Source organism: Megalops cyprinoides, chromosome 19 (genome assembly GCF_013368585.1).
Source record: "Megalops cyprinoides isolate fMegCyp1 chromosome 19, fMegCyp1.pri, whole genome shotgun sequence".
Classification (NCBI taxonomy): domain Eukaryota; kingdom Metazoa; phylum Chordata; class Actinopteri; order Elopiformes; family Megalopidae; genus Megalops; species Megalops cyprinoides.
Genome location: NC_050601.1, coordinates 7,180,446 through 7,321,781, shown reverse-complemented (window position 1 = coordinate 7,321,781; position 141,336 = coordinate 7,180,446). Strand labels below are relative to the sequence as shown.

The window sequence follows — 141,336 nt, the reverse complement described above, 5'->3', positions numbered from 1 at the left end:
TGTCCTCGGTATTCACAGTGTCTGATTAGTCCACCAGAAGACTGATGCACAAGGCAAAACTCTTCACCTTCTTAATTCAGAGGAAGGCTATCATGAACCCGGAAGTCACTGTGGTGTGCATGACTCCTCAGTCATTACTAACTGAAACTTTATTCAGCCCTAATCTTCACAGTTGTGTCTCTTTGTGGGCAGGGGTTTCCTAGCTCTGTCTGAATCAAGCAAACATACTAAAACCGTGTGTTGCCCACCCCATGGCACATTGCCCCTCCCCACAGCCCCCACTGCGTAAGAGTCATTCACCTGCAGGGCTACCGCGGGCCAGGGCTATGTGGATCTGGGTGGGCTGAGGAACAAAATACAAGTTGGACAAAAAAGGAGAAACGAGCCTGTCCACACTGGCACTGCTGCAGTGGCAAACTGCTGAAAACGGGGGCAAGAGGTGTCATGTCCAGCTCCTCCAAACCGGAGAATTCTCCAACAACCTCAGCGAATTACTGAATTAGTCAGATAGATTGAGAGTCTTATCGAGACGCCAACATATTTTTAGAGGAAATATTTCTGGGGCGTATTTTTAAGTCGTAAACCGACAGTCGTTGCCAAAAATGAAAACATAAAATTGAGTCAAGTAAGTAATTGGAAAAATTATAAGATCTGCCAAAACCGCAGCCTATGGGTCCTTCCAGTGGACGCATTACAATATGCAGATGTGGATGTCTGCTTGAGTCCATCAGTAGCCAGCATCTCAGAGATGTTTTCGATTGTGACAAAGAGCAGTGTTTCCGTTTCCCAGCAGTAGCTATGACTAAGGTTTAAAGACCATTGGGTCAGCCAGAATATCTCTGCCATAAATGATGTCATCTGTTACTCATTTTGAGATGCTGGAAAAATATGGTCTCCATGGTGAGTAGCAGATATAAGAGTCACCCTACAGGAGTGGAAGCCAGAGCCAGGGTGCTGCAGGTTCATATCCAATGTGTGGTACCACTTCAGGACCCTTTAGCAAGCAACTTGCTTCTTGCAAAAAGGTCTGGAGAACAATAGGAAAAGGTGGAGCTGAGGAAGTCCACAACAATTTCCTGTACTAAACATCCTGTCACATAATAAAAAAAATCAAAGTTACAAAAAGAAACAACAAAAACTGAACATGTTTTGAATAACTTTCAAAATTCTCAAATCAAATGCCATACATACATTCAAAATTCAGCTGTAAAAGAATATGGTCTGGATTCAATTAATATTGTTGTTAGCTTTGACTAACAAATAAATGCATAATGCATGCGTCACTTTTCAAGACAAACGCAATTTGTTCAATTCATTTTGGCGATCGCTCTCTATTACGCGAGCTGTGTTTTTCACTAGTGAAGGAATAGCTTATTATTTAAAGGTGGTTCAGATTTAAAGACCAATGTTGATTGAATCCAGCCCAAACCAGCTGCCCATTTCAAAGCAAGGCAAAGCATTGGCTGGATCTAAACACTGCTGCCCAGAGCAACGTTGGTTGAAATACCATTGGTGTGGCCTGGAGCACAGGCATTTAGAAAACAAAACAAGATGTGCGAAACAGTTCCAGGCACGAGGCATGATGAAATGCACAGCTACTCCTGATACTGATCTGTCCTCACTCTCTATGTTTGGACTGAAACAGGAACATTTTTAATGGCACATTTCCGTAAATGCATACCCGACTGGTTTGGATTGCACTACTAGCTGTCTGGTCCTACTGGTAAAATTGTTTTAGCCCTCTATGAAATATGTTTGTGATTGTGAAATACATCACCGACTGCTGTTCTTTTACTCACACGCGCTTACGTGCAATTTGTATTTTGTATTTGTATTTTGTGCTTTGTTCTAAACTACCAATGCCCTGTAAGTAACCCTGCTAAACATGTCAGCCACATAAATAAAAGTAACCATTGCTGTAGGCAACTGGAAAATGATTGGCACACACACTAAAACCCGTGAAGTATCCACTCTGTCAGAGTGCAGTGTTACCCTGCTGTTTAATCTCATACCCCATTGGTCTCCTCTTTAGTGGACAACAGTGGCTGCATTTTTGCTTTTCTGGAGTCAGGTTCTGCCCCTGTCAGTCTAACTCCTGAGAAACTGATCGGCTGACTGTGTGCTCACACTCACACTCACACCCACGGGGGATACAGGGAGAGACAGACAGAGCCCACAAAGACACCCAAGGACTGCCAGCGAAATGCAGGCATTAGCCAAAAAGAATGTAGAATTTCCATGCATTCATATTGAACAGGGAATTGCAATTACATGGAGTTTTTGTAACCTATCTATTGTTCCAACTTCTGGATTCTTCCTGCATAAAGCTGGCTATAGGTGTTACCTAGCTGCCAGACACATTCTCTTGCATGCTGTTAAACTGGATTTGTTTGCATAAGAAATGAAACGCAATAATAACGATCCTGTCACTTAACAGTGTGTTGTTATCGTTTTATGGTTTGGAATTCCGCACTACACGATAAACATGAATGATAACGATAACAATAACACAAATACTATTACTACTTATAAGGGTTAATACATATTTTGTGAACAGACACAAGGCAACAAATGGCAGAGTTGAAAGGTTCAGGAAAGGTTACGCTACAGCGAACCTTCCCACTCATGAAAAGAAACCCGAAGATAAAAATCTGAGGAGAGGAGGGGATACTAATACCAAGGTTAACTTAGGCAAAAGATGCGATCACAATTGATCAACCATATAGCCTACTAAAATCCACAAATAGGTAAATGCTGTTTATATAATTTCCATGTGCCTGTGGATACCTTCACTTTCTGAGGAGGAACAACGGATATAAGTATTGTTGATTTCGCACGCTTTTCCCCCCTCACAAAGCGGGGGGACTCAAAAGGACACAAAAGCGGCAAAAACTGGACAGCCACTAAGAAATACAAGTGAGTCTTTATGAAAGACTTCGTACATTAGCTTCAACTAATTAGTGACAAAAGGGCCTTTAAGGGGTTTCTATTGTCAATGACTACTTCTCAATTACCCCAACGCCAGCCCGATTGCTGCCCGAGATACCTCTGCGATGCCCTTGACGACGGAGCAGCGGAGCAAACCGCGAGCGCTGGAGGGTCACTCGCAATCTACTCAGCGCCTTCAAAGTCCCTTTCGGCCGCTCCAGGCGAATTAATTACTTGGGGCAGCGAGGATCATAGCGGGTGGGTAATTACCGAGGGATATGTCAGCATGGACCAGACAGTGACACAGTCGCCGAGACTCTCCGGCAGGGTAACACACAATTTGGGATAATGTCGAGGTTAAAAGTGCCCCGCCTCGCTCCCCCTCCTATTTCAGTGTTTAATCTCCTTTCTTGCCAGTATCACTCACTTCAAAGTGACCAGACCGGATATATTCTTTGACTTTTATTTTATTCACAGAATCCCATAGTCAATAGCCTTAAACCAACAGCAGTAATGTTGAGCTGAGAGATGGGGCAGGCCACTGTTTGCACAAAAAGCATCAGATTGGGTATGCTGTCTACGGTATTTACAAGTACATTCAGGTTCAGGTGTGTCAAAGACAGCAACAATCCACTCTATCATTTTACTGTTGCTATAATAATCTCAACTGTATCTCTGTAACAAATTCAATTATTTCTCCAAAATATCCTGGGACATGAACACCAAATACCATTACACACATTACCGTATACCCTAACATTGCAATGTACCCTAATAAACAAAAAATAAGCCAAGCTTTGTATGTGAAGTGCCCTACTGCTTCTTCTTGCAGATTTCACCATCTGTATTTAAACTGAATGATTGATTTGATTAGATTACTTCTTGCTCATTTCTCAACAACTTAATTAACAGAATCTACTAATTCATTTGATTTTATAAGGGCATGAGAAGATAGAACAGATATCTTCATTGGGGTCAAAAGCAGTCCTGTTTAGCAGACTGTCTGTTTCTGTTGGGGTGATAATAATGATAATATTGACTGCTCAAAAACTTCAGCATGTGCACATCTCCATATATACGTGTATGCATTGTATGCATTTAACAGATACATCATAAACAAAATAAAATAAAAAACAAAGGAAAATAAAACCATCAATTCTCCAGTCATCTTCTCTTTTCCCAACTATAATCTTAACCCTTTCCCCCCCAAAGTCGAATCTGTCTGTGACTTTTGACAGTGACGTGATTTGGCATAAAACTGGCACTCCAGAACCAGGGTTCTGTCAGCTTCTTCATGTCAGATTTCGTATATCTCCCCATCTCATCCCAGATTCCCTGTACACCGTCATAAGGAGTTAACACTGAGATTCTGTGCAGCACCTGGCTTTGCCTGAATGCTAAGCTTGTGTAAACACTGGTTTGTAGCAATTGAAAGAGATGGAGATGCGACTGTTGGCTCTCTCTCTGGTGGCATGTATTATTCGGCAGCTATGCCCCAGCCAGAAGCCAGGCCCAGGCACAGGGGGATAAAGGCAACTTTTGTTCCCTCTTTTTATCATTCTCTACATTTTACTGCTCATGACTCAGTCCCTCCATCTCTCTCCTCTTCTCTTTCTGTTTTCAGTTTGTTGTCATTTTTCATCTCTCTCCCACTCTCCCTCCCTCCCCCTTTCTCTGTGCCATAACTGCTTTTGGGGACAGACAGCATCGTCAAAACATTAAACTGAAACACGTAATGTTAAACTTTAAGTGTAAACACACAAATACACACAGACACAGACACAGACACACACACACACACACACACACATACACACACACACACACACACACACAAAGCACTTCTCAAGGGAGGCAGGGAAGGTGACAAAGGAAGATGGGGGACAAGGACAGAAGCAGAAAAGTGCGTAGCTGATTTTCTTTCCAGAGGGAGACAGAGATGCAGAGGCTGGGTGTAACACAAGGCCCCATTGACATGATTTCTCTCTCATTCCTCGCGCATCCCTTGTCCCTGTCTCCTTCTCCCTCTCACAGCTGCAGCAGCGCACTGACTTTTGTTGCGAGAGACTGGAAGGGGAGCACACGGGCTGACACCAAGCGAGAGAGAGAGACGGAGAAAGTGAGAGAGAGTGAGGAAAAGTGAGAGATTGGGAGAGAGAGAGGATGGTGGGGTTCATCTGCATTTGTGGCTTGGCAGACCTGGGGAGTTGGGGAAAGGGGAGAATTGAAAGATCTAGGAAAGGTGTGGGGAAAATGAGAAATAGGACACTTACAAAAATACAGGAAAATGTCTGCATAGACTGTCAAATATTTGTGAAACTGTTGAGTGGAAATAATAAGACGCTGACGGACACATTGGGAAAGTACGCACAACAAGCTACACCAACTTTCTGTCCTTCTGAGGCCAATGACAACTGTGTCATTTGTTATTGAAATAATTTATTTATCTCACAACCAATTACACCTGTGTTGTGGTTAATGCGTGAAAATCTGGAAGGCACATGATTCTCTAAGGACTCATTGTGATGTCTGACAATGTCAGCATTCACATTTTTGTGGTCCTGTATTGTTTGTTAATATGACCTAAATTGTTTTGGCATGATTGTTATTGAGCCATTCAGAATCCAAACATTACTGTCAAAAAATTTCCTCTAACAATTGACCCCGGGATTGGTGATACAGACTGAAACACTCCTAAATATTTTGGCATTCTGATGTAGGTATGCAGACAGACAGATTGCACTGCTAGAGAAGATAATGGCTACTTAGAGAATTAGACAATGTGGCAGAAACTGAAAACAGTCCTAAACAGATACGTTGATAATATTTGCAGGGGTAACATGCTACTGCTCTGAGATGAATGAGCAAGGGTACATCCAGTGTATAATTTTTTTGGGGTGAAATCAGACATTCATGTCAGAGTCAACCTTAATTTTGTTAATTGTACTGGTAATGTTCATGTGGGGCTCTCAGAATCCATTGCAAACTGTTGATTGTTAAACACTGCTGGAAATCAGTCAGGTAACCCATCAACCCAACTCCATGTTTCTTTTTACCTGTTGCACAAGCCCCCCCCCCCCCCCCCCCAATGTGCAAGCGCGCACACACACACACACACACACACTCTCTCTCTCTCTCTCTTCCTCTCTCTCTCTCTCTTAAGTGCATACCCCCAGCCCCCTATTAATTTCCTTTAGATGTTTCCCCCCACACAATTGAAGTAACTGGATTCTTCCCTTTAGCCCATCAGTGTAGATATGAACCAAGCTGTACAATAGGGCATTCATGATGCTTGCAATGCTATGACCCCCCCAGCCATCTCTTTCTCTCCTTTTCTCCAACCCCCCTCCCCAGCTGCATTGGAACCCAGTCCAAGATCTAGAACCCCCCGCCCACCCCCCCGCCCTCAACTACTACCACCACCACCACCCAACCGACCTAACCCCCCAACTGCCCCCCCCACCCCAAAAAAAAAGAACACAAAAGAATAGGAAATTCAGTGGTAGGAACACAAAGACAGGATTCATGGCTGGTCACAGACACTCAAGGAGAGAGGGGGACCTATTTAAACGTCGCGCAGCTGCACCGATTTATTAAAAAAATGGCGAGAACGAAAGGAAAGGTCAGCAGGGGTTATGGAATGCTGAATTATTTTTATTAACCCCTTGAGGATCTTCAGACATTATAATGAGCTTTAATTGACATATTATTTATTTCAATTACAAAGGAATTTTCAGTCTAGATAACAATCATTATTACATTGTGGTCACAAATTTGAGGAGGTCAATTAAATATTAAATCATGCCAAACACAAATATGGAATTATATTATTGCAATAATTAAGTTCTGACTTGCCATCAGTGGGTTATACGATAAAAGCAGGTGTAAAGTTCGAGAAAGGAAAACGGACAGAACTGCAATGTAGTCAAATGTTTATCACTTCTGGGCTATCATTAATAGATGTATATGTCAAAAGCATGGACAATCACCTAAGATCTGAGTACAACATTACTAGTGGATCCTGACATGTACTGATTGTCCTGTAGAAATCAGTTGCCACTGTAGAGCATCCCAATGGACTGCTTTATATTTCATTTTTGATTTTATTTGTTTATCAGACTTCATGGTGAATGCAACAATTCAGATCCTCTCCCTCATCACATTTCCCTTTGAGGAAAGGAAAATGAAAAATACCATTAGTATTGAGGGCTTTTACATTTGCTTTATTCAAAAAGGATAAAAATGGATTTGCTTTTCCTGAGTCCAGGTAGTTCCCTTTTAAATCAGTTTCATCCATGGTGTTTTAAAACCACATGAAAATTCTTTATTTTTGTGGAGCTTCTGTTTTCTAGGATTTCACTCATTTTGAAGGCTGACAACTGGTGATGTTTATTGGTCTGCCTCTGGAATTTAGCATAATATTATATTCTTTAACGTGTACAACTGTAACCATTTTAAACGCTCTCCTCAAGCGTGCCGCTTCAGACGTCATGACGCACATGCAGGAGCCATGATGAATAATAATTCATATCGCATGTGTTTACGAAGTGGACCTTGACAGGGCAATGAATAAATCCTCCCTGTCGCATCCAAAATTACGAGATCATATTATGCAAAACATGACCCAGCCATGGATTCTGACCTTTGACCTTTTCTGTCTACCACTTTCTTTTCTCCTATTCTCCCTCCTTCGTCAGGATTCAGGAATTCACAGAGGAATTTTCTCTGCCATCTACAGCCAGGACAAAAGGGCAAACCACCCCGGACAAAAAATATTCAATGCATCCCCTCCCGCCTCCTTCGTTCATTCTCTCTCCCTCCTTCAGTTTGGGATCCTCTTTACTTTCTTTCCCTGTACTTTCTTCCTTCCTATTTCTCTTTCTTTCTTGAACCTTTATTAAGCTCGTTTTGTGATCGCGTGGAAGACAGCGATGCAGCAAACCACCCAACAGCTCCTCTGTGAAGGTTCAGAGGGTTGGGTACGAGCAGTGCGGTTCTGAAAGAGCACGGAAACCCGTACAGGATGACCAAGTGTACCCTTCTCCACCTGGATTGCGATCCCGCGCCCCACCGGTCACGAGACCTGCTCCCTAGCCGTTAGCCGCGCAGCCCCCCTCCAGGAGCACTGCAGACTACATCATCGCTGTCACATGCCAGGTTCCTGACAGTGCGAGGACACGAGGGGAAAAAAACGCCATGCCATGTGAATGTTACTCACTAACGTTCACATCTACTGCCGTATAGGCTGCCTTGTTTTGCAGTAATGAATCACATCCATTACGACATAAGCTGCGTTGTTTTGCAGCAATGAAATTAATGTCATTTTGTGAAATTAAGTGCGTCTGCATTACTGAAAGCAATTTAAGAATTACCGAACCCAATATGTCAGCAAACAGTTCTCTTGTATATCAAACCAAATAATAGCAGGCCTGTCTGTCTGAATTGTGAGCAATCATTATGAGGCACTTTTGCGTTCTACTCATTGAAACACAACGGCAATATTAATATCTAGTGTCACAAAAATATTGATATGCTTGGTGCACATTCGCTGTGTCGATTTATGTACTTTATGTCCGTACTGGCACGAACACGGTTTAAAAACTACATTTTGGTATACCATTTTATTGCAAATTAATTGCAATTGCTGTTCACCAGAAAAAGCGACACATCGCACTAAAGATTTCTAGTCTGATACCATTTATTGTTTCAGATACCCACATAGACATTATTATTTTCAAATAGACATTATTATTTTATTGAATTTCTTAAATGATGTGCACCCTAAATGTATTCCTTACGCAACATATTTATCATTGCCAAACATGAAGACATGGAAAGAAATGAAATGTGATTCCTTTCGACTTTTCATATCTGGATTATGTTTGAGATCGAAGTATTATATCAAGCTAAAATATTGCAATCCGTAAATACATAAGACAAATTATCAGAAACTGTAAACTTCAGAACAATTTTATTCTTGTTGTATAGCCTATGGTTGTTTTCATTGAAACTAATATTTTATCCATGGATTAGACGCATTGTTTCTAAATTTATCTTGTATGTAGAAAACATACGACGATTAGTTCGAGTCTCAAAAATGTTTGAATTCATTTAAGCGTCAGTTTTATTCAAGACCACAGACGGTACAAGCTAATAAGATGAAACTACAAAAATTATCCTTATGCCCGTCTCGTGACCCAACCACGTGCCCTTCCACCTTAAATAACAGCAATAATTAACTTACTAATTATTTTGAGCTGACAGCTGATAAATAATTAATTACACTGCCCTAGGGCGACAGGACAGAATCAAGTAAAGGAATTAGACTGCTGACGACTAATTCTTTCATTTGCGGAGCTTGTAATGTCTCACAAATGCAAACTCAAGTGAATGAGACAACACATATGTAATTGTTTCTAAAATGTAATATAAAGAAAATTTTACAAATACTTTTGTAACAATGTAAGGGTAAAAGGTGTGCAATCGAGACAAATAGTAATAAATATTACAAGTAGTAATACGTATTAAAAAATAAGTATTACAAAACATAATTGTAGATTTTAACTGAAACGAGCCGTGGGGAAATTTCCACTTTCCTGTATTTTGTCATGGCATTCAAGTCTTGTTATAACAATTATTTGTATCATTAATTAAAATATACCGATAACGCAATAGTCAAGAAACGGTTCAATTTTAACGACAGAATTATTTAAAGTGAAACAATTTACAGTAACTTACTCGACCATCTCAGTCAGTGGTAAAAATAAAAATGCATATATCCAGCATTTACTCAAATGCAAAGTTATGGGAAATTGTAATCATTTAGATTTTTTCTTACGCTTTAGTTTGAACATTTCTCTCCCTCGTTATACACATGAATTTGTGCTCCTTTTTTCCTGATCTTGCCAAGAATTGCTCAATTGTGTTTTGCTGGTATTTGTTGGTTTACCTGCCTCATTTGATTCCTTTATTCTCAAGCTCCCTTACTCATAATTCCTGATATAAAACGACATGTAAACATCAAAGAAATGTTTGCGGTGTGGATGCGAGCACGTGCTGGCTCGAAATATATCATTCTTAAAATAATCGCACGCCGCACATACTGTATGCATACAAAATTGCTGAATAATTACAGTTGTTGCTGTTTGTGTATTTATTGTACGCTGTTCACTGCTCGACGAAGAATACCCCAGATTTAACAAAAAATACTGTTAAAATGTTTTACCAGATGCAATTCAGGTCAAGAGCAAAGCAATTAAAAAGGAACCATTTCAAACTATTTCTACATTTCAAACAGAATCCTTAGGCAGGGCTTGTTGTTTGTTATCTATAAACGAGGAAGACAGTCTACTTTATTTATATGCAATTTACAAGTGAATAATATTTTCATATATACTACCATTTCAGTAGTATAGAAAGAACTTCAGAAAGAAAGAATTTCAGAAAGAACAAACGCAAACGACTCTGTAGCCTGCCCACTTGATCGATTACTACTTGAAATGGCATGTTTCCGTTTCCCAGGTTTCCTCATTTCTTTCTATGTAAGATAAAAGCGATGGGCAAGGGTGCAATTAAAATTAAAATCGAAAATTAAAATTGAATTAAAATATTGATGTATTTTATTGATGTATATTTACATATATGTATATATTAAATCAGGTAACTAGTTAATGGAGAAAATTATTTAAAATAATCCTGATAATAATGCAGTCATACAATAATTAAAAGTAGAAAGTTGGAAGTAGAAGGTTAGAAAAATGAACATAAAAAACGAGTATCAGTTTTCTTCTGCTAACACTTTTTGTACTCATACTAACATTATTAGTAATAATGCAAAAAAAAAAAACAATGTTACATTAGTAAGAAAACCATGAAAAGCTCATCAGTAACTTTTAAAAATACATAATCAAAGTGTATGTATGCAGATATACTGAGCTGTACTTAAATATTATTTTTTAATGAACTGGCCTATACGCATACGAACATAAATCTAAAGACACTGATATTCAGGTAACAATGCTTAGATAGTATTATATTATTATTATTGCAATAAAAATGCCAAAAATGCCAGTTTATTGCATAAACTACCAAAAACAAAATATATTCAAACACATATGTTACCTGTCAATCAATAACCTATCAGTTCAATATAAGTTCCATTGATATTTAAATAACGAAACAGTTACACTGCATTTAAATAGGCCATGAAATGTAAAATATTTCTCAGCAAATAAAATTAAGCCTACTCTTTCACTTCTTTTGAAGGTTACGTTGAACGTTCCCTCTCTCTCTCTCATGCCCTCTCATCTCTCCAACATCACTCTGACGCATTTACACCGACGAGTAGTCACACACTTAAAAAGTCACCAAGCTGCTTTTAGGTGCTAATATACAACAACGGTCTCGTGCTCTATTTTCTAGGCACATTTACACCAATCACATATTTCAGAAAGTTTCAATAAGAGGCAAATACAGGAGCCTGTGCTTATTTATGATTCAGACTCCAGTTTTCTCTCACATGCACACATATACACCACCACCTTAATGAAGTTACACTTTTCATAAACACACATGGACTGCCACTCCCAAACACCTCATGACACTGGTGTTCAATACCAATTAGCCTTGACACAAAGACCACTAAAAATCAATCTGTTCTAAAGAGGTATTGATCCGTCTTCATACAGAACCCTGCTGTCTCTCACACTCTCTCTCTCACACACATACACACACACAGACACAGAAACTCACAAAGCTGAGACCTGGCCACAGATCCTGAGGTTCCAGGTAGTCACCAGGGTAGCAAATTTTGAGGCCCCCCTAAAAAACACAGGAGTTGCAAGGACAGTGAGGCACGAGATGACAGAGATCAATCCAGAAGTGTCCAGAACAGTCGTGGAGTTTTTTGTATATGTGCGCGTTTGCAGGGAGACAGAGAAAAAGACGCACTAAAAAGACACACACGTCTTTTTCTCTTTTCTTTTCTTTTTTTTTTTTTAAATACACAAAACTGCTTTTTGTTCCACATTTTTTCATTTAAGGGGGTAATGGAAGTGGGGGGGGTGTTCGTTTGATCACATGATTACAATTCACCTGAGAAAAAACAAAGAGCGCAAAGAAAGAGGAGAGAGGGAATGCAAGAGAGAGAGGGAATGAGAGAGAGAGAGAGACAGAGAGATTCACTCATGGTAAGGATTCCCTTATCACAGTCAACATTCATGGATAATGAAAAAAGAAGTGATTTTTTGGGGGGAGGAGAGAAAGTGAAATGGAAACACAAGGGGTTATTGTTGAATGGAACAGTGTGTGTGTTTGTGTGTGTTTGAGCCGTAATACTCTCCCCTCTCACTTCTATATTTCCCCCAAATGCTATTTGATTTCAAATGAGCGCTCTGTGAAGATAAGTGACAATGGATTGATGCAATTATTAACGGCATACATACAAAAACACAGTGCAGTATATATAAATAGCACGTATATAGTACATAAGTACAGACCTATATCATTTCACACCTCAGCGTAAATTAGTATAATAAAGTGTAATACAGGCCTGCTGGATATCAAAAAGCAATGTACATGGCTATGTAGTCCAGAACAGCATTTTTGTGGGTACTAATTACAACAGCACAACATACTACTTGCAAATAACATTGCATAACTTTCAGGTACAAACTAATTTCCCTGTCTGTAGGTCATTACACAGGAAATAGGCCTGAACTCAATCCCAATGTGGTATTTTACCATATGCCACAAATGTTGGCACAAGGTATTTTTCTCTGCTACACATTTTTGTGAATTTAGGTAACCATTCAGCTCACAACTAAGAACAAACACTAGCAAACAGATGACACTTGCGGGACTTTCTATGTGTTAATGACACAATAATGCAGTAGGTCCGAATCTGGGCTTTATAACAGATAAACTCAAAATAGCACTAAGATTACCTAAGAAAAACATGTAACGCACGTAGGTTTATTTAAACATTTAAAAGGTGTAACAAGCACAGCACAGCCATTCTGGCCAGCTCTCCAGGGTTCAGCGCTGTGTACCTCAGCAGGTCTGAGGCAATTAATGTTAGGGGTATCCCTACTCTCTTCTCTCCCTCCTCTTTTTTTTCCCCTGGGGCACTAGGAACACTAGGGGACCACAGGAGGATATTGGTACAACAGAGCCCTAGTGTACCCTCCAAGGCTCTACTGCTAATTTCGCTGATGTCCCAGGACATCGGATCAAAACAAAAGAAAAAAAAGGGCGCTTCAAAGTGCACTGCCGATGTCTGCATCCCTCCGTGAATGCACTGTGTCACTGCACCCCTTGCCTGTCCGATGTTCCCCCACCTTACTTCACAACCCAAGATTTTTTAACATCGAAAGAGACAAAAAGTCATATGAGGATATCCACCCTCAGACTCTGAGAGATTGACAGAGACAGACAGGCTGAACTGGATAGGGGTGAGTCTCATCCATAAGTATTATAGATGTTTTATTTCTGACATTCAAAAAAACTGAGCGAAAAATATATGTATATAACGGACATTTTTTTGAAATGAGAAGGGTACAAGCAAACAGTTCCATGAGTAAATATGAGGGCCAGAGTTATAAATATTTATTATTTTTTTGGCGTAGTAGACAGCCCGATCGTGGGCGACTTACACAGCATACCCTTCAGATGTTATCCATTTAAACTGGGAGATATTTACTGAAGCAATTCAGGTTAAGAAGCTTGCTGAAGGGCACAGCAGCAGCGACCCGCCACCTGGGAAATGAATATGCAACACTGCGTTTACAGGCCTGGTTCCATAACCACTGCACAAAACTGCCACCAACATCCTTTTAGATATTTTACTGAGACTTAACTAAGTTCAACCATTATCCAACTAAGTTGACCAAACCACACTTTTGAGGCATTAAGTGATATTGTTGTATTTCCACAAATAAACATATGTATTTCATTAATATACACTGAACCTGTGCTTATATACTTAAAAATCTGTAGTTCTACCTAAAGAATGATGGATTTAGGAAGCCTTTCTTTTTGTGCTTATTTAAATTACCTGTTGAAAATTAAAATGCTTCTGTGACTTTTGATAAAGGACTGATTTAATGGGTATTGATGTTTAAATAAGTTTTCCCAATATTTAAGTTTTGCCAATATCCTCCCAGAGACACTGGGATTCAATAAAACTATGCAACTGTTTTTTTTTTCTTAATTTTCATTAATGAATATAGGCAAAACTTACGTTTTTTCATGACTTGTGTTGTGTTTCTGTGTTGATTTCAATGACTGCAAAGCTATGCGCAAGATCTGAGACACACTGACACATTTAAATATATTACTGAAAACACATTGCATTTGGATTGAAATTAGAGGCCTTAATGTAGCCTTTCTGCTGTGTCCAGCTTTCTGCTCTGTGTGAACTGATTTGAGTAAATATTTCTTTGTATACCGAGTCCTCTATAGTTCAGTGTTTTTGTCAAAGCTTGAAACTAAGCCTACAGCACTGTGCTCACAGTTGTGTCAAGGTTTAGCATAAAGAGTTATGGAGAGCAGCTTCTACGGTATGCCTTGCATGCTGTTGGCATATAGGCAATCAGTCTGCCCTACACAGCGGCAAAAAAACCCCACATGTCCACGTGAATAATCCTATTTAAAGCACTTCGGAGTCTGGTTTATTTTTATGTTTTCTTGAAACACAGGATGTACTGTATAGATAAACTCGGTCTTCCCCTTAAAGAGATTTCATATAAAAATGATCAGAGGCAGACTCAAAGGTGAGGTGTTCAGCACAGATGCACTCATTAACAGTTATAAATCCCCACATTTTGCTTTTCTGCTCTAAATTAATTTCCTAATGGATTTTATGAAACTATGAATACGTGTATAGACATGAGGACAGCTCTGTGGCATGGAACGTACAGCTCTCTACTCCTCCATAAAAGGCAGCTTTAATCCAAACTCATTCTGTCCTCACTTTTATCCAAGACTCTGTAATTAAGATGTTTCACCTGCATGGCACCATGTAAAGAAATCCAAAACCACATCACCTGGGCCCAAGAACCTCTTCAAACCACTGGATTAAATTGTAAATACATAAATTGCCCTTGCATCAACAACAGAATGTGCATGGTAATCCCTAATCATCTACCTACATGTACTTTCCTACTCTTAAACTGATGACCGTGCAGTTCTTCATATATCATAATTCAGTGCAATAATATGATGCTATGGAAGCAACTGGAATGAACTGGGCATTAAGCTTCTCCAATGAGATAAGTGAATATGAATATCTTGATCATCCATGTTCGTGCTCAATCACTGCTACTCACAAAGTAAAAATATTTGTGCACGTCAAAACATCTAAAATATAATGCTCATACTTTTAGATCGTGCAAAAAAACTTCCAGCTAACTCAAAAATAGGCCTGCATTCTGGGATGAAAATTGTACCTTTTTTAGTGTAATGTTGAGAATGATGGTTACATTCCCTATAAATCCCGCCCTCTCGCAGGAAACGAAGAAACTAATGACCGACCAATCATCGGCGTCGCCTCCGTGTAAGTTTGCTGTTCCTTTAAGATTTTTTTTCCGCTAAATTTCCTTTTTGCCCCTTTTGCTCACACAACGGAGCTCTTTAAGCCCCGGCGCGCGACACAGAGCAGGCATTCATAGCGGGGCAGCGCGAGCGAGGGGGCTGGGAAGCGAGCGCGAGCGTCACACTGGGGAAGCTCGGGAACACACGGACTCTCGTGCTAGGCGGGCGACCTTTTTTCTCGGCAGAAGTAAGGCGCTTATCACTCCTACTATATTTCTCTCTGACCCTCTGTCTCTCTTTTTCGTCTTTGGGTGTGTTGTATCATATTAGGATGCTTTAAGTCAATTCCGTCAAAATTGCATATGTAGAAATACAGTTCCACAGTACTAAAAAAAATCAGATTTTTTAAGTAAAAAAGTGATGTGTATAATCATCTCTATGATGATGACAATGTTCATTATTTGATGGCCTATTGCTATTAGGCTATTACCACTAGCGTAATTGGTTTTTAGCTCTTTTATAGGCTTTATGTAGGAATGCTTGAATCAACGTTTAGTGTACATTAGCAGGGATTGTTTTCGTTATGATTCTCGATTGTGATGGTTTTGTGATATAAAAGTTGAAATTCAGTTTTATTATATTGGATATATGTCTGAAATGCTTTTCAGATTTTAAATTAATTGTGGCGGGGGTTTTCTATTTTGAATATCTACTGGAATTAAATAAAATTTATATTGGGCTTGATGTAATATAGCCTATGCGACAATTATTTTTCAGTCTACAAGCAGCATTAATGTGAAATGGGAGCATCCCCACTTACTGCATATTCACAGCTATCGTGAACAATTTGTTCACGGCTCCAAATGAACTGTTTGAACATGCTTTTTCCATTGGTGTAGACATGCTTGCTTCACACAAAATACCACCTGGAGAAAGCTAGGAAGTATCTTACATATATTTGGAAGAAAGAGGATATAAGTAGTTATTGTACGTGTTCATGTAAGCCGGTGTTGAAAGAATTCCGAGAACTGTTCGAGTTCCACGAAATGTTTCGGATTAACTGTAAACTTTGCCCTGTTAATCACAACTTAAACTAAACTTAAACTAAAAACGATAACAATCAATCAATTTTATATTCGTTGAATTCAGGCTGGGGTGAAATAAGTTATTCTGGTTATATATCTATCACTATATCAACATAGTTTGCAATTATGGTGCTGTATTTCTTGTTATCGTTGTTAAACTCTCTCAGCCTCAGAACTAGTCGTTGGTCCTCTAACTAAAGAGGGCGTGTTGTATGGTAAAAGCAGGCTTTTATTAAAATGAAAAATCGGCCGCAAATACCAGACGTGTAACTGTAACATAACTAAAAGGTATTTTCTATGTAATTGTCAATGTTCTTATGGATACGTTTGATAGGATCCAAAAACTAGCACTGTTAATAATAAAAGTACTTGTCAATACATGTTAGCAACGACATGCCTGCTACTAATTCTAAAATATGTATAAGTAAATACCACATGTAATATCAATCTCGTTCTTATTTGAGCCACCCATTACAATTTCTGAACTACAAATTCATCCCGCCTCATCACGCATACCCAAAAATCACGAATCATACATTTAGCTTGAAAAGAACTAAAGCAGGGAATTTGTGCTAACTTAATCGTAATGCTGCATATCAAAGTAACTTCTCAATATTATGGAAAGAAGAGCCGTACTTGTGGGGCATTCGAAATAATTGACATTTAGATCTGAATTTCTCTGGTGCGCATGTATCACGTGAGCAAAAGGATCGAAGATTCCAATGTTTCATTACAGATACTCATTAGGGTATAATTAATTGGTTTTGTGCTTGAATTAAGGACATGTCTGACATAACTTGAGAAACACGGTCTGTATGTTTGAACGTGCAAAACCTAACACTGGAGAGTCTACGAGGCCACTAATTCGCACAGATTCCTTGTTCAGATGCAAACTGAAATTTCATCAGAACTGTGACGCATTCCACAGAGCTAAGTCATACTCTGTAATCGTCCCCTAATCAGCACTTAACCTTCAAACAATTTTATTTATCCATTCCTCTCGCTACTGACTTATTTCAAATCAAGACAATTTTAGACAAAGTAAACATGAAAAACTGCATATTGGGGATCGGTTTATAGAACGGAAAAGGTATATATGGCTTACACGAATTTTGATGGGTCCTGTCATGAAGTAAAAAGATTATACGATAGTTTGGTGTTTACTTTTTCCATATACACTGGATACATTGAAATTATGATTAAAACCATAACAATTTAAACCTATTTAAACCACTATGCACATACAAAGATGGGGAAAAGGTTTTGCACATAGATGAGCAAGTATGAGGCAGGGAGGAAATAATTAATAAGAGAAAACGAAGGGCTACTAACAGTGAAGTATAACATTTACGCTGACCGAGATATATATAGAAAATTGTTCCAAATATAGATATATGGCGTCGGATCAATAGACAGACAGCGATTTGTGTTTCTGAAGTTGTGTGCTAAATTGACGCACAGGCTAGGGAGAATGCTCGCTTTGTGTCGCGGCGTGTTCATTGACAAAACGGAACGTGTCGGAGTTGGAACAGAGGCGCTCTGTTTGGTGAACATGTAGAGCGAGCGTGTCTGGGCTGGACCAGTACTGTCGTTACAATTAATGTTACATCATCCTACCAAGTTGCAAATACCCAAAAGTCCTCTGTGAAGTAAACAGATCATATACCAAACGCAGATATCTGCATTCATAAGTACAGATAAATGCAAACAAGAAATGGATCAATGAACGGACCGACAGCAGACATGAGGAATTGGTAGGCAGGCAGGTGGATAAATTGTAACGTACCTCGAACATGCACATACAGAAGGACAAACACCTAGATAAATACCTGTGCCAAAGGAGTGGTGTGTGCGCTACCACGTCCCAGACAGAGCGTGCCTTCGAGCTGTGACATGTCACGGAAATACAATATCACAAGGCGATGCCAGTGTATGACAAAACTGGACATGCTCCATATGAGCCACCCGAGCTTCGGTCTTAATTAAAAGCTGATTGTCAGGGGAATTGCGGTATGATTAATACCGTATGGTGTTTAGAGGACTGCGATCCATTGGCGCAACCGTAATTAAACACAGGTCACCCTGCAAGGCTTGTGACCTGGCAAAAACAAGCGTGAGTGGACCCCCACCCCCCAAGCAGTAACTCAATCGCAGTGAGGACAGTGACGGTTTTCTCTCCGTGCATCAAACGATGAGAAGCAGCCGCGAAGCCTTGTCGTGATCTAGCCTATTAGTAATAGACCAGGTGTGCGCCGTCTAAAACTAAATCCAACGAGAACCTTTGAGGTAACAGGTGCTATCTAAAGGAGGTTTGACTGCAACAGTGTATCTGGCAGTTTTGAAACCGAGGCGATAACCTGAATTTAACATGCAAGTTCTGGACTGTATATCTGCTTTTGTATGTTTAACTCTCCGTCTGACATTAACAGTCCAAACAAAGCAAACAGTTTTAAAACCGAACAAACAATGTTTCATTTTCATCATTTTGCAGAGCACAGATGGGTGTATTTGTTTCAGAATCTCTGCAGTTAACGCAAATACAGCAATATTCAGTTGTTTTAAACTTCACGAGTAGCCTACACTTCCGTTTGAGTCTTATCTCGAAAGTCTTAGTTCTTCTGTGAATTTTACTTTTTCTTACGAATCGTCCAAAGAGAGAATCATATATAATTAGTTAAAAACAAGTTATACGATAAATGTAAATTTGCATATTTGTGTTCCTGGGGTCTCACTCCCTCATTTAATTAAAACGCCGGGGTCATGTCCACGAGAGTAGCGCCACGATTCTATGGACAAAACCCTACATTTTACCAACATATATACACTTTCACAAATACACACTGTCCAATTCACACACGCGCACAGACACATATACCCACATGCGGTTTATATTTCCAGCGCCGGTCCCTGTTTATTTAAGAACTCGGCGGTATAAATCGAAGGCCTGTGTTGGTGCGGGCTCGTATCATTCCAACACTTGCTCTCCGGGGAACTTGCAATAACTGCCAAGCCTTAAACAGTAGCTTGTTAGCGCGAATGAGGCCTGGGCTAGAATAACACAGACAGACGGGGCCAGCTTGGCTCTGGTAAACTGACGCCGATATGTGAATGAGGTAGAATGTATTCCTACACGTTCATTGATTTGGCGTGATTAGTTCTTATATCATTCTGCGAGACGCAGAAAAAACTGCATACACTTATCGCTTTGTGTATCATAAACACTGTCACTGAACTGAAACATTGAAACTATCAATGTTAGGTCGTCTTAATGTCCTTAAACATCACGTAGTACACTGCGCAAATGTAAGTAGTTACTGCAAGCGGGGCAGTATCCACAGTTTAATTCGCTCCGAAGTCCTGAACTTAAATGGTCGCTTTGGACACCTTCTTAAGTATTCACTGCATATACACAATGTGTTTGTAATTGAGTAATGAGTATAGTGATAATTGGAAATGTAAATTTTGTTACTATGACCAGGCCTTCCACCACCACCAACAACAACAATAATAATCAATAACACTAAAACTATATATTACCATCATTAAAGCAATCAGTCTGAAAATTAAATTACAAATTTAAGTTGGTGTGTCCTTGCCATATTCATTGTATCTGAAGCTGTCATATAAAAATGTGAAAAACAAAAAGTAAGAGTCACTGAAATGTGTACTGAGAGTTAAGATTTATCTCCTGAATAAACTCTTCTCTCTACTTCATTGCCTTTATCACAACAAGTTACAGTTAAAATGTTATTTAATGTGAATGGTTTTTGAGATAACACAAAAATGATATATCCTTTTTTATTCTCCCATAGGTGTCACCTGTAAATAATTTTTACAATAAAGGACAGAAGAGGACAATATATTACTGGAGTCTGAGCCAGAGAGTGAGAGTAAAAGGGAGGAGAGGAGAAATAAATATAGAGAGGTGTAGGCCTACTGCATCTCACCTGGGATTGTACTTCTACGAATGGAAAGACGTTTCACGTGGTGCACCTGCGGAATTCTGGAACTGAGACAAAGGTTTACAGCTGAGACTGACTGGAAGTTTATATAAACTGCACACTGAGAAGAAGAAATGCCATATATATCGAATCAAATATTGAATTTATAGAATAACAGAAGTCTACTGCTGTTAGGAAGGAAGTTACTGGAGATAAGCAGTAACACACAATACATAGGTATACCTAGGAGTTATTCATCAGAATAGGCTAGCTGCACGGATATATTGATCTGTCTGTCGCTCGACTGAAGAAGGGACTTTTCTTTTGAAACAAGTAAGAAGACAGTAGACGACATGTCAGGAGAGGAGCAGAGTTTGTCTGAAGTGGAGATGAGTCCTGGGGCCTCGGACGATGGTCACTCGCTGTCGCCGGGTCACTCCTCCGGGGCGGCGGGTGGGCGGGACTCACCTCTATCCGGGCCGCAGGTGCAGATGTCCGGCGTTGGCGATGAGGCCGGCGGGGCTTCCGGCGGGATGGTGGTCAAGTCGGACGACGACGACGACCGCTTCCCCATCGGCATCCGTGAGGCGGTCAGCCAGGTGCTGAACGGCTACGACTGGACCCTGGTGCCCATGCCCGTGCGCGTGAACTCGGGGAACAAGAGCAAGCCCCACGTGAAGCGGCCGATGAACGCCTTTATGGTCTGGGCCCAGGCGGCGCGACGCAAGCTGGCCGACCAGTACCCTCACCTGCACAACGCAGAGCTCAGCAAAACGCTGGGAAAACTCTGGAGGTAAGACAGCGATTGCTGAGCCGAGATGAAACTTAGGCCAGAGCTTTCCCCACTCGCAGGGGTATTGGAAATTTGTGCAGGCCAGCATCATATGTTCACTCCTGTACTCCCAGTCTGGGTCAGTGTTTTAATGTATTATATTCTTGCACGGAGTTGTTCACCTGACTACATTTTTTTTTTAAATAACTAGTGATACTTTTTGAAAAGGTAGCGTGCTGGTGAAATCTGGAATGACCGTTCTGTTCATTTACATAAATGAAAACTTGTTACCGCAGGGTGCAGTTATCCGGTGCTGACGTGAAGTGGATAAAATGTGGTGCTTCACATGACTATGATAAATGGTTTGTCTGTCTGTTTACTTGTTTATTGACCGTGTTAATTCGGTAATGCACTAGGTTACATTCCTCCCCACAGAACACGAAGTAACTTCCTGCATTTTGGAAGACAGGGTGCATTTAGGCTAAGGTGATACGTTTTCAGTCATCTGCTCATCACAGATGTGGGATTCTTTTGAGATTTAAGTTAATAAACTGTGAGTTGTTTAGTACCCTTGCATCATTTTTGGAACGAAGCTCAAAACTCGGATCTCGTCAAAGCGAAAGCTCGCTTTCTATGTCTGCCGCTGGTAGATGGAGTGGAGGCTTTGTGAACGCCCCTGCATGTTAGTCTGTCTTGTTTGTATGTCTGTCTGTCTGTGAACATGATAAAAACACATGAGTGAATAAGGATGAAACTTGGTTAAATGATTTCCATTGGGAGAAAGAAGTGATCATTAGTTTGTATGGCGTCTGTGGTTAAGTGCCACACCATTTGAACTAACAAACCGCAGGGATCTTGCATGTGAATCAGTGCTGTGAACCATAACCTACATTTCAGAATACTAGTCAGTAACTGATGTCCTGCTCGGAACAGTTTTTTTTTCCTAAAGCAAATACGGAATTGAAACTATTCCATATTTGGCCTGTGCTTCACGGAAGTTAGCCTAATTGATTAAACCAATGAAGTCCCAGCATTGGCAAAGTGGTTAAAAGGGTTAATTCTGAGTTCATGCATGATTGTGTAATTGCTCAAGAAAAATAATGAATTGAGAGTGTTTTAAAGGGCAGTATTTTCTCATGTCAGTCTCAGATCATAATTCTGTATCTCAGTTATGAATACAGTGTACAACTTTGTCTCTGATTTGTAATTGCATTACAACTGCAGTAGAAGGATCTTTGTAAGGGAGTCTGACTCATTCTAAATTTTAAATTTTGCAGAATGTTTGTACTTTGTCTGCTATTGATATAATGTCATCTAAATAATGCTATATGATATATTTTGCAATAAATCAAATTTTGGCCATAGATATGTCACGTAATGCATTTGTGGCTGGTGCCAGTAGATATTAATATACAGAAATATTTTCCCTCATTTTGGTATTTTTACAAACTTAAAACCTATTATGGTGTCATATTCCATCATTATTACATATATAGGTGCACTCTATGGGGCTTCTCTTACTCTGGTTTTGAGTTCAGAATGAGGTGGAAAGGTACCGTAGATATGCACCTTTGCAAAAGAGAGATACACTGTAGAATCAGAGAATAAGCAATAAAAAGATGTTTAATTATTTTGTACTTTAATAATAATAATAATATCCCATACTAACCTCCTGACCTAACCATCATCACTTCCCATTTGTCTGCAACCACTATCTCACTGACACTATGTTTCACATACTGTTTCACTGTACTAAGCTGTTGGTGGTATAATTAAGTGCTTTCTAAAGAATGATCATAGTAAATCAGTTAAGGTACATTTTTAGAGATTTTGTCAGATTTTTACAGTTTTCACAGGTTTTCTTTACTTCACTCCATTATTTGAGGATTGTGTTGTCTAGGAAACCTTGTCCAGCTGTTATTTCCTTGAGCACAGTGCTTTAACTTGCTGGCCATTCATTCAGCTGTATATATAGTTTGCTGTGTGCTTGTGAAAAGGGCAAATACATTTCGCATTGTTTAGGTTACAAAGTCTGTGAGGTACGGAATGAACCCTAATTTGCACGCTGTGGGTAAACGCTGTATACATCTTTGACCCGCCAGGACAACACTCACAGCAAAACTCTGCATGTCTTATTTTGGTGAGACATCTGATGACTCTCAGTGCCTCCCTCTTTCTCCCCCCACTCAGGCTCCTGAACGAGACCGACAAGAGGCCGTTCATCGAGGAGGCCGAGAGGCTGCGCAAGCAGCACAAGAAGGACTACCCCGAGTACAAGTACCAGCCGCGGCGCCGCAAGAACGGCAAGCCCGGGTCCAGCTCCGAGGGCGACGCCCACTCCGAGGGCGAGGTCAGCCACAGCCAGTCGCACTACAAGAGCCTCCACCTGGATGTGGCCCACACTGGGGGGGCGGGGTCACCGCTGGCCGACGGACATCACCCCCACTCGGCAGGTGAGCTCTAGTGGCACACTCATCCAAGCTTTCCCTCTCAATATGCTGCACCGCACAGGCAAAGCAGAAGCTCCTGTAGTGAATTACATTGCTGGCATTCAGCAGACGGTCTTATCCAGAGCAACTTACGTCAGTTACAGTTTTTTACAATGTTATCCATTTATAAAGCTGGATATTTAAGCAGTTGTGGGCTAAGTACCTTGCCAAAGGGTACAGCAGCAGTGCTCCAGTGGGGAATCAAACCAGCAACCTTTTGGTTGCGAGTCCTGCTCCTTAACCACTATGCTGCACTGACTGCCATGAATTGGCTAGATGCTGCAGTTGGTTCAGCTGGCTTCTTTTATGTTGTATGCATTTCTTCAGTCTCTGCTCTTCCCCCTTGTGTATCTTGCACAGGAGACAGCAGTTACTGCAGTGGAAGCCCTCTGTCTGTTTCATTTCTGATTGGGTGTCACGTCTCCTTGCAGGCCAGAGCCACAGCCCGCCCACTCCCCCCACGACCCCCAAGACCGAACTGCAGTCTGGGAAATCAGCGGAGGGGAAGAGAGATGGCAGTGGCGCTGGGGGGTCCCGGGGAGGGCTGGGGGCTGGAGGGGAGGGGGCATCTGGGTCAGGAGGGAAGCCCCACATCGATTTCGGCAACATGGACATCGGGGAGATCAGCCACGAGGTGATGGCCAACATGGAGCCGTTTGACGTGAACGAGTTTGACCAGTACCTGCCACCCAACGGGCACCCGGGCGTTGGGCAAGGCGGGGCAGGCGGGGCGGGGTCCTCGGCCTCGCCCTACGCGTATGGAATCTCCTCGGCCCTGGCCGCCGCCAGCGGACACTCCGCGGCTTGGCTGTCCAAGCAGCAGCAGCCGCAGCCGCCACACCACCAGTCCCCCTCCCTAGGCGCCGACCCCTCCAAGGCCCAGATCAAGAGCGAGTCCGGGGCGGGGGCCCACTTCACGGAGGCCGCCTCGGGCGGGTCCCACGTCACCTACACCCCTCTCAGCCTCCCCCATTACGGCTCTGCCTTCCCCACCTTGGCATCCAGGGCCCAGTTTGAGTATGGCGACCATCAACCCTCCGGTTCCTACTACGCCCACTCGGGCCAGCCCTCGGGCCTGTACTCCGCCTTCTCCTACATGGGCCCTTCCCAGAGGCCCCTGTACACGGCCATCACCGACCCCAGCAGCGTGCCTCAGTCGCACAGCCCGCCGCACTGGGAACAGCCTGTCTACACCACCCTCTCCCGCCCCTGAGAGCGGGTGGTGCCCACAGGAACGCAGATGTAGTCCTGGTTTAGTTTCAGATTGGGAAGGGGGGGTGTGTCAGTCCCTACGGTCCTTTGTATTTTTGGGTTTGATTCAGAAAGACTGGGGAGGGCAGGGGAGTTAAGGTATATATTTAAAGGTTTGGGTCTTTTCTAGGATAATACGGGGCGGTGTGTTACCCTTTTCCATGTGAAGTAGAGGGTTTCATCCTCCATTGGAAATTAAGCTTACACCAAGTTTGAAAAAATAAGAATGAAAGTGTACTGTCTTCCCCAGTGTTTTTAGGCAGAAAGAAAGCAGAAAGAAGAAGCAGGGCAGAAAACAAAATGTTCTAAGAAAGACGCAGTACATCAAAAATCTGTCTGTCTACACCTGAGGCATGATGTGTAGCAATATTGTCATGAAACTTTTTTAGTGCCATGCCTTCCACATGTACTTATGAGTGTCTCCTCCATTAAAAATATTTATGGTACAAGTATTCATATTGTCAGACCAATTTGTCATTGTTAGGTTTTTTTTAATGAACACCACCAAAAAGTCTTCAGGCCAAAAAATGAAAGACCAAGAGATGAACGTCTTTTCACTAAAAATACAGTAGTGTAAGCTTTTGTTCTACATAGATTATTCTAGCACAAACACAAGGCAGTTTAAAATTAAATTTGTCCAAATTACATCTGATATGTTGTGCATAAATGTACTGTTATGATTGATATGAATTTCTCAGCAATGATATAACTTGGTTCAGCATTGGTTTCCTAACAACATGCAGAGTTTGAGGAAGGAGGTGCAAAGATTACAAAATTATGTGTACATTCATAGGTACAAGATAATTCTTTTATATGAATAATCCTTTTCTATTAACCAAAATGAAGTCTATTTTATTTGTGTTATCATAAAACAATGTATCATTATTGTCATCAATGTTATTATGACAATTATTATCATTGTCATTAGTGTTGTTTTTTTGTTGCCATTATTACACTGAAAAGTCTGCACCACTGCCCTTTTCCAATTTTTTGTGTTCTGAAATGTACATATTTAGTGTAAAATATTCATTTTCTAGTTTTTTTCTTTATTGCATACTTCATATGGGGCAATTTTCCGGAAGGTCAAACTCACTCAGTTGCAAGAGAATAAATTAATTTAATGAAGTGAGCGAGTCGGTGAGCGAGTGAACGAGTGATTGAGAGAGGGAGCAGAAAGACATAAAGAGAGACATTAGAAGAGAGACATTCAGTCCAATAAGTATTATTGTAATTTATGTCATGAAATCCCCAATATCTAAATACATGTCACCATTTGTGCCTAATGGACAACTGACAAAAATGTCCAAATCACCTGAATCGTATGACCATTTCAGAGAAATTTAAAATAAATATGTTCATTGCCTGTAACATTAAAAGATGATTACTTGTAATGATTGATGATTAGCTGTTGTCTGTTTTTCAATATCCAGACAGTTGTACTAAGAACACAAGACAGATGTTAACTCAGAAAAGCCAGGCCAGCATGACAGGCCATCTGTCTGTCACAAGGCTCCCACAGGAACATCAGAGCACCAGCATGGTTCAGAAAGACAGAAGAAACGGAACTTTCCCCCATTAAGCCTTGAGAATCAGTGCTTCCCAACCCAAACAGCTGCAAGAAGACCAGATACAACTGCCAATTATATATAGGTCAAAACATTACAATATGATATATGGCTCGTGGAAAGGGTGTCTGCCATTTGGTGTGCAGTACTGCACGCTTTAACAGCTCAGGCTCACCCTTTAGGGCCAGTGCAATTTCTTGAAATGACCGTTTCATGTGATTAAAACAAGTTACAGGGGTTCTTTGATGTGGATGGCCAATAGAGCCATCCTTGGACTGAATGGCTTCAGCGCTTGTCGCCATAACTACCAACACAAGCAATTGGGCAGCCATGAAAATAGCTTCACAGGACTTGTCATCGCAACGGCCAAAATCCATTTCATAATTTGCGTTTATAAACCGACGGCTTGTTTTAAGGATTACCAAGCTCAGGCTTGATACTGTACATAGAAAATAAAAAAAAAAGCTTACGACGGAGATTACAGTGTAATCTGCTGAAAAACACACTCTGTGTAACATGCGATGGCTTGCTTACACGTCTGTCTCAAAATGCGAAACCAGAGGGTCTCTTCATGCGTGTCACAGAGTAAAACAGATGTATCAAACCCGGGAGCATTCTCCCCCTGCTACCATGCTCTGATGCCTCCCCACAACAATGTGAAAAATACCTTTTAAATATTTGTTTGTTTGTTTTTAATATATGTGATTTATATACGCTATACTTTTTATAATAAGGTCCATACATCATACTATTAATTTAAATAATTTCTTTCTGTATCTTTTTAAAGTTTGCTTTCCTTCCGGTCCAATCTTATGTTGGATGTTTGTTTTGTGAAATTGTAGTTTGCATTTCCCAGTTTATTTTAGTTCATTTCTACACAGGAAAATATTAGGCCTGCTATTATTGTTAAAAATATTGTTATATATTAAAAAATACTGTAATTATTTATATTTGCTGAAAACTTGTTTTACTCTCTGTTAACAGTTTCTGACATGTTGCAAACACTTGACTGTTGTTTTTTTTTTTTTTGTTCTTTTTTTACTTTCATGGTTACAAGTTGAACAAAACAGCCTGTAAATATTAGCAGGATTGAAACCCTAGTGAAATGGTGGCTAATTAACTTTTCTCACACTAAATAAATGCATATTCTTTCTGTTTTCATAGAAGTGTGGTTTTGCGATGTATTTTCACAGCTCTTGTGCACATGCAGCATTATGGTCATGATACAAACTGAAAAATACAGTTAAAAACTTAAACAGGCCAAGTCCTAGTACAGTCTGGCAAGCTATCGCGTGTCAGTAAAATTGTAACCGCAGCCTGCCCTATTTTGAAGCCTGACATGAAGCGAGTCACATGAAGTATATCTTCCAGCGTTATGTATTGGTGTTTGCTGGAGGACCCTTCAGCACTGTGGATGGGAGTACACCTTTCACTCGGTCACTCCCTCCCATTAACTTAGGACATGCTTCTACAGGGCACAGACAGTGCACAATCCCTTCTTCTCAGTGCCTTTGGGTGGGGTCAAAAACACCTTCCCAGTCAAGACACTGGTCCTCTGAAAGTTACAGAGAGTAACTACGCCTCTTGGTTTGGCCGTGGCGGGAAGCAGGACTGCACGCTGAAATGTACTGGTACACAGAATGTATAAAAATTCCACCGGACGCCGAGGATCCAGGACTAGCCTGTATCCTGGCGGCGCAAAAAATCGGTTCTGTCGGCCACAACGCAAACACGCATCCACACTTGCAGGCTACGCACTAGTGCATTTCACAACATGGCCTCACCCTCGCGGACCATGGCAGCATACAATGCAGATGCAACTGCCCAACCTGATTGGAAAATTTCATATGAAGTGTTCATGTGTGTGTTGTAATGTGCATGTGTGCGTGTGTGCATGTGTGTGTTGTGTGTGTGTATGTGTGTGTGTTTGTGTGAGTATGGTGTGTGGTGGGTTAAGCCTGCCTCCTAATTCCCTCTATTTAATCGGCTGTGTGATACTTGGTAAGACAAAGAGAGCCATTGAGCTTTGGAATGAGGAGGAGGGACGGGGGCAGAGCGAGAGAGAGAGAGAGAGCGCCATACTCATAACTGGCCTGCCTGTAGCTTTGCAGGGATACAAAGGGACTTTCATACAAACTGCCCATAGTTACTGCTCTCCCCCTCTCTCCCTCTCTCTCTCTCTCCCTCTATCTCTCTTTCTCTCCCTCACCCTCCCTCTATCCCCATTAGATTTGGGCCGTAATGGGATTAAAACATTCCGAAACTGGAGAGAGAGAGAGAGAGTGCGAGAGAGGGAGAGAGAGAGAGAGAGAGAGAGAGAGAGAGCTGGGGGGAAAGAGAGGGGTGGAAATATAGAAGCAGAGAGTGGAGGATGGAGTGGGGGGAGAGGAAGGAGCAGATTGAAGATACAGCACAATGTGTATTAATATAACAAAAGAGAAAGGGTGATGGACTGCAACAAGAGTACGGGAGGAGAACAGAGGGGGAAAAACAGAGAGAGAGCAGGGGAGAAAGAGTGAGACGGTGAATATACATTATCTCCTAAAGAAATCTTGTCAATATTGTCATTAGTTCCATTGGTGATAAAAGCTCATGCATTCCTCACACAGGTACTCTCACATTTATTGACCACCTGCTGTAAATTCTTTTTAAAAAAAAGGCTAATATTTAACGATTACTCTATATCTCTGATCGCTGGTGCAAACGTACAGCATAGATACATTTTGCCAATCATCCACAAAGCCTTTGGTACAGGAGGACAGGTCCTAAAATATGCATGAATTACCTTACCTGCAGCCATGTTTTTGCCAGCACTAATTGCATGCTACAGATTATTAAAAGTGGAAATATTTCCCATTTTCCCAGCGCCAACTAGGCCACGGTCCATTCCGCACCCCCCCACCCCCCACCCCCCCCGCCTCAGCCTTCCTTCCTCTTATTCTGGCTTGAGCTGGAATGCAGCAGGGCCCAGATAGACCGGGGCCTCGGGTATCAGTGTCACCTGCACAAAAGCTCTCTTAATTAGGGGAGCGTCTCTCTCCGCTGCTCCATCTCTCTGCCCCTTTGTCTCTCTCCCCCCGGGCAGGGCTCCCTGCCGTTGTCTTGGAAATGCCACCCACTTCCTCAAAAACAATGGAACACTTTTGTTTGTGTGTTCATGTGTGTGTGTGTGTGTGTGTGTGTGTGTGTGTGTGTGTGTGTACGCATACGTGAGAGAATGAGAGACAGACAGAAAACTCCCATATACACTGTAACTACGTGTCTGCCTGTGGAATGGAGAGGACTCAAACCAGTTATTCTTAAATATCGCAGTAACTCTAGTGGTTAAGAAGAAAATGTGTGTCTTATGTGTCAGATGTGTTATTTTGTGTAATTCACTTCCTGCCCATGGGAGGAGGGGGTTGCATACATAGTTAACAGAACAGTGTAGTAGTGTGATGGGAGAAGTAGCAGTAATGATGACACGTAGGGCATAAGGAAGTAAAATATGCTGTACATGTGACACCCTCATTAAGGGAATGGAGGAAAAACTGCGCCGCATTACACATTCCTTCGGTTTGCAGTTATGGTGTGTGTGCAGGCACATGTCATTTGCTCGGTCACATCAGTGTGACTCAGTATTTTGCCCCCGAAGAAAAGCAGACATAGACATACCACCACACAAAATCGCATCGCTGTGCTACGTACGTCAGTCTAAGGTTTCAAAATAAAGTTTCTAATCATTGTCACGGCAACTACATTTTAAATGCAATGTTGAAGTACTGTCCCACGCCTATAGACAATAAAAGATCGCTTGAGTTATGTCTAAATGATCTACTTGAATTTGGCGTTTCCTAAGTCATGAGCTTTTAAATAGTCATAATTTTTAAATTAGATACTAAAACTGAAAATAATAAAGAGTAAAATACATTAACACTCAAAGCATCACTTACTAAAGACATAAGTAGATAAAATGAATTTAAAGAATTGTTTTGAAAAGGGACTCAGAAGTCCAGACAATCTGTCCACCTCTGAGGTTCTTCAGAAATGTATTCCATAGTACTGGGACCTGAATAGAGTCCTAGGTCCCTCTCTATTTTAGGATGGGTCATATGAATGCTGTAGAACCCCTTATCTGTGAACTGTGTACCTGAGGGGCACCTGTGGTACACGTGGAATTAATGTCACAGAGATAGCTAGTGTACAGAGGCTATGATTGCCATGATCTTGATCTTGATCATGATCTTGCTAGATTTTAAAGTTGAGGAGTAGAGTTTAGCAACAGCCACAGGTTGAGTGAGGCGTGACCTATTTTAACCGTAAACAGAGAGTGTTACAGCAGTCCAGCTGAGAGGAGATAAATTATGTTGTGTTACTTATGTTTCAGACATTCTTTAGGCTCAATTTTCAATGGAGAATTGACATTCATTCCACTTTGATCAGTCTTGCAGCACTCAGAAAAAAAAGCAACATCAGAGGTTAGGTGATATGTGCTTGTACTTCAGCGCCGTCACTATATGACAGCCAGGTGCACTGTGCGTTCTACCCACTAGTTTAGTAGTCACCCTCATCTCAGGCTGCTGCCCATTTAAACAGCAGTATTTCTGCTGAAGACCCTCGCCTGAGGTATAGCTGCAGTTTCCTCAGCACTGTTTCAGTAACTCTGATGAAGAAAGTGAAACAGGCTAAAAGGTGGTCTAGTGGATTTTACACTCAGCATTAAATACCCCCATAGCCTAGGTAAGCCACACCTCTCCTGCCCAAGACAGGAAACTACAATGTTGATGCAAGGTATAGTAAAACTTAAAATCAGCATTCATAAAGAAAATGACTAGTTGCCAAAGTCAAAAATACAAATAACCATGTAGGAAACTGCAAAAGCAATTGTTTAAGCAAACAGTCCCTGCAGAAAATAATTCTTGTTCATTTAGTTGTGCTTGTGAAAGTGCAATTCAATATGAATACCAACAGTAAGCCAGCATTATGCCTGACTACTCGCACCCAGAAGCATCATTTTAGTGAGCACTTTGCTGGGTACTAGTGGAAAATAGCACTGTCATGATGAAATCATAGGTTTAAATCAAAGCTTATTAGAATAAGCAGGGATCCTTGTAGGAATGGAATGGGGCCAGGTTTTAGTAATGAAAGCTCATTGGATCTGAGATTATCAGGATCCATTGCTGGGTGTACATGTAACTGCATACACCCTCCACAAGACTCTGCTCAGCCACAGACCAGTAACACTGTGGAGATGTTAGCCAATTACCCGTAACATATAAATGCAGAACAGAGACATGTAATATGTAAACCCAAACAAACTAATGTTCTATTTAATGACCACATATGTGTCAGCAAGCAACAACGTAAAGGGAAATATTTTTATTTGAATTAAAAATGAATAAAAAACCAACCAACAAAAAGACATGTAATATGTTTAATCACATTAATACAAATATAAAACACTCTAAAGAGGATGCCATTTCAAAACTTTTTTCAAAACTCAAAAGTATGGTCAAACGCACACCAAATTCAAACAACATAGATGCAAGTGGTGCGTTTAGTTTTTTTTTGATTTACAAGTCCCTCTTGTGGATGATAGCTGCAATTACAAACAGCTGCTCTCACTTAAAAATGTACTGGTCTCTATGGGAGATAAGCTTCAGCACACGACAGACAGCTGCACAGCACCAGCACACATCTCAGTCCATATAGATGAAGGGGAATGGGTTTCTCTGGTTCACTACATGCCTCTGTGCATCAGCTCAGCAATGTCTCGAGTGTTCAGTCAGTGCAGCTGGGTGACTCTGGTTCTGCTTGGCAGTCTGAGAGGAGCTTCTGTTGCTGTTCTGGTGCAGTCTTGCTGCAGTTTAGTTCAAGTTGAACCGTCTCAGTCTGTGATGATAAGCTCGTCACAGCCCCAGTCCTCGTAACTCCCATCCGGCAGGTACCTCCTGATGATGATAGGGATCTTTCTGCTCCTGTAAGGCCAGTAGGAACGAAATTCCAGTCATACGATAGGACTGACACAGTAACACACACACACACACACACAAATACACACAGTGACACACACACGCACGCACACACACACACACAGTGACACACACGCACGCATACAAATACACAGAGCTGAGTCGACGACAAGAGCGTGTCAGAGCTGAATGGAATGACAACCATGACCGACGGATGGGTCTGAATCACATGACTCGTACAGTACATCGAAAATGAAGAAAATGCATTACTGACTTGAGCTCCTTCATGGCAATTTGAAGAGGGTCAGTTTCTCCTTCCAGCTCCACCATTACTGGGGCACACATTCTGCAGCATAGAAAAGGACAGATTGGAAAATGGTCACATATAGGTAGTTGGAGGGAGAATGAAAACGCAAGAGGCATATAGTGACAAAGGCAAACCACCTGAAAAACACCTAGGTCCAAACAATTACAGTACTGCAGAGCTCTCAGACACAGAGAAACTGTACCTCTAGCTACACATCTTCCTACTTTTGTTTCTGTACCTTGACCTCCATTAGTTTACATAATTTTTTAGCAGACACCCTCCACATTTACATTTTACATATTACCAGTCATTAAGATTTTGACAGACCTTGCTCTCAGCTGAGACCTGTCTCATTGTGGAACTGTACACATCCTGTCCCCGTACTGTCGCTATACTTGCTGTATGCACTTTTGTAAGTCGCTTTGGATGAAAGCGTCTGCTAAATAAATAAATGTAAATGTAAATTGAGTGCTGTGAGTACCACTTCAGTGGATTTAAACCTACAACCTCTGTGTAACAGATACTCTAATCTCTGCTTACCATTTGTGCAACAAAGGCCAGGCTTCTGCACACAAACACACAGGTGAGTACTCACGCTATCTGCAGTGCACGGGTCCCCAGAACCCTGGCTCTCTCGTACTTGGTCATGTAGGGGGTGGTGATTCTTTTCTGGTTCGCCTGTTGCCCCTCCCCTGCTGGCAGTATCTGCACATTCTCCTGGTCTTCCTGAAAAAGGAGCCGGGGGAGGGGGGTGAAAAGTAAAGAGGAGCGGGAGGCAGGGGAAGGGAGGTTAAGAAAGACAGAGGAAAGGGGAGATGGGAGGATAGTGCAGATTCGTAAAGAACCCAGAGAACATTGATACTCAGAAAAAAATTGAGAGGAGGGGAAAGAACCACTCACATCTTCCACATTCTCCAGGTCATCCAGTCCTTCATCTTCTTCAACGTCATCGAAATCTCCATCATCAAAGCTGAGGGAGTCAAAACCAGGAAAACGTTACAAATACACGATGCAGCTGAAAAGCCAAATTCAGAACATCACTCAACAATAGAGCTGCCGACTTTCACACATATTTCTGATTTGCGTTATGAACATCTGATAACTCGATAACGCAGCTACTGTCATTTTACCAGATGTTAATTAACAGTAACTACACAGTTCAAATACTTGTAGCAATATCTACTGTCGTAGTTTTTAACATGTAGCTAGTGAGTAATTTTGGTTTTCTTTAATGTGCCTACAATAATTTGCCATAACAAATCAATTACGATTGTCATATAGTCTATCTATAACTGCACGTTCATCTTCACCTAACGTTAGCTGCGTTGATCTTTTCCCCAAACAAAAATTTAGCTAATCTAACTTTCACACATCTTGCCAGCTAGCGCTCTTATACGGAACAACTCCAGGTATAGCTAACTTGATAACCAGCTAACTAAAATCAATGTTTCACTAAACACTAAACTAACGCTAACAGATTACGAATCCAGTGGCTAGCTCTAGCTAGCTATCCCTATTTTGATAATCGTTTCGGACCTCATTCCATGACAAATGGCTCACTGCTTTGGAACTTACTTATCCTCGTTGTCTGACATGTTTCCCCTCTCCCTGCCGCTGTTTCAAACAGTAGCTTAAGAACTATTCTTCTCAGCAGATCAAATCAGTTGCTGAGTGTTAAAGTTATTCTTAAATAAAGCTAAGTTTAAAAACACGCTGAACGTTTTCTACTAACCACCACGCACTGACGAACTTCCTTCCTTCCAACCGGTTTACTTCCGGGGACACAGGTTAACCGCTAGGTTGCCATAGTAGTAATTCCGGTCGCAAAATTCAACAGTTGATGTGTTATCACTAGGGAGTGAACGGGCGTTATATTGATGACGAAGATAATTATTATAGTAATAATAAACTATTTGTAAAACACTATTCAAAGACCTGCATCACAATGTGCTTCACCGATAAAAGAAAAATAAAATACCCTAGTTGTAAAAATGAAAAGCAAAATAAAAACAATACAAATTATTGTGTTACTCACCTTGCACGTCTAATTAATATCAACAATGTAAACGTATCATTAAATGTACTCATCAAGTACACCGCTTTTTGATAGAAGTCGCTCTGAATAGAATCAGTCTACTGAATGCGAACAATGTAAATGAACTCATCTTGTACGACGTACAAGAGTACACTAACACATTGCATCAATAATCATGAAACAAACATAAATGAAAATGGAAAATACAACATTAATGTTCCTCAAATAATTTAATTTTTGTCTGTTATTATAATACTGTTTACAATTTCTGTATTGCTACAAAAGCCCTTAGTGTATATTAGACAAACTGTCACATACAATGTGCCATGAATGTACAGTCTCACAGACAACCAGTATACTCCCAGACACACAGACCCATCAGCTAACAGCATGACTGAGAGACAGATAAATGAACAGAATAAAGATGATACATGGACTCAGACAACCCACCAAACAAATATAGTTAAATAATGACAGCCCACTACAGCATAAACACAGACCATGCCCACAGTCTCTATGGGTTGAGTCTAATTATACTGCTTTAAGGCCAAATTTACAGACAACTGCAGTACAATTTTAAAAAAAAGTAAAAAAAGAGAAAGGCATTTTAAAATACTGCATAAATTAAGTAATGACAATGCATGATCATCTGTACAGCAGTAACAGGGTTAATAATTGATCATTTTACTATAATAAAATATCTTGCCTTGGTTGAACCAAACCTAATTCCACAAAAATACTTATATTCCACTTAAAATACTTACAACACTGCTTCCAGTGGGTATAAATAAATACTTACACTGCTTCCAAAGGAACCCCTGATGCATTTTAATTAAAGACGTTTTAAGGTTTGTTTAAATGAGACATTTACAGTATTGGTTCCAAGGAGGGAATATTCAGTTGTACCTGTGGGCCCCATTGCACCATTACACTCAAAACTGCCCAACAGATGATGGACACAGTCTTCAATGATCATTTTCTATCTCATAAAAATAACATTATCCATTTTCTGTCTATTACCATGCACACAAAGATGTACAAACTGACTGCAAGTGTCAATATTTTTAGAATTAATACATTTGATTGATTATTATTTATGGTAATATTATTAAAGCAAATTTATAAAGCCTGGATTTACAGGCTTGCAATGTACAATAAAAAAGGCAGCCCAGCATATAATACAGACAATTAAATAATAATAATAATAAAATAATAATAATAAAAATAATGATAATAAAAAATATAAGCAAACTTAAGTAAAAACACACCTCTTTTACGAAGTCTTTTGCCTTTTTCATTCATTCACACATCCTCCTCCCTGTTTTCACACTTGTATGTGCTGTTGTGTTCTTTTGTACACAAACGTGATGCAAAAATATCCTCATTACACTCATGGGTGCATGAGGGTTTGGACTGGATTGAGAAATAGGCAAGGAGCGTGTTTTTTTTTGAGTTGGGGAATGAGTTGGGGGGTGTTTTAGGTTCGACTGTGGATGGGGTCTTTATGTTCTCAGCTTCATTCTCCTTCTCGCTCTCTCCATACCACTTCCTCCTGCATTCAGATTTTATGTTCCTCTGGTGATGACACGTCCTGGTCACCATCTCATGCACGCAATCAACCCGTAACTTCACCCTCTTCCCTCTGAATTCGTCCTGCTGTCTCTGTGGGCCCGTCTCCCTCCAGCTCTTGCCCTCTCTCATCTCTTGCCCTTATGGTGGCTCTTACTCTTGCCCCCCTCAGTCTTGTGGCTCAGCATCTTCAGGACTTTCAGTGCTTTAAACATGCCCGCTCTCTTCCTCTGTGCGCTGTCTGTTTCCCTGTGGAAATCTGTCCGGAGAACGAAAAAACAGGGGTGAAAAAACAGGGGACAAAGTGGGGAAGGGGAAGCAGACCGCAAAAGGACAGAGGGAGGGGCAAGAGAAACAGAACAGAGGAGAGAGAGACAGAGCGAGAGTGAGAGAGAGAGAGAGAGAGAGAGAGAGAGAGACAGAGCGAGAGTGAGAGAGAGAGAGACAGAGCGAGAGAGAGAGAGAGACAGAGAGAGAGAGAGAGAGAGACAGAGCGAGAGTGAGAGAGAGAGAGAGAGACAGAGCGAGAGTGAGAGAGAGAGAGAGAGAGAGACTGCAGGGAAGTGGGAAACAGGGAAGAATCTGCACGTCTGTGAGCAGAGAGATGAGCACACAGGCTGACAAACATTAGACACACTCAAGAAAAGAGGGCGAGAGGACGGTCAGCAGATGGCGAGAAACAGAAAAGGAAAAGCAGTAGAAGTTAAACATTTTTACAGACAGGAAGGGTGCAGGCAGGAACAAGAGTCTCTGCTAACCTTTCCTCTTGATCATGGCTGCCAGCAGCTTGTCCTCCACCTCCTCCCTGAGCCACAAAGAGTGAGCCACATTAGCAAAAAATATCACTGATTCTTATTGTGGTCACTTCTAGCCAATAACATTATTATCGGGAGAGCAGACTATTACAGAGGGTTCTGGTGTAAGGAAAACAGCTTAAAACTTACTATAATTAAGGTGCCTTTCTAATGAAGGAGTGGTGTATTAATTACCAAAACATGCATATTCTTGCAATCATCAGTATTATTATATATTATTATACATAGTTGTAACATTCTTGCAAAATGAGTACTACATCAATACTAATCCCAGATTAGTGAGAGGCATCCTCTGACTGCCCTGGTGCACAAAGTGAGAGCTGTGGGTGGTCTAATCATCTCTCTTCATTACCGCTGCTTGTCCTGGTCCATGCTGTTGATGATTTGGTTCCTCTCCTCAATGATGGTGACCAGCTCTATCATCAGCTGCTGTTCTCTGTCCCGATCGTCCTTAATCCACTCCGTCTCTGAGGGACAGAAGGAAGAAGAGGGAGAAAGGGACAGGCTGTCAGATACTAAGCTGTAACATGATGTCAGACTCCTTATACTTCACACCAGGTGTTTTGTCTTACATTGGTGTGTCTTAGTGTTCCTGAAGGTGGGTTCTCACAAGCAGTAAGGACATCTCTTATTGTGATTCTGATTCTGCTCACTTTGGATATGCAGAGTATCCTTGTAACAGCTAACTGTCCAAAAGCAAAAAACACATTTCAGACCTACTAGCATATGGTACCTTATAAAGAATGCAAAATACTACTAAAGCTGTGAGCAGGACTTTAAAAAGGAGAGGATACAAAATGGCAGAGTGCAGAACCTCAGCTGTGATTAGGTCACGTGTTGTACTGTTACAGACTAATCCTCGCTATGGAGACAGAGGACCCTGCAGCTGGGAGCTGCGTGTGAGATATGGTGCACATACTCACCCGGCTTGTTGAGGAGACATCTCAGCTCATACTCCACATCTGCCTGTCTCTCCTCCAGATTCTGCTGTTTTGCCCTGGAAGCACACACAAATGCAGTTTGATACACACGCACACACACAGAGCTTTACGCACACATTTCAATAATATGCACTCTGCAGATGGTGCTTATCCATACACACACAAGCACATACACCATACACACATACACACATCTCTCTATAAAATTTAATCCTTCTGACCTTTGAATAAATCAACATCACACAGTTGCAATGTCTTAATGGAGTGACACTGAAACATAAATAAATAGTTTTTATTTTATTTAGGAAAGTCACGTCACTGAATAAGGAACAGAATCCATCTTGCCACAGTCCTCAGTCGGGTCAGTACTGAGCTGTGTGCCATGGCGGCCGTGATGGTGATGCAGCCAGAGCACTCACGTGTAGACCAGCTCCGCCTCCCTCCGCACCAGCATGTGCTTCTCGTGGATGAGAGTGAACCAGTCCACCAGCATGGTTTCCTCCTCCTCGCCTGGAACACAGAGTCTGCTTACAGTGGCCCTCAGGAGCACCTGAAACACCTGTTCTCTCCAGCACCCTCACACTTTCCCTTTAAAACGCACAGTTTTAAACTGCGAGGAAGATCACTGAATCATCTGTTCTACTTGAACCTGCTATGCGATCACTAACGATCCTCCAGTGTTTTTTTTTTTTTCCACAGCAAAATACATTTGACAGCACATCAACACAGTTTTTGATTATGGAGCTTCCATCATACTGGTGTAAAACACAACTTCATAAAGCAATCAAGTGTAAATTCTGTAATAGTTGCATAGGATAATGTCATTTTGGCAAACAGTGTACCGCATTCCCCCACTCTCCCCAGACCGCCCCTGCCCCTCTCTGTCTCACCATCCTGGCAGTGTCTGAGTCTCCTCTCCAGCTCCACGCCTCTCAGCTCCAGCTGGTCCAGCCGTCTCTCCAGCTCTGCCATCTCCATCTGGATGTCCTCCACCGGGACGAACTGGTCCGATTGCACCTGGGGAGGAAGGAACGCGGTCGCACGCGGTCAGACACGGTCACCATTTCATTGAGTTTGTGTTCAACCAACACCAACTATGATGTGAATGCACTGACACACACATATTCTGTAAAGACAACAGCTTCAGGACTAACTGAAGCTGGGAGTCCAGAGTGCACCACCTCACCTTCCTCTTGATGAGTGGGAAGCCGTGTCCTGGGGCGCGTGGCCGGGTGGAGCAGGGGCCCTCACAGGAGCTGGATTTGGGGGAGGTGTAGGACGGAGAGGCTTTCTGATTGAAGGGATTCTTCTTACAAGCCCGCTAACAGGAGAAGGTTAAACAGATCTTAAGTGAGTCTTAACATGTATAACTGACCCAGTGATTTTGTGTAGCGTTACTCTGGTACCATCCAACTGGGCTCAACTTTCACTCCACTGTGGTAATCTCTACCCTGCAGTGCAAGTTTCAGTAGGCCTACATAACTGTTAAAATGGACTGACAATGATATCTCATTCTTCCTTCCTTCCATGGTTCATAACTTCATATCATTCCATTGTTGACTGTCACTGGTCAAGATTTTCTTGCATCAGCACACCTACTATAAAACAGTACTCTAATCAACCATTTTGTAACATTTATCTTTGCACACATTCTGTGTTTCAGTAAGGAATACTTTGACAATGTCTAACTACAGTACTTCTCTTTAAAAAAACAAATTTGTCACTTTTTTATTAAAAGTGCAGTATGTGTGGTTCAATTACAGAAACTAGGAGCAGAGAGATCCTTCCGTACCTTAAACTGAGAGGGGGCCGGTGGTGAAGCTCCCACTTCCATAGGTGCATTAAGAGCTGATGGTAAACTGGGGATTGATATGGACCTGGACATTGATAGGGAGTTAGGGACTGATGAAAGACCGGCTGTCGATACACAGCCAGGAATTGATGAAGAGTTGGGAAAGGATAGAGAGCTGGGAACTAATGGATAGTTGGGGACTGATAATAGGTTTGGGATTGATACAGAATGGAGGATTGATGATGGGTTGGGAACTGATAGAGGGCTGGGAATAAACTGAGAGTTGGGCATTGATAAGAGACTTGGGATTGATACAGAGTGGGGGATTGATGACTGATTGGGAATTGAGCTGGGGACTGATGACGGGTTGGGAACTGACATGGAATTAGCGGGAATTAAGGGGGGATTGGGAATTGATACGAGGCTGGGGATAGATACAGCATGGGGGACTGATGAGTAGTTGGGAACCAATAGGGAGCTTGGAACTGATCGGGAGTTTGGGACAGGTAAGAAGCTAGGGATTGATACAGAGTGGGGGGCTGATGAGGGATTGGGGAATGATAGTGAGCAGGGAATTGATGGGGCGTTGTGGATTGACAAAAGGCTGGGGATTGATATGGAGTGGTGGATTGATGAGGGACTCTGGATTAATAACAAGCTGGGAGTTGATGGAGAACTGGGGATAGACAGGGGCATTGGAGGTGGGGAACCCACACAATTAAAGCAAACACTGCCTGTGCTCTCAGCAGCCATGGGAGATGAGCTGGAACTGGCTGATTGGTGGGGTGGGGAGGCGCTAGCAGGCTGTTCAGGTTCATGATTGGAGGACGAGATAGCAGATGCACCAATAGCTGGTTCAGATACACTCTTAGGAAAAGGATGAGACTGGCTATCAGGCAAACACTTGGAGTAGCTGCAGTCTGGGAGTGGAGAGAACGGAGGGAGAAATATAACAGAGATGGGAATGAGGGAGGCCAACACAGACACAGCAGGCAATGGGAAAATATGAACAGGGAAGGGTGAAAGATGGGGAGAGACAGAAAAACAAGAATTCAATACACAAGAATTAAATATTCATTAAAAACAGCAAAATACCTTCTATTCTATCTATCTATCTTTATAGACATATACAGCATCTATACATATATAAACAGAAAACTATGTATCAGGAGGATATAGCTCATACACATCTAAACAGTGCTACCAAAGGAAAAAAGTGGGGTGACTGACCTGTGGAAGAGGACTGTGGGACTGCGGGCGCTCGCCTTTTCTTACTCTTTGGGCTGCTCGAGTTGGCTGTGCGGGTTGGGCTGACATTATCAGCTGGACTAGCTGCGCTGGCTGGAGTAGCTGTATGGGTTTGGCTGACTCTGTTGGCTGGACTAGCTGCATGGGTTGGGCTGCCTTTGTTGGCTGGACAAGCTGTGCTGGCCGCACGAGTGGGACTGTCCATACTGGCTGCTTTGGCTGCCCCAGAAATCCCATACCAGGGGTGCTTGGCCACCACAGAGGGTGGCCCTAAGATGCTAACAGGCCCTGCCTCCTCTTCTGCCTCTTCATCCGCCTTCTCCTCAATCTCAAAGGGATTGGTAGATGCGGCCAGCCTGGACCCCCAGCCGCTGGAGGATGGTACAGTGCCAGATCGCGGAAGAGAGGTCATGTGAGCGGGAGGGGCTGGGGGTAGTTTCCTCCATGGCCCAGGGTGCACCAGGGCCATCCAGGGCGGATCTTTGGGTTTGTGGGTTCCACAGGATTGGCTGGAACTACTCGAGAGATGGGGAGACAAGCCAAGAGAAACACATGTGTATCAGACATGGAGCAGATATGACCAAACTCCACTAAATTGCTTAAATGAATCAATCGCATTTTCCACAGAGTGTTCATTCATATATGACAAAAAAGTCTCACCTCCCTGGGGACAGGGATCTCTCTGTTGGAGCAGAAGTGATTCTGCTGGGGTCAGGTGGATTACCTGGATCACCTGCACAGGCACCTGAAACTGGATCACCTGCACAGGGGCACCAAGACAGGGACAGTATACATATACAATATACAGTATACAGTATACAATATACAATCATAACATACAAACTCCATCAGATCCTGTGGTACAGAGCTAAAGTTGGACAGATTGGATGCTGACTCACCATTGATGATGGGGCTGTCCTTTACCCTGGGGGGCCGGGTCCTAGGCGCTGGACGTGGAGGAGTGGGGCCAAAGACCCGTCGGGGGGCAGGCACAGGTCGTGCGCTGGCTCCCAACTGACTGGCGGAATTTTCCGTTTCTTTCTTTGCATGTGCTTCCGCTTGATCACCCTGTTGATTTCCGTGCTCAGTAAGACCAGGAGGAATGGACAGCTGGAGTTCCTCATCCTCTCCGCTTCCATCCCTCTCTCTGCATTCCTCCTCTTCCCTCTCTCGGTTTCCATCTATTCCCTTCTGTCTGTCCTCTGCTGCTTTCTTTTCTTCATCTTCCTTCACCTCCCCCTCCTCTTCACCTCTGCTTCTTTTATTTATTTTCTCATTATCCTTCTCCTCTGTGATTTCGTCCTCCTCTCTACAGCCTTCTTTTTCTGTCTCTGTGCTTCCATCACCATCCTTCTCATCCCTGCTTTCTACCTCCTCTCCATATTCTTCTTCTGTGTCCTTATTTCTATCTTTATCTTTCTCCTCCCCTTCTCCTTCCTCTCTAGACTCTTCTTTTTCTGTCTCCCTACTTCCATCACCATCCTTCTCCTCCCTGCTTTCTACCTCCTCTCCATATTCTTCTTTTTCTGTGTCCTTACTTCCATCTTTATCCTTCTCCTCTCTGCTTCCTTCCTTCTCTCTACACTCTTCATTTTCTGTCTCTCTGTCCATGGTCTCCTTGCTTCCATCTTCCCCTTTCTCTCTGCCCTCTGCCTCTCCACCCGATTCTTTCACACGGTCCCCCGACTGTCTGCTTTCATCTTTTTCTGCTTCTCTGTTCTCCTCTTTGTTCCCATCATTCTGCACTGCATCTGATTCTCTGTCCGAATCAGGACAGAGCGACGTTTCCTCACTGGCCACACTCTGGGGTGGAGCCTTCTCCTGGCCTCTTGTGGTGGGCGGAGTCTCAGGTGGTGAAGCCCTCCCTCCTAATCCTGCCATTGGTCCTTTCAGCTTGCTGAGGTCTGGGCGACTGTTGCGACCATTAAAGTGGTGAGTGCAGACCAGGGAGCCAGCCTCACTTCCTAATTTGTAAGAGCCAGGTATCAGGGTGCTACTGCACTCCGCACACCTGAGAGACCAATGGTGAAAGGCAGAACAGGGAGGGGAAGTAAACAAAGACACCATTGTAAAGGAGCTACGGATCCAAATCAGGGAACACCAACAACCAACTACGGGAAGACAGTGCTGTTAGCATTAGCGCCGTAGTTACAATACACTGTGTGTACATGTTCATGTAGTTTACAATCTTTCCACTCTTCAAGACAAAGGCCTGTGGTAAAGCCCAATTACACCACGCACACTATACTGTGCGTATAACCAAAGTGTGCCATCTATGTATAGCGCTGCTACCTGAAGCAGTTGCGGTGATAGAGTTTGCCATCGACCAGGTGCCTCTGCACCAGGTGGACATGCTTCTGGCAGGCTGCGCAGGTGCTGCTCAGGGCTTTGCGTTTTGATTGGTCATCTGCGCTTTTCTGCTGAGGTGAAATCAGTGACCAGGAGGAGGGGTGGGATCAGGAGAGGGTGTAGAAGGTAGCAGGAGGAAGAGAAGCAGATCAAACAGTGAGTCAAGACCAAGAGGGAATCTGTTGGACACACTCATGAGGAGATTGGCAGGACAGTGCAATGTCTCTCAGAGAGCATCTCATCTTTTTCCATGGTAACGCATCCTACTGTTGTTCAACTGGTTAACTTATCTGAGCAATCAAGTACCTTTCAAACAGGAACCTATTCTGCTTGTGACACACTGTACGCTAATAAATTACTCCTATTACAGCATCAGAATTAAATTCATAATTCAATTGTAAAAAAAAGTTACTGTACTATTTAAGTAGATCACTGATACAGATATAAGCCCTTATCTTCTAAGAGAACACACACCTACATTTACACTGTGTGACAGCATATCCCAAAAGGGATTTACTGGGTTTTATGACTCAATATCAACAACCTTTCACAACAATCCAGCTCCTTCCAATGTCTATCCACCCAGCCTTTCACAAACCTATCCTAGCAGCTCTGTGATGTCAAACTAAAACCAGCATTTATTTGCTATTAGATTCACTACTAAAGAAAGAATGCAAACATTTACAGAATGACAAAACAGTAAATATGTGCTCTAGGGCTTGCACAGCATTCAGGACTGGCTTAAATCCTCCCACCATTACCTTGGACTCTGGTACTTGGTCATTACTCTTTATGGCCAGCTTGTTTTGGACTGTATGACCTGGAATTTTCAAGGAAGGACGGGTGGCTGCTGGGGAAAGATGCAAAAAAGAGAACTCTCCATAAGGCAACAACATGTGAAGTAGGCAATTCTAGGCGTTGCTTCTCTTTCAATACAAATTACAACAGCTACTGTTTATTTATGTATTTTTTTAACAAAACTTCTGCTCCCTCCACCCCCTCACAAACCACCAAAAACATATTTGTGAACAAGAACAGGTAGCAGAAAAAGGCAAAAGGAAAATGAGAGGGTGATTTATTACAGGTTCAGGGGATCAAAAATGACTCTCCCAGCTGAATATGTCTGTCCCTCTCCCCTTTTCCAAATGTCATTTCCTCCCTTCTTTCTCTCCCTCTCATGCTCCTCCAGGTATCCTTCCCCTTTCCCTCCCTCTTTTTTGCCTTGTAGATGCTATCTCTCCTGCTGAATATTACTCATGCTGAAGACCTGACGCCCACTAGGAGGAAATGCAACCGGAGGGTCGGAGGAGAAAACACACTCCAAAATGGTTTACTGTAAGCTGCCAAGTTTAAACTAAAGAAAATAACACCAGCACACTAAGAAAGGTGATTTATTCAAACCATATGTCTGGTCAGGTTAATATTTTGACACTCTGCAGGTCTTCCTAGCTAACGTGTGTGTCTGACCAACCTTGAGACTTGTTGGTAAAGTAGTTGTAGTACTGGGAGACGTATGTGATAATGCTCAGCCGATCAGGCACCTTCATGGACACCATATCCTCGGGGTCCAGCAGGGCCGGAATGCCCAGCTCCGACTCTGCTGTCTCAAATGCCTAAGGGAAAAGGGAGGAATTACACATATGCAGCCAATATGCTTCTCCATGTTGCATCATTTAGTAGGACCATACTGAAATGTACCTGCAGCTGTTTTATGTGAGGACATTAAAATCCAGCAGTGGATCTGTTTGGATGTGTAGAGGGAGTAGTCTCACATAAACATTATAAGGGTCAGTGACTTGGTTCTTCATGGTACAATACTTCCAGCTAATGACACAGTCAAAAAGCACTCTACTGGCAATGAGAAAAAAAATCCTAGGTGGCTTTTTAAGCTAAATGAATTTCAAAAGGCTGACTAGGAAAAGAAGTCAGTAAGCCTGTATAGCAAACACAAAGAGGATGGGACAAAGGTGTGAATACACGAGATGAACAGTAATCCCTACAGTATAATCATTTTTGACAGAGAAGTTTAGGATATGTGAGAGGCAGTAACAGCTCTTCGTAACGTTGGTCTGTGGGTTTATTAATAAACAAGTGAGCCGTGTTTTAACTGGAGCATCGAGCGGTGTCCAGAACGACACACTGTTCTCTCTCGATTTCTGTAGAGCTGAGAGACAAACACTCCAAGACAGGTGGTAGAGAGGAACAGCAAGTGCCGGAGATCCAGTGTACAGAGTGGAGAGACAGATGCAGACTGCACTGCTATTGTGTGTAGGCCATCTATTATGTGCTGTTAATTCTCCTGTATTATCGAGTTGCCGGTGTAATTTGCTACTGTGGCACTCATTCAAATACAGTTAGGCCAGATGGTGATGAAACCTTTGATAACGTTGACGTAGGGACAGCCCCAAAGCACAAAGTTCTCAATAATCTGCGCTTGATTGTTCATGTCTCCATTTTTTTCCTATTTTACAGTTCTCTTCTTGCAGTTATTCTACAGAGTATGTAGCACGAAATGATCTACGTACTCTGGGTTTAAAAAAAGTCAGTGGATGCCTACACAAATGGCTACGAACTTGTCAGTGTAGCTGCCTTAGGGATTGTAGTTACATTTATTTAGAGACAGGAGACAGTGCCAGACAGACACAGCAGTTTACCTCACAGTTCTGTTTAGCTGCTGCAGTTCCACAGTTTTTTATTTTTCAGAGTGTGCACCACTATGAGTTCTCCACACAAAAGAATTAAAGCAACAGTCCAACCACATGTACAGAGCTGGAGCCAGGATGTTAATTCAAGGGATAACTTTGTTCATTTGATCTCCTTCCTACTAAGATCATTACTTCTATACTACTACTATTAATATTATCATCATCATCATCAATTCTCTGTATGTAAATGTTAAAGGCCAGGGACAACAATAAACATATTTCTAATTTTATTTAAAATTTCAACAGTTGTAAGCACAGTATAAGATCATGACATAGTTTTCACAGCTAAAACATTAATATTATTAGTGCATCCATGGTCCAATGAATACAGCTGAGGTTCAAATAAATGAAATACCATGGATTTTGTTCTTTCTGTGATACCAGTAACACAGCTCTGCTACATAATGTAAGGTTGAACTAGGCCAGGCTAAAAAGGGACCACACAGTTTAAATAACTGCAGAAGATAAATACTATCATTAGATATATACGTAAAAATTTGAGCTTACCTTGTCAGGATTCCTTTTACGAAACAAAAAAGGCATGTCTAATTTTGCACCAAGTCCTCTACACTTCTCAAAATGGTTACAAAAACCCTTCAGACCTAGTTCTGTTGCATTTACATTAAGTCAGCCTGAACCTGAAAAACCAGCAACACACAGGAATATTACTGTGGTCTATGGAAATGTGTAGTCAATAAAGTTTACAAATTATTTACAAACGCCCTGTAAGCATTCTTTTCCAGAAGCCACGTTTCAAATAACGTCCCATTGCAACTCTATGAAAAGTTTAAAAACAGTCATCATTATTTGCATTAACACTTTTTAGCTTCACACATTTCATTAAATTAATAATTATGACAAAAGAAGGTGTATGACTCACCAGGCGGTTGTTGTCATAGACATTGTGCTTAGAGAGGGAGTCAAAGTCTCTGAAAAAGGTGAAACAAACATTTAATACCAACACACATAATACCAACACATGCTATAATCACGTAACTATTTAATTAATATACATGACAAATAACATACGCTGAAAGCCAGTTCTCAGTTTTATTGGAGTAGTGTTGCATTTCGAATGTGTACATCGAAGTCCAGTATGGCTTTCTTTCAGGAACATGGAAGTCACACTATTTTAGGTAAATCATTCACATATGCACCTAAACTGCATCCAAACAATCAATAAACAGTATAACAGCAATAGCAGCGTCTCCCAATTAAGGTTTGAGTTGCTGCTAATTCTTATGAAAATCCATACAATCTGTAATGACAAACCAGTTATTACACTAGTCATACGTAAAAATACACTAAAATAAGCCTACAACACAAGCTGAAATTTACCTAATGAGACATCGGGTGACTCCACGCCTAAACCCCAAACTGTACGCTAGTCTGTAGTTAACTCGGATTTCACATGGCTTGCATACTTATTTTCACGAACCGTGAGGCTTGCAGAATTCAACAGTACTGACACGGTGAATGATTGGTGTTGCTGTTTTGCACTGCAGTTATAGTAAGACTAGCCCCTGTGCTGAGTGCAGTATTTGCTGTGCTTCTTTTATTGTGACCCACAGCACAAAACAGCAATAGCCAGAGAGAAGACACAGGGAGAGAAAGAAATGGGAGTGGAGGCAGAATGAGAAAAGCAAATGGAAGGAGGAAAAAGCAGGCAAAAAAGAAGACAGGGTGATGGACTTGACATGGCCTAAAATGGTAATTTAAACTATGAATGGAGGTTTAAACATGGCCACTTAGGGGGTATTCTAGTGGCCTTCATTGGCACTGGGCTTGGGCCAAATTAACATTTAGCCAATCATCTTGCCCAGTTGTGCAACTCAGGCATAGGTCAAAGTGAATCAGGCTTTTGTATGGCATATTCATTGCAACTTGAAGTTTCTGTAGTATTTACATAAGGACCATGTATGTCACAACCTGGGCCAAGAGTAATTTCGCTTGGCTCACTTTCCAAAATGATCATCTACACCAAAATAGAAAATCTAAACAGAAAGAAAGAAAGAAAGAAATCCATTAGCACTACTGAGCAAGGAGTATGTGACCTCTGATGCTGCTGAGATGGATATGGGCACAAGTACGCCTTAAAAAAATGCAACAACAATGGCATCCACAAATGTGGATTTCCTCTTGTGAGTACTGCATGGTCTGCTTGAGCCTGAAAGCAGCCAAGGAGAAGGAGACATCAGAAGTGCCACGTGCGTGTTGTGAAAACGTATTGAGGAGTGGAACAGGAGTTTAAAAGACAGCCGTGGGATGCAAGGGCTTAAGTGTGTCACTGAGAATGCCGTTCAGTGTGTCGGGGGCAGACTTAAGAGTTAAATCCTCAAGTGATTAGCTCAGGTCACAGCAGATTAAGGTTGACGAGTGTCTATCTGGAGCATACTGAGGAGAGGCAAGGACTGCAACACTGATGACAATGCAGAGCCCCCCCCCCCCCCCCCCCCCCCCCGACACACAAAGACACATGCACATACACACAGAGAATCCAACAGGTAAACACACGCAGATCCAGTCTAGACTAGAGCCTCAACATTCAGCCCTTCTGAAGAAAAGTTTGTGAATGCAAGCATTAAACATCAGAGATCAATGTTTATTGTACACATCTACAGAACCACAGAACACAATTTGAAAATCTCAAAATCTCAAAAAACAACACACTTCAGAAACTTAAGTAACTTCAAATAATACGCACAACAGACCCGATGCTATTTTCTCGACAATTTCCCACATAAATGATACGATATGCATCGTTTTGTGCCAAATGTTGAAGGCCTTTTATCACATCTAGGCAGTAATGTAAGAGGGGAAAGACTGTGGTCAGAATCCAAGCAGATGGTTGCTTCGTCGCACGTATGATGACAGACTGTTGAGTTTCTATATATGGACTGGGGTTGTGTTGACTCTGTTTTTTGTTTGTTTGTTTGTTTCACTGATATACTAAAATGTTGAGAGAATATAGGGGAATAACTTTTTTTTTTTTTTAATTTTCTGCCTGGCAATTAGCTGTACCTTGACAGAATTCATGTTAGCATTTTGATGGACTGGTGTGGAGCAGAGGTGTGCCCTTCTTGGTCAGCATGGAGTGAGTGCTGTGCACACAGTGTGAGGTATTTGTTGCTACAGTACCCAGCAGACCTGTCAGCACACATAAAGCACAACCCACTGCCTTCCCCCCTCTGTCCCTGTCTCTACACACACCAAGGGACTGCGTGGGAGGGGTGCAGACCACATTTCCTTTCAAATTGAGTCTGTAAAAACACTAAAGAGTAAAAATACTTGTTTATACAGTAAAAAAAAAATCCTTAAGAGCAAAAATGAATGATTACTGCTTGTTCTAAAATGAGTTTTGGTCTACAAATGAATAGAGGTTTATTACAGTTGGAATAATCTTCATGTCTCTGAAATCTTTTTGCTCTTGTGTGATTTGTTAAAGGAAAACAAAAGCAAACACCAGCATAAAAGGCGCTGTGTTGATGTCACATCCAAGGTTCAATTGTTGGCCCGGACCTTTACACGGTCCTATAATGTCATGGAAAAACTGTGATGGCGCCTCCTGGAGGTTGGGAGTCGCATAAAAAGCTTTGTCCCCCAAGAAATTTATCCCTGTGAATTCCAAAGAAGAAGCACACCTGCCAACAGGGACCTACACAGACCAATTCTACACACATTCACTGACCATAAATGTCAGTTTGAAATTTTATTTTGATATTATGGTTCGTTGTATAAATCAGATTATACTGACCTAGCCGGTGTTGACAAGCACCCTTCAAACCTAGTCTCCTTGAAGAGAAGACGCACTATCAACCATGGGGAAGAGAGGAGTTCACGGCAAAACGCTGGGTAAAAAAAGAAAATGAATGCATAATAAACAGCTAAATACTTACATCAAATCCGGTCTGTGTTTGTGGATTATGGCACAAAAAGCCATGCCATCCCTGAACGAAGCTGACATGTTCTTTATTTCCACGTCACGGTAATTTTCACACTGTATTCGACACCATTCTTGTAAAGCTTTCAACGACCCCATATTGCTAAATTTACAAAGTGTTATATTATATACACAATATGTAGTACTACATTAGCTTTATATACTAATTAAAAATGTTTTGATGCAATCGACGTTATCTGGCTTATTAGCTAGGATTATCCAAACATTCTGACGGTAGCTACAGTAAGCAATATAAAGCTTTACCAACTTGAAGGAAACCCAGCTTACTGACTAGCACATCAAACTTAAATTTCTTCTTAAAAGTTATATTTGGCAATTTAGCCAAGACCGAATTCATCAAAAGATTTAATAGCTAGTCAGGTGGTATTAAAAAAAATACAAAACACTGGCATGATGGCGCTTAATCCCTTACTCAAAGGGGTGAATAACAAGTCAGCAACCACGCTGGAAGTTACTATCGTCGGCAGTCTGTCTGCCACAAGGCTGGACAGTCTGCGGTTGCTAGTCACCCCACAGATAGTTCCAGATGATCAATCTCGGCTTCATGGCTTCGCCTGAGATCAGTTTTTGAAACGAAATTCACATACAATAAATCAGTTGAATGTTCATGAAATAACGGTAACAATCGGATATCAGCATCCCTTCGCAACATGCACAAATGTGAATCTTAAAAAGTCGCTGCCTAACGTTTGCTATCGTCCCAAACGTTATCTAATTTACGTCTCCAAATCAGTAGGCTACAACTTTATCTCAACTTGTATAACGTGACAGACTAATATATAGCTAAGCGAGCATTGCACCCTTGGTTTTAAAACAAAAACAACAAACTTAGTTTGTGCGTTTACAGGAGAGAGCTAGCCAGCTAACGTTAGCTAACTTTATTTAAAACAGCTCGATACAATACGCTTCGCTTACGATGTGACTCCAAAGTGCTTACGTCCGCCGTCTGTTCAGAACATCGTTTTGCTACGGATAAAAGATAGTGTTACTTGAATAGCTATGATGTTGCACAGTTGCAGCTATATGTATTGTCCTACCTAGAGGTAGTTAGCTACTATAATCACGATGCGTCCAATTGCGCGGCAATTTGCACCCGTTCCGCTAGGGGAACTGTCGCTTATGATTCCAATCGATTTAGCTGAGCGTCTCAAGGAAAACATATCCCTCCAGCCACGTCTTTAGTGTCATAAGTTTTCTTACAGTTGACAAATACTGTATTTTTGCGATATGCTACTATCAGTTTTTTGGGACTGAGAGGAGATGTAGACCTCAATTAACATTTTTGGATACGGCAGCAGTGACTTCCCTAAATAGCCTTAAACAGATCTGCATGTGATCTTTGGATATTTAGAACGAACTGATGGGAGGTCGCCCTGACAGGACATTAGCCTTCTGAGATCTACCTGTGCCTCTTTAAAGAGGACAATTTAAAATCATCCGTTTTCTCACTCTACTTCTGCGGCACAAGTGAATGTATCTATCGTAGTAGGTCTACAAGTCTAAATCACCAATTGATTTTTATCAATCAGCCTAGATTACATTAAATGCTTATATTATTTACTTTTAGCAGACGCCTCTTCCAAAGAGAGATACAGATTCTACATATTTAACCTTTTATACAGGGTTTTGTTTTGAAACAACGACGTCAAATAAAATGATATAATTACAACGTCACATCAAGGATTTAAACTTGCAACTTGCTGGTTTACCAGTCTAGATACCGAGCCACCGCTCCACACTGCCACCCACTGATCAACCCTAAAGTGAACTGTATGGCACATACCGTAACTATTTATTTCGTTCAAAATGAATGAATCGCAGTAAGACCCCCCATCACGGCCGTACCCTTGACAACCGAGCACCACCGAGACAAGGCAGAGATTGTACCGCGAGCATGTAATCTCACAGGAGCACAATGGACCGTGTCCTTTGCGTCACTAATCTGTAAAGGCATTGAAAAACGAAGGAGGTTAATATCTTGCTTCCACAGTTTTCTTTGGAGGGATGCAATGCAAAACCAGACGCAGAAGGCGGTGCGAGAGCTGAGTGTCGCACACCTCGCGAGATCCCGTTAGCACGGCCGGAGGAATCTCCGTAATGATGGCGGCGCCGCCGGAGCCGGAGAGCTTGGAGTCTCGTATCAGTGAGTGTTTTCTAAGTTATTAGGGGTTTCCAAAGAAAGCTGACAGAGCCAGGGGGACGCCAGGCTATGAGAAAGCGAAAGGGGGAGGTGACAGTTTGGGGTGCACTGGGAGTAGTGGTTTGGGGGTCGCGATCGTACATCATGGTACTGTCCCAGAAACATTTTGCTAGCTCAAAGTATTTAGCTAGCTAGCCGGCTAGTAACCAAACAGACCTCACCCTGCATTTAGGTGAGCTGTGTTTGTCAGGCTTAGCTAGCAGTGTATCCAAAGAAACATGGTTATGCACATCGTTTGAAGCTTTTGGCGTAGCTGGAATTTGTGCTTGGAAGCTGACAGTATTGATGTGTTTGGGATCAGGGGAGGTCTGAAGGGGTCTTGCGTGCTTAGGAGAAATGTTGGCGAGCAGACTAAGAAGTCAGCTGATGTCAACATGATAACATCATTCGCAAACTAGCTAGCTGTTCCGTTGAAATACATTTTCACTATGTTAACCAACTTGCTAGATTGTATGCATGGTAGGTAAACTAACCACACAAAATGAAACTTATTAAGATACGATGATTGTCGTTACGTTAATTTACCTGTGTTGTTCGTCCATCCTGTCCAGCTAACTAGCATCTTTGATAACCTTGATGTGCTTGGCTAGATGGCTAGGTTGCTAGCAAGGTAACTACGTAGTTAGCTAACTAGTTTTATCCGCTTGGTGTCATATCGCACTGGATATTGAAAATTTGAGACGTAGTCACAGAGTTGTAGCCACGTAATTGCAATGCAAATGCAGTTCAATCAAGCCCTTAGATGAATCAGGCTTGGCATAGTCATAACAGTGCCATCCAATGTGGGATAGGATTCTCGTGAAACAGAATATGAATGTATTGAATGTGATCTTACGAGTTCCTCCGATGTTGTACCATTCTTAGTTATAACTGAATAGTCGAATATGCATGCAGTTCAGACTCTAAGATCCAGTAGGTTTATTAAAGGTGGTTGACGTATTTTCTCACTATGACGAGTTTTACTTTATTGCTGTTTATTTTTATTGTGTGAGTGGACGGGTTTGTGCACATACATGGGATATTAATATCAATGTAAGTTTCGTTATGTGTACTGTTGTCAGTGGTTGTGTTCTAGGGCGTCATGCTGCACAGAATTCTGTGCAGATTCACTGGTATTTATAGAGAGTGGTCAGCTGAAATGGGAACAGTGAATTAGATAAGACAATTAAATCTAGGTGAAATTATGTTTTAAAACGCCACATCTATCTCTCTGTCTCTTTCTCTCTCTCACTCTTTGCAGACAAAGCTACAAACCCCTTGAACAGAGACGCAGACTGGGACAGCATCCAAGCCTTCTGTGATCAGCTCAATAATGAATTGGAGGGGTTAGTGAAGAGAGTAGGGTTGTGTAACATAAGATTGCAGCGGGGGAGCATCACTGTTAGGCTTTTTAAAAACACTGTTCAATCACTGTTAGGTTTAGTTGCTGTCAATAACCGCTAAGGATGTTATGAGTAATTAGTCTGTTTTGGAAGAATTAAACGGGACTTGTAGGCAAATCTGTCTCAACTCACTGGACACATCCAGTGAAATGCATGCAGCTGTGCCAGTATTGTTATGCAGGGTGTGCTACTTGTGCCTACTGTGTTGTATATGCATTACCCACTGGATCAATCCAGTTTGCCCCACATCCACCATCTGAGAACTTGCTGCCAGGGGGTAGAATCAGGGGTCATAGTGAATTTGCTTTTATCCATGCATCCATTAAACAATTTCACACAAAAATGTTTGAGCGACACCTCTTTTATGACTTTATACCATCTGTTAAAATGGCTGCGATTCTGAGATGGTACGTGTCGAAACCTCCTCTTATTAGATTATTTGACGCGGAATGAATCGCCTGTCTTTTGGTCTTGGTGCTGGGGCGTATTTGGGCCTCTGACTGTGCAGAAGTCAGTCCCACTCTGACCCGCGTGTTGTTGATGTTTTAAAAGTCCTCAGCTGGCCACCAGGCTTTTGGCGCACAAGATCCAGTCGCCCCAGGAATGGGAAGCCATGCAGGCACTCATGGTGAGAGGCTGAAGGAGGTGGGAGGGGGAGGCTTGGGAAAGGCGTTTTGAGAAAGTACTGAGAGGACTGTCCACTCACATTTACATTTAGATTTATTCATTTGGCAGACGCTTTTATCCGAAGCGACTTACAAGTGAGGCAGAGTTCCTTACAAGTGAAGCAGAGTCCACTCGTACTGACAGTCTTGTGTATTTGTTTATGGAGCTCAATAAATGATATACATAGTCAATATCCACATTATGGGTTATGTTCAGTTGTTGACTAACTGCAAGTATGTTATGTAATTCAGTATGTGATTTTTATGCCTTCATTATTTGATACTAAAAATGTACCATGGGTAACCAGGTTCTGGAGACCTGCATGAAGAATTGTGGGAAGAGGTTTCACAGTGAGGTGGGCAAGTTTCGCTTCCTCAACGAGCTCATCAAGGTGGTGTCTCCAAAGGTACTGCACTGCTCCCGTGTTGTGTGTTTTTCATGTCCGTGCATTTGTGTCTCCTGTGTTTGTTACTTTTGGTCATTCAGTGTGATTATTTCTTTCACGATGCAGGTGTAAGTGCAGGTGCAGGCCCCATCTTGTGCAGTGTTTTTATTGGTTGGAGTTTATTGGCTTGGTGACAGCAGTTGGTGTGCATGCCTTTTTGTGTAAGTCAGTTCCTGTGGCCCGCAGAATCCTGAACTCTCTGATGCAGTGTCTGCCTCCCTCTCTCCTGCAGTACCTGGGCACCCGGGCCCCGGAACAGGTGAAGAGGAAGGTGCTGGAGCTGATGTACAGCTGGACAGTGGGGCTGCCAGATGAGACCAAGATAGCCGACGCCTACCAGATGCTTAAGAAACAGGGTGAGCCCCCCCTCCCCCCCTCGCTGTTCCTGATCTCTCTATGACTGTAGAGAGAGATGATTTGCTGAGAGAAAAGATGGCTGGTGGTTGGTTGCAATGTGTTTTATATTTTAGGTATTGTAAAACAGGACCCAATCCTCCCTGATGACAAACTCCTCCCACCACCCCCTCCCAGACCCAAAAACGCCATCTTTGAGGATGAGGAGAAGTCAAAGGTAAAATATAAGGACAGAAGCAGGGGGCTTGATTCAGTGTTTCAAAAATAAGAACTGGAGTTATTTAACAACTGTCACTCATCAGCAGACTGGTTTTCTCATTCCCTCCTTTCTGTCTGCGCCCTCTCCTGTGTACTTTGTAGATGCTGTCTCGTCTGTTGAATAGCACTCATCCTGAAGACCTGAGAGCGGCCAATAAACTCATCAAAGAGATGGTTCAGGAGGTGAGTCTTTTTGTCTGCATGTGCCATAGGGATATTAATGAATATTTAAGAAAGTTAATGCTAAATGGTTTTAATAAATAATGTATATTGTTTCACAAGCTCAAGTATTATCACAACAGTAACTTGCCATGTGTCTCCATTAGGGGTCAGTGTTTCATTTTTAGTCTTGAATAAGATTTCTAGTTGCCTCCTAGACTGATGGTGCTATGCTTTTGTTGGTTGTGTAGTGTCTCGTTATGGTTCAGATTGACGTTTTCTGTAAAGGGGGGGAAATACAACCATGTTTGGTTGATTGATGTAGATAGTTTTCTGTTTTCTCCATTTTTTCTTCTGCTGTTCTGCCTGCAGCATTAGTTTTTTGTGTCAGTTGATAAAGTAACCCCTCAATATAGTCACAAAGACAAAACTGTGTGACAGACATTTTTTATGGAATAATACTTGAAGTGGGTGAAGCTAAAGATGAAGTTGATAATCCATAACATTTGAAAGGGTTTAACTGAATACCTCTCTAATCAGCATTTAAACCCCTGTATTAATCACCTGATGTGTCTGTATGGGTGCTGAGTGGGTGTGGCCCACTGTGTCAGGAGAACTGTTGTAAGCCTGCCTCTTACTTTTAAATCTTAATTAAATTAACCCCAGTTAATCTGTCCGAGCACTCTATGTGTCTGAACGAGTCTGCATTGTTCTGCCTCATGGTTGCCTGCCATTTCAATTGGTCCTCTCTGCCTTTGCTGATTGTAAGTGTAACTAATGCAGTCATTTTTAACCCTGTCTTCTTGGACCCGATCCATCTGTCTCATCCCTGTGTCTCCATGCTGCTCTGTCACTCAGGATCAGAGGCGCATGGAGAAAGTGTCGAAGCGAGTGAACGCCATTCGGGAGGTGAAGGACTGTGTGAACCTGCTGACACAGCTCCTAGGGGACTATGACAAAGAGACCTGCTCCCCGAGCAACGAGGAGCTCATCAAGGTCTGCACTGCTGAATGAACGTACACACCTGCACTGCGTAAGAGGGCTGATGCACTGTATGAACATACACACCTGCACTGTGTAGAGGGGGCTGATACACTATGAATATATACACCTGCTGTGCGGAGAGAGGGCTGATACGCTGTATGATCATACACACTGGCATTGCCCTATACAATGCTGTAGGAGCATAATGCTGACAAAACATAAGGACACAGATACAGATCCAAGAGAGAGAATTTATGTTGTGCTCATGCACCTGTTGGCTTGCAGCTAAAACATGTAATGAAACACTGCTTTTTGACATTGCTCATCCATGTCCGCTTTGTGAACTTTGTGCCAATGTCTGCATTTGTGTCTTCACATGTATGTTTTAGGATCTGTACCAGCGCTGTGAGAAGCTGAGACCCACGCTGTTCAGGCTGGCCAGCGACACGGAGGACAATGACGAGGCCCTGGGTGAGAATCAGCAGCAGCGATGCGTGAGCTGGGTGCGGTCTCGGTCATTATGGGAACGGACATGTGAGGGGTGGGCGATCATGCTTTTTCTGTCTGTGTGTTTCCCACCGTGTCTCTGTGCCGCCGCAGCGGAGATCCTGCAGGCCAACGACAGCCTGACTCAGATCATCAACCTGTACAGGCAGCAGGTGAAGGGGGAAGAGGTGAATGGGGACAGCGCTGCCACTTCCATTCTTAAAGGTGAGAAGAAGTGGGTCAGGAGAAGGGGAATGAAATAGAACGTGTCCCTAAAAGGGTCTTCTGTCCGACGGCCTTTGCAAAACTTACAGAGGCCACAGATGTTCAGTAGCAGTATCCATCATTGGTCATTTTTTTTGCTCATATGAGATGGTAGCAAGGCCAAAAAACAGTTATAGTAAAATGAAAGATAATACTTATTCTTGTGCTCCATGCTCTTGTATGGAGTACTCCTGCACTCCATATAATGATACCAAATCTGCATCAATGAAACATGGGGGTTTTGGGTAACTTACTACAGAGACATTCTCACATGGGAGGTCTTTCCCCCATGAAAGAAGCTCATACTTTTTGTTGTACTTTAATGCATTTGATATTTGGTGCAGGAAGTACTTGAAGTCTGTTTGCATGGCATCTGTACTAGTATAAATAGATCTGTGTGGGGTACCAAGATATGAGATTGAGAAAAAGGACCTGAGACACTGAGTGCAAGGGAACATGTGACATACAACAGAAGTCTGTACCGTTACACCCGTATTTTGTGAATTCTGCCATTTTAAAAATGAATTTGAGTATGAGATTTCATTCAATCACTCAGGTGACAATGCAGGATAATGCAAGGTATGTCATTCTCTCTCCCATTTAGGCAGTAGCACTGCCCTGCTGGACTTGACGGGATTGGACACCGCCTGTCCAGCGCTGCCTTCTTACCCAGAATTCCCAACTCTAAAAGACGGCCAACAGGCTCCATCTCAAGAGGCAACAATAAGCCTTCTTGACGATGAGCTCATGTCGCTAGGTAAGGAGCCTCATACAGAAACTAGGGAAAACAGTGTTCAGTCATCCCTGGCTTCTCTCTCTCCCCCTCAGTGTATAATGGCAATGGTTTGTCTCTCTGTTAGGTCTGAATGAGGTCACCCCCAATCCTAGCTCTTCTTCCCAGACAGGTGATAGTACTGCCTGGAACAGTTTTCAGGTGAGAAACGCGCATATCCCACATCCAGTAGCATTTTTATGAGGATATTATCCAACACGATTGCTTGTCTGAAGGTTTAGCAAATGACTGGGGGGGGGGGGGGGACATGAGGTTCCAGCTGACATGAAAGGTAAACTATAGGGACCATTTTCACATTACAGTCAAGTCGAAAACTGTAACCAAGACGCAGCTGCCCGTGAATCACATCTCCCTGTGTTGTTCCCATGTCTGTGTTCCAGTCCTCTGACAGCCTGGACACAGCCATCCAATCAGCACCGGGTACTTTGTTGAAGCCGGCTGTGACCTCACACTCACAGACTCCGCCCTCTGGAGCCCCACAGGGCAACACTGCTCTGGAGGAGCTGGACCTGCTGGGGAAAACTCTGTTGCAGCAGTCCCTGCCTCCTGAGAACCTGCAGGTCAAATGGTAACTATCCACTACACCACCGTTCTGCCTAACAGTACACTCCTAGATGACCCTTTTCATTCATGTCCCATCACACTTTATATCTTATTTAAAAAACCTTATTGTCAGTTCACCTGTGAGATGAGATTTAGAATTTACTTACTTAATATCCCTATCTTCTGTGCAACAGTAGGAGTTTTAACAGGGGTCGTCTGTAAAACAAAGTATTTTGTATACTCCAAAGCTTGACTTCAGGAGTAAGTCCGCTGGTTATGATTTTTACACCATAATACATTGCAGTCTAACAAAATGACATCCACAATGACCCTTTGCAGGGACAAACAGCAGCCCCAGTCCAAACCCACATTGCGGGATCTCCAGCACAAATCCAGCACAAGCGCCAGCGCCAGCCCCGTCCCGGCCTTCTCCACAGAGCATCCTGGGACTCTCCTCAACTCCCAGCCCAGCCTTGGAGCTCCCAACCTGGGAACATCTCTTGCTTCAGCTCCCACATCTGAAATCTCACTGGCTAATGTCACTGTACCCCTGGAGTCCATAAAGCCCAGTAAGACACTTTTGTCTACGTATCATCAAATATCTCTGCTGAAACAGAAATTTGTTGTACTTAAGTGGTAGATGAGTCGTCACCATTGTGAAAATACATGCAGTTAGCTGTCAAAACATTTGACGGGTTAAAGTCAAAGGTGCTTTAAAACCACAAACCCTTTACTTCCGATTGTTCATTTGAATTTGTAAAGAGCTTTACAAGATTTACAAATGCATACAGTGTCTGTTAATGGTAGTTTAGGACAGGAGTTCCTTAAATGACCACCATGTGCTCCAGCGTTGTGTTCAGGAAGACCGAGTGATGGAGTCTGTTTCCTCCCAGGCAGCTTGTTGCCAGTGACAGTGTTTGACAGACACAGTTTGCGGGTCCTGTTCCACTTCGCGCGGGACTCGCCCCCGTCTCGCCCCGACGTGCTGGTGGTAGTCATCTCCATGCTCTCCTCCGCCCCTGTTCCTATCACCAACATTCGCTTCCAGGCAGCAGTTCCCAAGGTGATACCCCTCTCTCCTCTCACTTTAATACATCAAATAGTGACGGTCTAGTTTACGCACTTCCACATACACAACATCCATCATCCTCTCACTGCTGAAATTAGATAGCTGGCATTTCACATGTTATCAGTAAATGTAACCTGAACAGGTTCAGCAAATATCTAGCTAAGCACATTTCTCAAAAGTTAGGACAGCAGTGTCCAAACCTGCATCCATCTGCCTACATGCCCAGTCCCCTAACCATTACTCCTGGCTGCTAGACTAGCTCTACGATAGCTCCTCCTTATTACATTACAGGCATTTAGCAGACGCTCTTATCCAGAGCGACTTACATAGGTTACAGTTTTACACATCATCCATTCTTACAGCTGGATATTTTACTGGGGCAATTCTGGGTCACGTACCTCGCTCAAGAGTACAGCAGCAGTGTCCCAGAGGGGAATCGAACCGGCAACCTTTTGGTTACAAGTGCTGCTCCTTACCACTATGCTACAATTGTGTGCTTTCTGTTTGTTCTCTGCCGCAGGTGATGAAAGTAAAGCTGCAGCCTCCCTCGGGAACTGAGCTCCCAGCCTTCAACCCCATCTTGCCCCCGACAGCCGTCACTCAGGTCCTGCTGCTGGCCAACCCTCACAAGGTACACTAATATTCCCATACTCTGACACTCCTGGCCAGCCCTCAAAAAGAAGAGGTATATTCTTATTCCGACCATTTCTAGCAAATTACCACACTCAGCTGTCGTAAGGCAAATCTCACTGTCATACACAATAATGCAGTGTAACACTGAATATGACACTGGCTTTGCACTAAATGGCTTTGTAGTTAATTCACTTCCTTGTACTCTATAACTGTCTTCCATCACCTAGGTCCATATAGTACACCAACACTATTGACTTCACTAAACACAGTGCTCAGTTTATGTAGTGTATAATGACACTGAGTCATGTATACCTGAATAACAGCCTCTTTGTCTTTCTGCCCCCCACCCTCCTGGTGTCAGGAGAAGGCACGTGTGCGGTACAAGCTTACCTTCACACTAGGTGAGGAAAATCATGACGAAACGGGGGACGTGGATCAGTTCCCCTCCCCAGAGACCTGGGGGAATCTCTAGGGGGACCATCTTTTGAACTGACCTTCCACTCTGCGTCCTTCTCCAAAATCACCCTCCCAGCTACCACAATGGCAATCTCCTCTCATCTCTGCTAACCCACTTTTTCCTCTAAACAAATATTTCTTTTTGGCTGCCATTCCAATAGATCTGAGGGTTATACAGTCAAAATCCCCTTTCCCATGAATTTTAATACATTGTGATAATGCCCTCAGTAAGAAGTTAAACCATTACAGTGATTGTTGCGAACAAGCCGGCACTTTTAAATGTAACCTGTCTGTGTGACTGCCAGTCCCTGTACTGTTTTAGAGTATAGTGTAGTACTATATTCTAAAATAGTATTGTTGTCTTGTCTTTAGGTTTAGTACTGTGTTGGATACGTTGTTGTGTGTGTCATCAGTATGGCCTTGGAGAGCCGGGGAGAGAGGGTGTCCTAAAGGGGACATAACCAGTTTGATGAACACAGATTCTCCCTCATAAGTAACACTAACAGATCAAATTCTTGGAATACATTTCTGCCCAGGCCCATATATCTTGATTTAACTAACTTGCAATAGTTTTCCCATTTGGTGTTCCTGGCATCTGATTTCTTCTAAAGAATATTCTGAAAATCAAGAATTCCCAACCTGCCTACCCCTGATTTAGGACTTACTTAATCTGCCGTATGTGCCTACTTTGACCAGTCTCATTTTGTCTTTCTGTATTTAAAGTGTGGCATTACTTTGTGTGTCTTTTGAGTTTTCAGCTGTAGTTGTAGGAAACTCAGTTAAGTGATCTTCGTTTTCGGGGGTTTTGCACTTGGTGGCTAAAACTGAAATGAATTGGAGTTTTGGGGGAAATAAATCACAGTCTCATGTTTTTAAAACCTCTTGGTAAAATGAATGCACAAATGGATATAGGATTCAGTACAGCAAGTGGCATTAAGCTGACTTTCCTTTGGCATTTATTTTTTCCTTCTTTACCAACCCCCTTTTCAGAATCCCTTCCTTGTCTCAAAACGTCGTTACCATGTAGCAATCAAACCCATCAAGACTAAAGCGCTTACTCTGCAAAACCTCCACCCTGTGTGTGCCTACAGGGTCTGAATTGGACTTGATCAGTACATGCACCCCATCACTCAGTGTTGCAGCCCCCTAAGCACATTCCATCCCCATTTCCCAGCTCTGTCCTTTGTAAATAGTGTCTGTATTGGAAGTATGTACATTTGACAAAGAAAACTATGGTGGGGAACAGGAAAAAAATATGAACTGCAAATATGTATTTAAGGGAAATAAAGTTATTCTTTTCTTGGGGTTTGAAACTTGGGTCTGTCATTGAATGTGAATCCTACTGTTGCTGGAATCACTATTAACTACCAGTGAAAACCATGGGGGAAGACAATCCTAGACAGTTTGTCTTGAAGCTTCAAACTGATGCTTGAGAAACCAATCCCAATTCTGAAAACTACTAGAAGAGTGTGGTTTGTGCAAGGATAATTTATCTCTGACTAAACCCACAGGATTTTGAGTAGTTCCAGAATGTTACAGTATTCAACACACAGATACAGAATTCGGTTAATCGTTGACGTTCAGTATCTTTATTAAAACCTGAAACAAAACCATACAGTATAAAAAGTGAACAAATGGAACGTTTCAGTTACACAGAGACCCTCTAATCACCTAGCATCTTTTTGGAATGCTTAAATAGATTATAGGTACAGATGGACACGAATGCGTGAGAGAAACACAAACTCTGAAGGGGTTTAGAGGGTGACCAACTCAGTGACAGTGTCCAATGAGCTCACCAAGTACAGCTACCCAATTTCCCCTTTGAGTTTGTGTGAAATCTAATCCAAGCCCTGGCTTGATATTTACAGCTAAATATGTTTAAGTACATGCCAAGGCCAGCAGTGAATACTGAACGATACTGAACGAATTTTTACTAAAACAAGAATCTAATCAAATGGAGGAAAATGACAAAAATCTAATTGTGTTTCGGCTCTCAAACACGTGTTCCCTGATTTTGTTTCTAAGCAACACATCTGTCCTAGAACGTAAACGTGTTTTTCCCCCACCAACAAGTAGTTTCCAGGAGAAATTCAGCTGTGAAAGCCTGCTCTTTCCTTTCTCAACAAAGCACTGCAGCAACATTCATTATTGATAAATCTCTTCAGCAAATATTTTAGCCGATTCCACTTCTTTTACACATGAGAGTTTAGAGAAAACGGATCTTTGGATAAACCGCAATGTGACAATTGTGCCTACGGTGTGATTCTCATCTTGTCAAAACAACTGGGCTAAGCACCACCTATGCACAAAAAACCAAAGCACAAATGGCAAATGAGCAGGCTATGAAAGCAACCAATGTAAAGCACACTGGAACAAACAAAAACATGGAAATAAAACAATGTTGCAGTACCTACCTTCCATTGACCAAAAGGCAAATTAACATACTTTGAAACCACTAAAGCAACCATTCCAGGAATTAGGTCTTGTAAAATAAAATTAAAATGGTATATAAAACGACTTTTTCAAGTTTTTCTGAAGATGAATGTTGAGAACCACAAAAAAAAAAAAAATCACAACTAAAAGTCTTCACAGTTTGGTGCCAGCAACTTAAATATACAGTACTAGACAAGAAACTGAGTGATGGATGAAGAGTCCTGTAAATCAAAGCTGAAATGTAATCATGGCTATATATTTCTTTGATTTATCAAAATTAAACATCAGTTTTTTTTTTTTTTCAGTCAAACCAAACCGTTTCAGGAAATGAAATCGATCCTGAACCAGAACACTGTGCGTTTCTTTAGCATCCACTGAGTTACTACTGGATTTCTTTTGGAACCATCTTCCCTAACACCACTTCTACAACAACCTCCCCCAAAAAAGGGGCATTTTCCAGTATCAGAGGAACACTACCCACTGGTAAAGGGAAATATTACTTCATTGCATCTACGGTGTAACAAGCTGAATCCTAAACCTTATCAATCTTCCATCCATTCCTGGTTTCAGTTATTCTAAACTAACAGTTTTTAGGGGACTCTTGGTATAGAAATCAGGGGACAGACAAAGGTGGGTTAAAGAAAAGAAATTAAAGTGGAGTCCCTTCTTGCACTCACATTATGTTAAGACTAATCGGCTGTACATGCAAAGGATGGTTATAGGACGGTTTCTGTTACCTCAAAGTCCTTATCCTCTGAATGGAACCACTATAACCCTTACCTAACCAATCCCCTGACCTGACAATCTGAGAATGTACAATCTGATTTGGATTTAGGGACACATCTGGTGTTGGGAGTTCTTTTTAGGGAATCTGGGGAAGGATCTTGATAGCTTTACTTTCTAGGTGGGGGTGGTGGGGGAGGGGGAGGAGGCGCAAACTGGTAGGGGCCCTGTCCCATGAACCCCATCATGGGCTGAGGTGGGGAGAACTGCTGGGCCATCAGGGGCTGGGGTCCTGCTGGCGGCGGAGGGGGCTGGAGGCCGGACTGATCCTGCCCCCCGCTGCTGCCCCCGGGCTGGGAGCTGCCCCTCGAATTGTACTGGCCGCTCCCGGTGCCAGCGGCTCCGCCGTAGCTCTGGTACTGCTCCCCCATGCCCCCGAACGAAGAGGTCGAGTTAGACCCGTTTGTGTAGCTCTCCCCGTTTCTGCTGTCCCTGCCACTCCGGTCCCTGTAGGAGGAGGACGAAGACCTGTCTCCGTCCCGGCTTCCCCCTCCCCCTCTGCCGTCCCGGCTGAAGCTGCTGCTCCCTGTGGCCCCGCTGCTGCCGCTACGGTTGTCCTTGCTGCCCCCGCCCACAGCGCGCATGCGGCGGTCACACTCATCCTGGTACATCAGGTTGGGGTTGTTGGAGTTGGAGCCACTGCCGCGGAAACGAGAGCGGCCGCCTGGACAGAAGAGAGAGAGAGAGAAAGAGAGATGAGGGGCTTACACTAGCTTCAAATGCTCACACTACACTACAGGCATTTAGCAGACACTCTTATCCAGAGTAACTTATATAGGATACAATTTTAACATGTTATCCACAGCTGGATATTTATTGAGGCAATCCTGGGCTAAGTTCCTTGTCCAAGGGAATAGCAGCAGTGGCCCAGCGAGGGATCAAACCAGCAACCTCTCGGTTCTGCTCCTTACCATTATGCTACAATGTCGCTCACTGCCATTGTTGAATGTTATATAACAGACTGATATGCTAGTTCAAAGGGCAGCGGACGCCCAAGACAGTCCCCAAAACACCCCTCCCTTTATACCTCTTCAGCACCCCACCCGAATCTAAAACCCCGTCTGGTGCCTCACCTCCTCCTCCGCCTCCGCGGCCGGAGTCCACCAGCTGCAGCAGCTTGGGGTTGATGGCCTGCCGGGCCTCCTCCAGGACCCGGACCAGCTCCCGGGCCTGGCGCATGTTGCCGGGGGTGAAGAAGGTGTAGGCCGTGCCCTTGTTGGTGCTGCGGGCCGTTCGGCCGATCCTGTGGATGTAGTCCTCAGAGGAGTTGGGGTAGTCGTAGTTGATGACAAACTTGACGTCCTCCACATCTTCGATGAGGAAGTAGGGAGTAAGGGGAGGGGGAGGCATTTTTTTTATCGAAGAGGAGGGAAAAGAAAAAAGGATAAGTTAGTTAAAATGTGACAAAGGCTATTGCACAAAGCCAATCTTCTGCACCAATGTATTTCATGCAGTCATTTTATCATATGGTTAAGACTGTCCCTTTGTGCATTTTTCAACAGGATATACAGCTGGTTACCAAAGTATACCTATCAATAGATCAAGAGTAAGTGCCCAGCACTTACTTAAGACCAATACTGGAAAAAACCCTTCAATTCAGCATACACCTCCACTTACCTGTCAGTTAGACTAAATCTGAAAATGCACATTTTGGAAGACCAATTATAATGCTCAGCTCAGGACAATGAAAAACATGGAAGTACCCTACTTACCACAGCAAGGCTACAATCAAACACCTTTAGGTTATTTACCAAGTGTACACTGAAAAGGCCCTACAAGGCAGCTTTGGTTTGACCCGTCTTTTCATGCATGATGAGACAACACACAGTGTGGCGGTACTGTGGAGTGGAGTGAGTGAACAATGGGGTCTTTGTTGATCATGAACTTAAATCTGGCCAATTTTCAATTTCATTCACAACTATATGTTCACAAGTCAATGAATCAAGCAGGGCCTGCTCATTAGTCTCTACATATGTTTATCTGAAATGCTACGGGGCTGGGTAAGAGGTAATTTAAGATCACCAAGACATTCCTAAGAGAACATTTTAGGTTGCCAAGGGTCCAGGAGAGGGAGGTGAGGAAAACCTATTTCATCTTTTGGTCAAAGAAAAAGTCAAGTATCAAAAAAAAAACCACTGACTGACTTCGCCTTCACTTAAGCTTTTCTAACTGTTGGGTAACTGAGGGGTAGGGCTTATTCCCTACACACAAGTCCGAAGTTTGAAAAAACCACCTTGGTGGGCATACAGCGATTTTCGATCTACTGACTTAACGAGCAGCTTTAAGCGACTCCATCAAAACGCACCAGACTTCAGTGTATACATTTTGAATGTAGCGCAGGGGGAAATGGGGGAGGGGGGGGCGAGGTACTTACCCTGTTTAAGAGTGCCTTACAAGGTTAGCTCCCTCTGTCCCCCCCTGACCAGTCCTGGATCATTTGTAGGGGCCGGGGAGGGAGGAGGACAAACAGCCACCCCCCCACCCCGCGCATACCCCCCGCAACTCTGGCCTGGAGCTGCAGGACCCCGACAAACTGGACCAGTCTGGATCCGACACCAGGCTTACTCACTCTCCCAACAGGCCTCGGGCTCATCCTTGGCCTCTTTCAGGAGGAGTGCGCTGGTGTCAGAAACTCAGGGCTTTTCTGGGCCAAGTATGGGATTTATGAACTAACAAAGGAAAGGGGTATAATGGTGGGGCAAACATACATCCGAAATCAGTACTACTTGCCAGGGACTTCTTATATGCCAGTGTTTCCTTTAACGAGTGACACACAGCAACCTTAGTGCAGTCTGATAAGCAGAGCTGTTTGTAGGAAGTAAAACTGAAATGAATGCAATTAGATTGCTCTAGGCAACTTGGCGCACTCTGTATTTACTTCAACTCTGAGCACATTCCTCTCAACTCATGCATTCCTTGTCTCTCCTACCTATATCACCGACACTGGGGGGAAAAAAGAAAGCGGAGGGAATCGGGGCTGGTTTCCTTAAGGGTGGCCATTTTTCAGCTTTGAGCACTGTTTGCTTTCAATGCCATTCTGCAGAATCCTAAAAATTGGAGCCAGGAGGAAGACCTAGGGAACAGGGCAACCTTGGTCCCTTCCATAGACAGTGTGTGTCCAGAAGCTTTGGTAACAGTTTCTTTGTGGGGAAGGGGATGAAGGGCCAGCAAGCTGGAGTTTGGGGGGGGCGGGTTGGAATTAACAAAAGGCGAGCATTTTTTGGGGGAGGGCCTGTCTTTCTGGTGGGGTAGGGGGGTGGGAGATGGGGGCAGATCTGTAAGGGTGAAACTGATGTTTGACAGGGGGGAAAATGAATGATGAGCTCTCTCTTATATTCCCCGTCTGCTTTCAGAAAGATATTTGACAGGGTGAGGATCATTTGCCAGTTGTTTCTTGTTGTCTATGCATAATGCACACAAAGAAGCATTTGGCATACAGAGTAAAGCAGGAAAGAAAGAGAAAGAGGTAGATCAAGTCAGCAGTAAGAGAGAAAAAAGACATGAGAACTGAGGAAAGGATAGACACAGAGAAAGTTTCAGACAAGCTGAAGAAGGTAGGGGAGAGAGTAGGGGAAGGGGGGGGGAGAAGAGAAAATAGAGTGAGAGAAAGCAGCTCCTTCAGGCCAGGACTCCTGCCAGCCAGGACCAGACATGACGCCCGCAGTGGGAGAGGCCAGCACAGCTACACGTGGGGGTGGGGGGGTGTCAGCAAGGCTGGTGTCAGAGGGCCACAGGGGCAGTTCAGAGGGGCACCTCCGCATGCTGTCCACTTCTCAATTGCTTTGTCTTCTCATATTACACCTCTGCTACTGGACCCATGACTATGACTAAAAGCTAAATGGGTTTAAGCCCATGTTCAACACATAAATAGTACACAGGATTCAACTGTACTGAATTCTGTAAACCATCTTATAAAAACCTTAAAGGAAATGTTAAAAATTTGCATTTAGATCCATGCTCTGAACATCTATGGTCACACTGGTAATGATAGGGAACAAACTACAACTGTATTGAGTGAACATACAAAAATTAAAGGCCTGCAATTTTTTAAGGGGGTCTTTTCTTAGAAGTAACCCGCAAATGTCAATTACCACAAGGTTTTGGGAGACCCTTACTTGGCTGCAGCTTGTGATGCAAGCGGCTTTTAGAGGGAACTTATTAAAAAGCTCAACACGTGACTGAGACTGACTATAAAGGGAACAATGGTGCCATGTGTCTGCCAATAAGATCTGTCCTGCAATGTCGCAGCTGAAATTACAGAAGGGGCTGATGAATGGCAAAACTTTAGTGAGATGTTGCTCCAGTATGTGCTTCCTTTCCCTTACAGCACTGCATTCCACCGAGACAGACCCTGCACTGAAAAGACTACACTGACAGTGTTTACCGGATTACCACAGCAAGCCCCTGGCACAGCTTCAAGGAGGTATCTCCCCCAGCGCCCCCGCACGCTCCTCTCACCTCACCCCCCGCCCCACCCCAGTTTCAAATTTGGAATCCCAGCAGCACTCCTCCTCCCCCCTCCCCCCCTGTTGCCCAGGCAGCTGGTTTCCTGGAAGGGGGGAGAGCTTATTTGAGGGCTCTGTTTGGGGTTTCGGAGAGATGGCTGTGTCTGGGTTTGATAAATCAGGCCGTCTCTCTCCCCTGTTTCTTGTCGCAACTCAGGCTTCGATTAGTCATGCCTAGGTCCGGCTGCAGGCTCCCATGGGCCTGTGCGCTTCTAGTGTCAGAAAAGAGACTTGGAAACAAAAAACAAAATAAAAAAAATAAATGAACACAGAAAAAAAAACAAACAAAAATTGGTTAAAAATTGACTCATCATGTAGGGGGCTCCTTCAGGCTTATTGTTTCCCTGTTTTTAAATGATACTCTTTCTGTTTGACTGACATACATCCTCAACCTGCACACAAATTTGATCAATGCAGACAATCTCTATACAGACTTACTGGTTTAGATTTGTTTTTTTATGTGTGGTTTTGACAGTAGGCTTTTTCAGGACCTGGGAAACCACACACTGAAGACACCGTTTCAGACACACTTCACTCTAATAAAATGGACTTAAACCAAGAGAAATAAACAAGGATACCTCACTGATCTGAAACCTCCTCAATGTGAGAGCTAAGGTGCACATCCCATCTTTGGCAGGTTGAGACTAGCCTCGGGTCAAGAACTGACCACATATTCCTGTGTTCCTTTATACAGCAGTATAACTAGACTGTGGATGGGCTGTGGATCAGACCATCCATTGCAAGTCAAGATCAAGTTTTTGTGCATCCATTTGCGTGTGTAAATCTGTCATTGATTTGGATTCGCAGCTTGAGACATACCCAGACCACGGGAAGCCACGTCAGTAGCAATGAGAATTGGAGCTTTGCCGCTTCGGAATTCTAGAATGAGGGGGGGGGGGGGGCAAAGCACAGGGAAAAGGGGTCACAACCAGCAGAAGGAGAGATCAAGTAACAGTGGCATCAGTGGGAAAATGTTTAATGGCACACATTATCAAAAACCATGAATAATTATCACGAGCCTATACTAAACTAACAATCAAATCTAGGGAAAATCAGACCATTACAAACACAAAGCATGCCAATGTCTTACCTGTCAGTACCCAGTCTCTCTCTGGCTGGCTCTTGTCACCATGGATACACATGGCTGGCCATCTGAAAAATAACAGAAATAATAGTCCTGTCAAACCATTTGTTACAGGAATGAAGAACATGTGACAAAAAAAGTAGAAGGCAATTACAAATTCAGAAAGCATGATGTGCCAGATTCCACACAGTCAATATGTAGTGTGGAAAGTCAGGCATCAACTGCTACCCCACAAAAAAACAGCCACAGGCTGAATTGTTTGCGAATTTTTTCCCTCAATATAAACAGGCAGGAGTGTTAACAGGTAGGGTGTGACGATATTTTGTGTAGGCGCAAGCGTGCGCAGGTGAGAGACACTCTCCCATCCCCTCACCCGTCTCGTCTCATCCTGCGAGTGAGGTCGTCACAGCGCTTCTTTGTCTCTACGAAGATGATGGTCTTGTTCTCCTTCTCGGCCATGATCTCCTCCATCAGCCGAAGCAGCCTGGTGAAAAGCAGGTATGGTGAGACTCTGCCAACATGTAAGAATGAAGTATATGGGGCAACCCTGCTCCTGGAGTGCTGCTCTTAATCAGCCTAATAAATGGACTAATGATTACATTGAATTTATAAGGGCGACAACATGCTGGAGGTACATAGATGAAACAAAGAGACACGCCCCCTGGTACTGTCTGCTACTGTGGCATCAATGCCAGCTTTCCCCACAGTGGGTTTTCCTTAGAGAGGCGTGAGACTGCGGCATAACCGGACTCATTGCTCTTAACGGAAGACGAAGCGTGCAAAGCTGCGAGCCTCACTTGTTGTCCTTCTCGCTCTCCATGCAGACGTCGACGATCTGCAGGATGTTGTGGTTGGCGCTGAGCTCCAGGGCGCCCACGTTGATCTGCACGTAGTCCCGCAGGAAGTCCTCGGCCAGCTGCCGCACCTCCTTGGGCCAGGTGGCGCTCCACATCAGCGTCTGCCGGTCGGGCTGCGGAAGGAGGGGAAGGCAGGGGGCATCAGCAAACACACCTGGTTCTCGGTATAGAGAAATTACGCATTGAAGCTGGGAAACAGCTTGTCCACACTGGTGTGGCACGATTCAGTGTCCCCCACCGCCACTCACCCGGATCTGGTCGACGATCTTGCGGATCTGCGGCTCAAAGCCCATGTCCAGCATGCGGTCGGCTTCGTCCAGCACCAGGTAGGTGCAACGCCGCAGGTTCGTCTTGCCTGCCTCCAGGAAGTCAATAAGACGCCCTGGGGTGGCAATGCAAATCTCCACTCCTGCAAGAGGAATCAGGAAAGTTTGGCCTGATTCCAACTGTGGAACAGCAGCGAAAATGTTCCAGATCATACTCTGGTATCTAACATGGTCTGTAACTATTTCAGCCAAGAATAATCAACACAGTGCTGGTTAAAACTGGCTGCACATCTCCATTCACATGCAGTATTCTGCCTGTCTGTCAGCGAACACAGTACACTGTGAGCCAGATCCCTGCGTCCTCACCTCTCTCCAGGTCCCTGATCTGGGGTCCTTTGGGCGCTCCTCCATAGACGCAGGTGCTCTTGATGCGAGAGGATTTCCCGTACTCGAACGCCACCTGCTGCACCTGCTGCGCCAGCTCCCGGGTCGGGGCCAAAACCAGGCACTGGTGAGGGGGGGAGAGAGGGCACAAAAAGAGTCAAGACAATTTACAGACTGCAGCAACTGAGAAAGAAGAAAAGGGCCAACCACTAGAGGCACAATGAGAAGAACCACAACTCATAACAGACACAGGGCAGGACATGTGCGGTGACAATGCCCTCTGTAAACACACTCCTTCCAAGTCAGCAAACATTCAGCGAATTCTTCAAAAACCAAGCCAAGCCAATAAAGTACTGCATGCCAATTAAACACCACATTTTACCTTTATTCAGTCATCCAGAACATGATGTTGTACTGCATAAACAGTGGCCTCAAAACTTTCCAGTGAGAACTTAAACACTACATTGTATAGGTGGGCATGGGGATAGGGATCTTTCCTACTTTTTTGGCTCACAAGCACACACTGGCTGTCATACAGATTAAACTGAGTGAGATACTTACAATGGGGCCATCTCCTCGCTCCAGGTATGGCTGGTGGTTAATATGCACAATTGCAGGCAGGAGATACTGAGAAACAAACAGAAACCAAGAATCAGAGGTGGCTCAGATAAGTGCATGGCAACAACCGGAAACGTTCAGATTACCTTCACTAGCAGAGAGCATAAACATGAACCAAGTACAAATCTATATGTGCGCATATGTGGGTACACATCTGTGCATGCACTTATAAGCTGTTTTACAACTGTGTCGAAGGTTTGTGGGCATTGGAATAACCCTGTCTCAACTACAATAAAAACATCAGTGTACGGCTGTTTCCACCACATCAAACTACCTATGCATTCAAACCAACCAGCTCTCTCTTGCTCTCTAAACTGCTTTGTATTGGTACTTTTTGAATCTAATTGTCTTGTAACATCTTGCTCCTGGTGCCTCACTGAGTGCCAGCCTGACATGAATCTCTCACCGACAGAGTCTTCCCCGAGCCGGTCTGGGCGATGCCCACCATGTCCCTCCCGCTCAGCGCCAGGGGGAAGCCCTGGGCCTGGATGGCTGTGGGCTCCTTGAAGTTCTGCTGCACCAGCACATCCATCACGTATTCTGGCAGGGAAACAGACGGGTGAAGAGAGGTGGTGTTACGGTTAGTGGTATGGTTTAACTGTTCATGATGACAAATAATTACTGTAAAAAAAAACTCCAAAAGAAAGGCCTTGCACTACCCAATATAAAAGTGGTTTTCACTTTTCTAGTTAAATGCTTGGCATACCACTATAATTAAATGAAACTAACACAACTCAGCCATAGATTTAAAAACTGCATATTAAAAGATTCAAAAAAGGCAGTCCATCAGGTCAACAAACAGCACAAGTATCAATGATGCTATCAGAGTCTTATACGAGTGTAAGATTTTGGTCCAGGTCCCCAAACCAGCTCACTCAGTGCAGCATAAGATAGCACAGATCCTCTCACTTAAGGTATGCTAATACCTGTATTCATTTGTCTAGATGGCCTTATTGTAACCACAGTTCTGCTCACAGACTTCAGTTGTCACTTTGGCCGTGGCTGGCCATTGCAGCAATTGGTACTTCTAAAGAAACCGGTGATGGGTGATTGAGAACTGTTCTTGCTAGGGAAGATAATGTAATTACCAGACCTCCTGTATTTCACCGCCTGTATGCAAATTATTGTCGATCCTGGTCAAAGCTCTGTATCAGTATAAAGAATGCTTTCGCTGAGTGCTCGGGGTTCAGATTGACTCCGCTGAACCCAGAGTGCGTTTTCACGTATTTCTGACAACTGCCGTTCCTGTAAATAAAGAAGTCTTTTCTGCGAAGATCGGAACTGCGCCTTGTTTTTCCTTACACTAGGTAAGCATGAAGACAGAACTGGCACAGCGTTTATTCTAAAAGAGAAATCATTTTGTGTGTAAGTACTGAACACTCACGGGGGAAGTGAGCCTGGCTGAAGCTGGTGACAGGTTTGGGGCAGCCTGACCCCCTGATGGTGATCTCCTTCTTCTTGCGAAACTCCTCGATGTCATACTAAATACATCACACAAGGACAAGGATCAGTTAATGTTTACACCAAGGACTGCAAGCAAACAAACTGCAATTCATTTCGGCCTTGAGTGCCACACAAGAAATATTGTTATATTAGAGTGTTATATATATATTATATGTATATATATATATAGTGTTAAGAGTGCCATTTCTGTGTTTTGTGCACCATGCATTCCAGAATCTCTAAAATCACAAAAGAAAAGAAAATGTTAAAGTAGCAAAGATATGTGTTTGAATTTGTGAGTTAAGGACTACAAATTTAAACCAAAAAACCCTACAAGTGTATAAAAGTGAGGAAAAAATAAATTATAGTTAAAAGACAGTTACATTTTTAATATTTGGTCAGATAGTGAACTGCAGTTTTGTCAGTGAAAATATCCAACTATTCCATTTTATGTACCTGCCTCAAAGCAAAAAGGAGTGTACAAGATCATCCGTGGTACCTCTGAAGTAGAATATAGTAGCATCACAGAGACAGCACAGCTGTCCCGGGCAGCAGCGGCAGCGTACCTGGCTCATGCGCTGCACCTCGGGGTGCTCAGTGTAGAAGTTCTTCTCGAACTTCGGCAGCTCGTCCAGGTCCCACTTCTTCTTGCGAAGACGCTCCCCCGGGTTACCAAACTTCTTGGGGGGAGTGCCTCGACTCGACCCGAAACGAGGGCTAAAGGGGGTTTACATTTGGAAACACCATCAGAGAAGCCCACTTAAATATCCTCCAGAGTCAGTGGTCAGTATAAAGTATAGGTCCCATTGACTTGTCAGTATGTGATGACAGTCTTGTATTAACTTCATAGCTCACAATACCACAGTATTTTCGTCCCGAATCGAATCAAAATCTGAATCTTTCAGTATAGCGATTCATTTGTTGTAATTTAATAACACATATCCGAGTAAAACAGCTCGGTTTGTTCTAGCTAGCCATCTAACTTTCTCTTCTTTGCATATGACAATTTTGAGCAAGTTCCACATAACTTTCACGTTACCGTTCATTCGTGATCTGTAACTGATCAATTTATCGCTACCTAAAATCAAAATGCTGTGCAAGATAACTACCTAGGCACAACCTCTCATCACAGGCTAAAAGCCTGCATACCACATGAAGATAATTTTCTAGAAATTTCTGCTTTCCACTAGCTAGCCATCCTCGCCGCCTGAAACATTCTGCAAATTGTTCAGTGCGTTTCCGTTAGGCTACATGTTTCGTGTGAAGACGACGAGATGAAGTTAAGAGTTTAACTGTTAAAAACTGGTTATTGGGAGCATAAGCTTATTGGAGTTAAGCGAAGGCTTTAGCAACCTACCTGTTGTTCTGTGGGACATGAGATGAGGCCTACTGAGTTAGGCACGGCCAGCTGTTTATGGCCTGACTCGGGTAACGTTAGCTACCGTAACTACCTATTGTAACTAGGTTATCAGTTTGCAAACTGTTAGCCTAGCAGATGGAATGTTTTGTTTTTACAGCGACTGGCAAATAAATTGGCATTACCACGAATAAGGCAAATGCACTGAGCAGCTAGCGAGATAGAAAACACGAAAGTTAGGTACCATAGCTAGCTAACGTTAATACTTCGTTTTGGCTACAATGTGAGCGGTGTGCAGGTCGTTATAAGTATCAGGACTCCTAAAACGGAAAAATTTTAGTTATTTTTATTGTGATTTAAGACAATCGAAAACTTACCCCCTGTCCCGTCCACGGTCCCGGTCTCTGTCTCCATAGGAAGAACCACCCCTCATTTTTACCACAACCTTGTTCACCAAAATAAATATTTGCAAAATAACACTTTCGTTGCACCGAACAAATGGCTGCAAGTAACGTTGCCGATAACGCGAGACAGATTTTCACGATGCTGTTGTTAAAAAAAATATTGATAGCTAGCCGGGTAGCTACTGTGTAATAGAACTGAAACAGACAAAAGCCGTTCTTCACGCACTTAGCTAGTTTGGCATGTGACGAATTCACAATTATTAGCTATAAGACTAACGTTTTCTTGTCGGTATCGCTCCGTTTCTCAACAGCTCGTCTCCAACAGCTAACGTTAGGTAGCCAGCTTGCATGAGAAGATGGCGGTACAGCCGACAAAGGTGCATCAAATGCGAAACCGGCGTAACTTCTCCACAAAGAAGTTGAAACAACGCACGGGAGGAGCGTTAAAAGTTTGAGGAATCACAACTTCCGCAGTCTGGTAATTACGTAATTACGCACTGACGCATGATTTACGCGGGAATCGCAAAAAGGAACACCTACGAACAGCGTGTGAATCTTAGAATCCACACGGGATTGCGTTTCACCTCATACATAGTATTAAACAGTAACATTTACAAAATGGCAAAACGCTAAAAGGCCACCAAATGCCTCAGTTACATCTAACAATATGATGTTTAATTTTTCGCTATATTTATTTTGATTCAGCACTCCTACTTAGGTAGGCCTATACCACAACAACGAATCTTACTACAAATATAAGCTGGTATGTGGTATACTTTATTGTGTCGTCAAGAAGCATTCATAATTATATGCGAAGTCATATAAAGCTTTCAAAGTCAGTGTTCGGACACCTGACATCTGGTAAACACATGATTTGTTTCAGTATATTCAACTGTCAAGAGTATAACATTGGTGTTTATAACTTTATCTATTTCTTGTCAAACAGTTCTCTATTTCTCATTCTGTGTTAAATTTACTGTATTAAGCGAGAGTTTGATCCACGTCACAGATATGTGTCAAAGTCCACAGCTCTCTTGAGAGGTGAAATATGTACAGTAACTTCTAGTAACAAATATGAAGACATGATAGTTCTGACAAAGATGTCAATGAAAAGTTATTTGTCCAGAGCTCAAGGCAGTTACAATGATCGAAGGTAGAAGGTTAGCAAAAAGCCTTCATTTTCTTGGCATATCCAGAATTCAATTGGTTGTAGAAGTTACATTATGAAGCACAAAAAAAAGTCATATATGAGGCATTACATTATTGGCATTTAGCAGACACTCTTATCCAGACCGACTTACATAGGTTACACTTTTTTACAATGTTATCCATTTATACTGCTGGATATTCACTGAGGCAATTGTGGGTTAAGTACCTTGCCCCAGGGTACAACAGCATTCCCCCAGCAGGGAATCAAACCAGCAACCTTTCAGGCACAAGCCCTGCTCCTTAGCCACTATGCTACACTGTGGCCATGAAGATTTTATTTTTTACATGTAGGCTATGATATGATGGATAAACAAGTGTTTAACAGGTTATGCAATTGTGCGAAAAAGACAAAAACAGAATCCACTCTTTGGAGGCAATATTCTCTAATATGACCATATTCCCTAAGAAAGTTTGCTAAAATACATACATTTACATTTACTTTATACAGCCCTGCTTTTCTGGAATTGCCAGTTTATCATTTCACTGTGATAACCTCTGCAGTTATGTCAGAGTGCTGAAGCAAGACATATGCTATCCTGTGATTGCGCAGACATTTGCCCTTACCAAGGTACAGTGGCACTACAACAGTCGCTTATGCCAAATAACATATTATACTGTTTTTTTTTTCAATAAATAAGGAATATTAGAAATTCAATGGTAACCACAGTTGACAGTCAATGTGAAGTACACCATTTCCAGTTAACAAGGATGGGACAGTGCATTTCAGGCGTACTGTATCACTGAGGTGCATGAAAAATCAAACAACTTGTCAGCTTACTGTATCAAACATTTTGTGCCTTGTTTTTTTTCTAAGGCCTGAAAATTATCAACATATTTAATTTTGAAACGCTCTAAATCTTCTGATTGCTTTTCTGAGACTGCCTGATATTTTGTAATTGTTTCCTCTATTAGTCTTTTGTACTCCTGCAGTTCTTTAAATCTCTCCTCTATTTTCTTTGCTCCGTCTAAATCTATACTGTCTTGTTTTCCACTCTTTTTCTGTCTGTCTTTTTCTAAATATCTATAGACTACATCTGAGCCATCTTCTATCTCTTGACTCTGCATAGCGCCCAGCTCTGTTGTTACTTTGTCAACAGTAATTTCCTCTTCCCTTGAGCCTTGGATTTGTTTGTTCTTTTCCTCCTTGTCATGTGTCATCTTATCAGCCTTTCTGTCTTGTTTGGTCGCATGTTTCTTACTGCGTTTCTCCCCACCCTCTTCTTGCTCTGCATTCTTAGTCTCTTTTTCCTTTACAAGTCTCTGTTCCTCAGACTTTTTAAACTTCCATCCAAAGCGTTTTCCAGATGTTCTCACTTTCTTTTCTTTTCTCCCCTGTTTCTGCAGGTCTTTCTCTCTGTCATCTTCATTGTCTTCACTTTTCTCCACCTGTTGTTTGGTTTCTTTTCCCTCTTTGTCCTCCCTATCCTTCTTAGAGCTAACAGCCCCATCCATGGTTTCTTTTTCATCTTCAAATAGTCTCTCCAGAAGTGTTTTTTCCCCCACCTGCATTTTTCTTTGTATTAATGCCTCCTTCTCCCTCAGAAGCTGTTCTGCTTTCTTTCTCTCTCTCTCCAGCTTTTCTCTTTCTTCATCCATCCTCTTCCTCAGGTCTGTCATTTCTGACTCATACTTGGCCCTCATTTTCTCTAGTTCTCTCTGTATCTCCTCCTCTTTCTCCTTCCTTACTTGTATTCGTATGATGGCAGCTTCTGCTTCCCGAAACATCTCATTAGTGTACCAGCTACCTTCATTCTCCCAGTACATTTTGTCTATCTTTTTTAGCAGTTCAATGACCTGGGTTTTATTGCTCTTTTCTTTGTTATTGAGGACGTGATATCTCTGTCTACAGTCCTGAATCACACTCTGGACATCAGGATCACCATCTGCAATGTATTCTTCAATTGTTTCACTTCCAAGGTCATCACCTCTGGTGAACACAACCATTGTGTACTGAGCAGCTTTGTCACCAAATGTCATTTTGATCAACTGAAGTGTCTCCCTCTCCTCCCATGTGAAGCGTCCCACCGATATAACCACGAGAAACACATGGGGTCCAGGTGCTGACAGTGCCATGCATTTGATAATTTCTTGCTGGATTTCCTCATTTGACAGGGTGGTCTCAAACAGTCCTGGAGTGTCGACCACATCTATTTGTCTCCCTGCTACTTCTGCTGTCTCCTTCTGGCATTTCTTTGTGACAGACGCCATCCTTGTCCTAGACACAAATGCCTCTCTCCCCAGGATTGTGTTTCCTGTGGCACTCTTCCCCACACCAGTCTTGCCCACCAGCACCATCCTCATGCTCCCTCTGCTGTCTTCTGTACCCACACTACCTCCTAATAAATAAAATGCCACAATGTTGAATACAGTAATAATGAATCAGAATTAACCTGAAATTACACTCATATGCACCTCATCTGTAGCTACATATATAATTGTTACATCTGAGCTCCATACTTACTTCTGGAATGCTGTAATCTATGGCAATCTTTTATTTCCTTTTTGTTTCTCATGAAACGAATTTTCCGGTCTGAAAAAAGAGAGAACAATTATCTTCATGGCATGGCAGTACATCATCATCCTGGGTGTATCTGTAGTAAAAGTAGTAAAATTCATGTTTCTCTGTTTTGCCAGCTGATGTAGGCCTATTTGCATACAGTATTTTACATAATAATTATCTATCTTTACTGTAATGATAGGTTATTAGTTAGGGTGAGACAATGTATGAATAGATTGAAATGCTATGTTTTAGTCGTATAAAGGATATATTAAACACAAATTGTCACTCTTACAGTTTAATTTTTACATATTTATATTTACAATAGATTTTATAATACATACATTTTGATTCAATAATAATAATAATAATAATAGTCAACCATGGTCAAATTTCTCCTCAATTCTCCAAGGAGTACTGTGTATATTTTCCTTTCATTTTGATGACTCTGAGAAGACATCCTGTACTGGTCCAAAAAGCCTTTCTGAAAGACCCACTTATTAACAATGGAGCTCTCACAATACTCCTGCTGCCCTCCCATTTATGGGAACTGGACACTGCAGCTCACACTGGTTTTAACTAGAAGTTGGATACTCTGTTTCAAACTTACATTGTGATGGTTCCATGGTAACTGTTCTCTTCCGAAACACTGGATCCCAAGCTAATAGCAACAGAGAAATCAGTCATCTTTCTCTCAGGGTTATAGTTGGAAAAAGCGTACAAGAGGGTCGATGACTGAGCACACTCTACCCCTTCTCTAACAGACAGACACACACATATATTCCCCCCGTCACACACACACACAGTCTCAACAGAATTCAAGTAACCATTCCTCTTACCCACCTATTTACTCTATGCTACTTACCTATTTCCTCTCTTTTTATCTCTTCTCCTTGTCTCTGGGCGTCTTTAAAATCCTTAAAAATATCCTTAGTGAAGTGACTTCCTCCGTTTCCTTCCAGCATAACGTCTATCTTATCCAGGAGCTCAGTTACTTGAGTGTGGCCTCTCTTACTGTTAAAGAGATGACACCTGCCCCCACAACCTTGGATAAAGTCATGAAGAGCTTCATCACCTGCTACAAATGGGTTGCCAATGCTGACATAGTCCTCTTGGTCTTCACTAATGAACAGCACCATTGTGTATTTTAATCCTCCTTCACCAAAACACTCTTGGACCTGCCTCAGAGCATCCCTGTCCTCTTGTGAGGGTCCCCCTCGCTGCAGAACAAACAGGAACACATGGGGTCCTGGAGCAGATAAGCTCATGCAACACTTTAGCCCCTGGGAGCGTTCCTCTTGAGAAAGCCGGGCATTAAGCAGGTCCGCCGTGTTGATTACTGTAAGATTCCTCCCACCCACAGTCCCATCACATTTCTCATACTTGTGTGGAGAGAGGTGCCTTTCTGAAGCTGGGAGGGTGCCCAAAATTATGTCTCCACAGAGGCTCTTACTCTCTCCAGTGTTCCCCAGCAACACAATCCTCACCTCCTGAGTTTTGCTAGACACTACAAAACAACAAAGTCACATTAATATGGCAGATATGTGCTCAAAGGAATGTACAAGGCAAGAGTAAGATTTAAGGCTTGTGTTATCTGTGTGTGGTATGTAGCATTACATTATTCTTGGCATTTATTGGCACTAAAAGTGTGTGCTTCTCCAGTGCTCTCTTTAAATCCTATATAAAATAAAAAAAAAATAATAATTTACAGCTGCCTTGTGACATGTTTTAACTGGTGCTTAGAATACTTTTCTAAGTTTCCCAACAAATGTCAATATCTAACTGAAAAATCATTCAATTGGAGCACTCCTAGCCTGACAAGACTGACTTGTGAATGGATTTTGTTTTCTAATAAAGCCCTCACCAGTGCCTTTCAGAAATGCATTACTTGTAACATGTAACTTGACAGTGAAATCAGTATGTCCATAGAAACTAATGCTTCATAGTATCTTTACAGACAGCAGGAAATTGCACAGATATTTCTCTCCAACAGGTTGGTCTTCCTACCAGTAAACCATGCCCAGAAGTGAAACTATGCAGAGGAGGTTACTGGTTGCTTGTGCTCATGCATTCCAAGGTGACAAGAACTGTTTCACTTTTGCCCAAGTAGGTGTATGAAAATGAGATCTTATTTGATTGTAGGTAATTATAATTTTATATGTAATTATACAGCTATTTATGAGTAATTATATGATTTCAATGTATTCAAATGTCCAATGGATTGAATTCAGTAAGGGAATCTAACACAATCTAAAGAAAAATGCAGTTGTACACGGCACTTCATACTGACACATATTTTCCTCATACATCTCTGAACCTAATGACTTTCACACGGGTACTTTAACAGGCAATGTAGGCTACACAATTTAAACTGTATATGCCAATAAATCATTTTTGGGCCACATTTTCTGCTTCACTTTGTAATGATGAAGTTTTGAATACTTACTTGAGTACTCACAGAACTGTTCCATTCTATATCTGTTTCTCACACGCAGTATTTTACTTTTTATATGTGTGAAAATATATTTTATGAATAGTATGTTTTTTTGGTGGAAGACACAAGTAGTTTAGGCAAAATTCATCTGAATATGAATATAGTTCCAGTTCCCTGTTCTCAGTGACCTGGCAGTAGCAGTTGTAGAAACTACTCACGATATGGAGGCTCTCTAATGCTGTGTCTTCTCCTGGGGTCTGGAGCACTTAATGTTTCTTTATCTGATGAATAAAAACATGCAGTACATTGTTTATTGGATTCTCACTGTGTCAGATATGTCTGCAGAATATTCTAATAACACAGCAGTTACACATCTATAATTTTCAGTGTGTAAATATATCAATGTATGAATACAAACATAATTAAAAAAATAAGCAAAGCTGTATTATCTCATGTAGACAAAATCATAATGAAAACAAGTTATGGAATTTCTACATTACAATAATGACTTTCATTCTTGGTTATGTTTGATTATAGTCTTTTTACATTACATTATTGGCATTTAGCAGATGCTCTTACCCAGAGTGACTTACATCAGTTACAATATTATCATTATTACAATGTTATCATTTATACAGCTGGATATTTAATGAGGCAATTTGGGGTTAAGTACCTTGCCCAAGGGTACAACAGCAGTGCCCCAGCAGGGAATCAAACCGGCAACCCTTTGGTCACAAGCCCTGCTCCTTACCACTGTGCTACACTGCCCTTTTGAGTGGCAAGTTGGCCATTCCAGCAACTGAACGGAAAGGACTCACCTGGGCTCTTACCTTCCCCTGCCTGTGTGTCCATTGGTTTTCTGGTCTAATTTCCCACTTGACAACCCACTCGGTCTCCCCCTTTGTATGAGACGCACAGCTGATGGCACAGCTCTGACTGCAATGGCTGGAACTTGTTTAATCTTGACCTTCAAAACCTGGGCATCATCTAAACCTGTTTAACTTGATGGGTGACATATTACAGGTGTTACTTTACAGTGTCTGTAAGGATCAAACTTTTGACTGCTAAGATATGTCTGAAAGATCTTTACTTGTTTCAGCTTTATAAAATCAAGTGTTACTATAGAAATTTTAACGGTGGAAATTGGATGAGAAATGTATGGTTTTAACAAAGCATCCTAGGTTCACAAGAATGTAATTTAAAAAGGTAGTTTTATGGTGAAGCACTATTTGCTAATGAAGCTTCTGATGTAAAAGATGAAGTAACTTACTACAACATTCACAATAGGGCATGCTGTAGTAATACTGTAGATACAATACAAATGTAAGTGCAATATAAGTATTACATGTACCGTATAAGCACTTCATATGATCTTATAAAATACAGCACATTCATCAGGCATAAACCCACAAAATAGTAACCGTACAAATGATTTTGTGATAAAAAGAAACATTGCCTTGAAGTGAATATTTAATCTTATATAGAAAACATCTGAAATAAATACAGTAATTGATTCCATTTTACAAAATGTAATATTCTATTCTTGAGAATGTGTTAACATGTAATATTTCATGGACTCTTTCATGATTTCATTTTGTATGATTCTTACAAATATCAATGGCTGATCCAGCAACTGTGCCCACTGTTGCTCCTGCTATTTGTGGTGGTCTTGGCATTCCCCTCCCTCTGCTATGGTACCTGCCCATGATGTGCCGCTGTCAGTCCTATTTGGTGCACTGCATGGCATCCATCTTTTCTGCCTTATGGTCTTTGCTCTGCCATTCCTTCTGTGGCTGGTTCTTGACACTTTTTTTTTCACTGTACACTGTATTGTGTCCGTCTTCACTGCCTTCAGTTCTCGGTTTTGCCATGTATTCTCTTTCTGCCTCTTGACACTGCTTTTTCAAATACTCTTTTTCATTTTTATCTGTTCTTTTTAGGTGATTACAGTGTGTGTTTATGACCAGAGCCCTCGACTTGTTTTCTTGCATGTACTTCAGTCCACTGACATACCCAATGACACCTCCACAGTCATCTAAGTTGATGAATTAGTTACCACCAATAAACAGTGATGTTTATGTCTGACATTGTCATATGTTGAATTCAGCTGGACTATTTAATACCAAGGACTGTGAATATCTACAATTGTGAAAACATAAAATCAGCTTTTAAAAGTAGTTTAAGTATATAAAACATGAGGACAATGTATACTAAACACCTATACTATCCACAGATGAAGATGACATATCATTTACTGTAGCATGTATACATGCATTTTCCAAATCTAATCATATCACCACCTTAATCCGTACCATACCAGATATCTAAAACATATTCATTCTCTACAACTTTGCAGTATTGTCATAGCACCATAAAATTGATTTAAAATTTGACTAATTTATTTTTACTCTTATTATGGTGCGGATTTATTCAGTTCTTTATTTCTTCATTCAATTTTATGTTGTGTGTCTGTGGTATTTGTATTTTCGGTAACCAATACTGCGCTCTACACTGTGACATTTCCTTCATCAAGAGCAGTGTATTAAGTACTGTACATTTTGAAATCCCCAAGTACTTACCTTATACTTTCTTGTAGCTCCCTGATCTTCCTGTCCTTCTTGTAGCGAGGGGGGCGAGAGCAGTCACCCCACCCGGCCTCGAACCCAGGTCTTCAGGTTACCGACCATGCGACTTTGACCGCGACGCCAAAGAGCCAGGTATTCATAGTGAAGCAATGAAAATGAGAGTGAAACAGTGACATAGGAATTGAGACTGAAGTTTAGAAAATGTAGTATAAGTAAGTTTCCCTCTGAACAGCTGTAACTGGGGTATGTAAATGTGTATTGCATTGTGGTGATAAAACCTGAAAATAAATAGGATTCCTTCTGAGGAATAGTGAGAATAACATTTGTGCCAGGCTTATCAAAGTCAGTGCATAACCACACCAGATTCCTCTTTGTGTTCTAAAACAAATAGTGAGGACTGTGTTGTGTTGTCATTGAAATCCATGCGTAGTTGGCCATTGCATAAAAGCATGACAAAATTCTAACAGGTTCTCTTTTATTTTTATTTGTCTGAACATCACAATGACAAAAAGCTGAATCTATGAAGCCTATGTAGCAATAAAAAATAAACATAAAAGTCAATATGGAATGATGACAGTACAGGAGGGGAATTCAAGCTGTAACAACATAAATATTTAATAGCACTGTGGTGGAAGGTGACTTACATGCTCTGTCTAATGTGTTGAGTTGTAAAACTGCATCAGTGACCAGGATGCATATCAACTGCAGGAGAATTATAACTGCACAAGTAATAAACTCAAAGAGCCTCTGTGACCTTGACCTTTGACCTGAAAATAAACAGGATTCCTTCTGGAGAACAGCTTATTAAAGTCATGCATGATCACACCATACATGGGACATTAAAAACCAGTAGGAAGTCTTTATGACTTTATATTCTAAACAAATTCTGTTCTCAGGACCAGTAAGGACTACATTTGTGTTAAGTATCATGAAAATCCCTGCATAAAGCATGACACCCAATTCCAACATGTTCTCTCTTTTATTTTTGTTTGTCTGAACTTCACAATGACATAAAATAGAAGCTGAGTCTGTGAACCCTTATGTTCATATACAAAGAGCAAGAAAAAAGTAAAAATAAAAAATAAAAGCCAATATGGAACGATGACAGTACAAAACTAAGCATCTTTTCTCCCAGTTCAACATCATTGTGGTAATCACCATTAATATTTTCCAGTATTTACTTTTAAACTTTATTTACAATATCCTATTTCTTCAGCAATAATATGTTCATATATCTTAATTATAAAATACATCAGAAGTCAGGAAGAACATCAGGGCAGGAAATAACAGGATGAGCAAAGTTAAAGTTTCAGATCCCTTAATTATAAAAAGCTAAGGACAGGAGGGGGTAGTTTTGGGGGTTTGGGTAGCAGGGCTGAGGTCAGGGATTCTCTTCACTTTTCAAAGACACTTGAAAAAGAAAAAGTATCACACAAGACTATAACCCCTTTTTAACTGTCTTTTTAGGCCCCACAGCACTTGAGTGAAACACTCTGTATTGGCCTCAATATGCATTCTGGTCTCAGTAATATCAACACAAGTATATCCCAGGTAAAAGCAAAGGTGTTTGCTTTTCACACTCCACCAAAGAAACCACTGCCCCACACACCAAATTCCAACATACTTTCTAATATGAAACAATGCTTGTGGTGCCTTCTGCCTTCTGGTCTCTGGGCTGTAACCTGCTTATAGGTGCTTGGGTCAATGTTCCAATACGGTCACACACTTGGAAGCATGTGACTTAGATCTGGATACTTTTTCATTATTCAGCCTTGTGTATCACAAATGCTCCATAAATCCTATGCTTCTCCACTGGCAACAATGGAGAAGCCTGTGCAGCAGCACTGACATTGGGACTCACACACTCACAGGAGACAATGTAGGAATGCACACACATCTTACTGAAGGACCATGAAGACTTTAAGGGCAAATAAGTGTGTCATATTCTGGAGCTGAGTGCAAACTGGAAACAGCCTTTGCAAACAATCCCTCTGCTGCCCTCTATTGGTGGCTGCTTCTTACATTGACTTGTACATTGTCTTTGAAGTTAATGGTGCTGTGTGCTCCCTCTAGTGTCTAATAGCAGACACAGCAGGGCACATGTCTGGCACAGGGATTTCTCAGTGTCTGCCTGTTTAGCTTGTGGCTCCTTAGCGACGAACCACTGAGTTGACTATAGTGGCTAAAACTGGCCCTGAATATTTGTGACATTAATTTGTTTTCATAGTGAACTTACATGTTCATCATCTATATAACTGTAGCCACAAAAATCTGTATGCAGTTAAAGTAGTGTTTTTACACTAAAGAAAATAACTCCTACTCAGATACTGTTTATGCCTGAGTACAGATATAGTCTGTATAATTTGCACAACCGTGTAACCTAATCTAGTGCCTGACATGATACTAAAAGCCCACCTAATATGTGCCATCCATAATGCCCCAGTTATGCTATTCTAATCCCCTCAAGGGTGGAACCAATTTCTCTTGAACTGCACTCTGGTCAAGCACTGTCAATCACTCAAACAAAGCCCCTCCCTCAGCTGTTCCTGATAGGTCAATAGCAGCAGCAATGGCTGCATGTTCCACACTGGCACCGCCCCCGACACAACCCCACGCTGTCCCTGTACAACACATGTGAAAAGCTCCACAAACATCCTCACTGAACATAGTTTATACAAAAGGAACATCTCTCTTCAGGTCAAATATTAACAGCAAAATTCATAAACATGATATGTAACTTCTCTGCAAACATTCAGGTCACCTTCACAGACCCCCCCCCCCCCCTTTATTTTTTTTCCACCCAGATGAATCACAAAAAATTAAGCTTTTGAATATGGGGGTCCTGATACAATTCCTCCAGTCATCCTCTATTTGGCAACGGTTTGGTGAAGAGCCCAGCTTGTCAGGAATGAAAATTCAGGTTAAATTAAAAAAACAGGGTACTGTGTTCTACATTTTAAGCTCTTCCTTTACTGAGTGTGTGTACGGCCATTGTGACATCACATCTGCCTGAATGTCAAGGAGTCCATGTTTGAGTGTGTACCCCCGTAGTGTTTGCTTACATGGACCCGTATGTATAATCCCTGTGTATCTGTGCTGCGTGTTTGTACCTATGGTGTCAGTGTCTCCCTACTGTGGGCACATATCTGTATCTGTATCAACAGTGTGTACACACTGTGTGAATGGACCCATTATTATCGGTGTGTTTATACAATGAGCTGGGCTCCATCAGTAGTGTGTACATGCTGTATTTTGGTAAGCAGATAATCAATGTGTGTTTATGCTGTGTGTATGAAGCGTTATCAGCAGTATGTCTATATGCTGTGTGTGTGGATCTTTATAGGCAGTGTGTGTGTATATGCTGTGTGTGGATCTTTATCGGCAGTGTGTGTGTATATGCTGTGTGCATGGATCTTTATCGGCAGTGTGTGTGTATATGCTGTGTGTGTGGATCTTTATCAGCAGTGTGTGTATATGCTGTGTTTAGCAGTCTATGTAAGTGATGTGTGCATGTTTGCATATGGTCCTATGTTCAAAAGCAGCAGTTACTCTGCCCTCTGCGTCATACTGGGTTCACCGTGAATATTGGGTGGGGGGTGTTGTATGTACAGTACCTCAGTGTTTGTGTGCAGGCAGTGTATCTGTTGTGTGTAGCTGTATGGTGTCGGATGTAGTGCATGCTTTTGTGTGCCTGCATTAACGTTTCAGCGCAGACGTTGTTTGGTATGTTGTTTTGTCACGATCCAGCACTTACTGCTGCACTGTGTGGCAGATCCTGTAAGTGCTGGTAGGTGTAGATGAGTGAGTGTGTGTGTGTGTGTGTGTAGTGGGATAAAGAGCCTAATTCTCTTCTGTACAGTACTGTATCAAGTCCCTAAAGAATCTGTATGTGTGTATGTGGGTGCGTGCGTGTGTAGCATTGTGTGTGTGTGTGTGTGTGTGTCTGTGTAGCATTGTATGTATATGCAGCATTGTGTGTGTGTGTATGTGTGCGTAGAATTGTGTGTGTGTGTGTTTGTGTGTGTGTGTGTGTGCGCGCGCAGAATTTCATCACAGCACAGTACCGCCTCCTGTAAGTCAGAGCGAGTGTGTGAGTGACTGTGCCACAGACACAGTGTTTACACTGCGCCTGCCCCGCGGTCCTGTGCTGCAATGTGTCCACCAGCCGTGTCGTGTTTTGGGGGTGCCTTTCGTGGTGCCACAGCTGTCCCTCTGGGGGACGCCCCGTTCCGAGGGGGGGGCAGTGGTAGGTGGGGGGAGGGCGGTGCGAGGGAGCCGGGGTCGCGCCTCAGAACTCGTCGTCGGAGCTGAGCAGCAGGGTCTTCTCGTTGTCGCGGGTGCTGGCGTTGCTGTGGCTGCGGGACAGGGCGGCGCCCCCCCGCTGCTCCAGGGTGGACTGCTGCGTGTACTGCTGGTAGGCCGGGGAGAAGTTGTGGATGGCGTCCTGCACCATGTCCCCCGGGTTCATGGTCTCCTTCAGGCTGCTGGAGATGCTCTTCATGGGGGCGCAGCGGCCTGGGGGGGTGGGGGAAGTACAGTAACACCAACAAGAGAGGGAGGGAGAGAAAGAGGGAGAGAGAGGGAGGGAGAAGGAGGGAGGGGGGGAGAGAGGGAGAGATAGAAAGAGAAAGAGAGAGACAGAGAGAGAAATAAGCATTATGTAACATACTGTACAACCACACCAACTGTAGCCACACATGCACACACTCACATGGGCGTGAACTTTCTGCAAGCCATAATGAAACAGCGCAACGTGGTACGAAATAACTTAAAAAAGGCAACGGTAGAAATCAAATGAAAACTGATGCAGCACAGAGATGGCCATCGGGGGTCACAGCAGACACAGTGTTCATATCAGTTAGAGCTGTAGTTACAGTTAAGTAAGGTAAAAAAAAATTCAAACGTAACATGTAAATCGATAAAAATGAAAGTGTCACCAGAACACAGACTTATCGATGAGGTGGATGAAACAAAAGGAGAAAGATCACAAAGGCAAGGACTGGAATGATGAAACCAAATACAGACAGCCATAGACCTACCGTACTGTCCATAGATGGGGACTGGTCCTTTACCATGCAGCACAAAGGAAGAGAGGGAGAGAGAGAGGCAGAAGAAGGAGAGGTGAGGGAAACGGTAAGAAACAGAAGGGGAAAAGGGAGAGATAGAGGGTGTGAAAAAGACAGAGGGATAACAAAACGGCAGAAACAGGGGAAAAGCAGGGAGTTAAAAAAGGTAAGAAATAACAGCACATCCAAAGGGACCAACGGAAATTAGAAGAGTAAGACAGAGAGGGAGAAAGAGAGGGGAGGAGAGAGGGAGAGAAAGAGAGGGAGAGTGCAGATCAGTGAGGAGACCGGTGTTACTCAGAAAGATGTGAGCAACAGCTACAGGTAAACACAAACAGCTTGGTCTGAATCTGACAGAGTTTAAGACAGACAGATAAAACACGGACAGTTTCCACAAGCAACATCTTTCACTGGACTCCTCCTGTACCTCCACATTAACTGAAAATGTAGCCAGTGGGACAGAGCGGTTTAGTACAGAAGTTTTTTTTCCACCGCATGTAGCTCTTGCTTTGGTACACAGGAATACGGGCTTTAGACCGCAGGTTACACCAGGTTATGTGAGAAGGAGCAGCCCGACTCTCCTGCTCTCCCTGCCCTCCCTTCTCTTACCCTGGGAGTCCAGCCTCTTGTCCATGTAGACCTTGTAGGTGAAGGCGTGGCGCAGGGCGAGAGCGGCGAAGAACATCTCCACGCAGATGATGAAGTTCTGGTAGCCGGCGGCAACCGTGCCCTCGCCCACCGACACCTCGGCCGAGCTGATCTGGGGGATGGCCCCACACTTCTCCAGGATGGCCAGCAGCATGCCTGGGGGGGGGGGGGGGGGGGGTACAGAGACCATCTGAATGTGTTACTGCTTCCTCCCTTCACCACCTGATTCATTGGACCGTTAGAGGGGGACAGAGTGTCAATCATTCATTTAGCAGACGTTCTTATCCACAGTAACTCCCAGCACAAAAGAACAGAAGTGTGTCCATTCAGGTTAAAGGAGCAACAGTGTCAGACCAGGCTAACAACAACACTCCCAGACCAGTGAGTGTGAGCATAACACCGTTCAAGCCCCACCGCAAGTTAACTTGTGCAACCTGACTAGACAAGGGAAGCCAAGTATACTACCGTACATCAGTCACAAAATCCAAAACACATAAAAAACAGCAAGTAATACAAGTCGCAGGTGCTAAGGGGCCTAATTATTGCAACAGAGATAAATCAATGAAAAATAAAAACAGTATCAATCCCAAATTATATTGTGTGTAAAGGAAACATACAGTAGTTTTCAGTGTTCAGCTTTTTGTTCTGTATTTTCCAGTGTTTCATGTCTGTGCCAGTACTTGTGAGAGAGAGGGCGACAGGCGGAGTGACTAACCCTGCCAGAAGGAGAGGAAGATGACGGACTTGACCATGAAGAACTTGAGCACGGGGCTGTAGGGGACGAGCAGCTCGCGGGTGGCGAAGTAGAAGAGGAAGAGGGCGTAGAGCGACAGGCTGACCGAGATGTTGTATATGATGGTGACGTACAGGTAGCCACTGGCCACGCTGAGGGACAGGGAGACAGCAGCAGGAGGTCAGAGCAGGACCACCGAGTGACCACGTACACTAACACACTACATCTTACTGACATTAACCATGTGAGCACCGAGTGACCACGTACACTAACACACTACATTTTACTGATATTAACCATGTGAGCACTGAGTGACCACGTACATTAACACACTACATCTTACTGATATTAACCATGTGAGCACCGAGTGCCCACCTACACTACCACACTACATCTTACTGATAATAACCATGTAAGCACTGAGTGACCACGTACACTAACACACTACATCTTACTGATATCAACCATGTGAGCACCGAGTGACCACGTACACTAACACATTACATCTTACCATGTAAGCACTGAGTGACCACGTACACTAACACACTACATCTTACTGATATCAACCATGTGAGCACCGAGTGACCACGTGCACTAACACATTACATCTTACCATGTAAGCACTGAGTGACCATGTACACCAACACACTACATTTTACTGATAATAACCATGTGAGCACTGAGTGACCACGTACACCAACACACTCTGTGTATCTCCTACTGATATCAACCATGTGAACAGTGAATGCCCACACACACTAATACATTCTGTACGTCTTTTACTGATATCAACCATGCAAATAATAAGTCCCCATGTAAACCTATACACTGAGCATCTTTTACTGATATTAACTATGCAAGAACTATGTGCTGCTGAACACTGTTGTGCCCTGTGCATCTTTCACTGACTGTGCAAGTATCCACTGACAGACTGGAGACTTAGGTACACCGGGTCACTCAAAGGAAATAATTACTGCAGTGTGTATACACTGCCTGCCACAATTCCACGGAGCGCTGACATACTTGAAGTCTCCATCCCTGTATTTTCCGAAAGCCTGCAGGATGACAGTGATCATGGCCATCAGGGGTTTCACCACACAGAACTGCAGGGTGGCCTGGGGGAGACACAGGAAGAGACAGAGAGATGGCAAGTTAGTACAGAAGCACTACCACAATGGACTAGGGGGGAGAGAGAGAGAGAGAAAGAAAGAGGCCAAGTCAGTACAGAACTACAGCTACAGTGAACTAGGAGAGAGGGAGAGGGACGTCGAGTAAATACAGAACTACAACCACACAGGACTGGGGAGAGAAAGAGAGAGGGCAAGTAAATATAGAATGACAAAAACAAAAAGGGTAGGGAGAGCAAGAGAGGGGGGAGAGTGAGAATAGTCAGAGAACAGTCAATACAGAATGCTAAAATACCGCTGTATTGAGGGAAGGGGGGGGGGAGCAGAAAAGTCAATACAGTAAAACTGCTGAGAGAGGGGAAGAGAGACAGTGAAAGAGCAGAAGATAATACTCTCATGCTACTACAACAGCACGGAGAGAAGAGGACAGGCGGGGTGCCGTCTGTACCTGTTTACAGAACCGGAGGAAGCCGATGGAATAAGTCTTTCCCCAGAGGCAACACGTGCCGTACATGCAGCTGGACCTGTCGGAACACACAAAGGAACAAACCACACCTTAACCACCACGCACAACGACGCCCACACACACATACTGCATGTGTTACTTTACACACTGTGAGGTGGATTGGAAAAATGGCTGCCTGTGAGATCCATCACTGAAAAAATGAGTGACTGGGATGTTGAGTAGGTTGCTGTGAGGTTAGTAAGCCCTGGACACAAAGGCAGGGGACAGCAGCCAGGGACAGCAGGCAGGATGTGCTTATAGCCCTCGATTCCCATAAACCCGAGAATGCTACAGGTCACTGACGGCTGATCACTTAAATATGACACACAGCTTTCCTAACAGTTATCACTCTAGTTGGAATCAGCAATTCATTAAACATGAAGTGTCTACTTGGATGTGTAAAGCACACAACCAAGTAGATGGCCCCTGCAGGATTGCTTTAATTAATTATGAAGCAAGGGTGCTTACAGCCAAACACTTTCCCGTGGTTCCTTTAAACTTCAGTTAGAAAACCAGAAAAAAGTCTCTTTTTTAATCAGAAGTAGGCCTTTTTTCCACCTCTAAAAGTGACGCCATGGGCCAAAATTTGGCCCAGATGGGCTGTGGTGATAAAAGAGGCGGAGACTCACTCTATTGGCTTTCCTCTGATCTCAGACATGATGGCGCTCTCCCCTCCCAGGTACTCGTAGCACAGGCTGAGGAAGTTGTAGATCACAAATGCTGCAGAGAGACAGACGCCTTATCAGTGCTGTAGGGTTCCATGTTACAGGATGTGCAAGAGACTGTGTGTGTGTGTGTGTGTGTGTGTGTTGGGTGGAGCTGAGGTCCATTTGTGTTATCAGCATTTGGAATAACGATACAATTATACACACTTGGCCTTCCTTCTCTTATCTTGATGCAGTGATATCAAGAGGCACCAAGGATCCCTGTTTAACATCCTTGGACTGCCTTCTGACTTATTCCACTTGATTATGTTTATATATCCTCGTTTATCTCAGCGTAAGATGCGTCTAGTTGGATCCAGAGACCCCTCTAGAAAAGGCCACCATGCAGGCTGTATCAGAACATAGCCCCACTGCTCTGGGAGACCCTTTGTAATCATACTCTCTGCAGGGCCCGGACCAGCCCGGGCTTCAAAGTGTCCTTGCTGTGACGTGTCAGTACAGTGTTCAGTACACTGCTGTATTGTAAAGACAGAGGAGTGGGCCATTGTCTCTCATACCCACAGGGCTCTGCAGAAAATATATTATGCTGTTATGTCCTCTGTACACATCCTTTATAATATACCCCCCTTCCCCCACTCTCTTACAATACTGCCTCTCTCTCAAGTGTAAACACGCCCTCACCCAGGAAACCCACTCTGTTCACTGTGTTTTTTCCCTTCCATCAGTAGGGTCTCCCAGTTTTCACCACCTGGTCATTTACTCCTGATTCACATATCCTCTCCACAAGCCAGGTTATTGCTCAGCTGTGCACACACACAGCAAAGTAGCACAGAAATCTGCAAGTCTTCTGCAAAACAACCATGGGATTGCACCCACACACACATATGCAAATGCCCTAGCATACAAGCATACACACATACACACACGCACGCACACACACACACGCATACACGCACGCACGCACGCACGCACGCACGCACACACACACACACAGTGAGCTAGCCAACCAACCAGCCCGTCCTACCTTTTCCCACCTGGCTCTGTGTTTGGTTGCTGCATTGTGTGTGCATTACAGTGTGGCTACATGCTTCTGCAGAGCCCTGGAGGCACAGCTGTGACCTGCCCTGACCTGCCCTGTCTCTGTCTCTGGCCCTGTCTCTGGCTCTGGCCCTGTCTCTGGCTCTGGCCCTGTCTCTGTCTCTGGCCCTGTCTCTGTCTCTGGCCCTGTCTCTGTCTCTGTCTCTGGCCCTGTCTCTGTCTCTGTCTCTGTCTCTGTCTCTGGCTCAGGCCCTGTCTGGGAGAGCAGGCTGTGGCAGTAATGCTGACTGTGTGCTGGCTGGCAAAGCTGTCAGCTCCTCTTCCATCACTCTAACTGCACCCGGCCGGCAGCGCGTTCACACTGGCTGGGCCACCGACAGCCGCGGGGGACAGCCATAACATGCACATGGACAGACACAGAAACACACACACACACACACACACACACACACACACACACATACACACAGAGCGCCAGCGTCAGATAGCATCAGCACCCTCTCTAACATATCACACACATTACGTATATACCGATACTCTACATGCAGAGAAAGCTGATGTTCCGGGCCCTGTAGACACTGGCAACATCCCTGATGGCCAGCCCGATAAGCTGCAGGGTCACTCAATGTGAAACCACACTCGCTCTGCTCACCTGAGTTCATTAAATCCTCCGGTTATTTAAGATGCAGATGAGAAATTCGCTTTGCTTCCTCTACAGAGGAAATTATCCATGTCAATTCATGCCAAAGCGGTTCTGATTTCTCACAGAGTGACCCCTGTATCACACTGAGTATGATACAGCAGCAGATACAGCTGAAGTATTCACACTAACGTATTTGCACACTATGGTTCTTGCCAACATAAATAAATTCCAGTGCTGCCAAAGCAGCAAAAAAATGACTCTCGCTGTTGCTATGGGAACTCAGCAGGTCAGGACAGAACGGCCCGGTGGTTTATGAGTTTATCCGTGTGAGAGAGTTGTTTTTAAAACCTCTTTGCAAGGCTGTGGTGCGCATGCGGTTGCTAGGCAACAGGCTTCGCCCTCCCCAGCCATCCCAGCAGGCCTTGGAACAACAAGAGAACAAAGATGGCTGCCCGCAAAAAGGCAGGGAGAAAGTGACGGCCATCTGTCACTGGGGCTATAACAGATTCCCACACACACGCGCTCTGAGATGCACGTACACACACACACACACACACACACACACACACACACACACACACACACACACACACACACACACACACACACACACACACACATACACGCGCACACGAACACAGGCTACATCACCATCTCTCACAGAGCCAGCATCAGTGCTTTTACTGGGCACCATGTTAAAAGATTACAACATATGCCCAGCTTCTTTATGTTTATAACCGAACTGTATCATACTATACAGTCCGCAGCACATATAAGCAGTATCTCACTCTTTGCAAAGCACTAAGTATGACCTTGGACTGCACATGCTGCTTATTGGTGGCTTTCCCAATCTGACGTAATTCTTGGCAGCAACAATGTGAATAGTGATCAATACATTATGTAGGGCATTGTGTGTGCACATCACCTGTCCTCCCAATAACCGCCCAGGGCAGTGGAAACAACTGTGTGCGTAACTGAACAATATGCATTATGTTAACGCTTTCTGTGGGAAAAAGATGGTAAAGTAAAACAAACAAAAAAAAATAAATGTAGGGTATGTACCAAGCAGGGCTTTTCCTGAATTTAAATGTTTTCAAGCCCCCTTCACTTGCAGCGGTTTCTGCCAAAACTGAAGAAACACATATTCACAGTTACACACAGACCATTGCCACAATTTTGACAGTGTTGGTATATAACTTATAGTTCAGTTTCATACAGTGTGTGATATGACGCCCCTGCATTCTGAACGTATCAGCAGCAGTCACGCACAGCCACGGTGGCGCAGCGCAGAAAGCGGCCCTACCCTCGTAGCAGTCTCGGACCGTGTCGAAGTAGACGTAGTACTCCTCGTTGGTGAAGAAGAGCAGGCTGAGCCAGGAGTCGAAGGCGTAGATGGGGACGATGAAGAGTATGCGCACGATGTGTCTCTGCTCGTTTGGAGAGCTGTAGTACCGCAGGTGCATGTAGATCTGCCAAAGAGAGAGAGAGAGGTTACTACCTGAGTGGAAAGACAAGCACGCTACACCCACGACACTTACACAGTCCACCCCATCTTCTATTTTAATGACAGAGTCCACTGAAGCTGAAAAATAACCATTTCTGTCATTCATCACTGTCATTTCACAGACACTCTCATACAGAGTGACTTACATAGGTTGCAATTTCATCCATTTACACAGCTGGATATTTACAATCTTCTTGTGGGTTAAGTACCTTGCCCAATGGTAGAACAGCAGTGCCCCAGCGGGGAATCAAGCCAGCAACCTCTCAGGTACAAGCACTGTTCCTTACCACTACACAACACTGTTGCCCTGTTCATCTTGTAATGGATTCCAGTTAATGAATATAAAATTATCAACAATATATGCTGAAACTGAAAGATGACATTTATTTTTGTCACTGTATATTTGTTTTCATGACAATGTCCAAATAATTATTTCCATCTGAAATCAGAAATCAGAGTGAAGTGTAATATTGTGTGAAATGGAACACTTTCATGAAAAATGCACTATATGCATAGATTCCCCTTATTCAAATTCATTCATTAAAATTGGAGCAAATATTAATTTCAATTTCACATGCAGTTGCTGAGAAATTCATACACCGTAAATTGTATAGCATTTTTGCAACACAATGTAATAGATAATTATTGTTAGATTGTCTATTTATAATACAAGACTATGACCCACACTACACTATGGCCTACACTACTTACACTTACATATTAGCCATCTATACTAACTTCACTCAGCCAATAATAATGAAAGTGATGTCTTTTCAAGCCTTCAATCATTCAGTCATTTCTGTCATGGAGTTAATATTGTTACATTTAAAAAGATTTATATCAATATTAATCCTATCTGTAAAAGGCACCACTCTTTAGCTAGTCCTTTGAGAACTCACTATCCACTGTATTAGCAAACTAATGTGTAGAGCTTAACTCTTCATCCAATCATCTCAGGATCAATGTAAGGTCCTCTGTTTCCATAAGCTGACCGGGTTATATGCCTGCTGAGAATACCTGACCCATATCGCCGTTCCTTAAAACTAATAACCATGGAACATCAACTATTGTTAAAGCATAATTTTACATTGGTCATTCTAGCTCTAGATCCAATTTTTTAGGGGGAAATTGTTTGCATTTTGTAAAATCATTATTTATTAACATTTTTTCAGTGTTGAATTCCAGCAATTGTATTTACATTGAGTTGATTTCTGTGTTTTGAATGAGACGGTGGTGCGTTCAACTTGACATCACCCTCTGCGTTTGCATCACCCTGGAAGCAGACACTCCACTTAAGCAGGTTCTTGGGGCGGGGGGGTTGAGGGCTTACATAACATACGGTAGTTTAGTCATAGTAGCAAGGCCATCCTTTAAGGGTGTGAAAGACAACTTATCGTCATGAAAACAGTCGCTCCTGCAACTGCAACGTGAAGCAGGCTTCATGTAATCAACATGCAGGTTTCTTTTCAGCAGACAACATACCCTGGCTGCTTGCGGCGATTCTGAGGTTGTTCTACCCACATCCTGGGAACTGCAGTAAACAAGTGTGCAGTACATCTCTCTCTCTGTCTTTCTCTCTCGCTCTCTGTCCCCATTTCATTTTCCATTCAAATCAGCACATCTTTTGTCATCGGAACCTTTTTTTTTTTTTTGCCGGTGGACATCCGTTTCTCTTGACTTTACACAATAGAGCACCTATCGCCTTTCTTGAATTGTGTACATCACTTTGGCAAAACACAAGCGCACTGCATGTGCAGGGGCCCGTGAACTATAAAGGTGTTGCTAGGCAACCCCTGTTCTCTGATGTCACTGTGGAGCAGGTGTTCCTGTTGTCAGAGAGACAGCTCAGCTTAACCCTTCGTGAACGCTGCTGAGAAGCGATGAGGGACATCTCTGCAGGTAGGGGCTTGGGGGGGTGTCTTTCGAGATGACACTGCAGTACACTGTGCCTTAAACATTCAACCAGATAAAATCTACAGTTCAAACCGAATACATAACAAATGGCAATTCCAGAGGGTTTACTGACATAACAAATAATAATAATAATAATAATAATAATAATAATAATAATAATAATTTCAAGTTCTCCTTCAATTCAGTCACTATGCAAACACTCTTACTACATTACCTACTGAACAGTGATTCAAAGGCAGTGAACTGCTGCCCTTAATTATTCACACCAGATCAGAAGAACCTCCCTGTAGCTCTTCCCAGGCTGTATACCGAGACAAGTATTCAATCAATATTAAAATGAAAGGCTCACACTACTGCCATTTCCATCAGAGTTCATACTACATCAATGCTGATGGATGATGTACGTGATATTGTGCCATAAAATCCGCTTCATCCTCCGCAGTCAGTCGGCTCTTACCTGGTGGCAGGTGAGCAGCAAGGCGGTCCAGACAAAGAAGCCGGATATGGCCTGGGCGGCGGTGGTCATGAGGAAGATGGGCTGCTCGGGGGTCAGCAGGGGGGCCTCCGGCAGCCAGGAGATGTTGGGGCCGGTGGGGGCGGCGGTGGCCGGGGGTCCCGGGGCCATCCCTGCAGGAGAGTCGTTCCCCAGCCGCTCTGACAGGGGCACGTCACGCCTCCACAGCCTGCTCATCTGAGGAGAAGAAAGCACCCACACATTAGGGGAAAACATGGTCAATTATAATCACAATACAAGACAGAAACACTATCTATTGGCTAATGACTGTGATCAAGGGGAATAAAAACGGAGCCCGTTTATGGGAGCTGCATACAGGCACACCCCTTCTGATGCCGCTGTCTTAACAGCTACGCCGCATGCTATTCATCATCTGTATTCAGTGAATCCTCCATTCACACTGTGTGTTGAGTATCTTGTTTCATCTCTTAATAGCTAATGCGATATTTCATGAATATACAATTTTGCCTCTCAAGAGAGCTGGCAACCAGCGAGAGTGTGAGTAGAGCTGCTAAGTCTTTCCCCTTTTGTAAAGAGCTGGCTTGATATTCAATCCTTTACATTCTCTTATTCTGCTCTTTTGGACCATTGCCTTCTAATACCTTCATGTGACCTTCTTTTGCTGTTGTTTATGTAGAGGTTCTTAACTTCATGTTCTGTCTTTTACTAGATAAAAAATAAAAAGTCCTTCTGCCAACCAGTCGCCATTTTTATGGCCTTAGTTTATGTTTTTCAGGCACAGAAATACAAACCCAGCACCCGGCACTTCCTGGCCTTTCCACTACGTTCAAGTGTAGAAATATAGAGCCCTAAAACCAGGACAGAATGCACTGAATGGGAGCAGCTAGCACTGAGTGCCAACGAACAGGTGAAAGGGATACCCCTGTGTTTGTATTGATAAAGCAATCACTGTATGTACGCTATATTCCACCAAGTCCCAACCACACGCTAACGTGGGCAGGAAAGGGGAGATGGGACGGATATGACTGGAGCCTCCTGTGAGCAGTGTGTATATTCTGCAGCACTGAGAGAGAGAGAGAGAGAGAGAGAGAGAGAGAGAGAGAGGAAGAGAGAGATGAGATGACTCAGACACACTGCCTCCCCTGGCGTGAAATGCTCCGCTGGGCAGGGGGGGTGGATGCTGAGAACCATAAATATACGATAACAAATCTCCACACAGCTTAAAGACACATTGCGGCCTCACAGACTGGAGGGGCATACATGTATGCCCTTATGTAGGGTGGATGCAGTGATAGCATGAATGGAAATCAAATGATTGTAATCAACCAGACTGAAGATGACAATTTTACTGTAATGTATGTCCGTCAATGTGTATATGCATACATTTCTCCGCTCACCATAAATGCTTGATTCGACCATCAACAATGCTCAAACAAAATATGCCACTACACAGCTAAATCTCATCAAGTACACAATAATTTACTGCTGCCCACATTTTAATTAAAAGAAATTAAAAATCTCCTTCCCACAAGATCCTCCCACTGTCAAAACTGAATTATAGGCCTAATTTATAAGAATCATTTTCTTTGATTGTTGTCCCACAGCTACAGATGTCATCCTGGATTTCAGTAAGGGTCTTGACTGAATAAAACAAATAAGTAAATAAATAAACAAAAGGGCTCTGCACTACTTAAAATAACTGGCCCCAAGTGACTCACACTGCCTGTCTGAAACAAAGAGAGAGACAGCAGCACTAGCTGAAACTGTTTAAAACGTTAAAAATGACTCTTCAGTCTCTGAGAATGATGCCTCACCCATAGCTTAATTACGCCTCGCTCCCAAGTGACAGCACAAAAACTACGGAGTTTGTACTTGCTCCTTTTGGTACCGCATCCCTGTGACAATCTTTTGTCTATCTGTGCACAAGGACTGTGTTTTTCATGTCGGTGATGAGTGTTTTAAAACCCAGACAGAGGCTGACAGATGTTGCACTGCCTGACTGGAGAGAAATACACACTGCCTCCCTTTCCCTCTACCCAGGTATATATGTGTTCATTTGAAAGACAAAAGTGCTGTCTGTACGATTAAAGTGAGCTGGCTGACAGATGGACGCCACGATACATTAAACGTCAGACACTTACGTAGACTTAGGCCATCGAAATCATGATTAACCCACATATTGGCAAGGTGCTCTAAAGATTGTGACAATTCCCTGCTTATAGTAAACACGTAAGATTCCATATCAAATAAAGGTGCAGTTGAAATGCTTTAATGCCCAAATTCTATGATGCATCGAATATGAGAATATGAACGAGCATATCTTTAAAGTTGACATCCCGTTATCCTCATCGCATCTAGCTGTAGCCATTGTCCAACGAAGCTCTGGACAACATCAAATGCTACTAGCGCCTTCGGGGAATGCCAATACCACCATCTTGTTTGTGAAAATGTAAATCCAGCCAATTACAGCTGTTGAGCATACGTGTTGATTTTAGCTAGCTAACGCTGAAATATTAGCTAATGTCAGGCTTGGTCAAATAGGTAACAAACATCAGCACTAATTGCAGGGTGTGAGTGGGAATAATTTGCTAATTAATAACATATAATTCTGAATCATTACTTCTAATGTTAGCTAAACAAATATCCATTATCGTGTTCAAATAAAATCGGATGACACAACAGCAGACAAGACTATTGACGTCAGGGAGCTGGCGTCGTATTTTCTTCTACGTGTCCGAAATCGGAGAGAGTCGTAAATAGATTACCTAGCTAGCTAATATACGAATAAACAGATTGTAGCCATCTAGCCATACTAAATGCCTTCATGTGGCCACGTAGATAATTGACGCGTTGGTATTCATGCCTGCGATTAAAGACCCCAGCGTTTCCCATTCATCAATGTTACTCACGTTAATGTTACAATGTTTGCTAGATAGACTAGATGGTTAAGACGTTGAAACACCCAAATCAGACTCAGACCTTACCTCCTCTGCTGCAGTAACAGCCGGTGAACTTGTGTACGCTGCGTCTGGTCGAATCCAATCATTCAATGTTTTTCACAAATTTCAATACCCTGAACACTTTTTGTCAATGAACACATTCAAGCGATATCTGTATGACTTCTAACTATACGGAAAATTACCGATCCACTGACTTAAACAGCACTCGGAATGAACACGTTTAGCTGGCTTTGCTACTCCGTAAATGCGATGGGGAAGCCAATTGTTTTCCCACAGACTCGCTGTCCGCTATTTATCGCCAATTCTGACATGCGGCATTTACGCACTCGCTAGCTAGCTGGCTACCACTCCTTGTTTAGCAAGCAAACGTTAGCTCGCTAACTACTTACTGAGTTAAATAGACTGGCCAGCGATCCGCGCTGAAATGTTGTCCGATGTTTATTCAGAGGCCATCCTCAATCCACAAAGAAACTGTTTCCCAGTCATCCATGTTTACCTCCACCAGAAGTAACGTTAGCTGGTTAGCTAGCTAAATAATGAATCAAAGTTTTCCAGATAACCGAATGGATTTATTTAAAATCGGCAAATTCTGTCCAGGCGCAAATTAGCCGGTAAAGCAGGGGCTAAACTTGCAAAGAACTGAACGTTTATCCAAATTGCGTATCCATAGAATCGTTTTTTCCTCTGCTTTCTCTCCCACCTCTCCCCCGGCTCAATCCGTAGAGATTACAGTAAATCAGCCCCTCCACTGGCCGTGTCTGTGCTCCTACGCAAGCGCAGTGCCGTGGACCTCCTTTCCCAAGAAAAGATGATGTAACCGGCTTTTCTCAATTCGCCCGTTGACCAGAGAGATGAGCGTGCGCAGGTAAACGCGCATTACAACGTTACTTCAGACGTTGCAGTTTGTTACAAAGCAAATTTTCAAAGTATTCGGATGTTTCAATAGTCTAGGCTACATTTACGTTAAAAAGGGGTTTGTTGGCATCTTAAATTCGCAGGGTAAATTACATTCATGAGTATCAAACCTTACTCTAAGTATTGCTCACACTTTCGGTACATACATATTACGATTGACAAAGATTAAATAGTAAAAATAGCAAAAAAAAAAAAAAAAACCATAGATACCTTCCATATAAGAAAGAAATGTGATCGTCAAAGACAGCTCCAGCTACACAACAGACCAGAGCGGCCAGGAGGGACAGACTGCTCAGACATGCATGAACCTCACTCAAGACAAGCAGATATGTGGAACTTTTTTATTATTACTTCATAAAATATACACAAATACTGTTGTAAATAAAGTTAAAGTGTGTTAAAGAACTGTACAAGATATCAGTACACAATACATAAACCGAGCCCCCCTCCCGAAACCCACCCGCTCCTGATCCCCTCCCCACGAGTGTTCCACTGCCCCCGGGTCACTAAAGCAGGGTGCTCGGAACAGAGCCGTTTTACCGCAACCAGAGACCATGTGCACCGTGTCACCAGTTGTCACCAGAACAGACAAATGACATCACGATTCCGTCAGCATCCCTTTTTCCCAGTGATACACAGAAGTGACTTTCGTCATCTGGGATTCCTGGTTATGAAGCTGGACTGACCGATACCACTTCAAGGCGGAAAAGTGGAAGAGATCTGTGATTGGTGACACAAGCAGGGTCTCTGGAGGCAGTGTGTATCAGCCCTGTTACTGAGACAAGCTCACTCAGTAACTGAAAAAACTGCAGTTAAAAAAACATCTATATATAAAACTGATAACATGCACATTCATACAAAGACACAGACACAAGTCGTAGTAGCAAATGGTAACGGTGACAGGATCAGACAAAGTGAGGCACCAGAGAAAATGCATGGCCATTTGCTTTCCATAAATTGTAGAAAGGTAATTTGATAATGTGTGCTGCAGGATCAAGAGAGCCCTTCTTACAAATATCTGTACAGTCTGCACACTTGATCCAGGAAGGAGACATTCAACCATTTAGAAAGTATCATTACCATTTCAACAAAAAAAAAGAACATTGCAATGACCCAGTTGGCAGTGTAACTACAGCTACAATCCCACCTCATTTAATCCTTTTTATTCATTTTTTTAATCTGTAACCCATCCCATTTAATGCATTTTTGTTGTTCTACATTACACCTTAAAACAACCAACCACATTTTGGCTTTACACAGAAATTAAAAAAAATATATTTACAGTGATGTAAAAAAAAAAAAAAAAAATCCAATCAGCATCATAACCTGCCCCTTACTCTACTATGCTGTACCCCGCTACAACAAAAACATTTTAAATGACAATGTTGACAATAAGAACAATCATTTAAAAAAATTATATAGCTAACCATTATCATAGGCTTAATGGTGCACCTCAGTTCCTGATGATGATACAGATACAGTAAGAAAACCCCAGGCTCCCACACAAGACACAAGCAGTCTCGGGGAAATGTGGCATCTTTTAAAATTCAAAACACAAACCTTTATCCCCACAGCCCTCATACACATTATTAAAACCTTGGAATGCTAACACAATGAGGGGGCAAAGGAGAAAAAAAATGGGAGAGAAGAGAGAGAATGGGGGTGAAAAGGGAGGGAGAGGAGGGCTGGTTTGTCAACAACCCTCTAATCTCTACCTCCAGTTGAGTTGAGTCTTGGTTATGACATCAGCATGTGGTCACCATCTCCCTGGTACACCAGGAGGCTAAAATTCAAAGCACAAAAAGCTACTAATAGACACTTCGGTAAGACGACGACTGAGGAGGCAAAGTTCCCCATGATATTGCAGCTACTCTCCGTACAACCATTGAAAGCAGTTTATGCTTGCTCATCTGTCTTTCAGCAAGTCCCTTTCTGTGTCTGTCCACCAATGTCTCTTTGTATAAAAACAAAATATAAAAGGACCGTTAAGTCTTTACATGCCTCTCCCTCACACAGGAAACATCAGTGCTGAGAACAGTGAAATTGATTTTTGTGTCATTATGCGCAAACACATTATCATCAATGCATGTGTATAATTTAGAATTTGGAAAATACTTAAAGTCCACACGGTCTTCGTTATAGCATAGTTCCTTCTGTGAAATAAACACAAAATTGAGATTTGATGAAATCTGACTTTCACACATTTACGCACTTGCATACACGCTAACGATTACATTCTATTCATGAGGAAATGGAACCTACTTCGCTGCCGTGACCTCTCTGCCACACTCCCTCTACACTACTCCAGCAACAGGACACCGGGGGGGGGGGGGGGGGGGGGGGATGTTGAGTGGCAGGGTGTCACGAGTACCATGGTAACAGAGTGATCAGAAGGGGGTCCAAGACCGCCTTCTCTTTGAGGACAGAGGTTTCACGTTGAGGCAGGGGAGCAAAGAGAGCCATGTTTGTTCTTCACTAACTGTCATCCTTTCTTCCACTGTTGGACCTCATTCTTCCCAAGTCTGCATCTTCTCTCTTTGTCCCATCGGCAATCTTTTTTTCCAACAAAAAGAAAATCAAGGGGGAACTGGGAACATCTGAAGCCCTGCGATGGCCAAAAACATAAAGCGAAAGAGCTTGTTAATTCTGATTTTTTTTTCCCTTTTTCATTTCAAATCAATCAACTATTCAAACAAACCACTCGTTTGTTGACACGTTATAATGTTGATCAATAACTGATAAAACAGATAAAACAAATTCACTGTGAAACAGAGATTATCGCATTGCATTGACCCTGATACTTCATAAAACTAGAAAATTTTATAAAGTAAAACATGCTAAAAGTTATTTCCAAAATGAGTATATGATATGGATAACAAATTAAGACAGAAGCTACGCTGCCAGTCTAGCAACTGGCTTCACTTTCTAAAACAATGTGAGGCAGAGGCAATTTTTAAATTTAATTTACGACATGCTCAAGATAATTCAAACAACTTTTAAAAGTTGATTTTTTTTCCCCCCTTTCTGAACAATGTCTAGAGAAGTGTACATTTTTGTGTGACCCTCACCTGTCAGTGTCCAGATGATACCTGCAAGGATCATTTCCCCATGTGCTCAAATGGCATGCTGACCTAGAGAGAGAGAGAGAGAGAGAGAGAGAGAGAGAGAGAGAGAGAGAGAGAGAGAGAGAGAGAGAGAGAGAGAGAGAGAGAGAGAGAGAGAGAGAGAGAGAGAGAGAGAGAGAGAGAGAGAGAGTAACCATGATCTCTGACCTCTTGAGGGTGAAAGCATGGGGAGCAGCTTTGCACACAAGATGTACACAATGAGTCACCGGGTAATTTTTAATCTCATTTAAAATGATCTCACTCTTCAAATAAGCAGTGGAGGTTCATACCTAATGCTAATATTCTAACGGCACAAATCAACTGCACACTAAGCAAGAGAAGGGACACATCAATTACATGCAAATTTACACATCAGCCTTCAGTGATCCTTCTATTGCAGACTTTGGCCTCTGACACATTCGAGCGCTGCGGGGCATGACGGGGCAGGGCAGGGCAGGGTGTCCGCCCAGGTGAGAAGGGTCGCATACCTGTGACGTGGAGATGCGGGATTGGTCGTGGCGGGCCGTGAGGTCAGACGACGACACGTTGGCCGGGGCGCCGCGGTGCAGCCTCATGCTCACCTTCCTTTCCCTCTCGGCACGGGAGATGGCGCGCGGAGACGTGTTCCCTGGAGGACGACGGACGAGGAGAACAGCAGCACACATCAGTAATGCCTCACACGCAGGAACACCTCAGCTCAATCCGACTGTACTGCACCACAAAATCAATTACCTACATTACAGGAATATGAGGCAACACTTGAGAGAAAGCAATCTGGAGCCCATTACAGAGAGTGTTAGCATTAGGGGTTACTGTTGTGTTAGTGAATCCCATTTTTAGGCAGCCCCTGAGAATTCCAGGAGAAGACTCACTGACCCCACTGTACAGAGCATGTCCTTTGATTTAGCCTTAAAATGATTAATTGAGTTTTCATTCTGATAAACAGAACGATAGAACAAGGGTTTTGCAGAGGCAGGATTCCGAAGATTTATGTAGCATTTGTATTAGTTTTGCTGATCTTGGACTCACCGGACTGTTGTACCCTGGAGGTGGGGTTGGAGATGGCAGGTTCTGGGCCATTTCGGACCCTGTTGGAGGCTGGGGGGTTGGGGCCAGGGGGCAGCGCCCGGGCTGCCGACCCCCGGGGGCCCCCCACGATGCGCTCGTCCCTCTCGTCTCCGCCCCTCCGCTCCCTCTCTCCATCCTCTGCCGTCCTGCTTGCGCCCTAAAGCAGCGGGAAAAGCGTGCGCCCTCAATTTGGGAAAAATGCATGCCGACGGGACAAGCCTGACAATGAGCGAAAACCCTGTTGCGTCCATAGTGCACAACGATTTACTAGTTACAGTGGCTCCACAAAGCAGAACAGGTCACACCATTTGAGCTAACCACTCACAACACGTGCAGTGTAACAAATACAGGTTTTGTGGAAAGAGTGTGTATATCCTTCACTGGGTGTGCAATGCATGTAGCCGTGGTTTTTAAAACTTTTTTTCAGGTGACCCACATCTTAAAAATGAAAAACCATCTTGACCCAAATAACAGAAGAAAACAAAAAGACGCATGCAATCGGTTTCAATATCCCGTTTTAATTTCGCATTTATTAATGTTATCACCTGTATTACGAAAATGAATAATTTTTAAATAGGTGTAACAGTATCAGAACAAATTCATTTCTAGGCCTAAGTGTAGTAGGCCTATTATTATTACCAGAACGTGTGTCAATAAGTGCAGTATAATTATAATCAGTATCATCAGAACAGGTTTGTAAATAATTGCCTCATGTGGCTACAAGGTGTACTGCAAACAGAAATGTAATGTTACTCGAAAGACCTACAGTTGTATCGCTACAATGTGGTTTGGCGACCCAATTTAAATCTCCTTGAATCATCTGTGGGTCCAGACCCAGTTACTGAAAATCAACGGACTATAGTGTTCAAAATGCAGCTTATTGAGCAAAAAGGTGGGCACGCACTATTCAACCCTATTGTGAAAAATGCTGGGATTATACTCACAAATTTAAGCATGTTCCAGTCGAAGACGTAGTCGTAAGAGAAGCCCTGCCTGTGGAAGAGGTTCCTGAAGAGCTGTCGCAGGTATGAGTAGTCTGGTTTGTCGTCGAAACGCAGGGAGCGACAGAAATTCAGGTAGGTGGAGAACTCAGCTGCGGACGCGGTAGAAAGACGAGGAAAGAAAGGTTGTTTTTCAGGAGTTCAGGAGAGGATGAATAAGAGTTGCTAAAATCACAGGTAGAAATTGACAAAAATTCTTCAGAGAGACAAATGCATACAAATGTCTTTTTCCTATTCAGACACAATATACCACACAGCTCCTCAGCTTAGCACAAGGCAGTCGACAGAAAAACCACACACAGAGGCTGTACAGGGGGCAACTTACAGGGGTAGCCCTTACAGAGCACCTCAATGGGAGTGGACATCTTCTTCTCGCTGATCCTCTCGTACTTCTGCCTCTTGGTGGCGGCTTTGAGGCCCTGCCACGGCAGCGAGCCCAGGTTGAAGTACATCAGCACGTAGCCCAGAGACTCCAGGTCGTCACGCCGCGACTGCTCTGTGGAGGGAAGACAGGGAGGTGTGTCATGGGTACCGGAATTCTGGCAACACTCCTAAGAATTCCTGCATTTCTGCATGTCAAACTGTCCCCCCCACACCCTCATTCAATAATTCCCTTTGCTTGAGATTATGGTGCTTGCCACACTGAGAGTGTCCCAGTTCTGTAGGAGGCAAGGAGAGGACTTGTCCTGCCCTCAAAATGTTGTTAAAGCAAAAATGTGAAAATACTGGCTTCAAAGCAAGGGAGCCAAGCTGATGACCCGTAACTCTTGGGTGGAGACATCTTACACCACTGGTAAGTTAAGTTATTTTGAACACACATGCTCATATGTGAGTATAATCTCATCATTTTTCAGAAATTATCTTTTGGATGCAAATTTGCTGAGGTATAATAAATAAACTTCTAACAAATCATTTACATTTCATTCTTGCTGTGGCACAGAATAAGGTTTGGGCTTTTACCATTTCAGCCAAGCTAGCGGAAAATTTATTATGTTTCAGTCCACCGAACCAGGTGGCCGGTGATGACAGTGATCTGTCATTTCCAACTGGGCATTAAGAAATGACACCCTTCAACCTTCCGCCGGCCTTTGCCTCTGTAAAGCAGTCCCTTACCGATGCCCAGGTGGGTGTTGATGGAGGCGTATCGGGCGGTGCCTGTAAGGTTCTTGTTCTCCCTGTAAGGGATGTGCTGGTGGGTGCGGGCATCACGGTACTTCTTGGCCAGCCCGAAGTCGATGATGTACACCAGGTTGCCCTTCTTGCCCAGGCCCATGAGGAAGTTGTCTGGCTTGACATCCCGGTGGATGAAGTTCTTGGAGTGGATGTACTCGATGCGGCTGATCTGGAATGGAAAACAATGTGGGGGGTGGTGGGTGGGGGGGGGGCAGGGGGAGAGCAGGGGGAAAGGTAAGAAAGGGAAAGGAAGAGGCTTTACTTACAGTAATAAATAAGTACAAAAGTTGTATGACCTGCAACAGGCCGGCACCAAACAAACCATCCTAACAGTCTAGTACGTGCAGCATTTCCAACCTGAACACAGTAGTTTCATTCAGCTTGACACCTTTTCCTCAACTGGCAGTAAATTATATTCTGCCTAAGTGTTACAAGCTTCAATCCATGAGATTAAATCAATTGTTTAATCAAACAATCCTTTGGAGGCTTGATAAACTGGAGAGAATGGACAAAGGATTTATGCCGGAGGGAAGATCACAGAAGGACAACAAAATCACTACAGGGTCTATAATGAAGCCTGAGGAGGGAGAGGAAAAAGGCCTGTGCAGTGTTTTTGCAGGTTGGCCACCTTAAGAACATGGTCAATACTGTTCCAAAGGAAGTGATGTGACAGTGCTCACAAGCCCAAAAAGTAATGGTTTAACTACTATTAAGGAATACCACTTGGGTCTTAGTTCTCTCCTTCTGTTGCTGTGCTAACATTTTGTTCAGTGCAATGTCCAGTCATTAAATTTGATTTATACATGGCTTGTTTTTTGGGTAAATATTACCATTTCTCCAGTAATATGCCTATATGCGAAAGACAACCAACTTGAGCACAAATCTCAGAACCGCACTTGCTTACACTGTAGCCATGTAAGATACTGATCTGCAGTAAGGATGTGTGATAGACCATCACTGAAATACAGCCACAAGGTCATTGTAACTGCTGGTCACTGCTCAATAAGATCAACGTTAAGATGGCCGACTGCAGCTGGTCATGAACAGCCATTCTTCTTTTCAGCCAAATAAAACACAGCCAACGCAGCAAAAACACAGCCCTTTTGAAAGGCTTTGTGGCCCAGGAATGCACGGGGGGGGGGGGGGGGGGGGGGGGGTGACAAAGGAGAGAGAACATTAGAGGGGAAAAAAAGAGGAGGTGCAGAGGGGTGGAAGTTCTGTACCATCTGATCAGCCAGCAGGAGCACAGTCTTCAAGCTGAACTTGCGGGAGCAGAAGTTGAAGAGGTCCTCGAGACTGGGACCCAGCAGCTCCATCACCATCACATTGTAGTCCCCCTCCGCCCCACACCACTTTATCGAGGGGATTCCCACTACAATGAAGAAAGACGGACACAGTCGGATGGAGGCAGGGCATGCCAGGGGCATTTCAGCGCAAAATATTTCACTGGTAAAAGCTGTGTGACCATCTGTTTACATTTATTCATTTGGCAGATGCTTTTATCCAAAGCATAAAAGTAATGTAGGGTACAACACAAGCAAAAAAACCGTAAGGAGTTGGGCACATGCACACTTCTTCCAGTTGTGTGCATGTGTCCAACACTGTGAGCAAGAGAGTGGAGAGAACAGAAGGACCCAACGCCAATCACATCAAGCTGCTATAGGCTTCAAGAAAAAATTCCCACAATGCACCACTACAGAAATTTAACTCTAATCTGGTTAAACTCAATTTTCCAAATCAACAATAGCCTTTTCTTGTTAGAAAACTGAACTAAAACAGTATAACCCATTTATTCCACTTTCTTGAAAATAACTCAGTTGTGAGTTTTGAGAGTGAAATCAATGCCCCATGTCAAGCATTACAAACTCTTAACTATTCTGAATGACCCAGTGCAAGCCCACCACTGAGATTTTAAAACTGATTTTTAAAACTCTCTGAAACAGATGAAAACTAAAAACTAAAAACAACTAAAAATAGGTCACTGATTCAAAGTCCTGCCTGCAGAAAAAACTTCTTCCCCTTCTTTAAAGTCCAAAGCACAACTGATTCAATATAAAGACACATCTTACACAGCACAAGTTACTCTTCAAGTTAGTCTACACAGGTTTTGCAGAATTAGAGACAACAACACCCAAGATAATTACTTTCATACCCAGACCTGCCTGAAAATTTGCAGCAGGTTTACCTTAACTCAACTCAACTCGCTAACAACATTTTCCCGTGTACGTAATATAATGTGCAATTTGAGATATCTTGCCTACACTGCCTGAAAAGCCTACATCTTCATGTGCATTTACTTATGTGTTACAGGCCTGTTGTGTCATACTCTCCTTGAGTGTTACCCTGCATTGTAGGTTTTCTTCTCTTAATTGAAGAAAAACAATCAGTAAGACAGCCCCAGTGTTCTCTCCCCACCCCCCATTCCTCCATCTCTCTGTACCCCCCCCCCCCCCTTCCTTACCTCCCCCCTGCATCATCTTGTAGAACTTGCTCTCTATGTGCAGCTGCGGGTGCTTGGTCTTCACACATTCCAGCTTGATGGCCACCTCTTCCCCTGTCGCGATGTTGGCACCTGGGGAGGGAGCAGACACACAAGAGTATGAATCCTATTTCAACTGAAACTGGACCAAATGAAAACTAAAAAAAAAAAAAAAAAAACCAACAAGACCAGGAAGTGATACTGTAGGAGGGTGGGACAGACCTAGATGGGTAGAAAAACCGCATGGCTCCCAAAGCAAAGTTTGCCTGTGACAAAGCATTTACTGTGGCCTGGACTGTCGGTATGTGTACATGCACCAGAATCGCAAAGCTATTTTGGAGCAGGTCTGTGATTTGTCTCATAAGTACTAAGTAGGCATACATTCTAGCAGAGCAGAAACCACAAGACAGATATCTGTAGACTGATTTTTTGTAAAAACCCAGTTATAAAATTAGTGTAAATGGCATGCACGTAAATGAGAAAAAGAAAACACAGCTCTTTATACAGGGAAAATAAAGAACAAAGATGACTTACCAAGGTAAATGTCCCCAAAAGACCCACTCCCAATTTTCCGTCCCAGTCGGTACTTATTCCCCACTCTGAGCTCCATGGTGTCCTGTCAGCTTGCTGAGAAGATAAAGGTACAGGGTAAGTCCATCGACTGACACATTTACACAGTCAATTTTTCATCTTCAAGTGTCACAGAAGTGTAACAAGGCAGCCAGAAACAGAGACACGGGCATTGAAATGCTCTGCCTTTGTATTCTCCAATCGTTGCCCAGTTTAGTGATTAATTATTAGTGTAATCTGTAAAAGTGTTAGCATGTATGTCTTACAAAACTACCCAAGGCTACAGACTGTTTAATGTGCTTGTTTACACTTAATGCATGTCCTGGTCATTAGACAACCCATGTCTACAAGCAAGTGTGTGAAACAGAAAGACACTTCAGAACAGTGTGATATGACTGAGTGTAATGTTTTGCCTCCTGAATCTTTGTCTCTCTAATTCTCAGCTATTCTGATGATGCATTAACCTGTTTCAATCACATTTTGCTGTAACATGTGTAGTTTTTGTCCTACGCATGTATGCATTTGACCTGGACATTATGCTTGAAGTCCTTCCATGTGAGAATGTGCCCTTCCATATGAGACCAAATTTCTCACAGTAAGACATGGACGTCATACACACTTCAGCAGTGGTAGATGGCTATTACAGACACAGACACTCACTGATTTACATTTACATGCAAGTGTAACTGTAACTGATGCCATGCCCCTTTCCAAAAGGGATTAATAAGAGAAGAAAGGAGAAAATGGAAAAGGAAAGGTGAGACAACAGACCAAGAACAAGGTGGCCAGCCATTGAGAGAAAGGACAGACATTATCTGCAGCAAAGGGGTGATGAAGCAAAGATGTTGAAAGGAAGTGGCAATGACAGAGCAGGAAAATGGGAAGAAAAAAGACACAATAGAGCTGCTCATTTTTATGTTTTTTTTTTAAATAAAAACATCCATGTGCCTTGAAATCATGACAAAATCATGACAAAACCACTGGAACTGTATTGCCCCATATCAATTCCCACAAACCTGATAGTATTGGTTGTTGTAAGTTTCAGGAAGCAAAAAATCCACCATGCAAACAGTTGTGATTGTAACTGCTGATTCACAAACAGGCTGCACTTTAACTGAATTTAAGACATTAATTTATTTCATATTACCACCGTGAAATGGACAATTCGGCCAACTGGGTGGAGGGTACTCCAGAACCAGATGGAAACCCAGAGATTAGGGACTTGCTGACGACATGGGGGGAACTAGCTCTTCTGAGCTGAAGTGTGCATTAAAGAGCATAATCATTATTTAGCAATTTCCACAACTCTACTACCACATTTTGTGCACACAGCAAAGTCACCAGAATACTAATATTAAATTCGGACACACACACATACAATTACAATCAACGTGTGCTATTAAAATCTAACATTAGAGAACGTGTTTGACCGTGTTTCTACTACGTCTTGAATTCAAATCTCACATTAGGTCCCCCTTTCACACACAGGCCTACTGTCGTGCATCTTTTGGCCCTTACTGGACACGCCTTATGTAAAAAGTGAAGCAACTGCAATGTATGTCGTTAGAAAAATAGCTCTCCTTCAACGCCAACGTCGAAGCTCTTTCAGAGCAACCAAAACACATCCTGTAGTCTGTGGACAATACCAACGAAACCTGTATTTTGACTTAACAGACATGCGCAAAACAGAGGAGCTTGTTATGTATCGTACTGGTTGCACAAACATGCTCGCTGTACATACGCATACAGTATTTGGCTCAAAAGTTAGCTCAGATGAAGTTACAGGTCTCCACAGTCTACACGGTTTGTCAAACACAAGATGCGCGCAGCATACGTACCTAAACGCGATGAGGTGATCTCTGCAGGCATTACCTCATTGCCTTCCCGTTATGTCTTGTTGTCGGTTAGCGCTTCCGCTTGGGTCGACAATGAGTTCATAAATCCAGCACAGCAGAGTCCACGATAAAAATCCGTGGTATTTTACACTGTCTTGCCTCCTCCACAGTTATACTCTTGTTTTGAGTAATACCGTTACAGACCTTTGGCTAACCAGCTAGCAACTACACAGAACATAAAAGCGGCCTACGAAATCACTGCTTTAAAAACACAAAGGATCCGATTGAAGAGGTCCGACTTCAGTAACGTTAGTCTCCTAACTAGCTGTGCTAGCTAACTGTCCCCAGAATTAGAGCGTCGTCTAATAACTCATTGCCGGTGATTGGTCGTAGCTATTTATTTTCAGGCCAAACAAATGCATTAACCTTGCATAATTCAACGAATCTGTTCTCATTCTAATCGACACAAAGACTCTGAAAATTTATTTTGTACAGAACAAACTACATGGACTGGGAGAATAGTATCATAACGGGGGTCTCTATAAAACAGCAACCGCTGCTTTGCATTAGACACTTTATATCCTCGTGTTTTTAAGGTAGTTTACACCATGGGCACACTTACGGAAGGGTCGCAGGCCAGCTAAATTACTTCAGTCACAGACTAGCTAACTATTGTGACTGACAACTATTGCAATACATTACATTGTCATCGCATTATTGATAGCTACTAAAAGTTACACGTCGATACGTCCCATTTACCTAGCAAGTAAACTGCATTGCAAAACCAGCTACACACACTTCAAATACCATTGCCATGTATGTTTCGTGTCATAATGTAATTAGCTAGAACGGCTGTATGTCTGGCTATCTAACTAAAGTGCTGCAATTACGTGATTCTTTAACGTTACCGTAATGGAACAAACGCTAAAATATTTGTAAGAATGTCTGACTAGCGAGTTGCATGCAAGTTAATGCACAAGCGTTGTGTCACAGGCTGTGTTTCTTATTAAAGATCGCAGATGGTACATTACGACCTTACAATACCCAGGCAGCTAGCCTAAGTTTGTGCAGAAACGTGCAGAGTCTGATTAAAAAGTACAGGTTGCTAGACTGCCTACCTACCCCACAAGTGGGGAAAAAAGCATCCAGCCAGCTGTACTACGGCTATACTATGGCTAGCCATGTAATTGAGCTAATTTTCTTGGTTTTGCTCCTACGTCACCCTTATTGTTGGTATACTCATCTCGCTTCTTGTAAGTAGCCTGGAAACAATGTAACGTTACAGTGGCTACGTTTGAACAGCAATCTACAAATTTCAAAACAACAACAGTGACGGATTTAATTAACTGAAACAATATATTTTGTGGACATAGCTGTATGACGATAATAGTACTCGCAGCCAGCTGGTACCATAGGTTGTAGTTGTAGTAGGCTAGTGAGTGTCTTAATAATCGCTGTGCACATCTATGCGAACCCCAACCCTTACTAAATCGTTTCATAGCATTTCGTCGATAAATACAAATCGCTGAAAAACAATCAGCAGCCGACTGTCTCGGAAAACATTTTCCATTTATTGTTGAAGCCGCACCCTAGCATCGAAGTATACTGTATACACCAGTCAATAGTCTTTCTCCCTTCGCCCCCTCCCCCCTCTCCGACGCTCTGAGTACGCGATTCGGCCGAAACAAGCCCAGACACCTTTCCCCCTCGGTTTCTCCACTCCGCAGATTCGCTCCTTACCCGATACTAGGTTCTTCCGACAGATGGTTCGGCGGCGGTGGTGATCCAGTGGTTGTCAGTCAGACTGGGTCTTGGGCAGCGAAGGATGGGAGCAGATTCCGACGGCTCTCATACCCCAAATTTTCCTCCTCCGTTTGGTCGCGCTCGCTGTTGTTACTAGTCCCTGAGACGCTCCGATACAAATGCCAGGCTGTAACCGAGTCTGTCTCCCCCCTCTCGGCTGCTGTGAACGCACCATTGACAACATCGATGATGTCATTCACGGCACACTAAAATCTCCCGGATTGAGTTAAAGAAACAGCACATAAATGTTTCCCCACCTGTGCACACTCAACAGTAAGTGTTTTCATAAATCGACAGCATTATGCCACGAGAGATTAATGCAGACTAAATGTTAGAGTCCAAAATAGTCGGATAAGTATAGAAATGAAATAATTATCATCAAATGATCTTGCCACAAATCTCAGCATCATATTCGAAGAGACCATCGAAACAGTCAAGTTTTCAAACAAGTGTAAACGTTAATGGAGAAATAAGGTATGGGAGGAAAGGAAAGCAAATAAACATGACCCCCAGATGGAAACAAGCTGTTTATTTGGGATTTGTAAAGGGAGGATGAGGGCCGACACTGCACCTCATCCCCAGAAATGTTCATATTGTTTACATTACATTTTATATACAGGTAATTGTCAAAAAATGTCGCTCATTAAAAAAAGCCTTAAACGCTGACAAACTCCAGTTGTGACCATAGTATGCTGTGTATTTATGAAACAGTAAACAAACCTCTGTGACAGGCAAACTTGCCAAATTAAAAGTCAAAAAAGAAAGAAACTGAACAGTGGCAATGTGAAAACCTTCTGCAGTGAAGTCCTGACTTTTATTTAAAATGACCAGAGCTAGGCAGCTTTAACCCACTGTGTAGGACTCATTTGCATGATATTCCGGCCCAATTCAATGCCTCTCTGCGTTCTAGTCCCTCCCTTTCCACTGCAGTGCTGTGCACCCAGTTCAGCCAAAAAGATTAAGGTAAGGGGGCGCTCACTGGCAGGGCCATGGGAAATTCTGGATCAGTTTCCATTCCCCCCAAACAAAATACTAGAGGAGGATTACGGTCGGGGAAAGATGATCCTGGATAAACTGTTGGGAGCGGAGAATACAGAGAACACATCGTCGACCAAAAAGAGCAGGGGGGAACGGTAGCTGCCTAGATCTGACGTCACAGGAACACGAGCGCGGTCAAGAGCCTGCCGGGCAGGCAAGCTCAACACCGAGCCCTACGGGAGGAGGACTTCCTGTTAGGCTTGACACTCACACACCCCAAATGCCAGAAGGCCACAATGTTCAGGGTCAAAGCAAATATTTTTTTTTTTAAACACATCCTGATCAAACCCTCCTGACTAGGTAGCAAGCATGTAAGAATTTGAGAAGTATAATGCAGAGCACAGGTATGGAGCTCACAGTACGCCCTAGGCTGACCTCTCACAAGGAACCTACGGTCAGAAAATAAACCCCTCACCTTACGCCCTAGGATGTCTTTTCAGAGGTCAAGGAACATGTGGTTAGAACACAAACTCCACTTTTTCAAGCACTGTGATGGTTTGAGGCCTCACTTGCCAAGGTTATGCAAAATCCAGTAGATATTTTCTAGTGGTGTATGCATGTGTGAGAGTGTGTGTCTGTCTGTCTCTGCGCAGGCAGTTTTAGAAGCCCTTATCTTGTGCTCTTTTTTTATAACCTGTCATGTGACACTAAGAAACAGCTGCAACTCATCAGACATCCTGCAGCAGGTGAGGGAAAAGGTGAAAGCTGATAAAGTGATAGTGGTTTTAAACTTCGAGAGCATCCAGCAGTCAGCCTGTCCTTAAGAGAAAAATCAGGGTGGGTAACTCTTCAAGTTGAGGAAGAGGTGTGTGTGTGTGTGTGTGTGTGTGTGTGTGTGAGAGTAGTAAAGAGGATATGAGAGAACCTTCTGAAGCATGTGTGGATGCACCAAAGTGGTTCAAAGATTATGGTCTGATTATGACCAATAACCTGACCACGCTGTTAATGACTGAACTGTAAATACACACGGTGTTAACATCTGAAGAAACATAAATAACATGTGACATAAGCACAGGACAGAAAGGCCAATACTTTCAACTTTATTATTCTTGTTCTTTTCTGTTTAAAGTACTTTTCCTTTGTAAAACCTGAAAACAAGTATCTGAACAGGAGTGTTAAAGCCTGTCTTAATTTAAAACGTTAAACAACAACAAAAATAAAACATTGTAACTTTTTTTCCTTTAGGCGTTTGTAAACACCTCCAGCTCCACTAGTTTTGAGATTTGGCATCTTTTTCAATGTGTATGCCTTCAGTTGTTTGCTGTACATTTTTTTCATTATTGCCATTCGGACGATAAAAAAACAAAAGGCTGCTAAAAACATGACTTAAAATGAAAACAATGACAAAAAGATCCATTAGTGCCAATGTTCCTGAATACGCAGTCTGCACATACTTGCATACACTTACCAAGCACACTCAAAATATCTTAACACCTGCTGTAAGCTGCCACATACACACTCATTCACTTCCCTAAAAGACACACGCATGCACACATTCAGTCTCACTCCTACCCGTTCATACTTTTCTTTCACACAATTCTCTCACACGCATTTTAACACTACAACGCCTCATACCGAAAGACAAAATAAAATAATCATAGTCATAATAACAACAACAATGAACTTGATTGAATGAGAGAGAAAAAAAAAAAAAAAAAAACGAGGTCAGCATTTGAAGGGAAGAATGAAGGTTCTGGATTCCACTGTCCCAAATGAAAAATGAAAAAAGAAAAAATACTATAAGATGGTTTGCTTGTCAAATCAATTAGCAGAGATGATGTGTGTGTATGTGTGTGTGTGTGTGCGTTTGAGTTTGTTTATGATAGGTGCTAGGATAAAGAACCTAGGTTGTGTTTTGTCCAACATCTATGATGTAATATTACAGTGTGTGTCCATCTGATTGTATGTGTGTGTGTGTGTGTGTGTGTGTGTGTGTGTGCGCGTGCATCTCTCCAGTCCAAGATTAAGGTTCATCTGGTCAAATTTTAGTTTCTCGCCTGCTAAATTTCCTTCTATTCAAGTCTTGAAGTTGAAGTCTTCATTTTGTGGGAAAGGCCTTGTATGTCTCTCTCACTGTCCAGGTCTCCATCATTGTTTATTTGTGAGCTTATATCTGGGCACGCAAGCCTGTTTTTCCCTGTTACCATGAATTTACTGTGCGTGTGTGTGTGTGTGCGTGTGTGTGTGTGTGCCCATATGGGCACTGGTGCTGTTGTCTGCATTTATATGTCAATATGTGTTGGCATGCCTATGCGCGTGTCTGTATGCTAGTGTGTCTGTCAGAGAATTTATGTTGTGTGTGTGTCAGTCAGATGGAGTCAGCCCCCCCTCCTAGCAGGTCACCCGGCAACAGTGCAGCTGGGCTGCCCATTTGGTGCCTGTCCTCCATCTGCGGTGCCCCCCACAGGGTGCTGCTGGGGTAACCTGGGGTCATGCTGCCCCAGAGCCCAGCCCTCCCGGGATCCACGCTCCCTGCGCCTCCCCCGGCCCCGTTGGTGCTCCACTGGGCGAAGATGCTCAGCCCGGGTCCTTGAGCTGAAGAGGCGTCTGGAGAGCTGCCTGTACCGTCTAAACTCTGCCAGCCGGAGCCCGAGGGCCCCACGCTTCCCACACCTCCTCCTCCTGCTCCTCCTCCGTTGTTACTTCCTCCAGTTGCGGTGCCCCCTCCAGCAGCTCTTTCTCTGTCACTCCCCGGGGTGCTCCCTCCGCTGTTGGCCCCCGCTGTGCCTGTCCCTGCCGGCCCCTGGCCTGCCCCAGCCCCTGGGACTGCCCCCACAGTCCCGCCTCCACTGCCGCTGCCGCTTCCTCCAGCCTGGGAATGTGCAAAATACCGACTGACTTCCTCCTCACTCACAAACTCCGCCAGGATCGTGGTGTTGCCCAATACGCACCTGAAAAGGAAGAGGCATTTCTTTAATTATTCAGGTTTCAGACAAAGAAACAGAAGAGTATTTCTGCTTCATTACAACTGCATCATGACCGCGGTAGGTTAGCCTTGGAGGTTTGTGTAAATATATGTGTGTTGTGAAACACTGTCATTTCAATCATTCACTATACTGTCCGATATGCAATCTGAGCCTTAATTGCAATAATTCAGATAAGAATATGAAGTTATTTACTCCACTTATGTATGAAGAAATCATTTGGTAGAAAACAAGGAACCCCAACTACCACATCAGACAGCTTCTACATATTGTATGGTTTTGTGAACCTCTATTACAGCGAGCAGCAGTACACAGCCCTGGCCACTGTTTCACTGTGTTAGTGCAAAAAGGAGGGGCTTACATGTGCAGTGCACTTTGCGCCTTGGCTGCTTCCTGGCGGGAGCTGTAGCGAATCAGAGCGCTGCCCTGGCCGAGGTGAAAGGTCAGCAGGGGTCCGTGCTGCATACATATAGTGCGCAGAGTGGAGCCGTCGATCTGCAGGAGCGAGCGCAACAAACAGGACAGTCAATGGAGAATTACAGAAGGAGGGCCGTGGCTAGTAACACACAGTATGGCATAATTCCACTTCACTCACTCACATACCAAACGAACTGAATTACTGGATTTTCCTTCCCCCTTCCCCCATACCTGTGGGGTGAGGTTGCTCAGAACCAGCCAACAACTCCCTCTCAAGGCCCCAGCGTCACTCCAAGCAGAACCTGCAGAAAGCACCGATCAGCAACCCAATATCACAGAACATCATCCTCACCGGGTCATTCACCACAAATGCTTTCATAATGCTCTCAAACAGATGGATGTGGTTTTATTTGCATCACTTTCGAGGAAACAATTTGGTCTTCTTTTTTCAACATTACCTGACCCGTATCTTGTTTCCTGGCTGCCTCCAGCCCCTCCCCAACTTCTGGCCAGTCGTGGGCCTCCACCTGCCCAAGGTGATGGAGAAGGTTGTTTCTGATTGGTGAGTCCAGGAGGAGGGCGTGGCAGCTGGGAACTGTTGCGATTGGTCTTCCACAGCTTGTTGTGTCCTATGGGTTCTGGAGGCCAGCTGGGCTTGTACTCAGTATACTTTGCTGAAGAGGGAGGAAGCAAAAAAAAGGGGGGGGGGGGGGGGGGACTGGTCATGATTCTTTTACAATATATACAAAACAGACAACATAACAGACAGAAGAGAAAAAAAAAATGCTAGTGTAAGAGTATAGGGAAGGAATTACCAGAGTTGTGTGCGTTGTTAAGGGGGCTGTCAGAGGCACTGTAGGGCCAGGCACCTGGTGAAGGCAGCAAGGTGTTGAGGGAGGGGTTAGACTCTGAAACAGGGAGAGAGACACTGACTGAGTTGCTGCTTGTATCTATGGGTTTGTGCATGTGTCCCCTGGCACTAGCGCGTAATTTCCACCGCAACACCATACTAACTCTGGTGATTCTAACATCAGCGGTCCTTTGTAGCAGCTCAGACAATCTCCAAAGCTGTTTTTACCTTGTGTGGCTAAAGTGACAACACATACTGGTGATGGTTGTGCTCTACCAGTAGGAAAACACTAAAGTGTTTACTAAAGTACAGCCAAAGATAGTAAGCTTAATTCTGTAAATAAATCTATCAAAAGTAAGTTTGCTTTTGCAGTAACCCAGACCAGTGGGGTGTTCTAATGTGCTTCAGTGAAGCGACATTCCCACATATGAAAAAATTAACTGGGTTCCTCTGCAGGTCAGCATCTGCTGACTTGCTTGACAGTACGTGACCGCTGTAAGCAAGAGTGTAAGTGATGACCCCCGAGATGTATCAATTTCATCCTAGATGGCAAAAGATGATGACCTCCAAGTAACTACAGTACCTGTGTTGTCTCTCAGTAACTGGTGTTCAGTGTCATTCAGGCTGGAGGCCCCAGATGACCCCAGCACGCTGCCCGGGGTCACGTAGGGGTCAGATTCAGGGTCAGCACTCTGAATTCCCTTCCACGGCACTCCAGGCTGGAACTCTGCAACCACCACAGCCACAGAAAAACAGTCACAAATCTCACAGCTCGTGACCATCTGTAGCAGTTCTAGTAACGACCAGATATCGAATGATGCAGGCAGGTTTAAGCAGAGAAGGAAAAGATGTAAAACTGAACTGATGTTTCAGTAAGCATTTTATACATAGGTGTTTTATACATAGGTGTTTTTATCTCTGCACTCCCTTGCAGTCAGGACAGTCCCCTGGCAGTCCTCAGCAGTGCATGCTGGGAGAATACAGGGTGGTCTCTGTATTTCTTGGGCGTCTTGTGAGGTTTACCTGGCGGCCAGCTAGACGTGCCCGTCTTAGAGCCCATCTTGCTTCCGGGAGTCCTGTGCCAGTTATCAGAGGGGCCCTGAGGGGGCATCCCCAAACCTTCACCTCCCAGCAACTCGTACTGGGAGTAAGGGGACCCTCCCCTCAGCTTCACTGGGGCAGAGATGGGGCCTGGACAGAGAAGGACAAAGACAGAGTCAGTCTGTTATTAAGACACAAGCTCTAGGGCTTTGACTGGAATGACGCGCCACAGTTTCTAGTTTCTACCACTGGGGGCGTCGTGCAGCCAGTACACGACAGTTAATTGAAACAAGAAAGAAAATAATTACTTAATACATTTCACCCACTTTGCTCTTAAATGATGTGTTTGTTGTGTTGTGGTGAAATGCGCTGTGCAATATGCGTTGATACAAAATGGTCTGAGACAAAATGGTTTAAACTGTGCAATTTAAATACATAATAAGGCAACAGATTTATACAAGTTCCACTCTTAATTTGATTCATAGCTGACAGCCATGCAGAACTGTTAAAATCTGAACTTTGATGTTCGAGCTATCATAGCGTGGTTAACAGTGAAACATCTTCCTTTTAATCTTATGATTTTAAACCGTTTCACTGCTGAGTAAGGGCTCTCACCATTCTTGTGAAGGGCAGAGTCAGGAGGTGAGGGGGCCGGAGAGTGACCCTCCATCATCCACTTGAAGCGTGACTGCTGGCCCCCGCCCTCCTTCATGCCTCCTGGGCCCCCCACCATCGAACCCAGCTCCAATCCAGACATGTTCACCCCTGAGGCAAAGCCTGGGAGAGTAGCAGTGCACATACACTTATTTAAACACCCACAGAGAAAGCAGTGCATTCACAACCAAGAGAGCTCTGAGGGCATTCACATCACCAACACATCTGCTTGCCTGATCGTTACGGTAAAAAACAGAAAAAGTGAAGGCGGCAACTACAAAGATAAGCTTTCTCAAGACTGAAGTTGACGCATCTTTGCAGGAACAGATACATCAGGATGACACACACCATTAAGGACTGAGCCATTCTTCCCAGAGAGTAAAGATTTAAACTGAGGGAGGAGAGGCTCACCAGAGTAACCCCCATGAGTTTTAGGATGCAGGTCAGCAAGTGAGCCCCCCATGCCGGGGTGGGGCAGGGGGTCTGCCATTGGCTGTTTGGGGGTGCCTCCTCCCAGGTGAGAGGGGGACAGTTTGGAGCCCCCGCCAGCACCCTGCTGCTGCTGCTGCTGCTGCTGCCTCTGTTGCTGCTGCAGGATCGCCATGACCCGAGCCAGCTAGGAAGCAGGAGAAACACCACAGCTGAACACCAGAGGGCACCACTGAGACACTACACACTGCGTAAAAAAGTGGCCAGGCTGTATAGAAACGCTGCAGCTATAATGACACTCAATCTTCAGCTGTTACATCCTTAATTGTAACAGGTTACTTTATTACACAAAGTGTCTCCGGCGTAGAGGTGTACCTGCTGCGGGTCTGGCTGCTGCCGCAGATTCTGGGGGAACTTCCTCTGGTTCTGAAGGAGCTGCTGCTGCTGTTGCTGCTGCTGCAGAAGTAGCTGACATGCCTGCGGGGAAGGGGAAGTGAGTGGGAGGGTGAGAAACACAGGGTGAAGCTAAAACAGAGAGAGAGAGAGAGAGTCACAGTCCTATTGGCGCAATTTACACTGCCGTTGGATGTTTTTTTAACATTGCACCTGAAGTCCCTGAGGACTGCAAGCATCTGCTACGGGGAAAAGACGTTATTATTTAGTGTGAAAGAACAGACTGCACACATGGTCTTGCAGAGGTAGGGCTGCTAGGTAAGCTGTAATTACACCATGTCGGTGGTCCTGCATCCATGCATAAATTTATTTATTTTTTTTACTAATGATATTTACCAGGTGGAATTGCTGCACGTGCGGGTAGATGCTGCTGAGCATTGCAATGTGCTGGGGGGAGAGCTGTGGCGGGAACACTCCACCTCCCACACCCCCGACTCCTCCCACTCCTCCGACTCCACCCACGTTGCTGCTGGGCGGGGGCATCTGCTTCAACACGGAGCCCGGCACCTGCCGCACAAACAAACACAAATTAGTCACCTATCCCTCGAACACACGTCACACACCTACCACACACAACCAGCAGTTAAGTGTTACCCATCTAACATGTTACACGCCTACCAAATAAAAAACACATGCATAAAACATGAATCAAAACTTCAGGATAACGGTACTTGTCTCGAGTAACAACAACTAAACCATTACATTTATCATGACTGTTACAGAAGGGATAAGTAGGGCTAATGCAAATACAGAATACTGTGAATAAACTCAACAGGCATGGTCATCCTCTTTATTTGCTGTGGAGTCATTATAGAAATGGCACTTTCCCCCCATTTTTGAGGCCTGAAGGCTAATTTGTAAGTCCAGCAATGCTGCTAGCCTCATAACCTTGTAATCAATGAACAGTACCTGAGGTGACAGGAACTGATGAGGCACTTGCGCTCGTATCCCTGGGGATGGGTTTATGGAGGGCACACCAGGCTGGTGAACCCCCCGTGACTGGGCCATCCCACCGCTGCCACCAAACACATTGTGACCACCCGTCTGATGGAGAAGGAAAGAGGGATGGGATTAATTTACATTTGCAATATCAAGTAAACCAAGCACAGAGAAAAGGAGAGAAAGAGTAAAAGAGAGAAACAAGAGACAGTGGGGGCATATATGTCTACTAAGGTGTTATGGAACAGAAGAACAACGATAGAACAATGGGCAGAGATAGTGATACAATCTTACTTGTCTAGGGGGGTTGGGGTGGTTGTATAAGGGAGAGGACTTGAAACCAGTGGACGGAGAAAATGGTGAACAAGGCCCTTCCTCCACAAGGCACCCATCCTGATTGGTGAAAGGCAAGGTCAGCTGACCACCGTAATAGCCAATCGGAGCATAAGGGGCCAAAAGTGGGGATTAATTAGGCCAAAGGAGGATTTCAACAAGGAAGGAAGGGATGGGACAGGAGAAAAAGAAAAAAAGAACAAAATAAAGGAATAAATCAAGGGAAAAGGATGTGAGGGAAGGAAGGGAGAGACATACAGGAGTTAGTCAGAGACATGGTAGAACCGACACTCCAAGACCTCTGACGGAGACAGCGAGGATCGATAATACGCCAGTACCTTGTCATAGTAAGGCCCTGGCTCACCAGGCCCCGCTTCTTTGGAACCGGACGAACGGAAGACTGCCCCTCCTCGAGCTCCCTTGCGAATCTCCCCGTTGTAGTCGCTCAGGTTCATCCCTCGCTTGTCTCCCTCCTGTTTCTTATCCTGGGGGGGGCCGGGGGCCAACTCCAGAGGCCTACCGCTGGGGTCCTCTCCCTGGTTACAGCAACAGACGCAGTTATACATCTACATCTACATCTACATCACTACACCCCCCCCACTCGGTTCATCCATCCAGATGGTCTATGCTTACCAAGAGCCCCATGTTTGAGAACCTGCTGGTCATGGGATTCATCCAGGAATCTCCACCTCCACCCTTCAGGGCACCCTTTGAAACACACAATTGGATGCAAATATTAGTTTACAGCTAAGGATCCATCCATCCTTATTACTTGACAATGTTAATTTTTTTTTAGCTACATCTTGTATGCCACCATGGGATTTCAACATTGGGTGGCCTCATATACCCTTAACCTGTACATTTGTAATCAGTTTACATATGCTTAAATTTCTCACTGGTGTTGCAAACAGCTCCTCCCACAACACCCTTGTATCGTAGAAGTATAGCGCAGAACCTGCGAGAGGTCACATGACTTTTTTTTGGACCATGAGGTGCTGGTAAGGAGTTGTACAGTAAGCTTACTATTACACTGACACTGACAAGGTAAAGACAGGTAGCAAAAATGCCATTTACAATACTATCTAGTAATAAAGTCACAGTAAAAGTGAGAGTATTGTTTCCATATAGAGGTAAAACATCAATAATGGAGGCATAACCTTTCTACTGCATGAAATTATGGAGACAATATCTGAAGTATTAATCAATCAATTATTGCAAATCCTCCTCCCCATTATATCCATATAATCTGTTCTACGTACCCTTCTACATATCCTTTTGATTTTTATCTTCTCATTATTTCCCTTACATCAGGTTTATACATTTCCCTACAGGTCTCTCTGTTTGACGATTACTACAAACATGCTGCCGTATCTAAAACAAACTCAGAGAGGGAAGACCAATCCCACCCGCCCCGTCTCGCCGTACCTTATTGCTGCCCTTCTTGCCTCCGTGGCCCTGGCCCCAGCCCCCCGAATTGTAGGAGGAGCTGCTGCCCTGGGACCCAGCGCTGTTCCACACGCCGCCCCCATCCTCTTCCTCCTCCCAGCTGGAATGGCGAGAGGCGCTGACAGAGCCCTCCCCCTCGCCCCAGCCCTCTTGCATAGACTTGGAACCTGCAGGAAACGGGAAGGGCCGGCCAGGGTCAGAGCAGGGCGACAACGCCAGCCAGAGGCAGGCGGAATTCCGGAAATGATCGCACTGCTGATGACTCAGCGGCCCCTTACCAGACTTGACCGGATTGGGGGAGGGGTTCCCCCAGCCCAGGCTCTTCCCAGAATCCTCTGGTTCACCCCAGCCAGTGGGGGCGTCGGCAGCCTTCCCCCAGGCGGCTGTGCCGTTGTCCACAGCTGGGCCAGGCGGGCCGCTACTGCTTCCCCATGACGCAGGAGCTAGCGAACAAAGAGTTAAGAAAACGGAGAGGGAAAAAAAAAAAAAAATTGCTTCGTTAAAGCCATCTACTTGGAGAGCGCTCATTTTGGCTACACAAGCTCCCCGGGGTTCATTTAAAAAGAATTATTACCTTTCCAGAGACCCTAAAATTCATATCCAGTTCCAATTAGAACTGCGTGTTAAAAGACAACTGGGAACTAATGACGACTTTCATTTGACAGCCTTGCGTTTGTCTTCATTTTATTGTTTCTCCCATCCTCCCATAAGACTCCCATAATCTTTTCAAATTTGTATCTGACCAATATCGTGGATCTTGCTGATTATAAATGATTAGGTCTATACTCAACAGAAAATAGTGCCTTATCCTCATTTAACCAGTCACACTTGGTAAAACTTTGTTACAAATATAATTAACAGAGCTGTTCCCCTCCAAGGGTTCTGCAGAAGTTTTAAATGGGACTTGGAAACTCTGTGCTGTGTTTATGAAGCCACTGAACTTGTTTATTGTTTCAGTGTGCCTAAATATTGAAGTTGGCACTGTATACCACATAAACAGAGAGGCAGGTGAATCGAGAAAGACCACAGCATAGCTTAATGCATAATCTTTGCTATAACAAAAGATGAAAAGCAGCATTCAGCAAGTGTTGTAGACATTTTTCACTGGGGTAATAAAAATCTGCCATACTAACTTCAAAAAGATCTCTTTTAGCAAACAGTGATATTAGATCCAGTAAAAGATTTAGGACAAGCATGTAAAAACAGTTTTGTTTTCATGTTTTCTGCTGCAACAGAAAGCAATTTGCATAAACAGCAGAAATTATTTTCTCTTAAACGGATAAGCCAAGTCTGTGTTGCGTACTCTGTATCATCCACTGTAGCACCATCTAAAAGCTTCAATGTTTTTAAATGAACCACTGTGCCCGCGGAGACCAGTGAAAACGCAGAGAATTCTGCGTGTTGACAAATTCCAACCAGGACTGACTGGCGAATCAAAAGCTGAATGTACCTATTCCAGGTGCCTTGCCAGGTGCCTGCCCTGTGTTCCCGGGGGGTGCGGGCTGGTGCATGGTCCTTCCTGGGGGCTGCTGCTGCTGCTGGGCGGGGGCCTGACCCTGGTGCTGCGGAGGCTGCACCTGGGCCTGCAGCGCGGTGCCACTGTTCTTGTCCCACAGGTTGACGCTCTTGTTGTTGTAGCGGCTGGGGTCTCCCCAGGCGGAGGTGCCGTCGTCGATCTCCATCTTGCGGCTGATGGACTGGGGCGAGGGCTCCTCCCAGCCGCTGGGCTCCAGGCCCTCCCCGGGGCCGCCGGGAATCTGGGGGATGGGGCCGGAGGTCCAGCCCGAACTTTGGTTCTGGTTCTGGGAGGGAGGCCCCCCCGGCCGACCCCAGCCACCCTGCATGGCCCCCGGGTCCATGGGCTGCTGCTGCTGCTGCTGGGCCTGTGATTGTTGCGGCTGCTGAACTGGGCCTTTCAGTGCTGCAGCCTGGCTGTTTGGTATCTGCGACTGGTGCGGTTTGCCCCCCCAGCCCTGGTGGGGCTTGCTACCCACGTCCCCTCCTCCCCCGCCCCAACCTCTTCTTGGGCCTCCCTCATCCCAGCTGCCCCACGATCCCGCTTCCAAATCCCCGCCGGCACCTCCGCCGCCCCCCTTCCCTTCACCCCAACCCCCGCTTCCTGGCTTGGGCTCCGGCTCCCCCCACTCGCCCCCGCCTCTCTGCCCCCAGCCCCCTCCTTCCCTTCCCACCTCCTTCCAGCCGCCCGTCCCTTTCTCCTCCGGACCGCCTCCCCAACCACCGCCGCCTCCGCCAGCTGGGGTACCCTGTTGTCCGAAATCCCCCCACTCCCCTCCGCCGCCCCTGCGTTCCCTCCACTCCTGGCCCTCGCTGCCCCAGCCCTTTCCTTGGCTCTCCGCTGGGCCAATCCCGCCCCAGCCCCCGCCATTCTTTCCCTGGGCACCGGACGGAGCCCCCAAGCCTCCCACGCAGCCTCCGGAGGTCGCCGCGCCAGACTGCACGCCGCCAGGATTCCGCGCATTGGAACCGGTGGGCGGCGGGCCCCGCGTTAACAGTGAATTATTACCGCTGCCGCCGCCGCCGCCGCCACCTTCCCAGCCCTCTCCGGAGGGCACGGCGCTGGGCGCCAAGTTCGAGTTCAGGCTGGCGTTCGGCGTGGCACCGGGGAGAGGGGAAGCCAGAGAAGGATCAGTAGTCGTCGAACTGGTAGTAGCAGAGTAAGAAAGAGCAGGATTAGTAGTATTCATCGTTGAAGACAGGAAAGCAGAGGAACCGCCGCTTCCACCAGGTCCCTCCAAGTCCCAGGCCACGTTCTGCTTGATCTGGGTCTGGCCCCAGCCGGTGTTGGACAGGACTCTGGGGTCCAGGTCAGTCCGGCTGAGTAAGTTCTGTAAGGCCACTTCAGCGTTCGGGGGCTGGTGGGAGGTGCGGTGGTGGCGCTGATTGTGGGGGCCGCTCCCGGCTCTGGAGTGCCCCCCTCCGCTGGAGGATGAAGTGCCAGCTCCTCCTTTCCCCTGGCCTCCCCACTCCCCCGCCTCCCCTGCCCCTCCTTCCCCAACGCCTTTCTGATTGTCCCAAGCTCTCGTCATAGTCGTAGACATGGGGGAGGCGGAGGTGGGGGGGTTGCCCACGCTCCCCCCACTGCTGCTGCTGTTGCTGCTGCCGCTTCCTCCAACCGGATTGCAAGGTGCCCCCACACCTGCCACCCCACCCGAATTGCCCCACTCCCCAACCAGAAGCTCCTCCCCAGCTCCCCCGCTCCACGCTCCCTGAGAAACCCCGGGGGTCTTACAACTGCCCCCACTTCCCGAAACCCAAGCTTTACCCCCACCCACCGACCCCACTCCCGCTTTCCCGTCATGGCTGCCGTAACCCCACGAATTCCCCCCCTCCCCAGGAACTTCACCCCCTCCTGCTCCATCTTCCCATGAATCAGTCCTTGAGGCACCCGTTTTGGAGTTGGAGGAGAAAGGCTGGGCTCTCCATGAAGAGGAGGATGTTGCGGAGGAGGATAAAGAGGTGGAGAGATCCCCTCCTCCCCCGGTCCCACAGTCCACGTCCTCCCCGGATTGTTTTGGTCCTGCTCCTGCCTCCGGCCCTGCGCCTGCCCACTCCCCGCGGGGCTGTTCCCTGTCCGCCTCGTCCGCTTCGTTAAGTTGGTGCTGATGACTGGCTGGGTTCACAGATATGGGAGGATGGCTGAGGGAGGGTTTGGCTGACAGAGAGGATGGAGATGGAAGGGAAGAGGGGCCGCCCTCGGCCGCGGCGACCCTGCCCACACCCGCCCCGGCCGTCCCATCCTGCACCAGGGCTGGCCAAGCTGAAGGGTTGGCGCTGGGGTTGAAATTGGCACCTGGGATCCCACTGCTAACACCAAGGGAGCCGTCTGGAGTCCCAGGGAAAGAGGAGGCTTTGGATTTTGAGGGCACTGACCCTACCACGGCTGCGCTCCCTCCGACGCCCGCCTGGGAGGAGGAGCCCCACGCAACACTGCCGGACTGCGTACATTCGTTTGGCGAACAGGACGAGGAGGAAGGCGGGGAAGGGCTGGCCGAGTTGCCAGCTTTCCCCACCCCGGATCCCGCTCCTGCCGCCCTCTGCTGCTGGAGGTGTCGGTCGCTCCATGAGGCACTGCTGTTGTGGGCTCCGCCGGTCTCCACCCCCCCAGCACCTGCTCCGTCTCCACCCCCAGCCCCGGCCGCAATGCTGGGCCACTCCTCCAAATCAGACCCATCCACTATCACCTTCTCCCAGCCCTGAGAGGGGGGCTGGCTGCCAGAGCCCGCCCCCCACGTGGAATTTGCATAATTTGAAGTAGAAGAAGCAGCGACTGATGATGAAGATGATGACGAGGAGTGGGGAAGTGAGGGAGCAGCTGAACCCTGAGATCCAGGAGCGGAATCTGAAAGGAGAAGAAATGATTCAGATAGAATTTAATTTTACTCACTGCCAATCTGAAGTACTCAGATGGAGCAGTACTCAAACACATCCATTCTCCAGGAAAGGGTCAGTGCAAAAATGCACTGCAAAAAGATTTTATAACATAAGTTATATATACAGAAGCTCTTTACAAGCTGCTATGAATGTCAAGAAGTAAGAGGAAAACTACACTAAAATACCCGGCACATTACAACCATTTCCAGATGATTCTCTTTCCCCCTCTCCCGCTTACCTGAGGCTCCAGCTGCACTTGCATTGGGGCCGTCTCCCTGCGACAGAGGGGGGGTGGCTCCCCCACTGTTGCCCCCCCCCAGCAGCATGCAGGACAGTGGCGGCTGGCCCCTCTTCAGTAGCACTTTGTGGTCCTGCTGGCAGCGGAATCGAGGGGGCACTTCACGGGGCATGTAGCGCTGGGGGGCCTGGGCGCCGGAGGGGGGCTGTCCGTTGGCCACCGCCGGGCGCTTAGCATTGTTCCCGCCCTGAGGGGGGGCACCGGCAGCCGCAGCGGCAGGGGATGGGGAGGAAGAGGGAGGGGGGCCAGGGCTAGGGGACACAGAGCTGGGGGTGGTTGGAGACTGGGTCGACGTTGGCTTGGTCAAATCTGGCACTGTTGTGGGCGAAAGAAAGGGCCAATTAACTTAGCAGCCTTTTGTGCACTGAAACAGAAGACGCAAACGACTACATATTATCTGATAACACATGGAGATATAAATATTAGAAATACGCATCAGAACTTACCTAAAAAGAGTAAGAGTAAAGAATCAGACACACAAGAAGACACCCTCACACACAGAGGTAAAAAGCTAATGAACTCTGCTCAAACAAGCTCATAACTTTTACCCCAGTGTTCAGTATTAATAAAAGAAAGCTTTAGTCACACTTTGGCCTGGTGATCAATACTGGGAATAAGTACCTTGGTATGACATCTTTATTTTGGTGAACTATTCAGATTTGTAGGCCAGAGCACATGTCATTCTTAAGGACATTTATAAGGAGACATTTACTATTTTAAGTGCTGGTCTTACAATGTTCAAAATTTAAAAAATAGCTTGAGAGATACTTTGTACTTGGCACACTGTAATCTAAAAGGCAGGCAATGAAATGAATGTGATGAGAAACCATATCCCACAAGGAGAGTGTGAGTCTGATCACCTTTATTCCCTAAGGATGTTAAATCATTTCAGCAATTGAATGAACAAAAAAAGCAACAAAGCCAAACCAGGCCCTGAACTAGAGATCCACATAATAAATACTTCTCAACTCATACTCATAATCTCAACATTTTTTTTAATTTGAAGGCCGTGGGCATCTTTCAGCCCGTGTTTAAATCAGTCAGACTGCAAAGCTGACATTAAGAACACTACAGGAGGAAAGAGGCTGACATGCACCACTTGACAGAACAGCACAGTGCATGACAAATTCATCAGGGACAGGGGAGGGTGAACAGGAGACAAGCCAGACATATGGAGCATGTGAGCGAAAACAGCTGAGCAAATACATCAGAGAGCCAGGCAAAGAGCAGAGTCTTACCTTTGTTTTTTTGTTCTGCAATCTGAAATGAGAGATGGGACAGTCATAGTTAGCTTGTGGCAACTTTTATGAAAAGAAAAAAAAATAAATAAAATTCAAAGCAACTGTTGAAGATAAATGAACATACTTGATACCACTGAATGGTCCCACACCTGAGGGAGGTGTGTGTGTGTGTGTGTGTGTGTGTGTGTGTGAGCCTGAAAATGTGCAGTCTTTCATTCTCAGCTGCCTACCTGAGGCTGTCTCTCTTCAGGTATGACCCCTTAACTTTATACAGCTAACAATGTCAATATGTTCTCTTCCTCACAGAAAATACCCAAAATGTTACATTTCTCTTCTTTCATTCAGGTATCAAAAACAGTTACAAATGATGGGTTATTTATGGATATCAGGCTGGTTCCAGAAAAATGTGCCTGTATGTATGCTCTCTAGTCTAGCTGAATATTAATCAGTACACTTTGCTTGCAAGATGAATCCCTTATGAATGGGTATGTGCTGATAGTAAATTTGGTGGAAATCCAGTTATATGTATTCATATTCTTGTGCGAGAAATGCACCAGATTCAGGATTATCAAACAGTATAGATTTATGGGTTGAAAGCAGATTGTAAATGATTTTTGGTATTTGTGGCGATCAATCATGATAATGATCTTGGCAGTCTGACCAAAACGCAAAATTTCTAAACTCTGGATATGCTCTTTGTCTGTATGCCAGTATATTATCTGGTGCAACAACAAGCCACAAAACAGCTTTTACATAGTCAGTTCATGAAATGATATGCCATCGGGATGGCTGATGAACCTTTGCTGAAATATGGTTACACCGTCTTTACTGCCGACCACAGATCAAAAGGCCATGATGCAAATATGCCAGAACGCAACAGGTCCACACCGTTGGTATGGTTAGACACGGCCTTATTCACAGGTGTGATACAGAGGGTGGCTACACATAATCTCTAGAGCCAGGGATTACATTAGAGCGCTCAATCGTGTCTTGTATGGCAGTTACCATTGGGAAAACCGCAGCCACTGTACACAATGTACCATGACCAGTGAACCAAACAATGGGGACAGGACAAGCCTGACGTTCAACAGAAAACCACACAAACATGACAAGATAAAGCAAACTGCACTCAGACAGTTCAGCAGAATGCCCAACACCAGGCTCAAACACCATATGTATGACGAAGCGTGGTGATGTCATTTGGACAACTGCCTTGGGAGTTTAATTTAAATCAAAAATGAGAGTGAGCACTTTATAAATTATGGATCCCATCTCAGACCACCAAAACAGCATTGGACCTTTCTGACCAAGTATAAACTAAGATTCAGAGGGACAGAAAATACAAACAACTGTTAATGCTGTCATGCAATCAAACCTCAAGCCTGATGAACTTCCATCATTTATTATAAACTGAAACTCAAAACCAGTTTCAGCCACAACCTGTGCTAACCCTACAAACCAAGCTATAAAAAAAGGCCTTTTGCTCTTGGTCTCTCTTGACTTTCCTGCGTGTCCTGCCGGTGTAAATTCTGCCCCCAAGCACTGATCTTGAATCAGCCTGCATTGCGTAAGGTGATCCTGGATCAGTTGCTGGTGACAGAAAGTACCCAAAGCCCACCTGTCTCTCCACAGTCTTTCCTTAGGAAAGCCTTAAGCATGGCCCTGAAAGCTCAGTCACATAGAAAATCTACACATGCAAAGCCCAAGACAAAACAACAACTACTTAATACACAAACTACTTTATACACAATGCCTCTTCTTCAAACATTCAATAGATGTTACAGTCATCAAGGATCGCTTGGTATGTCTTGCCTATGGACAGAGAGCATACCTTTCAGCACAGTCACAGCTAGACTCTTACCACACTGGCACTAAAGCACACAGTGATAGTATAAAATGGAAGCAGGACACATCTTGCCAGAGGAGGCCAAATGGTAAGCACAGAAATGTATAAGTGAGTCTCCGGTACCTTCTGAGAAGCTTCCCTTTTTCTTTTCTCTTCTTTCTTCCTTTTCTTGTCTTCCATTAACTGCTGTTCCCTTTCCTGATCCTCCTCTCTAAAAAAAAATGAGAGATGGAGAGTGGGAAAAAGGTGTGATTAAAACATGGCAATACCTCCAACATTTTACAAAAAGTTAGAAACACAACACCCTAAACAGCATGGAGCTCCCACTGAACCTCTTGTTATTCAAATGTTTGTATTTATTCTTTAAATGTAAGGAATTATACTGCATTAACTGCATCACCAGGGTTGAACACTTTGCAGGTCTGTTTCTTTTGTTGTTAAGAAGTGGTGTGTCATGCTGGTAACCACCCATTTCAATATGAACAGACATGCAATTTTTTTTCACTTTACTGGCCTCATTACTTTGCGGCAAATGCTGTGAAAATCTGACTTGCATTTGTGTACACTACAAGTGTAACAATGATTACTATAAGTGTTGTGACTCTTACACTTATCCCTGTGAGCAACTCACTGTAAACCACATTAAGATGCTGGACTACCGACCAAGTTCCAAGTGACCCACTGTTTAAAGTATGGACAAGTAAGATATTGCGCTTCTTCTGCACCAGCTAGGCCACAAAAAATATAATATCCGCATACAACGCTACCAAAACATAATGCACATACGTGAAAACATTAATTTAAAACCCTCCAAGCTAATTCCATGTAGCTAAAGCATGATAGTTAAAACAACACGCATGTGACAAAAAAGACTATGCACATCAAATACACAGGATCTCCAACAGACACTGACTTCATGGTAAGGAGAAAAGCCTTACTGTGTTAGCCAAACATTTTTACGTTTTTAACTGCCACCGAAGACTTGTAGTAATGATATTGTAATTAGCTAGCTAATTACGATATCAACCCTTCTAACTGTAGTTGACTGGCTACCTAGCAGGCAACAACATATTTGTATATAGAACAAATCCGCTTCCTATCTGTCAGCGACAATTGCAATGCAGGACATGAGGAACCCCCTAGCTGATGCTACTGACTGACAACTGGACGTAGCAACCCAGCTATTATTAGCAGCTGGCTAAATTAACTGGCAGCATCTTTTCTAACAGGCATGGTAACCAGCAGCATACCTCTCGTTAGCTAATTCTTTTCAGGCTTGCTAATTATCTAGCTAGCTAACTGGCTGCAAGGTGGCCAGTTAAGACTGCAGCCAAAGCACTGAGCCGCACTATAGCCAACCCTCTAGCTAATCCCACCGCGTCTGTCAAAAACAACCTGGATATGGACTGCCAGTCTAAGTAGCTAGCCAGCTAGCGAACAAATTAGCTATCCACCAAGCTAACCAAGCGTATTCTGACCTACAAGCATACGGAGATTTTTATGGGTCACGTATTCACGCCTGCGTTTAATTGTAGTATAGTTGGGGGGCGTCTAACCATCTTTAAATTGTCCCTTTTAATCGAGCTAACGTAAGGCGTTCAGCTACCCCATAGAAACGACTGGGCCCACTTCATAACAAGGCCCGCTGGCCAGCCCCGGGGTAGAGTGGCAGCCCGCAGCCACAGGCCTGCAGAGGATACCGGTAGACTTCGATAGCTAGCTGGCTAGCTAACCAGCCACCACAGACGACATTATGACTGTCATCCTCCATACCAACTCTGTATGTTTGCCATGTCCCCTGGACAAAAAAACACAACATGACGCGTTTTGCTATCCGTTTAACATATCGTATACCCAGCTATCTTACGTATACGTGCATACAAACAAGGCGCTTTTTGTTAACTTGGAACATGGTTTATAAACTGCAACCGAAAGGGTGCCGAACATGTAGGCTAACTACCTAGCCTCCTTAGCCAACTAGCCGTAGCAACGTTAGCAAAGGTTGCTCGGTCGTTCAATGCAAATTACACGCAACTTCAAATGTTCAAGGACCAATGCTACCCAGGGGCTATTCAGGTAGCCACCTACAAAATAATGCCAACAAGGAATAGCGTTCAACTAGCGCACTCACTTAGCTACCTGATAAACGTTTAGTTAATAACGTTGTTTATTATCCAACCTAGCGAAGCTATAAGCCAACGGGCAGGTAATGTGCACACAGCCAGCTAAGCTACGCAGACCAACTCCTTATTTCATTCGCTGCATTTACAATCAACATTAACGTTTTTACATTATTCCGGCCAGCCAAACGATAAAAACCGACAACACCACAGTTCAAGCAACAACTCAGCAGTTTATCCGATCTGGCAGCCACTCACCTCAGGAATTACACATGAAATAAAGTGCTTCAGTGCGAAATCCTAGTTTTTTGAGGCATTCGTCGAGGCGCAACAAATAAGCGATACAATAATGTTACTAATAAATGAATATCAGACTACAGATCGAAGAATAATCTCCTTTATGAACTCTCATCCAGTATGCATGTAGTATGATGTAAACTATCTAAATATGCAGAATCTCTTGGGTTTTAAAGCGCTGTAGAGTCAGTTGGTTGACGGTCGGCCATTTTGCTGCTCGGTATGTTGTGTGTCTGGTGAGAGGGAGGGGTTAGGAGATTTTTTTTTTTTTTATCTTCAGTAGCGTTACAGCTAGCTAATGAAATGATGACTAAACTCGTAGGCTATGTGGTGAAATGGTCAAATTTGGTCTCATCTGACCTCAGCTAAAACCTCTTAAAAATAAAATAAGACCGTACATCAGAACACACATATATTTATATAATATATATTTTATCACCTGCCGACTTCAAACCCTCATGGGTGTGTAACAGAGCAGATAAGTTTTGCCATCAAAATATCGTGATAGGCTAATTCTCAAAATCTGACCACATAACCTGTGGTTGATAATATTTATCTGATATTTTGACATAAAGTTGTTTTTGTACATAATCTCTAGAATCCTATTTTGGAGTTCCTTCCAACAGCTATTTAAAATAATAACAGGAGTGATCTTGACCATATTTCTTCGCGAACATACTCAGAACAATATTTTCCCTTGACAGGCTACTGTGATACACCTATCACATAAAGCTCTGACATTTCATTGGATGAATCGTGATAATTTAACACTGATCACTAACACATTTAATGCCTGATTAATAAAAGTAATGAATACCTTGCTGACTGTTTTGTATATAATGTTTACAAACTCCTTTTAAATAGTGTATGAAGACCTTCCAAACACTTTACATTTGTTCTCAATGAACAACAATAGCCTAAATGATGAACGAAAACGTCTTTGGAAAGAGGTAATGATTAATAAAAGGTTATACTCCATCATTCCTCCGTATACTACATCATGTCGCTATACAACACACATTCCCACGTCTTCAGCAGAACTGCATTTAGCCTATTTGCTGTGTCCCTCTACGGATTTAAATACATACGCATGGTGCACTTGCGCATGCCCAGGCAGTTCAAAGTTTGTAACTTGAATCTAAACCGGAGAGGAAGAGATGCGTTGCGGTGTAGTTTTCTCAGGCGAGGCAGGCAGACGAAATGTGCCTACGCCTTTTTTCCGTTGTCTGAGAAAGGACTGTTTACTTACGTGAGTGCAGCAGTTCCTTCCGTGACATCTCTGCATTCACTATCCACCATAAATGCACGGTTTGAGGGCTATTTCAGAGGTTTGTCTACCAACACGCCAAAACTGCTGCCCGGCGGCTGCAGCGACATTTACTGAAACACAAGTCCAGGAAACAATTATAACTGGAGAGGCAGGTAGCTGCTTGCCAAAACTGAGACGAAGCGATTGACTACCCTCCGACGCGAGATTTATCAAGACCTCACTAGATAAGTGTCATGCACACGAATACTCCTCTGAACCAGGATCCAGCAATAATCCCATCATTCTCCAGGGTTACAAGATCTAATACAGTCAATGAGATTTAATTTCACCAACAAAATGTGTGTCAGTTGGTTACTTGGTCTTTTTAACACTAACGTTTGCTCGCATCCGACCAATTGTATGTGAAAGCGAGTTATTTCCATATTTTAGACGCAGGAAGACCACTGCAGGAAGCCATCACTAATTTGTCATATTGACAAATTAGCGCGCCTTTCAAGAAAACAGACACAACAACAAATGTTTGGTTTTAAACCACCTGGGGACATTTATTGTTATTGGCAAGTATTATACTGTTATATTGTTGAGTTAATACTGTATTTTACCATTTGTATTGTTTCTGAATTGCCACCTTACATAAGGTTTCTGTTTCTGTTCATGTAAAACTCACGCCATGGGGAGGAGTTCTTCTGTAAAACAAAACTGTTTCAGAATTGAAAGAACTGAAGACAATCTGGAGATTTTCACATATGCATTAAAAGCTAACATTTTTACTGGCTATTTTTAAAATGTCATCTTCCAGTCTACCATCTATGATTAAAATAAAAAGTTCTTATAATTCCATTGTATTTCAAGGTTCACTGCATTTAGGTTTGCACTGGGGTTCACATTAATGTGTGTTCATAAGTGTCTATACATCATTCAGCCCCACCTATTTTCTTTTTAGTACAGCTTTTCAGTATAAAATAATAAATACAGAGAAATGCATTGAATATACTGTAAAACCAACAAGGGGATCTCATCATGACCGATGGTCCACTTTACACCACAGATGTATAAAAATAGAGATGTGTTTCTTTCTTGATCTCCTAGCTTGCTTCAGAGAGTAGACCTTAGTACATGAATATGTTTATGGTTAAATAGTGTGCTACAACTTAAGGCATGAAATTATGATATGCAATCAGTCTGTTTCCACAAGGTCAATCGACTGAATGTTGTTTTCTTTATACTGGAAGGTTTCTTTTAAAATGAAGAGACCAAGGTCACAATGATCTTTTTGGTTATTACCAGACCTACCCCCAAAACCCTACTGCATATTTCAAATACTTATATCTGGTGTTGTTATTACAAGCCTGTGTTTTATGTATTTTGGGCACATCTGCTATTGGGCCTCTCAGTAAACATTCAGTATGTGATATCATTAATTCATAACACTGAATACACAAGAGACAGCAGCTGGGAGCAGAAAATTGCACTGTCTACCACAACTCTGCTCTGTTCTTTCATTTGCCTCATCCTCCCCTTCTTTTCTCCACCTGTGATATGGTTCACTCTGTATTATTCACTCCCTCCTTTTTTTCCATTGAAAGCATCCAATATTGTGCCCTGGTGTTTGATTAGATTTTCTGCCCTCGGTTCACCAAAGTGCTGGCAGGTAGTAATGTCGGCTCAGGTCAACAGCTTGAAGAGGAGGGTAAAGGCTTACAGCACGTGGTGGGAATGTCCAATGACCTGACATATATCATAAAGCACTGTCAACTTTTTGACATTTGGAGCACAGTTCTCCTTTAAGTTCCTGGACTTGGACTAGAGAAAAAGCATGGAATGATTGCACAAACCATTCTAAAAAGCAGCCTAAGCTGAACTGAACATTTGGGTGCAAAGATATGCCCAGTTTGGTTGTGCGCTTTTATTCAGTGTGCTGGTTCAGTAAGAGAGTAACTTGTTACTGAGGGCTATAAATAATATATGACCTACCTAATCACTCATAATATATGAGCCGAGTAACCACTATAGCTACAATACATGTTGGCTATATATAAAAATGTCCTCTGTTGACATGAGTACACAGTAACTACATTTGTAAAGCGCTAACAAACATCGTTCAGATTTTCTTTTAAGATCATCCAATGTCAGTGTGGGCGGCAGTGTAGCATAGTGACAAGGAGCAGAACTTGTAACCAAAAGGTTGCCGGTTTGATTCCTCACTGGGGCGCTGCTGCTGTACCGTTGGGCAAGGTACTTAACCCACAATTACCTCAGTAAATATTCAGCTGTATAAATGGATAACAGTGCAAAGAATTGTAACCTATGTAAGTCACTCTGGGTAAGAGTGTCTGCTGCTTAATTTGTATGCTATAGTCTCATGCCTTTGCCATAATGTCACACCCATGGAACTAAAGAGAGATACCTTTGAAGGCTGTTCTAAAACATGGTGAACAGTTTTAAGCTTTTTGATCATAAGCTGCTTGTTTATGAGCAAAAAGTTCACAACGTTGAGAAACATTGGAGAGACTGAACGCATCCCTGCTATCTATTGCAGCCTGTCTGGTTCCACCCAAACCACTGCCCTCTGCTGGCTGTGGATAGCATTGCGTATGGCAACCAGCAGCTCTTCAGTGCAGCTCCAGGTGCTGGGTTCGAGAGTGTAGTACAGCAGCGGTAGGCTCTCCAGGTACAGGTCCTCAGCCTGACAAACCTGCTCCATCACACCGTCCTCCCTGCGTCCAGACAGCAGCTTCCTGATGGAGTGATAAAAGAGGGGGGGGGGGGGGGGGGAGTGATGAATGAGAGTGAAGGACAGACTGTCATGTGACGCCAGAGGCAAAAAAAACAGATGAGGAACTCACTTGAACTTCCTGCCTTTTTTGTCCTTGGGCTTGATATGAATGACGATGGGGTAGACACCCTGTCTGAGGAGCCCCTCCACACTGGCCACGCCCAGCTCCAACAGGCAGTGCTTATCCTGAGAAACACTCAGTCAGTCTGCGCAGTAGTCCATCAATGACAGATACAGTAAAAATCAAATAAATTACAGGGGAATAGGAGATGCTTCTGAGCAAGGGCTGCACCTGGCCTATGACATCCTGAATAGACTCCAGCCTGACCCCCAGTGTCTGTTCTTGCATGGATGGATCCAACAGAAAAACCTTCTTATCCTTTCTGTCTGCAGCGCTGATGGGCTCTGGGACATTCAAGCGAAGAGGGAGGGTCAGAGGCATTTGAAGAGGTGTACTGTGAAGTTTGTATAAACGGGCTGGCCTGTGGACACGGCAGCAGTAAGGGAATATAGATTGCATATAACAGGTGAATAAGGGTACCTGGTTGGCACGTGTTGAAGTCCAGCCCAGACTCTGCGGGCTGCAGCAGCCTCTCAATCAGACCACGTGAGAGCAAAGACGGGGAGAAAATAACAGGCCGTTTGGACGGGATCGATACAGGCTGCACCATGCTGTAAGGAATCAGATTCTCCTCATGTCCTGTGGAAATATCCGCATATATACACATTACATTCATTTAGCAGATGCTCTTATCCAGAGCGACTTCCAGCACAACAGAACATAAGTGTATCCATTCAGGTGGAATGAGCAACAGTTTGAGATCAATCGTAACAACATTCCCAGACCAGTGAGTGTGAGCATAACATTATTCATGCCCTGCCCAGCCAAGTATACAACCACATATCACAAACAAACACACACATATACACAGGCACGCATACATAAACATACAGGTGTGCTTTCTTCAAGCCTGCACTGAGGGAAATTTTTGGGGACACACAGCTTTTGGGTGCACATTAAGAAATACAGGAATTCTGAGCAGCAACCAGCCACCAGAAGGTTACTGAGTCAGTGGTATATTGGCAAACTGAAGCACTCTGTCCTGAGGTGGCTAACCGGGGAATGGTGCTGTGAGTTGGTCCTTACGGTGACTGAGTGTGTAGAGGACCTGCGGGGAGGAGCCAATCCTTCGACAGCACGGGGACACAGCCTTCACCAGCCGCACGCGCTCAGAGCACTTCTTGGAGAACTGCGGAGCCGGATCAAGAGTGGAGAGTGACACCCCGGCATGACTGGTTTAATAGACAGGTTGCACACATTGGAGAGACCCACATTTACATCACATTTCGCTCGAGGTGCTCTTATCCAGAGTGACTTACACGTCTTACAATTTTTACAGGTCATGCATTTTCACAGCTGGATATTTACTCCAACAATTCGGGTTAATATCTTGCCCAAGGGCACTGCGCCACACTGCTGCATAAACACATACCTTCTTCTTATAGTCTGTGAGTCCCAGAGCCATGGTGCGCAGCCTCACCAGCAACAGCTGCTGTGCC

General features: G+C 43.7%; 10 protein-coding genes and 1 long non-coding RNA gene across 18 annotated transcripts in view; 2 read left to right on the top strand and 9 right to left on the bottom strand.

The window, feature by feature from the left end:
* Positions 1-20,362: 20,362 nt before the first annotated feature.
* LOC118794140 (transcription factor Sox-10-like) lies at positions 20,363-25,674 on the top strand. 2 transcript variants are annotated; one of them, XM_036552321.1, is made up of 4 exons: positions 20,363-21,278; positions 23,448-23,710; positions 24,178-24,264; positions 24,304-25,674. In XM_036552321.1, exons 1-4 carry the CDS (start codon positions 20,839-20,841, stop codon positions 24,957-24,959), a joined length of 1,446 nt encoding a protein of 481 aa, XP_036408214.1. In that variant the 5' UTR covers positions 20,363-20,838; the 3' UTR covers positions 24,960-25,674. The 2 variants fall into 2 exon arrangements, with proteins under 2 accessions (XP_036408214.1, XP_036408213.1); XM_036552320.1 differs by having other exon boundaries at positions 24,178-25,674.
* Positions 25,675-32,021: 6,347 nt separating this feature from the next.
* Positions 32,022-34,572, bottom strand: LOC118794154 (DNA-directed RNA polymerases I, II, and III subunit RPABC2). The gene is made up of 5 exons (XM_036552337.1): positions 34,396-34,572; positions 33,721-33,790; positions 33,416-33,546; positions 32,788-32,859; positions 32,022-32,519 (listed from the first exon to the last, which is right to left on the bottom strand). Exons 1-5 carry the CDS (start codon positions 34,413-34,415, stop codon positions 32,429-32,431), a joined length of 384 nt encoding a protein of 127 aa, XP_036408230.1. The 5' UTR covers positions 34,416-34,572; the 3' UTR covers positions 32,022-32,428.
* A 1,606-nt stretch (positions 34,573-36,178) lies between these two features.
* On the bottom strand, positions 36,179-50,316 carry LOC118794561 (MICAL-like protein 1). Its single transcript, XM_036552821.1, has 17 exons — positions 50,171-50,316; positions 47,155-47,203; positions 45,041-45,182; positions 44,331-44,419; positions 43,513-43,637; positions 42,823-43,231; positions 42,120-42,387; positions 41,881-41,980; positions 41,203-41,735; positions 39,973-40,892; positions 39,367-39,501; positions 39,071-39,197; positions 38,600-38,690; positions 38,163-38,236; positions 37,592-37,706; positions 37,183-37,229; positions 36,179-36,683 (listed from the first exon to the last, which is right to left on the bottom strand). The coding sequence occupies exons 1-17, from the start codon at positions 50,311-50,313 to the stop codon at positions 36,553-36,555; spliced, it is 3,498 nt and encodes a 1,165-aa protein (XP_036408714.1). The 5' UTR covers positions 50,314-50,316; the 3' UTR covers positions 36,179-36,552.
* Positions 50,317-52,309: 1,993 nt separating this feature from the next.
* Positions 52,310-62,185, top strand: LOC118794132 (ADP-ribosylation factor-binding protein GGA1-like). The gene is made up of 17 exons (XM_036552308.1): positions 52,310-52,378; positions 53,676-53,760; positions 54,370-54,445; positions 54,791-54,889; positions 55,161-55,284; positions 55,399-55,499; positions 55,643-55,723; positions 56,558-56,695; positions 57,073-57,154; positions 57,284-57,394; positions 58,038-58,190; positions 58,294-58,367; positions 58,607-58,794; positions 59,109-59,338; positions 59,663-59,832; positions 60,359-60,469; positions 60,833-62,185. The coding sequence occupies exons 1-17, from the start codon at positions 52,333-52,335 to the stop codon at positions 60,941-60,943; spliced, it is 1,980 nt and encodes a 659-aa protein (XP_036408201.1). The 5' UTR covers positions 52,310-52,332; the 3' UTR covers positions 60,944-62,185.
* A 315-nt stretch (positions 62,186-62,500) lies between these two features.
* Positions 62,501-75,425, bottom strand: LOC118794158 (probable ATP-dependent RNA helicase DDX17). Its single transcript, XM_036552341.1, has 13 exons — positions 75,035-75,425; positions 73,867-74,017; positions 73,242-73,338; positions 72,264-72,397; positions 71,801-71,866; positions 71,222-71,363; positions 70,838-70,998; positions 70,530-70,702; positions 70,106-70,216; positions 69,739-69,800; positions 69,468-69,527; positions 65,217-65,453; positions 62,501-64,807 (listed from the first exon to the last, which is right to left on the bottom strand). Exons 1-13 carry the CDS (start codon positions 75,088-75,090, stop codon positions 64,254-64,256), a joined length of 2,004 nt encoding a protein of 667 aa, XP_036408234.1. The 5' UTR covers positions 75,091-75,425; the 3' UTR covers positions 62,501-64,253.
* Positions 75,426-76,509: 1,084 nt separating this feature from the next.
* On the bottom strand, positions 76,510-78,794 carry LOC118794137 (GTPase IMAP family member 7-like). Its single transcript, XM_036552313.1, has 2 exons — positions 78,732-78,794; positions 76,510-78,606 (listed from the first exon to the last, which is right to left on the bottom strand). Exons 1-2 carry the CDS (start codon positions 78,781-78,783, stop codon positions 77,045-77,047), a joined length of 1,614 nt encoding a protein of 537 aa, XP_036408206.1. The 5' UTR covers positions 78,784-78,794; the 3' UTR covers positions 76,510-77,044.
* A 583-nt stretch (positions 78,795-79,377) lies between these two features.
* On the bottom strand, positions 79,378-82,125 carry LOC118794159. The gene is made up of 4 exons (XR_005005741.1): positions 82,020-82,125; positions 81,420-81,482; positions 79,633-80,274; positions 79,378-79,428 (listed from the first exon to the last, which is right to left on the bottom strand). It is a non-coding gene; the product is annotated as an uncharacterized LOC118794159 (long non-coding RNA).
* A 5,682-nt stretch (positions 82,126-87,807) lies between these two features.
* Positions 87,808-101,805, bottom strand: LOC118794142 (transmembrane protein 184B-like). Of its 4 annotated transcripts, XM_036552323.1 has the most exons (11): positions 101,454-101,805; positions 101,089-101,132; positions 98,087-98,320; positions 95,515-95,680; positions 92,495-92,585; positions 91,809-91,884; positions 91,257-91,348; positions 90,216-90,385; positions 89,462-89,656; positions 88,826-88,852; positions 87,808-88,301 (listed from the first exon to the last, which is right to left on the bottom strand). In XM_036552323.1, the coding sequence occupies exons 3-11, from the start codon at positions 98,318-98,320 to the stop codon at positions 88,075-88,077; spliced, it is 1,278 nt and encodes a 425-aa protein (XP_036408216.1). In that variant the 5' UTR covers positions 101,089-101,132; positions 101,454-101,805; the 3' UTR covers positions 87,808-88,074. The 4 variants fall into 4 exon arrangements, with proteins under 4 accessions (XP_036408216.1, XP_036408217.1, XP_036408215.1 ...); XM_036552324.1 differs by lacking the exon at positions 101,089-101,132; XM_036552322.1 differs by lacking the exon at positions 101,454-101,805 and having other exon boundaries at positions 101,089-101,439.
* A 3,643-nt stretch (positions 101,806-105,448) lies between these two features.
* Positions 105,449-115,161, bottom strand: LOC118794560 (casein kinase I-like). Its single transcript, XM_036552820.1, has 9 exons — positions 114,950-115,161; positions 111,339-111,431; positions 110,787-110,897; positions 109,549-109,697; positions 108,266-108,494; positions 107,478-107,648; positions 107,096-107,244; positions 106,113-106,308; positions 105,449-105,711 (listed from the first exon to the last, which is right to left on the bottom strand). Exons 2-9 carry the CDS (start codon positions 111,412-111,414, stop codon positions 105,449-105,451), a joined length of 1,344 nt encoding a protein of 447 aa, XP_036408713.1. The 5' UTR covers positions 111,415-111,431; positions 114,950-115,161.
* A 391-nt stretch (positions 115,162-115,552) lies between these two features.
* Positions 115,553-135,939, bottom strand: LOC118794129 (trinucleotide repeat-containing gene 6B protein-like). 4 transcript variants are annotated; one of them, XM_036552301.1, is made up of 22 exons: positions 135,692-135,939; positions 133,437-133,524; positions 131,465-131,486; positions 130,167-130,541; positions 126,987-129,896; positions 125,815-125,979; positions 125,516-125,703; positions 124,724-124,798; positions 124,429-124,626; positions 124,052-124,174; positions 123,728-123,862; positions 123,155-123,325; positions 122,741-122,842; positions 122,348-122,552; positions 121,898-122,059; positions 121,265-121,432; positions 120,825-120,968; positions 120,207-120,299; positions 119,850-120,065; positions 119,623-119,693; positions 119,336-119,469; positions 115,553-118,941 (listed from the first exon to the last, which is right to left on the bottom strand). In XM_036552301.1, the coding sequence occupies exons 2-22, from the start codon at positions 133,491-133,493 to the stop codon at positions 118,359-118,361; spliced, it is 6,297 nt and encodes a 2,098-aa protein (XP_036408194.1). In that variant the 5' UTR covers positions 133,494-133,524; positions 135,692-135,939; the 3' UTR covers positions 115,553-118,358. The 4 variants fall into 4 exon arrangements, with proteins under 4 accessions (XP_036408194.1, XP_036408196.1, XP_036408195.1 ...); XM_036552303.1 differs by having other exon boundaries at positions 120,207-120,260; XM_036552302.1 differs by having other exon boundaries at positions 124,052-124,150.
* A 3,380-nt stretch (positions 135,940-139,319) lies between these two features.
* The window catches only part of zmp:0000000896 (caspase recruitment domain-containing protein 10), a 16,165-nt gene continuing 14,148 nt past the window's right edge, over positions 139,320-141,336 (bottom strand). The window contains exons 19-24 of the mRNA XM_036552340.1: positions 141,270-141,336; positions 140,924-141,026; positions 140,318-140,476; positions 140,069-140,181; positions 139,847-139,962; positions 139,320-139,738 (exon numbers count right to left, since the gene is read on the bottom strand). Of these exons, the coding sequence (XP_036408233.1) occupies positions 139,531-139,738; positions 139,847-139,962; positions 140,069-140,181; positions 140,318-140,476; positions 140,924-141,026; positions 141,270-141,336 (766 nt within the window). The 3' untranslated portion in view covers positions 139,320-139,530. The remainder of the gene's footprint in view (positions 139,739-139,846; positions 139,963-140,068; positions 140,182-140,317; positions 140,477-140,923; positions 141,027-141,269) is intronic.

Excerpts from the sequence above, each read along its gene's own strand:
- LOC118794140 (XM_036552320.1), top strand. The coding sequence starts at position 20,839 with ATGTCAGGAGAGGAGCAGAGTTTGTCTGAAGTGGAGATGAGTCCTGGG. Across the intron at positions 21,279-23,447 it reads ACGCTGGGAAAACTCTGGAG|GCTCCTGAACGAGACCGACA; the intron begins GTAAGACAGCGA and ends CCCCCCACTCAG. Across the intron at positions 23,711-24,177 it reads ACATCACCCCCACTCGGCAG|GCCAGAGCCACAGCCCGCCC; the intron begins GTGAGCTCTAGT and ends GTCTCCTTGCAG.
- LOC118794154 (XM_036552337.1), bottom strand. The coding sequence starts at position 34,415 with ATGTCAGACAACGAGGATAA. Across the intron at positions 33,547-33,720 it reads ACCTGGAGAATGTGGAAGAT|GAAGACCAGGAGAATGTGCA; the intron begins GTGAGTGGTTCT and ends CTCCTTTTTCAG. Across the intron at positions 32,860-33,415 it reads ACCCGTGCACTGCAGATAGC|AATGTGTGCCCCAGTAATGG; the intron begins GTGAGTACTCAC and ends TCTATGCTGCAG.
- LOC118794561 (XM_036552821.1), bottom strand. The coding sequence starts at position 50,313 with ATGGGGTCGTTGAAAGCTTTACAAGAATGGTGTCGAATACAGTGTGAA. Across the intron at positions 43,638-44,330 it reads ACCAAGTACCAGAGTCCAAG|AAAAGCGCAGATGACCAATC; the intron begins GTAATGGTGGGA and ends TCACCTCAGCAG. Across the intron at positions 38,237-38,599 it reads GAGGCGGAGCTGGTCTACAC|GGCAAAACAGCAGAATCTGG; the intron begins GTGAGTGCTCTG and ends GTGTGCTTCCAG.
- LOC118794132 (XM_036552308.1), top strand. The coding sequence starts at position 52,333 with ATGATGGCGGCGCCGCCGGAGCCGGAGAGCTTGGAGTCTCGTATCA. Across the intron at positions 56,696-57,072 it reads GCAACGAGGAGCTCATCAAG|GATCTGTACCAGCGCTGTGA; the intron begins GTCTGCACTGCT and ends TGTATGTTTTAG. Across the intron at positions 58,368-58,606 it reads CTGCCTGGAACAGTTTTCAG|TCCTCTGACAGCCTGGACAC; the intron begins GTGAGAAACGCG and ends TCTGTGTTCCAG.
- LOC118794158 (XM_036552341.1), bottom strand. The coding sequence starts at position 75,090 with ATGAGGGGTGGTTCTTCCTATGGAGACAGAGACCGGGACCGTGGACGG. Across the intron at positions 70,999-71,221 it reads GATCAGGGACCTGGAGAGAG|GAGTGGAGATTTGCATTGCC; the intron begins GTGAGGACGCAG and ends TTCCTCTTGCAG. Across the intron at positions 70,217-70,529 it reads GAGAGCGAGAAGGACAACAA|GCTGCTTCGGCTGATGGAGG; the intron begins GTGAGGCTCGCA and ends GCTTTTCACCAG.
- LOC118794137 (XM_036552313.1), bottom strand. The coding sequence starts at position 78,783 with ATGAGAAACAAAAAGGAAATAAAAGATTGCCATAGATTACAGCATTCC. Across the intron at positions 78,607-78,731 it reads TAGATTACAGCATTCCAGAA|GAGGTAGTGTGGGTACAGAA; the intron begins GTAAGTATGGAG and ends TTTATTTATTAG.
- LOC118794142 (XM_036552323.1), bottom strand. The coding sequence starts at position 98,320 with ATGAGCAGGCTGTGGAGGCGTGACGTGCCCCTGTCAGAGCGGCTGGGG. Across the intron at positions 92,586-95,514 it reads GGTCCGAGACTGCTACGAGG|CATTTGTGATCTACAACTTC; the intron begins GTAGGGCCGCTT and ends GTCTCTCTGCAG. Across the intron at positions 89,657-90,215 it reads CTTCCTCTCCTTCTGGCAGG|GCATGCTGCTGGCCATCCTG; the intron begins GTTAGTCACTCC and ends CCCCCCCCCCAG.
- LOC118794560 (XM_036552820.1), bottom strand. The coding sequence starts at position 111,414 with ATGGAGCTCAGAGTGGGGAATAAGTACCGACTGGGACGGAAAATTGGG. Across the intron at positions 107,245-107,477 it reads GCTCTGTAAGGGCTACCCCT|CTGAGTTCTCCACCTACCTG; the intron begins GTAAGTTGCCCC and ends CCGCGTCCGCAG. Across the intron at positions 105,712-106,112 it reads CTCCAGGGTACAACAGTCCG|GGAACACGTCTCCGCGCGCC; the intron begins GTGAGTCCAAGA and ends GTCGTCCTCCAG.
- LOC118794129 (XM_036552301.1), bottom strand. The coding sequence starts at position 133,493 with ATGGAAGACAAGAAAAGGAAGAAAGAAGAGAAAAGAAAAAGGGAAGCT. Across the intron at positions 129,897-130,166 it reads AAGTGCAGCTGGAGCCTCAG|ATTCCGCTCCTGGATCTCAG; the intron begins GTAAGCGGGAGA and ends TTCTCCTTTCAG. Across the intron at positions 122,843-123,154 it reads ACGTGCAGCAATTCCACCTG|GCATGTCAGCTACTTCTGCA; the intron begins GTAAATATCATT and ends CCTTCCCCGCAG.